The following is a 144,179-nucleotide window of genomic DNA, read 5'->3' on the forward strand; positions in this document are numbered from 1 at the left end:
ATAGTGGTGAATTAATAAGAAATAAGCTGTGTCAAGGAATGCAAAGATATCACATCATAAAACATGAATCAGATTCACTATACTAACAGGAGAGAGAAAGCATATGATCATGTGCAGGAGGAAAGAAAAAGCTTTGGATAAAAATTCAACACAAATTCATGGTAATACCTTTTAGCAAACTTATAAGAACAGAATTTCCATATCATAAAATCACCAGCAAATATACATAAACGTGATATATTAGAAGCATTCCCAAAAACTCAGGAAAAACACACAGAGGCATGATATTACAGACTTGCATGTGAATGTACAGTAAGACACAGCCATGCATAAGAATAATAAAATAAGAGGTATGAATAATGAAAAGAAACACATGATAATAGTACCAATATGATCCTATAATTTAAATACATACAGTAATAGGGAAACACAATATTCAAATATACAAGGAAAATCAAAAAGATAGTATACAGAAAATCACTAGCAAATTCAGAAGTCTGGTCACAAACAATAAATAACTAAACGGCTCTTAATGGATAATACATTAGTCACAACAGCAATAACAACTAAAATGTACTTAAAATGAAACCTTACAAAACTGTACAATACCTTTATACATGCAACTATAAAAGCTTACTGAGAGGTATTAATATAAAAGTCCCAAATAGAGCAGTTAATTTATTCAGGGGGAAAAGAATATTGTAAAAATGAACATTCTGAAATTAATTACAGATTTAGTGCCTTACCCATAGTTTCCAAGATGACTACCAAACTTGGGCTGCTGTTTCCAGGGTCCCAAATCAACCGTTCAAAAACGAAAGAAGTGATAAAAAACACACACCAACAATAGCAGTAAAAAAGTAATGAGAAACCGCTGAGAGGCACTAAGTTTGTACTGAATTAGTAATTGTGTGGGGGCAGCTGGCAGCTTGCCATGAAGTAGAGACAGGCCTGTAGAAGGCAGGGATGGTTGGAGGAAAGTTTGTAAAGTTTGGGCCTTGTTTCTTCCAGTGTGCCCCGGGACAGTGAATTTCTAATGTTTCCCTGAGAGAACCCGAGGCAGTGCCTCATAGCCAGGTGCCAGGGCCATGGGGTAATATCAGGAGGAAAGTCTGAATTGTTTGGGGCAGCGTGAGTCCAGAGGTTGTACAATGACCATGTGAAATGTTGTTAGTAGATGAGGGCTGTGCTTTTGAAACGATCACCTTAATACAATCTCAGGCGTGGGTTAACGCAGAAGAGCAACTATCACAGTGTTTGCACATAAGGACAGAAATTCGTTCCAGAGACTTGCAGCAAGAACACCGACGTCAGCCAACAGAGGCCCCAGGCAGAGCTATCAGGCGAGTGGGCACCCCACTTTCTCCCTGTGAGTCTAGAGGGACCTAGTAAAGGAAGGATTTAACCGAGACAGGGATGACGTACAGGCCTGCTATGATACGCTACAGAGCAAGTTCATTACCTCGGAACACTGGTGCCCCCGGGATTGTCACCCCCTGCAGCCACGTGTGGGAGCCCTCAGGCAGGAATGGCCGGCAGGGGGGTACCAGCAGCACACGCATCAGGCGTCTCGGGCAGTTGCAGTCCTTGACGTGAGGGGTTGGCCCCAGGTAGACACAGGGGACGGGGCCCAGCACCTACAAGGAGTCAAGGGAGGACAGAGAGGGCTGCGGGGGGAGGGGGGGTCACCATTGCTGTCAGCCTTGGGCGGCCCCACGCATGGCTGCTTGGCTCGGGTCCCTAAACATTTCCTACCGGGGGTTCTGAGGGACGTGAGAGCCTCGGTCCGAGGCAGCTGACTCGGGTGGGCAGGAGGAGCAGCCCAGGACCCGCCGAGTCCAGAAAAGGCTCCCGAGTGGGGTGCCAGTCCTGCGGGCCTCGCCCCCAGACCCCAACCCCCTCCCGTGCACGTGCCCCGCCCAGACCCACGTGGGCACCGGAAGCGGCCCCGCCCAACTGCCAGGGAGCCCGGCTGCCCAGCGGGAGGCCTGTCCCAGAGCTGCGGTGTGAGGTGCGCAGAGAGAGGAGTCCCACGTCTCATCCTGTCGGCGTCAGGTGCGAGGTGACCTAAGGTACGAGTGCGGGACCTGCCCGACAAGGGCCCCCCTTCCCCCTGAAAACAGGCGGCCACACATGCCGGGCCCCACCCCCACCCCCATTCCCGGGCGGCCTCAAAATGGCTGCAGGGCCCAGAGTCCTCCGCGTACCCCGCGGTCTCAGGGAATGAAGGCCTCGTCCGTCCGGGACTGGCGGGCTCGGGCTCGGCTCGGCTTTGCTGAGGGGGAAATCGCAGGCCCCAAAGTCTGAGGTCAGGCCCGTGGTGAGGAGTGCGGGGACCCCAGAGCCAGGAACTGGGGTGACGCATGGCGCCGCCGCCATGGGTCTGGGCGGGTGGAAGGCCCCAGGAGCCTTCTCACTTTGCTGTGGGAGAGTCACGGGGGTGCGGGCCCGGGGCTGGGGGGCCGGCAGCAGGTCAGCAGTGGGGACGTTGGCCATGGAGGGTCTGGGCGGGTGGAAGGCCCCACGAGCCTTCTCACTTTGCTGTGGGAGAGTCACGGGGGTGCGGGCCCGGGGCTGGGGGGCCGGCAGCAGGTCAGCAGCGGGGACGTTGGTGATGGAGGGTCTGGGTGGGTGGAAGGCCCCACGAGCCTCCTCACTTTGCTGTGGGAGAGTCATGGGGGTGCGGGCCCGGGGCTGGGGGGCTGGGGGGCTGGCAGCAGGTCAGCAGTGGGGACGTTGGCCATGGAGGGTCTGGGCGGGTGGAAGGCCCCACGAGCCTTCTCACTTTGCTGTGGGAGAGTCACGGGGGTGCGGGGCTGGGGGGCTGGGGGGCCGGGAGCAGGTCAGCAGCGGGGACGTTGGCCATGGAGGGTCTGGGCGGGTGGAAGGGCTCACGAGCCTTCTCACTTTGCTGTGGGAGAGTCACGGGGGTGCGGGCCCGGGGCTGGGGGGCCGGCAGCAGGTCAGCAGCGGGGACGTTGGCCATGGAGGGTCTGGGCGGGTGGAAGGCCCCAGGAGCCTTCTCACTTTGCTGTGGGAGAGTCACGGGGGTGCGGAGCGGGGCTGGGGGGCTGGCAGCAGGTCAGCAGCGGGGACGTTGGCCATGCAGGGTCTGGGCGGGTGGAAGGCCCCACGAGCCTCCTCACTTTGCTGTGGGAGAGTCACGGGGGTGCGGGCCCGGGGCTGGGGGGCTGGGGGGCCGGCAGCAGGTCAGCAGCGGGGACGTTGGCCATGGAGGGTCTGGGCGGGTGGAAGGCCCCACGAGCCTTCTCACTTTGCTGTGGGAGAGTCACGGGGGTGCGGGCCCGGGGCTGGGGGGCCGGCAGCAGGTCAGCAGCGGGGACGTTGGCCATGGAGGGTCTGGGCGGGTGTGAGGCCCCACGAGCCTTCTCACTTTGCTGTGGGAGAGTCACGGGGGTGCGGGACGGGGCTGGGGGGCCGGGGGGCTGGCAGCAGGTCAGCAGCGGGGACGTTGGCCATGGAGGGTCTGGGCGGGTGTGAGGCCCCACGAGCCTTCTCACTTTGCTGTGGGAGCGTCACGGGGGTGCGGGACGGGGCTGGGGGGCTGGGGGGCCGGCAGCAGGTCAGCAGCGGGGACGTTGGCCATGGAGGGTCTGGGCGGGTGGAAGGCCCCACGAGCCTCCTCACTTTGCTGTGGGAGAGTCACGGGGGTGCGGGCCCGGGGCTGGGGGGCCGGCAGCAGGTCAGCAGTGGGGACGTTGGCCATGGAGGGTCTGGGCGGGTGGAAGGCCCCACGAGCCTTCTCACTTTGCTGTGTGAGAGTCACGGGGGTGAGGGCCCAGGGCTGGGGGGCCGGCAGCAGGTCAGCAGAGGGCCCGTTGGCGATGGAGGTCCCTGGCCCATGTAAAGCCTATGGGGCTTTTCTCACTTTCCTTTGGGAGATCGTAGGGGTGGGGGCCTGGGCCTAAGGGCTGGCAGCAGGTCAGCAGACGGAGGATTTCCAGGTCAGGGAGAGTCAGGGTACGGAGCATGATCACTGTGGGGACCATGCACCCCAAACACAGAGGACACCTCAGAATCCCTAAGTACTGTGATCAAAGAGGGCCCCAGAGACATGTCGATACTGGGTTTGAAGTGTCTACTGGAAAGAAGCGGAGCGCAGTGGGGGGCTGGGGTGCCCGGCCAAAATATACATAATGATCCTGAATGTGAACTGAGAACACATCTCAAACCCAGAACACGAGGTTCCCCTTGCCAGGCCCTGCCGTCACCCCTGTAACTCCAGGTAGGGTGCATGGCTCTGTCCTAGGTACTCTCCATGCAGCTTTGCACGGTTCTGAGGATCCAGGCCAATCAGAGAGGAGCCCCGTGGGTCCCCAGACAGAGCACTGACGGCCCTCAGACCTGCAGAGGCGGCCTTGGTTAAGGCCACGGTGGAATCTCCCTGCAGAGGTGCACACACCATCTCATTCTCCCTCCTCCAGGTGCTGGCATCACCTGCTCTGCCCACACCCGAGCCCGCTGTGCCTGACCTGTGCCATCATGCCTCGGGGTCCGAAGAGTAGACGCCTCCAGGGTGCAGATGAGACTGAGAGTCTCCGAGGTGATCAGGCCGCTGCAGCAGCAGAAGAAGAAGAGTGCCCCACTTGTCCTGTTTCTGGGGGTTCTCCCCCAAGCTGCCCTGCTCCTGGCCCTTTCCAGGAACCTCAGGGAGCCTCAGCCGCTGGGCCTCCCGAGGCAGGTGTCTCATACCCCAGATCTGATGAAGGGGCCCAGAGCCAAGCTGAGGAGGGCCCAAGCACCTCCTTTGCAGCATCGGCCACTCGGTCGGCTCGCGAAGATCCTCTGACCAGGGAGGCACACGTGCTGGTGCGGTTCCTGCTGGGGAAGTATAAACTGGGTGAGTGCATTACATGGGCCGAAATGCTAAAGGCAGTCAAAAAGAAGTACAGGGAGCACTTCTCTGAGGTCCTCAGGAGAGCCTCTGAGCGCATGGAGCTGCTCTTTGGCCTAGAGGTGAAGGAAGTCGACTCCGGCAATCACTTCTATTCCCTTATCACCCTCCTGGATCTCCCCAGTGAGGGAAGTCTGAACAGGGACAAGAGTATGCCCAAGACTGGTCTCCTGGTGAACATCCTGGCCGTGATCTTCCTGAAGGGTAACCGCGCCACCGAGGAGGAGGTCTGGAAATCACTCAACGTGTTGGGGGTCTACGCTGGGAAGAGGCACGCCGTCTTCGGGGAACCCAAGAAGCTCATCATGAAAGATTTAGTGCAGCCCGAGTACCTGGAGTACCGCCAGGTGCCCGGCAGTGATCCTCCATGCTACGAGTTCCTGTGGGGCCCAAGAGCCCACGCTGAGACCACCAAGATGCGCGTGCTGGAAATTATGGCCAGGCTCAACGAGACCGTCCCCAGTTCCTTCCCAAAACTGTATGAGGAGGCTTTGAGAGATGAGGAAGAGAGAGCAGAGGTGAGAGCCGCAGCCAGGGCTGCCAGTGTTGCCAAGGCCAGTGCGCCTTCCAAGGCCCCGGCGCACAGCTCCTCCCACATGTAGTGAGGTCTGGGGCAGGCGTTTCACCTCGGGGTTGAAGAGAGCAGCCTGCCTGCCCAGTAGTGGGCGGTTGAGGTCAGTTTAGGTTTAACAAAATGTTTACCTGGTTTTCCTGTTTTCTCATGAGTGACTTCTGGGTAAAGATAGAAGGATAGATAGATGATAGATACCAGATAGATACGTAGATAGATAAACACATAGAAACATAGAACAATTTCAGATGTTATTTGTTTTAATAAAGGTTTAGAAGATTCAAAGTAGAAATATGAGAATGACGTGGCTGTGACATATGTTGCTATCTAAAACGTTTGAAAGTTATAAGACAAATTGCGGTGAACGACGGTTTACTTTTAACATAGTGTTTATCTGCATTTCCTTTTTCTTCACGACTAACTTCTAGGTAAATAGATTAGATGTAGGTATAGACAGATATGTAGTATTTTATCAAATGTGATGTCTTTTAAAGAAGGTTTACAACCATCAAAATGTGAATATGTGAATGACATGGCTATCATATTTTTTCTATGTAAAGGGTTTGAAAGTTACAGTTTTGGAATTTCTAAGACAAATTGTGGTGAACGTCGGTTTAGGTGTAAGCAGGATTTCCATGTGCATTTCCTTTTTCACCCCATGAGTAACTTGTAGGTAAAGACAGAATGATGGTAGAGAGACAGTTGGATGCATGGATGGATGGATGGATGGATGGATGGATGGATGGATGGATAGATAGGAGATATAGATAGATGACAGATAGTTATACAGATATGTAGCACTTTGTCAAATGTATCTTTTAATGAAGCGTTACATCCTTCACGATATCAATATGTGAATGACATGCTCTCACATTTTTTACTATCTAGAGGTTTGAATTTTACACTTTTGGAAATTATAAGACAAATTGTGGTCAAGGACAGTTTACTTTTAAAACGGTGTTTATCTGCATTTTGTTTGTCCTCATGAGTAACTTCTAGGTAAAGATAGATTAGATTAGATATACTAACAGACGTAGTATTTTTTTCAAATGTTATGTCTTTTAATGAAGCTTTACAACCTTCAAATTATAAACATGTGAATGACGTGCCTGTCATATTTTTCCTATTTAACGGGTTTGAAAGTTACAGTTTTGGAATTTCTAAGACAAATTGTGGTCGCGGTCTGTTTAATTTTAACACAACGTTAATCTGCTTTTCCATTTTCCTCATGAGTAACCTTTAGGTAAAAAACAGCGAGACCGATAAATAGACTGATATAGATATATAATATTGTTTTCAAATGTTGTTTCGTTTAATAGAAGGTTTAGAACGTTCAGAATATAAATATGTGAATGCTATGGCTCTCACGTTTTTGCTGTTGAAAAGGTTTGAATGTTACTGTTTTGAAATTTGTAAAACAAATGGAAAATATTCAGTACTTTGCTCATGATCGAGATAAGATAACATGACAGTGAAACAGGATTTTCATGGAGATGTAAAAGAATCCAACGATAAAATACTTGGGATCCCAAATGAAGGAAGGAAATTAAAAAACAAAAATTTCACTGTGTTCAATTATTGGTTTGCCGTATTCCTTCTAGTCTTTATTTTTGTTATATTAAAACTACCTGGATTTGCTTAGTTTATTAAAGAAAGTTTGTTGCAGATCATTGCGTATTGTTTGATATGTACTAGATTTAAGAAAAAAAAACTGATGGGTTCTTACTATTTCGGAGATTCAAAATAAACATATAATAGCAGCTAATCATTAAAGACCCACTGCGTCCCAATCCATATCCCAAGTCGTCTATAATACAGTATGTATATGCTTCCATTTCTACACGATAAGGCTTACCGGAGTGCCTTTACAGATGAACAACTTGCAAATGTTTCACCTTCACAAAGCTGTTAAGTGACACAGCTAGGACTAGATCCCCATTTTGAATTTGTGGGAAGTTCACATTTTTCCAATCCTCCCAGCCCGAGTCTGACTTTGTGTCTTTTAATTCACTATTTCCATCACAGAGCTCCAGGAATGCACGTCAGGGGACAAAAAGAAGGTCTCTGCACAGAGAGCAGGGGATTAGAATATTATAGGTAGAGCAGTAGGAATAGCGATACAAATGAGAAGGATGAATAAAGAAGAAAAGAAATAACAGTCAGTGACAGTAGGATTTTGTACACATGCACAGACAGTTAATCTCAAAACATTGGGGTCTCAAAAATCATCCTGGGCAGCCTCCCCCTGTAAAAGTAAATCTTGCACTACAGAAGTCGCATGAGAGGCCAAGTCTGGAAAGAAGGAATCGATCAGTTTGTTTTCTCTCTGACAACCCAGCACCTCGTCTGGGGTCCCTGCATTTTGCCCCAGCCTGCCCCTGTCACATCACTCTTTGGATGAGGACCCAGTCTCTGCCAGGTTTGTGGTAGGAAACTTCTCAATTTGGTAGGGATGTGACATTTCCCAGAAGGGAACCACCACCTCCAGAGCAGTGGGTTCCATAGGGCCCCACCCCAGCTATCAGCCCTTGAAAGACAAAAACAGTTGTGGCTATTCCCGGCTCATCCTGACCTCTGTCTTGGATGTCCCAGGAAGGCTATCCCCTAGGCCTGAGGGCTATCGCTCCAGGTAAGCAGAGGATACAGTCCCTAGATTGGCTCGCAGTCAAGGTGAAGACCTTGATTAACACAACAGAGGGGTCTGCACCTAGGCCCTCCCTCGAGGTTTGCCCTGGCATCTACTTGGAGGCTTTCAAGGAGATGGGGCTTTGCTTTTCAGGTTGGCTGTCCAATTCAGCAGAGAGTGACATCCCAGCGCGAGGCAGCCATCCAGGTAGAAATCCTGTATTAGGGATGAGGCAGCAAGCCACCCCAGAAGAGAGGGAAGGCACAAAGTTCCGCTTCCACAGTCGGCCCTGGACGTCCAGGTAGAGCTTTCAGACTGAGGCTACCCCTCGGTTTCTGAGGGAGGAGACGATCTGGGGGAAGTGCAACTCTTGGACCCATGGGGGAGCCCCATTCAGCCAAGGGGCTAACAGTGTCAATGTAGTGACACTAAGTGACAAAGAGCGTACCCTTCCCAGAAATGAGGGGGCGACCTAGAGCCCTGTCTCACTGTTGGAGACCTGGGCTCTGTAAGGTGACCAGTCACACCTCCCTCCAGGGCGTCTCCTGGACGGGAGGGACCTCATCCAGGAGTACCTCAGGTCAGCAGAGGGAGGAATTCTGGGCTGTGCCAAGAGTCAAGGTGAGGGCCTTGAAGACTGAGGGGACCAGATACCCGTTAACTGGGGGCAGCACAGATTCCTTCCACCGCTGTCAGCCTTGGGAGACCAGATGAGGCCAACTTCCCCTCTTCACAGGGGGTCAGGTTATTGTCAGCCTTTGTATGAGGGGAGAGCTACAGGTCAAGACACGGAGCATACTGAGGGAGGCCTCAGGAGGGCACTGGCCCAGAGCAGAGGGGAGCCCCCAAGTCTCACCATCTTCCAGCCCTGCGAACCCTGGGCAGGGCTAGTCGGATACGTCACCACCTCACTTCCAGCCCCAGAGACTCATTGAAGTGAAGGTGTTGGCCTGAATCTGGAGGTCTCTAGTGGGCCGAGGGAGAAATTCAGGTTCCGACCCGGGAACAACTAAGGGGGCCGCCAACCTCAGAACAGTGAGGTCCCATAGAGAGAGTCTCCCTGTTGCCACTGAACTGATAGCCAGATGTGGGACCCTCCAGACTGCGGACCGACCACCTCACAGCACTGGGGGCCCCACAGAATCCTCCGACTGTCAGCCCTGGGAGGTCCCAGGGAGAGACACCAGGAAGAGGCACCATCAGATCCCACTGAGAGGCAACTGAGGAGTAAGGGTCTCAGTCTGAGTGGGGTGGTCCCAGTTCAGCAGAGGGAGAAATATTAACGCCCACACGTATGAGTCAAACGTCGGACACTGAGTGAGAACCTTGAGTGCTAACACCCCACGTAAGGCCTGAACCTGCTTCCCACAGCTTTCTGTTTGGGCCGTGGCCGTGTGAGGAGACGCTCACTTTCTGCTGCTTTCTCCCTAGCAAGGTGGACGCCCCGTGTCAGTCTCCTTCCTCCACGTGCTGGCATCACTTACTCCCTGCCCACACTGGTGCCTGCTGTCCTGACCAGTGCCACCACGCCTAGGGGTCAGGAGAGTAAGCTCCACGCTCAGGACAAATGCCGTCAGGCCCAGAGTGAGACCCAGGGGCCCGGGGGTGTTCAGGTCACTTCAGCAGCAGGAGAAGAGTCCCCTCGCCCTTGTCTCCTATATCTCGGGGTGCTCCCAGCTTCTGGCACTGCCCAGGACCCTCAGGTAGCCCCACTGACCACCACTGCGGCTGCAGGTGTTTCATACACGAATTTGGACAATGGTGCCAGGAGTCAAGACGAGGAAAGTAGAGGTAGCTCCCAGGTCCCGGCCCCACTGAGGGCACCTGCAAAGATCCTGTAAGCAGGAATTCAGGACGGTTGGCACACCCCCAGCATACGAAATGAAAGAGACTGCTGTGAAGGCAGCACTGCTGAGACTGTCAAGAGAAAGCACAGGGCACACTTCCTTCAGATCCTCACGAGCGCCGCTGACAGAATAAACAGGTCTGCGGCCTTGACATGCAGGAAGTCAACCCCACTGACCCCTCCGAAGACCTAGTTAGCAAATCGGACATCAGCAAAGAGAAAAGTCTCAGGGGTGACGGAGACTCACCCCTGCCCCGTCTCCTGATGAATCTCCAGGGCCTCATCTCCATGAAGGGTAACCGTGCCACCGACAGGAGATGTGGGAATAGTTGACTACGATGGGCGTCTCTGCGGATGAGAAGCACCGCAGGTGGGGAGCCCTGGAAGCTCATTGCAGAAGATGTGCTACAGCCCAAGTACCTGGAGTCCCCCAGGTGGCCGGCAGTGATCCTCCACGCTACGGGTTCCCGTGGGGCCCAAGAGCCCTCGCTGAGACCACCAGGATGAGCGTGCTGGAGATTTGGGACGACTCAACGAGACCGTCCCCAGTGCCTTCCCAAAGCTGTATGAGGAGGGTGGGGAGATACGGCAGAGAGAGCAGAGGTGAGAGCCGCGGCCAGGGCTGCCCACGTCGCCAGTGCGCGTTCCTTCCAAGGCCACCTCGCACAGCTCCCCCCACGTGTAGTGAGGTCTGGGGCAGGCCGCTCACCTCGGGGTTGAAGAGAGCCGTGAGCCTTCTAAGTAATAGAGCAAAGTATGCGCCAGCGGGACTAAAACACGTATGCTGTTTGGTTTTATCCTTTTTGAGATGAGCAGTTTTTAGGTCAGTATTTTTTTGTTGCTGTTTCCCTTTTTAACAGATGGCTTATTTTGTTTCAGAATCTAGGTTTATTATTGTCATGGATGTCACATTTATTATCATTGAGGTTTAAGATGAACACTTTATTCTAAACAAATTGAAAACCTCCATATTTTCTTGACACCGATTTACTGTACCTCACGTGACCAAGGCAGTGTTGGGCCTTGGGAAACTGCCAGTCCTGGGGCGACAGTTTGGGGGTGGAGAGGTCATTTTAAGCCAGGCTGCATGGGGGCTGGATGATGCTGTGGGAGTGGTGGGCAGGGGCCAGACCCTCAGATAATGGGTCTCACAGGTGAGGGACAAAGCCTGGAATGGAAAGGACATCTTAACGGTTACCTTGGAGTGTGGGAGAGCAAGAGAGGAACCTCCACCCGGGGCCAGACTAGAAGGGGCCCTGTGCGCTTGCCCTGGGGCAGAGGAGCACAGTGCACAAGCCCGGTGTTTTAGGCATCGGATGTCCACAGAGTCTAGAAAGGAAACATCAATAAACCTCAAAAGATCAGGGGCTCACAAAACCACTGGGCTCAGCCCCTTCCCTTTGGAAAGTAGATCTATTAGAAGTGAAGTCAGATCAGAGCCTAAGTGTGGCTAGTGAGAGAAAGAAGAGATCGCTGTGTTTTCTCTGATAACACAACACCTGTCGTGGGCCCTACTCTGCCTTTGCGGCACCTTCCCCACCTCATGTCACTCCTGGGGCACAAAAAGTTCTCTGCTGGGTTTGCAGTAGGGAGACTAACCAAGAGCTTTCAAAGATGTACCATTTCCCAGGAAGCCTTTCATAGAAGACAGGAGTCGCGAGGAAGACTGATGAACGAGGACTGATGAGACACACCACTTGGTAACTGGAGCGAGACCGGCTTCTGTCTGCTCTCAGACCCAGAAGGCCCGGACAGGGCTGTCGGGCTGAGCATCCCCTCCCTTACTTTCAGGGCTCTCAGGGACATGAGAGCTTTGTTCTATATGGGTGACCTTAAGTTGGAAGAAGGAGCAGTCCCGGGGCCCGTCGTTAGTCAGGTAAGGGTCCCGAGTGAGCATTGGGGTCACACCCCTACCCTGAACGGAGAGGCCCCAAGGAGCCTGCATCCTGCTGTCACCCAGGAAGGGCACAGGGAGGACAGCCTCATGTGGCACTCCCTGACCTTCCCTCTCTGGCACCCCAAGAACTCAGCACTGTGGTTTGTGGCTCTGCGACCCAGGACACTACAGGGACAAATTCCAGGCCCTTCTAGGATTCAAGGGCAGAGCCCGTAGGTACAACAGGGCACCACAGACCCCAGGGCAGTGAGGTGGCACAGAGACTGCCCCCGCCGTCAACCCTGGGATGCCTTGGGCAGGGCTGTCAGAATGACTCAGAGAAAAGGGTGGCAGAATGGAGGGCCTTGGTCTGAGGAGAGGGTCCTCAGGTAAGCCAAGGAAGACGTCCCCGGCCCTGCCAGGAGTCCAGGTGAGGACCCTGAGTCAGGATGTAGGGAACCCTCCACGCTCAGAACTGAGAGACCACAGAGAACCCTGCCCCTGCTGGCTGCCCTGGGATACCTGGGCACTGTTGACAGGATGTGACATACTCACTTCCTCCCGTGGTGTCACAAAGGGGTGAGAGACTTACTCTAAGGGGTGTGGCCTAAGGCCCGCAGTGGCAGGATCTCTAGGCTTTCCAGAGGCCAACGTGAATACTGTGAGGACGAAGGGAACCACACAGCTCACAGCAGTGGAAACAGGACAGAATTCTCTTCCTTACCTGGCCTCAGGAGTCCGAGACAGGTATGGTCAGAGGCGGAGATCTGCACTTCCTCCTGGGGGTCTCAGGGTGGTGCTGGCCTTAGGAGGAGGGGTAGGCCCAAGGGCTGGGGAGCAATTCTAGGCCAGAATGGGGGTGGAAGCAACCACTGAGGAACCACCACCACTAAATCGCAGGGATGACAAAGAATCTGGTCACATCCCTGGGTTCAGCCCTTGAAGACCCAGGACAGGGCTCTCCCGCTGAAGCTCCCCCAACACTTAGGTCTAGGGCAGGTGAAATCCTTAGTTTGAAGGTGGAGCCACCATTCGACTAAAGGGGTGGCATACCAGGCCCTATGTGGAGCCAAAGTAAGGGCCCTTATTGAGGACTGAGGACCCCAAAGTGACCGGGACAGAAACTCCCCACTGGGTCTTGGACAGGGGTGACACCCTGAGGATCCCCCTCACTTTCTTCTCATGGGTTCCATGAACTCCACCAATTGAATGTTGCCCTTGAACATGAGACTTCTCAAATGAAAAGACTGACAGCCACTGTCCCGTCAGTATGCTAGAGTCAGAGCACACAGGATGCAGCCTAAAGGGGACGGGCCGATTAGAGCAGGAGCCCTGTGGGAATTTCGAGCAGTGTCCTTGGGGAAAACTGCAAATGTAGCCTTGCTTATCACCACGGTGGTATTTCCATGCCGAGTCAGCGTCTCAGAGAGAAGCGGTCTTTGATGTGAGGGGTTGTCCTCAGGTCAGCACGTGAGTGGTGGACCAGCACCCACAAGGAGTCAAGGGAAGACACTGACAGAGGACTGCGGGGGGGGGGGGGGGGAAGGGTCACCATTACTGTCAGCCTTAGGCGGCCCCACGCATGGCTGCTTGGCTCTGGTCCCTAAACATTTCCTACCGGGGGTTCTGAGGGACATGAGAGCCTCGGTCCAAGGCAGCTGACGGGTGGGCAGGAGGAGTAGCCCAGGACCCGCTGAGTCCAGAAAAGGCTCCCGAGTGGAGGGCCAGTCCTGCGGGCCTCGCCCCCACTCTGCAGTCCTTCCCCTTCCACTCCCCTGCCCCATGACCCACCCAGACCCACGCACATGAAGGGACCCCGCCCATCTGCCACTGACACAGGCTGCCCAGAGGGAGGCCCTGTCTAAGAGTGAGGCCTTATCCCAGAGCTGCGAGCATAGGGTGAGCTGGAGGAGGCCCTCATGTTGTCTTAGTGTCAGGGTGCGAGGTGACCTAAGGTACAAGTGCGGGGACCTGCCCCGAGAACCCAACCACCTTCCCCCGTGAAAACAGGCAGCCACACAGTACCCGGCCCCACCTGCACCCCCATTCCTGGGAGGCCTCAAAGTGGTAGTTAGTTCCAACGTCCTTCGCATACCCCGCGGTCTCAGGGAATAAAGGCCTCCATCCGGGATTGGTGGGCTCTGGCTCAGCTCGGCTGAGGGAGAAATCGCAGGCCCCAAAGAGTGAAGGCCAGGCCCGAAGTGAGGAGTGGAGGGACCCCAGACCCAGGAACTGGGGCGGTGCAGATCACAGCCCGACATTGCATGCAAGGGTCCCAGCGGGTGCAAAACCCCAGGTGTTTTCTCACTTTGTGTCAGTACATCATGGGGGTGGGGGCCCGGGCCTAAGGGCTGGCAGCAGGTCAGCACAGGGAGGAATTCCTGGTCAGTGGAGAGTCAGGGGATGGAGCATGATCACTGCGCGGACCACTCACCCCCAAAACACAGAGGACACCTCAGAATCCCTAAGTACTGTCACTCAGGGATCCCCAGGCATTTGTCAGGGAGAAGCACCCCTTAATTCTTCCTCAGGGCATCACAGTGAGTGAAGGCTTTTGTCTGAGTGGTGCAGTCACAGTTCAGCAGAGGGAAGAATCTTAGATACACCCAGACGTTCAAACAGGATTTGAGTGAGACTCGGTGGGAGCATTCATGAGGGGACCTCAACTTGCTCGTGCATCTTTCATTTGAGAGAAGCCAGGCGAATGCAGCCAGAGGAGGCGAAACTCTATTCTTCTGTCAGTTCTTGGGTAGGTGCTGACGTTAGTATGAGATAGGCCCGAAGCAGAGAGAGGAGACCCTGGCTCTAGCTGTGCCAAGGAAGGACACTGAGTGAAGCCTGAGGGACCACCCACCACCCTGAACGTGAGGTGAAGGTAAAGCCAACAGTCAGCAAGAAGGACGTCTCTCAATCCCTACCTGGGACCAGGTGAGCATTCTCAATGAGAACTGACGACTCCAAAAAGTGCAGGACAGAGAGGGCCCCCGAGAGATGTCAGTTTCAGGTGCACTCTCTACGAGAAGCACCGTCTCTCTTCATTCTTGTGGCATGGAGGATTTAAGTGGCAACTCGAGAACCACAGCGGGGAGTGGGGGAGGGGCTTCTTGCCAGTCATTAACATAATCATCCTGAATGTGACCTGAGAGCACTTCCCAAACCCAGGACAAAGGGGTTCCCCTTGACAGGCCCTGCTGTCGCCCCAGTAACATCTAGAAAGGGCTGTGTGGCTCTGTCCTAGGTATGGTCTAAGCTGCTCTACAGGGTTTTCAGCAGACAGGTGATCAGAGAGGAGCCCTCAGATCCTTAAAGAGGGTTCCCAGAGCGCTGACGGCCCTCAGAGCCTTAACGAGGTGCCCTTGGTTAAGGCCAAGGTGGAATCTCCCCGCAAAGGTGCCACACCATCTCGTTCTCCCTCCTCCAGGTGCTGGCATCACCTGCTCTGACCACACCCGTGCCTGCTGTGCCTGACATGTGTCATAATGCCTCGGCGACGAAAGGGTAAGGCCCGTGCCCGTAAGAAACGGAACCAAACCAGTGCTGACTCCAAGAGGCACAAGAGCGTTCAGGAAGCTGCAGTTGTGGGAGACGAGTCCCCCTCCTGCTCTTCTGTATTGGAAGGTGATCCTCAAAAGTCATCAGCTACTGAGACAAGTAGCACTTCCCAGGGGTCTTGGAGACCCTCGTCTACCACCATTACCTCTTCAGGTGCTTTAGACACAAGATCTGACAAAGGCGATGAAAGCCAAGATAAGGAACATTCATGTTCTTCTGAGGTCCCATCTCCAGAGACCTCATGCACTGATCTTCTAGCCACGCAGCTGGATTTGTTGGAGCAATTTCTCCTGTGCAAGTATGAAATGCAAGAGCCCATTCTGAAGGAGGACATGCTGAAGATTGTGGGCGAAATTACCCAAGACCAATTTGCTGACATCATGAAGACAGCCTCTGATCGTATTGAGGCTGTCTTTGCAGTTGATTTGAAGGAAGTCGATTCAAGCAACCACGTATATGACCTCGTCAGCAAACTGAACCTCCCCAATAATGGGAGGGTGTATGCTGGCAACGGGTTACCAAAGACCGGTCTCCTCATGAGTATCCTAGGTGTGATCTTTATGAAGGGCAACTGTGCCAGCGAGGAGGAGATCTGGAAATTCCTGAATATGCTGGAAGTATACGCTGGGAGGGAGCACCGCATCTACGGGGAGCCCAGGAAGCTTATTAACGCAGAGTTGGTGCAGCTACAGTATCTGGAGTACCGCCAGGTACCTGACAGCGATCCTGCACGTTATGACTTCCTGTGGGGCCCAAGAGCTCACGCTGAAACAAGCAAGATGCAAGTCCTGGAATTCTTGGCCAAGGGTTGTGATACAGGCCCTAGTGCTTTCTCACCCTGGTATGAAGAGGCTTTGGTAGATGAAGAGAGAGCACGAGCTATAGAGGCAGAGAGGGCTGCCACTGGTGCCACAGCCGGACGTGATATCACGGCCCTGGTTGCTCTCACCCCTAGTGAAGTCTGAGGATTTTTTCATCATGAAGATAAAAATAAATAAAAAATTACATCACAAGAGGGACTTCAGTGGAAATGTGAAAGAATCCCACAGTAAAATTTTTCGGAAAATGGAATAGAAAAAATAATAAAACGTCATAAAACTTTCATTTTGGTGACTCCTTTCAGTCTTTTGTTTTGTAAAATTGATTTATATCTTGATATGCTTAGCGTATTAAAGAATGTAGGAGACAGTAAATCTTAACAAGTTAGACCTCTCACTCACCGTCTCTTCTATTCCCAAAATGTAATTCAGCATCTGCGCTTTGGAAGGCTCTGTGCTAGTAGTGGGGGTGCAGAGATAAAGACCCAGCCTCTGCCCATAGAACTTTGGAAGCTTGGAGCTTCAGTCATGTAAGGAAGATGTTGAGATCCCCTCTATGACTTACAGGAAAGCAAAAAGGATGAGTGAGACGGGAGGGGTTCCAGGTGAAAGCAGTCAAGTATAAACCCCCTGAGGCAAGGCAGTTTAAGTTTTGGAAGCTACAAGTCAGTCCCCGCAATACACTTTTACATTAAACTACACGGTGGACTGTATGAGGCTATGGGACTGGTGAGCAGAGGCCAGATCCTCAGATGAGGTGTCTGAGTTGAGAGAAAATGACTGGAAAACTGCACTGTGGGGTAAGGTCCAAAATTAAGGCCCAATAATATGGGCTGCCTGGACATTTGGAGAAACCAGCAGGGCCTCACGTCCCCTAAATGCATGTTCCCCTCCATAGTGTTGATTTGCATATAAGGTCCCCTAGCAAACAAGCAGCTTTCTAAGGGGACAAGGCACAGATCTTGCTCATTCCTAAGCAGCAGTCGTCTGTTCCCTACCAGCCTGCAGAATTTTGCAGACAATCTGATTACACGCTGCCATGGGAACTAGGGGTTAGTTTACCCTCTTGATACCAAAAACGCCCCCTCCCAAAGACACTGTCTCTACACTGTGTTCCCGAGTGCAACCCACGTGTGGCACAGTGGGGCACGCGGTGTCCTCCCCATCCTGTGAGTACACATGGTTAATAAATGGCTGTCTATCTCATCTCTACAGTGTCCAGTGTTGTGTGTGTGGACACCCCATGACCACCTTCCTCACCTCATGGGGTAAACAGAAGGCCGTAAAACATGCTCTTGTGAATTACGTTGGGATGGTAGATAACCCAGAAAAAATGTCCACCTGGGTCAGTGTAGTAGTTATCGCAGGCTGCCATAACAAAATACCCGTGACTGGGTGGCTTAAACAACCAAAATTCATTTTCTCAGTGTTCTGGAAGCTGGAAGTCCAAGGTCGAGAACTGGCAGGGTTAATTCCCTCTGAGGCCTCTCTCTCTCCTTGGCTGGTAGACAACTACCCTCTTCACGTGGCTGTCTCATTATGTGAGTGTGTCCCTGGTGTCTCCTTGTGTGTCGTAATCTCTTCTTATAAGGACACCACGCAGACTGCATTATGGCCCACCCTAATGGCCTCATTTTAACTTCACCATCCTTTGAAGACCTGATTTGCAACTACAGTGCCTTTCTGAGATACTGAGGGTTATGACTTCAACAAGAATTTTGGGGGACACAATGGTCTCTCCTGTTTCATAGATCCACACATAAAGATGTAATGTGTCCAATTGGAATGCTTAACAACTACACCCCTGGAGACTCATCATCATTTCCAGGTTGACCTGATATATTCCACGAGGTTGGAATTTTGAGGGGATGTTGTAATTGAATCAGGCATGTAAGGATCTTGGGAGGGGACATGTTTTGCATAAGGTAGGGACATGAAACAACGGGGCCTAAAGGGCAGGCTGCGGTAGACAGAGTTGTACTGGGCACACATGATCCTTACCTACTGGTGATTATACCTTTGTGTATTCCTGTCCTCAAGTGCAGGTAGGGCCTGTGGCTTGATTCTAAGGAATTGATTGCGACAAAGATGCTGGGATGTCCAGCAATTGCATTACATTGCACATCAAAAGCGAGCGCTCACTATCCTGCTCGTCTTGAAGAAGAAATGTTCCATGTTTTGAATAGCTTACGGAGAGGGCAATGTGGCATGAAATTGCAGGTTGTTTATTTTTTTTTCTTTTCTTTTTTATCAAAGTTTATTGGGGTGACAATTGTTAGTAAAGTTACATACGTTTCAGGTATGCAATTCTGTAATACGTCATCTCTGTATCATGTTGTGAGTTCACTACCCAAGTCAGTTCTCCTTCCATTACCATATAGTTGATCGTTTAGATAAGGAATTTTTCCTCTAAGCAACAGTCAGGAAACAAACAAACCCTAACTCCTATAGACAAAAGGAAAGGAATTCTGCCCCCAAAACTGAGTGTGCTGGAAAGTGGATTTTTCTTGGTCACTTCCAGGTTTCAGTCCAGCATGGAAGGAGCGGCAACTGTCACGCCCATGCTCCCAACAAGAAACAAACTGAACATACTGGAAACGGAGCCACCTTCTTAGCTCCATCAGAGAACTGAGGTCACAAGGCAATGCTGCCCCCGAAACGAAGAGATTGAGTGGGAGATACAGAGAATCAGAGCTCTTTGGAGCAGAACTCCTAGAGCAGAAACCACTGCTAGAGCCAATAACAGGGTAAGAAAACCAGTATATTTGCCAAATTGCTGGAGGCTCAGCTAGAGATGTAAAAACTCCAGGCAGGTCCAGTTCAACAGGGACTCCTAAACTTTTGTGAGTTTTACCTCCAGGAGCCCTACGAGGTCCTCACCCTTGTATTTTCAGTCGGGGGAAGGACAGAGCAGCCATTTTGAAAAATGCCTAAGGCAACCTATTCTTTATAAAAAGGCCAGTTTAAAGAGAAACTATTGATCAGAACCTAACTGACTAGGGTTTCACCTGAGCCTAAACAATCTGGGGAGAGGAAATGCCCAACTATAGGCCTCTCAACTTCCTTTACCTAAGGGGTGAAAAAACTGAAAAGCACTTGTGAAATCATAGCCCAGAGGAACAGGTCCACTAAAAATCTGAGATCTAATCATCCGATTATACAATATTCCCCCTCACCCCACACCTTACCACCACATCAGCAAAGCTCCTGTATAATAAACAAGGGATTACAACGCAAAGACCTGCACATCTCAGACATTCGTTAAGAAGAACAAGGGAGACAAAAACGAGGACACCACAGGACATTTGGCGTCTGATACCTACAGCTCCATCAGATAGTAACAGCCTGAGTCTGGGCCAGAAAAACAAAACACAAAACCTCACACAAAAGACCTACTTACCCCAGTTCCTCTGACCCAGTACGTTCTGTCTGACTTTGAACCAAAAATTAAAAGCATAATAAAAGACAAGAAACACAGTTTGCAGAGACAGATCACGCATCAGATTCAGAATCAGATATGGCCCACATCCTGGAATTATCATGCAAGTAATTTAAAATAACACTGATTAATATGCTAAGGTCTACAATGGAAAAAGTGAACAACAGGCAAGAATAATAAGTAGGTAATGTAAGTAGAGAGATGTAAACTCTAAGAAAGAATCAAAAACCAATACTGGAAATAAAAAAGAGAAATGAAGAAAGTCTTTGATGGGCGCACCAGGGGACTGAACATGGCTGAGGTAAAAACACCAGGGAACTTGAAAAATTGTTGATAAAACTTTCAACTGAAATGCAAAGAAAAAGAACAAAAAAGACAGGAGAATAGCCAAGAACTATTGTCTTCTCTCTTTGAGAGGGAATGGCCCCCTTTTGAATGACAAAAGGTATGTATAACATTTGAGTGGTAGCAACACTAGAAGGAGGAGAAAGAAACAAAGAAACAGAAGAAATGCATAAAGTAATAATGACTGAGGTTTTCCCAAAATTAATGACAAACACTAAACCCCACATCCGGGAAGTTCAGAGAATTCCAAACAGTATAAATACCAAGAAATCTATACCTAGAAATATCACATCCAACTGGAGAAAACTAAATAAAAAGATAATTCCTTGAAAAAAGCCAGAGAAGGAGGCACCTTCCCTACACAGAAACAAGGATATGAATTACATTGGCCATCTCCTCAAAAACTATGCACATAAGAAGAGAGTTGAATTAAAGCTTTCAAGTGTTGGAAGTAAAAAAGCACCAACCTGAAATTCTGCATCCAGGTGAAATTATCCTTCAAAGTGAAGGACAGTGAAAGATTTTCTCAGACAAATAAAAACTGGGCTAATTCGTTACTAGAACCGCTTTGAAAGAAATGTTAAACTAAGTTTTTCAGAGAGAAGGAAAATGATAAAGGCCAGCAACTCAGGTCTACATAAAGACAGGAAGAGTGTTAGAGAGGGAATAAATGAAGATGAAATAAAATATGTCACTTTTGCTTATTTGATCTAACAGATAACAAACAGTTTATAATAATCACAGCAGCAATGTACTCAGTAATTATACCTGATGAATAAGTAAAATGAATGACAGCAATACGAGTATTACAGGGAACAGGACTTGGTAGTGCACTGTTTGAACGTGGACTTGGATTAGTTATAAATGTGCAAACTTCAAACTCTAGGGCATCCACTGCAGTAAGTAAAGAAATTAGTATAATTGATATGCTAAGCAGGAGAGAAAATGGAATAATGTAAAATGCTCAATTAAAACCAGGGCAGGTAGCAAAAGACTGGGAGACAGAAAAGAAACGAAGAACAAGGGTGACAAATAGAAAACAGTAACTAATATGGTAGATATTAATCCAACTATACCAATCATTAATTGAAAAGTCAGTAGTCCTAATACCCTAATTAAAGGACAGAAATTGTCAGAGATTAGAAAAAGAAGAACAAGACCATATTACATATTGCCTGCAACGAACCCACCTTAAAATAAAGATACAGATAAAGCAAAGGGATGCAAAATGATATACCATTCTGACACAAATGAAAGAAAACTGGAGTAGCCATATTTATTTCAGACAAAGCAGAATCCAGATCCAGAGAACACTATAAATAAGTATTACCGATATTTCAAGATGACAATCAGTGGACAAGGATCAAGTTCTACCTAAAGAAGAATTTCAAGTTATAAACTCAAAGGAATTTTAGAATTAGAGAATTAACATCCTGCAGCCTCTAACGTATGTACGGATAAAAGTGATGACTGCCAACATCACCAAAAAGAGACAGGAGACACGCATTTCCTAACTAAGTGCACATTGTTACCTCTAGAGTGTGCCTGCCAATAACCAAACAAAAACCTAAAGCTTAATGTGAACAAGATCCTACTTATAAAAATTGAGGATTGTTAATGATGCATGTCAGGTAATTGGGTTCACTATTCTGTTCTCCGTACTGTTGTGTATGTTTGAGAATTTCTATAATAAGAGTATTTTATTTAAATATCATATCTTTAATATGAAAATTGAAGTGAAATGGACCATTTTTAGCACATTGTAAATAATTAAATAGATCCACAGAGAAACAGAAATCTTCAATCCACATAATACAAACAGAAACTACAGTCCAACCCAAGGCAACGTTTTAATCCTCCAAGACCACCCTGGTTTGGGTACTTGTTAACACCAAATAGCAAAAGAAAAACTAATATCGATTCATGCAAACTCTTCTAAACCATACCAAACGACAGGGAATTAGTCAACCGTTTTAACAGGCTACCTCTACTTCATACAAACACCAGGCAAGGATCCCTCAATAAAACAATACTTAGGCCAAACCTAGTCACATAGGGACAGATATTCTAAATAAATACGGAGTATTTCCAATATAGCCGTTAATTAACACTAGGAAACACTGTCAACTGGAAATCACTACATTAGCACAAAAAGGGGGAACCATATGACCATGTGCAAGGATAAAGCAAAAGTCTCTGAGGTTAAAGGAAAAGAGAGAATCTTAAAAGCAGCAAGAGAAAAGCAGATAGTCACATACAAGGGAGCTCGCATCCAAAAGACTGTCAGGTGATTTCTCAACAGAAGCTTGCAGGCCACAAGGAATTAGCAGGAAATATTCAAAGTGATGAAAAACAGGGACACAACCAAGACTACTCTACCCAGCAAGGCTGTCATTTAGATCGAAGAATAGATAAAGAGCTTCCCCTACGAGCAAAGAAAAAGCAGTTTATCACCACCAGATCAGTGTTACAAGAAATGTTAGAGGTGTCTTTAGGAAGAAGAAAAACAGGTAAAAAAATATGAATAATAAAATGGCAGTAGCTATATGTCTATCAAAAATTAGTTTCAATATTAATGGATTAAATGCTCCAAACAAAACACATAGTGGGGCTGAACGGATATGAAAACAAGAACCTTACGTATGCTGCCTGCAAGAGACACAGTTCAGATCACAAGACACATACTGACAAAAGGTAAAGGAATGGAAAAAGATACTTCATGATAATGGAAACAAACAAACAAACAAACAAACAAAAAGCTGGGGTACCAACACTTATACCAGACAAAACAGACTTTAAAACAAAGGCTGTTACAAGAGACAAAAAAGGACCTATTAATTTCACTTCTGGGTAGTTTTCCAAAGAAACCTAAAACACTATTTCCAAAAGACATCCACCCGTATGTTCACTGCAGTATTATTTACAAGAGGCAAGATACGGAAGCAAACTAAGTGTCCGTCAATACATAAATGGATAAAGAAGAAGTCGTACATCTTAAATACTATGGAACATTATGCAACCACTGAAAAAAAGAATGAAATCTTGCCATCTGCAACAACATAGATGGACCTACATACAGGGTATTGTGCCAACTGAAATAAGTCAGAGAAAGACAAATACAATGTGATTTCACTTACATGTGGAATTTAAAAAACAAAATAAACAAACAAAACAGAAACAAACTCATACATACAGAGAACATTTTGATGGGAGACGGGGGATGAGGTTAAGAGGTACAAATTCGTAGTTACAAAATAGTCATGGCATACGGAATATAGACAATAGCATACGGAATATAGACAATAAGTAAGATCGTGATAACTATGTATGGTGTTGGATGGGTACGAGATTTATCAGGGTGATCACCTCGTAAGCTACATAAGTGTCTGATCACTATGTCGTACACATGAAACTAATATAATAATATTGCATGTGAACTATAATTGAAAAATTTTAAAAATGCTAAAAAAGAAAGAGCATTTGACAAAAATTCATACCAGTTCAGGATAATAACTTTTAGCAGTAGCAGAGAATTTCCATTTTGTGAAATCTACTATGAACATACTCAATGTGAAACAATACAAGCATACCCAATAGAGTCATGAAGATGACAAAGATACATGGTATGAAAAACACTGTTTACAACTGGATGAAAATACATACCCAGTACAAAACTATTGTACAAGAATACAAACACCAAAATAGACAAGAAGTAAGAATAGTGAAAAGAAAGAGATAATGATAGTAACAATATGATCTCCTTATTAAAAACCTAAAACTTTTTGCAGAAAGTATTCAGATATATAGGAAACTTGGAAAAGCTGACGTACCAAAGATTCAGGAAACCAAATTCAGGAATCTGGCCAAACGAGATCACTAACAAATTACAACATGGAACGGAAAATATGCCATTTACAACCACAAAAATCTACAAAACATACCTAATAGAAAACCAAACAGAAATGTACAAGTTCTTCACGAGCTCCTCTAAAAACGTACTGATAGGCTTATAGGCTTATTACAAAAGAAGGCTGAGAGCAGTATACTATATTTATTGACAGGAGGGAGAATATTGTCAATAGGTCAATTCTGCTTAAAGTATTCACAGACTTGCTGCCTTACCTATAACTGCAAAGGTGATAAACAAACTCAGGCTGCTGTTTCCCATACTCCAAATCGACCCTGGAAAAATTAAGGAATAACAAAAACAATATTAACAACAATAGTAAAACAAAAAGCATGACAACCCCTGGGGTACACAAAGTCGGTGCTTAACTAGAACCTCTGTGTGGGCAGGTAGGAGAGTGCTCTGAAGCCGAGACTATTCTATAGCAGGAAATAAAGTCAGATTGAGAGGATTGGTTGAAGGAAAGATTTTAAAGATCAAACCTGAATCGTCCATTCAGGGGAACAGAATATTGTAAAACTGAACATTCTGAAATTAATTACAGATTTAGTGCCTTACCCATAGTTTCCAAGATGACTACCAAACTTGGGCTGCTGTTTCCAGGGTCCCAAATCAACCGTTCAAAAACGAAAGAAGTGATAAAAAACAAAAACAAAACAAAAAAAATAAAACAATAGCAGTAAAAAACTAATGAGAAACCGCTTAGAGGCACTAAGTTTGTACTGAATTAGTAATTGTGTGGGGGCAGCTGGCAGCTTGCCATGAAGTAGAGACAGGCCTGTAGAAGGCAGGGATGGTTGGAGGAAAGTTTGTAAAGTTTGGGCCTTGTTTCTTCCAGTGTGCCCCGGGACAGTGAATTTCTAATGTTTCCCTGAAAGAACCCGAGGCAGTGCCTCATAGCCAGGTGCCAGGGCCATGGGGTAAAATCAGGAGGAAAGTCTGAATTGTTTGGGGCAGCGTGAGTCCAGAGGTTGTACAATGACCATGTGAAATGTTGTTAGTAGATGAGGGCTGTGCTTTTGAAACGATCACCTTAATACAATCTCAGGCGTGGGTTAACGCAGAAGAGCAACTATCACAGTGTTTGCACATAAGGACAGAAATTCGTTCCAGAGACTTGCAGCAAGAACACCGACGTCAGCCAACAGAGGCCCCAGGCAGAGCTATCAGGCGAGTGGGCACCCCACTTTCTCCCTGTGAGTCTAGAGGGACCTAGTAAAGGAAGGATTTAACTGAGACAGGGATGACGTAGAGGCCTGCTATGATACGCTACAGAGCAAGTTCATTACCTCGGAACACTGGTGCCCCCGGGGTCTCACCCCCTGCAGCCACGTGTGGGAGCCCTCAGGCAGGAATGGCCGGCAGGGGGGTACCAGCAGCACACGCATCAGGCGTCTCGGGCAGTTGCAGTCCTTGACGTGAGGGGTTGGCCCCAGGTAGACACAGGGGACGGGGCCCAGCACCTACAAGGAGTCAAGGGAGGACAGAGAGGGCTGCGGGGGGAGGGGTCACCATTGCTGTCAGCCTTGGGCGGCCCCACGCATGGCTGCTTGGCTCGGGTCCCTAAACATTTCCTACCGGGGGTTCTGAGGGACATGAGAGCCTCGGTCCGAGGCAGCTGACTCGGGTGGGCAGGAGGAGCAGCCCAGGACCCGCCGAGTCCAGAAAAGGCTCCTGGGTGCCAGTCCTGCGGGCCTCGACCCCAGACCCCAACCCCCTCCCGAGCACGTGCCCCGCCCACACCCACGTGGGCACCGGAAGCGGCCCCGCCCAACTGCCAGGGAGCCCGGCTGCCCAGCGGGAGGCCTGTCCCAGAGCTGCGGTGTGAGGTGCGCAGAGAGAGGAGTCCCACGTCTCATCCTGTCGGCGTCAGGTGCGAGGTGACCTAAGGTACGAGTGCGGGACCTGCCCGACAAGGGCCCCCCTTCCCCCTGAAAACAGGCGGCCACACATGCCGGGCCCCACCCCCACCCCCATTCCCGGGCGGCCTCAAAATGGCTGCTGGGCCCAGAGTCCTCCGCGTACCCCGCGGTCTCAGGGAATGAAGGCCTCGTCCGTCCGGGACTGGTGGGCTCGGGCTCGGCTCGGCTTGGCTGAGGGGGAATCGCAGGCCCCAAAGTCTGAGGTCAGGCCCGTGGTGAGGAGTGCGGGGACCCCAGAGCCAGGAACTGGGGTGACGCATGGCGCCGCCGCCATTGGTCTCGGCGGGTGGAAGGGCTCACGAGCCTCCTCACTTTGCTGTGGGAGAGTCACGGGGGTGGCGGAGCGGGGCTGGGGGGCCGGCAGCAGGTCAGCAGCGGGGACGTTGGCCATGCAGGGTCTGGGCGGGTGGAAGGCCCCACGAGCCTTCTCACTTTGCTGTGTGAGAGTCACGGGGGTGCGGGCCCGGGGCTGGGGGGCTGGCAGCAGGTCAGCAGTGGGGACGTTGGCCATGGAGGGTCTGGGCGGGTGGAAGGCCCCACGAGCCTCCTCACTTTGCTGTGGGAGAGTCACGGGGGTGGCGGAGCGGGGCTGGGGGGGCTGGCAGCAGGTCAGCAGCGGGGACGTTGGCCATGGAGGGTCTCGGCGGGTGTGAGGCCCCACGAGCCTTCTCACTTTGCTGTGGGAGAGTCACGGGGGTGCGGGCCCGGGGCTGGGGGGCCGGCAGCAGGTCAGCAGTGGGGACGTTGGCCATGCAGGGTCTGGGCGGGTGGAAGGCCCCACGAGCCTTCTCACTTTGCTGTGGGAGAGTCACGGGGGTGCGGGCCCGGGGCTGGGGGGCTGGGAGCAGGTCAGCAGTGGGGACGTTAGCCATGGAGGGTCTGGGCGGGTGGAAGGCCCCACGAGCCTTCTCACTTTGCTGTGTGAGAGTCACGGGGGTGAGGGCCCGGGGCTGGGTGGCCGGCAGCAGGTCAGCAGCGGGGACGTTGGCCATGGAGGGTCTCGGCGGGTGTGAGGCCCCACGAGCCTTCTCACTTTGCTGTGGGAGAGTCACGGGGGTGCGGGCCCGGGGCTGGGGGGCCGGCAGCAGGTCAGCAGCGGGGACGTTGGCCATGGAGGGTCTCGGCGGGTGGAAGGCCCCACGAGCCTCCTCACTTTGCTGTGGGAGAGTCACGGGGGTGCGGGCCCGGGGCTGGGGGGCTGGGAGCAGGTCAGCAGTGGGGACGTTGGCCATGGAGGGTCTCGGCGGGTGTGAGGCCCCAGGAGCCTTCTCACTTTGCTGTGGGAGAGTCACGGGGGTGAGGGCCCGGGGCTGGGGGGCCGGCAGCAGGTCAGCAGCGGGGACGTTGGCCATGGAGGGTCTGGGCGGGTGGAAGGCCCCAGGAGCCTTCTCACTTTGCTGTGGGAGAGTCACGGGGGTGCGGGCCCGGGGCTGGGGGGCTGGGAGCAGGTCAGCAGCGGGGACGTTGGCCATGGAGGGTCTGGGCGGGTGGAAGGCCCCACGAGCCTTCTCACTTTGCTGTGGGAGAGTCACGGGGGTGCGGGCCCGGGGCCGGGGGGCTGGCAGCAGGTCAGCAGCGGGGACGTTGGCCATGGAGGGTCTGGGCGGGTGTGAGGCCCCACGAGCCTTCTCACTCTGCTGTGGGAGAGTCATGGGGGTGCGGGCACGGGGCTGGGGGGCCGGCAGCAGGTCAGCAGCGGGGAGGTTGGCCATGGAGGGTCTGGGCGGGTGGAAGGCCCCACGAGCCTTCTCACTTTGCTGTGGGAGAGTCATGGGGGTGCGGGCCCGGGGCTGGGGGGCCGGCAGCAGGTCAGCAGTGGGGACGTTGGCCATGGAGGGTCTGGGCGGGTGGAAGGCCCCACGAGCCTTCTCACTTTGCTGTGGGAGAGTCACGGGGGTGCGGGCCCGGGGCTGGGGGGCTGGGAGCAGGTCAGCAGTGGGGACGTTGGCCATGGAGGGTCTGGGCGGGTGTGAGGCCCCACGAGCCTCCTCACTTTGCTGTGGGAGAGTCATGGGGGTGGCGGAGCGGGGCTGGGGGGCCGGCAGCAGGTCAGCAGTGGGGACGTTGGCCATGGAGGGTCTGGGCGGGTGGAAGGCCCCACGAGCCTTCTCACTTTGCTGTGTGAGAGTCACGGGGGTGAGGGCCCAGGGCTGGGGGGCCGGCAGCAGGTCAGCAGAGGGCCCGTTGGCGATGGAGGTCCCGGGCCCATGTAAAGCCTATGGGGCTTTTCTCACTTTCCTTTGGGAGATCGTAGGGGTGGGGGCCTGGGCCTAAGGGCTGGCAGCAGGTCAGCAGACGGAGGATTTCCAGGTCAGGGAGAGTCAGGGTACGGAGCATGATCACTGTGGGGACCACGCACCCCAAACACAGAGGACACCTCAGAATCCCTAAGTACTGTGATCAAAGAGGGCCCCAGAGACATGTCGATACTGGGTTTGAAGTGTCTACTGGAAAGAAGCGGAGCGCAGTGGGGGGCTGGGGTGCCCGGCCAAAATATACATAATGATCCTGAATGTGAACTGAGAACACATCTCAAACCCAGAACACGAGGTTCCCCTTGCCAGGCCCTGCCGTCACCCCTGTAACTCCAGGTAGGGTGCATGGCTCTGTCCTAGGTACTCTCCATGCAGCTTTGCACGGTTCTGAGGATCCAGGCCAATCAGAGAGGAGCCCCGTGGGTCCCCAGACAGAGCACTGACGGCCCTCAGACCTGCAGAGGCGGCCTTGGTTAAGGCCACGGTGGAATCTCCCTGCAGAGGTGCACACACCATCTCATTCTCCCTCCTCCAGGTGCTGGCATCACCTGCTCTGCCCACACCCGAGCCCGCTGTGCCTGACCTGTGCCATCATGCCTCGGGGTCCGAAGAGTAGACGCCTCCAGGGTGCAGATGAGACTGAGAGTCTCCGAGGTGATCAGGCCGCTGCAGCAGCAGAAGAAGAAGAGTGCCCCACTTGTCCTGTTTCTGGGGGTTCTCCCCCAAGCTGCCCTGCTCCTGGCCCTTTCCAGGAACCTCAGGGAGCCTCAGCCGCTGGGCCTCCCGAGGCAGGTGTCTCATACCCCAGATCTGATGAAGGGGCCCAGAGCCAAGCTGAGGAGGGCCCAAGCACCTCCTTTGCAGCATCGGCCACTCGGTCGGCTCGCGAAGATCCTCTGACCAGGGAGGCACACGTGCTGGTGCGGTTCCTGCTGGGGAAGTATAAACTGGGTGAGTGCATTACATGGGCCGAAATGCTAAAGGCAGTCAAAAAGAAGTACAGGGAGCACTTCTCTGAGGTCCTCAGGAGAGCCTCTGAGCGCATGGAGCTGCTCTTTGGCCTAGAGGTGAAGGAAGTCGACCCCGGCAATCACTTCTATTCCCTTATCACCCTCCTGGATCTCCCCAGTGAGGGAAGTCTGAACAGGGACAAGAGTATACCCAAGACTGGTCTCCTGGTGAACATCCTGGCCGTGATCTTCCTGAAGGGTAACCGCGCCACCGAGGAGGAGGTCTGGAAATCACTCAACGTGTTGGGGGTCTACGCTGGGAAGAGGCACGCCGTCTTCGGGGAACCCAAGAAGCTCATCATGAAAGATTTAGTGCAGCCCGAGTACCTGGAGTACCGCCAGGTGCCCGGCAGTGATCCTCCATGCTACGAGTTCCTGTGGGGCCCAAGAGCCCACGCTGAGACCACCAAGATGCGCGTGCTGGAAATTATGGCCAGGCTCAACGAGACCGTCCCCAGTTCCTTCCCAAAACTGTATGAGGAGGCTTTGAGAGATGAGGAAGAGAGAGCAGAGGTGAGAGCCGCAGCCAGGGCTGCCAGTGTTGCCAAGGCCAGTGCGCCTTCCAAGGCCCCGGCGCACAGCTCCTCCCACATGTAGTGAGGTCTGGGGCAGGCGTTTCTCCTCGGGGTTGAAGAGAGCAGCCTGCCTGCCCAGTAGTGGGCGGTTGAGGTCAGTTTAGTTTTAACAAAATGTTTACCTGGTTTTCTTGTCTTCTCATGAGTGACTTCTGGGTAAAGATAGAAGGATAGAGAGATGATAGATACCAGATAGATACGTAGATAGATAAACACATAGAAACATAGAACAATTTCAGATGTTATTTGTTTTAATAAAGGTTTAGAAGATTCAAAGTAGAAATATGAGAATGACGTGGCTGTGACATATGTTGCTATCTAAAACGTTTGAAAGTTATAAGACAAATTGCGGTGAACGACGGTTTACTTTTAACATAGTGTTTATCTGCATTTCCTTTTTCTTCACGACTAACTTCTAGGTAAATAGATTAGATGTAGGTATAGACAGATATGTAGTATTTTATCAAATGTGATGTCTTTTAAAGAAGGTTTACAACCATCAAAATGTGAATATGTGAATGACATGGCTATCATATTTTTTCTATGTAAAGGGTTTGAAAGTTACAGTTTTGGAATTTCTAAGACAAATTGTGGTGAACGTCGGTTTAGGTGTAAGCAGGATTTCCATGTGCATTTCCTTTTTCACCCCATGAGTAACTTGTAGGTAAAGACAGAATGATGGTAGAGAGACAGTTGGATGCATGGATGGATGGATGGATGGATGGATGGATGGATGGATAGATAGGAGATATAGATAGATGACAGATAGTTATACAGATATGTAGCACTTTGTCAAATGTATCTTTTAATGAAGCGTTACATCCTTCACGATATCAATATGTGAATGACATGCTCTCACATTTTTTACTATCTAGAGGTTTGAATTTTACACTTTTGGAAATTATAAGACAAATTGTGGTCAAGGACAGTTTACTTTTAAAACGGTGTTTATCTGCATTTTGTTTGTCCTCATGAGTAACTTCTAGGTAAAGATAGATTAGATTAGATATACTAACAGACGTAGTATTTTTTTCAAATGTTATGTCTTTTAATGAAGCTTTACAACCTTCAAATTATAAACATGTGAATGACGTGCCTGTCATATTTTTCCTATTTAACGGGTTTGAAAGTTACAGTTTTGGAATTTCTAAGACAAATTGTGGTCGCGGTCTGTTTAATTTTAACACAACGTTAATCTGCTTTTCCATTTTCCTCATGAGTAACCTTTAGGTAAAAAACAGCGAGACCGATAAATAGACTGATATAGATATATAATATTGTTTTCAAATGTTGTTTCGTTTAATAGAAGGTTTAGAACGTTCAGAATATAAATATGTGAATGCTATGGCTCTCACGTTTTTGCTGTTGAAAAGGTTTGAATGTTACTGTTTTGAAATTTGTAAAACAAATGGAAAATATTCAGTACTTTGCTCATGATCGAGATAAGATAACATGACAGTGAAACAGGATTTTCATGGAGATGTAAAAGAATCCAACGATAAAATACTTGGGATCCCAAATGAAGGAAGGAAATTAAAAAACAAAAATTTCACTGTGTTCAATTATTGGTTTGCCGTATTCCTTCTAGTCTTTATTTTTGTTATATTAAAACTACCTGGATTTGCTTAGTTTATTAAAGAAAGTTTGTTGCAGATCATTGCGTATTGTTTGATATGTACTAGATTTAAGAAAAAAAAACTGATGGGTTCTTACTATTTCGGAGATTCAAAATAAACATATAATAGCAGCTAATCATTAAAGACCCACTGTGTCCCAATCCATATCCCAAGTCGTCTATAATACAGTATGTATATGCTTCCATTTCTACACGATAAGGCTTACCGGAGTGCCTTTACAGATGAACAACTTGCAAATGTTTCACCTTCACAAAGCTGTTAAGTGACACAGCTAGGACTAGATCCCCATTTTGAATTTGTGGGAAGTTCACATTTTTCCAATCCTCCCAGCCCGAGTCTGACTTTGTGTCTTTTAATTCACTATTTCCATCACAGAGCTCCAGGAATGCACGTCAGGGGACAAAAAGAAGGTCTCTGCACAGAGAGCAGGGGATTAGAATATTATAGGTAGAGCAGTAGGAATAGCGATACAAATGAGAAGGATGAATAAAGAAGAAAAGAAATAACAGTCAGTGACAGTAGGATTTTGTACACATGCACAGACAGTTAATCTCAAAACATTGGGGTCTCAAAAATCATCCTGGGCAGCCTCCCCCTGTAAAAGTAAATCTTGCACTACAGAAGTCGCATGAGAGGCCAAGTCTGGAAAGAAGGAATCGATCAGTTTGTTTTCTCTCTGACAACCCAGCACCTCGTCTGGGGTCCCTGCATTTTGCCCCAGCCTGCCCCTGTCACATCACTCTTTGGATGAGGACCCAGTCTCTGCCAGGTTTGTGGTAGGAAACTTCTCAATTTGGTAGGGATGTGACATTTCCCAGAAGGGAACCACCACCTCCAGAGCAGTGGGTTCCATAGGGCCCCACCCCAGCTATCAGCCCTTGAAAGACAAAAACAGTTGTGGCTATTCCCGGCTCATCCTGACCTCTGTCTTGGATGTCCCAGGAAGGCTATCCCCTAGGCCTGAGGGCTATCGCTCCAGGTAAGCAGAGGATACAGTCCCTAGATTGGCTCGCAGTCAAGGTGAAGACCTTGATTAACACAACAGAGGGGTCTGCACCTAGGCCCTCCCTCGAGGTTTGCCCTGGCATCTACTTGGAGGCTTTCAAGGAGATGGGGCTTTGCTTTTCAGGTTGGCTGTCCAATTCAGCAGAGAGTGACATCCCAGCGCGAGGCAGCCATCCAGGTAGAAATCCTGTATTAGGGATGAGGCAGCAAGCCACCCCAGAAGAGAGGGAAGGCACAAAGTTCCGCTTCCACAGTCGGCCCTGGACGTCCAGGTAGAGCTTTCAGACTGAGGCTACCCCTCGGTTTCTGAGGGAGGAGACGATCTGGGGGAAGTGCAACTCTTGGACCCATGGGGGAGCCCCATTCAGCCAAGGGGCTAACAGTGTCAATGTAGTGACACTAAGTGACAAAGAGCGTACCCTTCCCAGAAATGAGGGGGCGACCTAGAGCCCTGTCTCACTGTTGGAGACCTGGGCTCTGTAAGGTGACCAGTCACACCTCCCTCCAGGGCGTCTCCTGGACGGGAGGGACCTCATCCAGGAGTACCTCAGGTCAGCAGAGGGAGGAATTCTGGGCTGTGCCAAGAGTCAAGGTGAGGGCCTTGAAGACTGAGGGGACCAGATACCCGTTAACTGGGGGCAGCACAGATTCCTTCCACCGCTGTCAGCCTTGGGAGACCAGATGAGGCCAACTTCCCCTCTTCACAGGGGGTCAGGTTATTGTCAGCCTTTGTATGAGGGGAGAGCTACAGGTCAAGACACGGAGCATACTGAGGGAGGCCTCAGGAGGGCACTGGCCCAGAGCAGAGGGGAGCCCCCAAGTCTCACCATCTTCCAGCCCTGCGAACCCTGGGCAGGGCTAGTCGGATACGTCACCACCTCACTTCCAGCCCCAGAGACTCATTGAAGTGAAGGTGTTGGCCTGAATCTGGAGGTCTCTAGTGGGCCGAGGGAGAAATTCAGGTTCCGACCCGGGAACAACTAAGGGGGCCGCCAACCTCAGAACAGTGAGGTCCCATAGAGAGAGTCTCCCTGTTGCCACTGAACTGATAGCCAGATGTGGGACCCTCCAGACTGCGGACCGACCACCTCACAGCACTGGGGGCCCCACAGAATCCTCCGACTGTCAGCCCTGGGAGGTCCCAGGGAGAGACACCAGGAAGAGGCGCCATCAGATCCCACTGAGAGGCAACTGAGGAGTAAGGGTCTCAGTCTGAGTGGGGTGGTCCCAGTTCAGCAGAGGGAGAAATATTAACGCCCACACGTATGAGTCAAACGTCGGACACTGAGTGAGAACCTTGAGTGCTAACACCCCACGTAAGGCCTGAACCTGCTTCCCACAGCTTTCTGTTTGGGCCGTGGCCGTGTGAGGAGACGCTCACTTTCTGCTGCTTTCTCCCTAGCAAGGTGGACGCCCCGTGTCAGTCTCCTTCCTCCACGTGCTGGCATCACTTACTCCCTGCCCACACTGGTGCCTGCTGTCCTGACCAGTGCCACCACGCCTAGGGGTCAGGAGAGTAAGCTCCACGCTCAGGACAAATGCCGTCAGGCCCAGAGTGAGACCCAGGGGCCCGGGGGTGTTCAGGTCACTTCAGCAGCAGGAGAAGAGTCCCCTCGCCCTTGTCTCCTATATCTCGGGGTGCTCCCAGCTTCTGGCACTGCCCAGGACCCTCAGGTAGCCCCACTGACCACCACTGCGGCTGCAGGTGTTTCATACACGAATTTGGACAATGGTGCCAGGAGTCAAGACGAGGAAAGTAGAGGTAGCTCCCAGGTCCCGGCCCCACTGAGGGCACCTGCAAAGATCCTGTAAGCAGGAATTCAGGACGGTTGGCACACCCCCAGCATACGAAATGAAAGAGACTGCTGTGAAGGCAGCACTGCTGAGACTGTCAAGAGAAAGCACAGGGCACACTTCCTTCAGATCCTCACGAGCGCCGCTGACAGAATAAACAGGTCTGCGGCCTTGACATGCAGGAAGTCAACCCCACTGACCCCTCCGAAGACCTAGTTAGCAAATCGGACATCAGCAAAGAGAAAAGTCTCAGGGGTGACGGAGACTCACCCCTGCCCCGTCTCCTGATGAATCTCCAGGGCCTCATCTCCATGAAGGGTAACCGTGCCACCGACAGGAGATGTGGGAATAGTTGACTACGATGGGCGTCTCTGCGGATGAGAAGCACCGCAGGTGGGGAGCCCTGGAAGCTCATTGCAGAAGATGTGCTACAGCCCAAGTACCTGGAGTCCCCCAGGTGGCCGGCAGTGATCCTCCACGCTACGGGTTCCCGTGGGGCCCAAGAGCCCTCGCTGAGACCACCAGGATGAGCGTGCTGGAGATTTGGGACGACTCAACGAGACCGTCCCCAGTGCCTTCCCAAAGCTGTATGAGGAGGGTGGGGAGATACGGCAGAGAGAGCAGAGGTGAGAGCCGCGGCCAGGGCTGCCCACGTCGCCAGTGCGCGTTCCTTCCAAGGCCACCTCGCACAGCTCCCCCCACGTGTAGTGAGGTCTGGGGCAGGCCGCTCACCTCGGGGTTGAAGAGAGCCGTGAGCCTTCTAAGTAATAGAGCAAAGTATGCGCCAGCGGGACTAAAACACGTATGCTGTTTGGTTTTATCCTTTTTGAGATGAGCAGTTTTTAGGTCAGTATTTTTTTGTTGCTGTTTCCCTTTTTAACAGATGGCTTATTTTGTTTCAGAATCTAGGTTTATTATTGTCATGGATGTCACATTTATTATCATTGAGGTTTAAGATGAACACTTTAGTTATTCTAAACAAATTGAAAACCTCCATATTTTCTTGACACCGATTTACTGTACCTCACGTGACCAAGGCAGTGTTGGGCCTTGGGAAACTGCCAGTCCTGGGGCGACAGTGTGGGGGAGGAGAGGTCATTTTAAGCCAGGCTGCATGGGGGCTGGATGATGCTGTGGGAGTGGTGGGCAGGGGCCAGACCCTCAGATAATGGGTCTCACAGGTGAGGGACAAAGCCTGGAATGGAAAGGACATCTTAACGGTTACCTTGGAGTGTGGGAGAGCAAGAGAGGAACCTCCACCCGGGGCCAGACTAGAAGGGGCCCTGTGCGCTTGCCCTGGGGCAGAGGAGCACAGTGCACAAGCCCGGTGTTTTAGGCATCGGATGTCCACAGAGTCTAGAAAGGAAACATCAATAAACCTCAAAAGATCAGGGGCTCACAAAACCACTGGGCTCAGCCCCTTCCCTTTGGAAAGTAGATCTATTAGAAGTGAAGTCAGATCAGAGCCTAAGTGTGGCTAGTGAGAGAAAGAAGAGATCGCTGTGTTTTCTCTGATAACACAACACCTGTCGTGGGCCCTACTCTGCCTTTGCGGCACCTTCCCCACCTCATGTCACTCCTGGGGCACAAAAAGTTCTCTGCTGGGTTTGCAGTAGGGAGACTAACCAAGAGCTTTCAAAGATGTACCATTTCCCAGGAAGCCTTTCATAGAAGACAGGAGTCGCGAGGAAGACTGATGAACGAGGACTGATGAGACACACCACTTGGTAACTGGAGCGAGACCGGCTTCTGTCTGCTCTCAGACCCAGAAGGCCCGGACAGGGCTGTCGGGCTGAGCATCCCCTCCCTTACTTTCAGGGCTCTCAGGGACATGAGAGCTTTGTTCTATATGGGTGACCTTAAGTTGGAAGAAGGAGCAGTCCCGGGGCCCGTCGTTAGTCAGGTAAGGGTCCCGAGTGAGCATTGGGGTCACACCCCTACCCTGAACGGAGAGGCCCCAAGGAGCCTGCATCCTGCTGTCACCCAGGAAGGGCACAGGGAGGACAGCCTCATGTGGCACTCCCTGACCTTCCCTCTCTGGCACCCCAAGAACTCAGCACTGTGGTTTGTGGCTCTGCGACCCAGGACACTACAGGGACAAATTCCAGGCCCTTCTAGGATTCAAGGGCAGAGCCCGTAGGTACAACAGGGCACCACAGACCCCAGGGCAGTGAGGTGGCACAGAGACTGCCCCCGCCGTCAACCCTGGGATGCCTTGGGCAGGGCTGTCAGAATGACTCAGAGAAAAGGGTGGCAGAATGGAGGGCCTTGGTCTGAGGAGAGGGTCCTCAGGTAAGCCAAGGAAGACGTCCCCGGCCCTGCCAGGAGTCCAGGTGAGGACCCTGAGTCAGGATGTAGGGAACCCTCCACGCTCAGAACTGAGAGACCACAGAGAACCCTGCCCCTGCTGGCTGCCCTGGGATACCTGGGCACTGTTGACAGGATGTGACATACTCACTTCCTCCCGTGGTGTCACAAAGGGGTGAGAGACTTACTCTAAGGGGTGTGGCCTAAGGCCCGCAGTGGCAGGATCTCTAGGCTTTCCAGAGGCCAACGTGAATACTGTGAGGACGAAGGGAACCACACAGCTCACAGCAGTGGAAACAGGACAGAATTCTCTTCCTTACTTGGCCTCAGGAGTCCGAGACAGGTATGGTCAGAGGCGGAGATCCGCACTTCCTCCTGGGGGTCTCAGGGTGGTGCTGGCCTTAGGAGGAGGGGTAGGCCCAAGGGCTGGGGAGCAATTCTAGGCCAGAATGGGGGTGGAAGCAACCACTGAGGGACCACCACCACTAAATCGCAGGGATGACAAAGAATCTGGTCACATCCCTGGGTTCAGCCCTTGAAGACCCAGGACAGGGCTCTCCCGCTGAAGCTCCCCCAACACTTAGGTCTAGGGCAGGTGAAATCCTTAGTTTGAAGGTGGAGCCACCATTCGACTAAAGGGGTGGCATACCAGGCCCTATGTGGAGCCAAAGTAAGGGCCCTTATTGAGGACTGAGGACCCCAAAGTGACCGGGACAGAAACTCCCCACTGGGTCTTGGACAGGGGTGACACCCTGAGGATCCCCCTCACTTTCTTCTCATGGGTTCCATGAACTCCACCAATTGAATGTTGCCCTTGAACATGAAAAAGGGTCTTCTGAAATGAAAAGACTGACAGCCACTGTCCCGTCAGTATGCTAGAGTCAGAAAACACAGGATGCAGCCTAAAGGGGACGGGCCGATTAGAGCAGGAGCCCTGTGGGAATTTCGAGCGGTGTCCTTGGGGAAAACTGCAAATGTAGCCTTGCTTATCACCACGGTGGTATTTCCATGCCGAGTCAGCGTCTCAGAGAGAAGCGGTCTTTGATGTGAGGGGTTGTCCTCAGGTCAGCACGTGAGTGGTGGACCAGCACCTACAAGGAGTCAAGGGAAGACAGAGAGGACTGCGGGGGGGGGGGGGGGGAAGGGTCACCATTACTGTCAGCCTTGGGCGGCCCCACGCATGGCTGCTTGGCTCTGGTCCCTAAACATTTCCTACCGGGGGTTCTGAGGGACATGAGAGCCTCGGTCCAAGGCAGCTGTCGGGTGGGCAGGAGGAGTAGCCCAGGACCCGCTGAGTCCAGAAAAGGCTCCCGAGTGGAGGGCCAGTCCTGCGGGTCTCTCCCCCACCCTGCAGTCCTCCCCCTTCCACTCCCCTGCCCCACGACCCGCCCAGACCCACGCACATGAAGGGGCCCCGCCCAACTGCCACTGACACAGGCTGCCCAGAGGGAAGCCCTGTCTAAGAGTGAGGCCTTATCCCAGAGCTGCGAGCATAGGGTGAGCCGGAGGAGGCCCTCATGTTGTCTTAGTGTCAGGGTGCGAGGTGACCTAAGGTACAAGTGCGGGGACCTGCCCCGAGAACCCAACCACCTTCCCCCGTGAAAACAGGCAGCCACACAGTACCCGGCCCCACCTGCACCCCCATTCCTGGGAGGCCTCAAAGTGGTAGTTAGTTCCAACGTCCTTCACGTACCCCGCGGTCTCAGGGAATAAAGGCCTCCATCCGGGATTGGTGGGCTCTGGCTCAGCTCGGCTGAGGGAGAAATCGCAGGCCCCAAAGACTTAAGGTCAGGCCCGAAGTGAGGAGTGAAGGGACCCCAGACCCAGGAACTGGGGCGGTGCAGATCACAGCCCGACATTGCATGCAAGGGTCCCAGCGGGTGCAAAACCCCAGGTGTTTTCTCACTTTGTGTCAGTACATCATGGGGGTGGGGGCCCGGGCCTAAGGGCTGGCAGCAGGTCAGCACAGGGAGGAATTCCTGGTCAGTGGAGAGTCAGGGGATGGAGCATGATCACTGCGCGGACCACTCACCCCCAAAACACAGAGGACACCTCAGAATCCCTAAGTACTGTCACTCAGGGATCCCCAGGCATTTGTCAGGGAGAAGCACCCCTTAATTCTTCCTCAGGGCATCACAGTGAGTGAAGGCTTTTGTCTGAGTGGTGCAGTCACAGTTCAGCAGAGGGAAGAATCTTAGATACACCCAGACGTTCAAACAGGATTTGAGTGAGACTCGGTGGGAGCATTCATGAGGGGACCTCAACTTGCTCGTGCATCTTTCATTTGAGAGAAGCCAGGCGAATGCAGCCAGAGGAGGCGAAACTCTATTCTTCTGTCAGTTCTTGGGTAGGTGCTGACGTTAGTATGAGATAGGCCCGAAGCAGAGAGAGGAGACCCTGGCTCTAGCTGTGCCAAGGAAGGACACTGAGTGAAGCCTGAGGGACCACCCACCACCCTGAACGTGAGGTGAAGGTAAAGCCAACAGTCAGCAAGAAGGACGTCTCTCAATCCCTACCTGGGACCAGGTGAGCATTCTCAATGAGAACTGACGACTCCAAAAAGTGCAGGACAGAGAGGGCCCCCGAGAGATGTCAGTTTCAGGTGCACTCTCTACGAGAAGCACCGTCTCTCTTCATTCTTGTGGCATGGAGGATTTAAGTGGCAACTCGAGAACCACAGCGGGGAGTGGGGGAGGGGCTTCTTGCCAGTCATTAACATAATCATCCTGAATGTGACCTGAGAGCACTTCCCAAACCCAGGACAAAGGGGTTCCCCTTGACAGGCCCTGCTGTCGCCCCAGTAACATCTAGAAAGGGCTGTGTGGCTCTGTCCTAGGTATGGTCTAAGCTGCTCTACAGGGTTTTCAGCAGACAGGCGATCAGAGAGGAGCCCTCAGATCCTTAAAGAGGGTTCCCAGAGCGCTGATGGCCCTCAGAGCCTTAACGAGGTGCCCTTGGTTAAGGCCGAGGTGGAATCTCCCCGCAAAGGTGCCACACCATCTCGTTCTCCCTCCTCCAGGTGCTGGCATCACCTGCTCTGACCACACCCGTGCCTGCTGTGCCTGACCTGTGTCATAATGCCTCGGCGACGAAAGGGTAAGGCCCGTGCCCGTAAAAAACGCAACCAAACCAGTGCTGACTCCAAGAGGCACAAGAGCGTTCAGGAAGCTGCAGTTGTGGGAGACGAGTCCCCCTCCTGCTCTTCTGTTTTGGAAGGTGATCCTCAAAGGTCATCAGCTACTGAGACAAGTAGCACTTCCCAGGGGTCTTGGAGACCCTCGTCTACCACCATTACCTCTTCAAGTGCTTTAGACACAAGATCTGACAAAGGCGATGAAAGTCAAGATAAGGAACATTCGTGTTCTTCTGAGGTCCCATCTCCAGAGACCTCATGCACTGATCTTCTAGCCACGCAGCTGGATTTGTTGGAGCAATTTCTCCTGTGCAAGTATGAAATGCAAGAGCCCATTCTGAAGGACGACATGCTGAAGATTGTGGGCGAAATTACCCAAGACCAATTTGCTGACATCATGAAGACAGCCTCTGATCGTATTGAGGCTGTCTTTGCAGTTGATTTGAAGGAAGTCGATTCAAGCAACCACGTATATGACCTCGTCAGCAAACTGAACCTCCCCAATAATGGGAGGGTGTATGCTGGCAACGGGTTACCAAAGACCGGTCTCCTCATGAGTATCCTAGGTGTGATCTTTATGAAGGGCAACTGTGCCAGCGAGGAGGAGATCTGGAAATTCCTGAATATGCTGGAAGTATACGCTGGGAGGGAGCACCGCATCTACGGGGAGCCCAGGAAGCTTATTAACGCAGAGTTGGTGCAGCTACAGTATCTGGAGTACCGCCAGGTACCTGACAGCGAACCTGCACGTTATGACTTCCTGTGGGGCCCAAGAGCTCACGCTGAAACAAGCAAGATGCAAGTCCTGGAATTCTTGGCCAAGGGTTGTGATACAGGCCCTAGTGCTTTCTCACCCTGGTATGAAGAGGCTTTGGTAGATGAAGAGAGAGCACGAGCTATAGAGGCAGAGAGGGCTGCCACTGGTGCCACAGCCGGACGTGATATCACGGCCCTGGTTGCTCTCACCCCTAGTGAAGTCTGAGGATTTTTTCATCATGAAGATAAAAATAAATAAAAAATTACATCACAAGAGGGACTTCAGTGGAAATGTGAAAGAATCCCACAGTAAAATTTTTCGGAAAATGGAATAGAAAAAATAATAAAACGTCATAAAACTTTCATTTTGGTGACTCCTTTCAGTCTTTTGTTTTGTAAAATTGATTTATATCTTGATATGCTTAGCGTATTAAAGAATGTAGGAGACAGTAAATCTTAACAAGTTTGACCTCTCACTTACCGTCTCTTCTATTCCCAAAATGTAATTCAGCATCTGCGCTTTGGAAGGCTCTGTGCTAGTAGTGGGGGTGCAGAGATAAAGACCCAGCCTCTGCCCATAGAACTTTGGAAGCTTGGAGCTTCAGTCATGTAAGGAAGATGTTGAGATCCCCTCTATGACTTACAGGAAAGCAAAAAGGATGAGTGAGACGGGAGGTGTTCCAGGTGAAAGCAGTCAAGTATAAACCCCCTGAGGCAAGGCAGTTTAAGTTTTGGAAGCTACAAGTCAGTCCCCGCAATACACTTTTACATTAAACTACACGGTGGACTGTATGAAGCTATGGGACTGGTGAGCAGAGGCCACATCCTCAGATGAGGTGTCTGAGTTGAGAAAATGACTGGAAAACTGCACTGTGGGGTAAGGTCCAAAATTAAGGCCCAATAATATGGGCTGCCTGGACATTTGGAGAAACCAGCAGGGCCTCACATCCCCTAAATGCAAGTTCCCATCCATAGTCTTCAGTTGCATATAAGGTCCCCTAGCAAACAACCAGCTTTATAAGGGGACAAAGCATAGATCTTGCTCATTCCTAAGCAGCAGTCGTCTGTTCCCTACCAGCCTGCAGAATTTTGCAGACAATCTGATTACACGCTGCCATGGGAACTAGGGGTTAGTTTACCCTCTTGATACCAAAAACGCGCCCTCCCAAAGACACTGTCTCTACACTGTGTTCCCGAGTGCAACCCACGTGTGGCACAGTGGGGCACGCGGTGTCCTCCCCATCCTGTGAGTACACATGGTTAATAAATGGCTGTCTATCTCATCTCTACAGTGTCCAGTGTTGTGTGTGTGGACACCCCATGACCACCTGCCTCACCTTATGGGGTAAACGGAAGGCCATAAAACATGCTCTTGTGAATTACGTTGGGATGTTAGATAACCCAGAAAAAATGTCCACCTGGGTCAGTGTAGTAGTTATCGCAGGCTGCCATAACAAAATACCCCTGACTGGGTGGCTTAAACAGCCAAAATTCATTTTCTCAGTGTTCTGGAAGCTGGAAGTCCAAGGTCGAGAACTGGCAGGGTTAATTCCCTCTGAGGCCTCTCTCCTTGGCTGGTAGACAACTACCCTCTTCACGTGGCTGTCTCATTGTGTGAGTGTGTCCCTGGTGTCTCCTTGTGTGTCGTAATCTCTTCTTATAAGGACACCACGCAGACTGCATTATGGCCCACCCTAATGGCCTCATTTTAACTTCACCATCCTTTGAAGACCTGATTTGCAACTACAGTGCCTTTCTGAGATACTGAGGGTTATGACTTCAACAAGAATTTTGGGGGACACAATGGTCTCTCCTGTTTCATAGATCCACACATAAAGATGTAATGTGTCCAATTGGAATGCTTAACAACTACACCCCTGGAGACTCATCATCATTTCCAGGTTGACCTGATATATTCCACGAGGTTGGAATTTTGAGGGATGTTGTAATTGAATCAGGCATGTAAGGATCTTGGGAGGGGACATGTTTTGCATAAGGTAGGGACATGAAACAACGGGGCCTAAAGGGCAGGCTGCGGTAGACAGAGTTGTACTGGGCACACATGATCCTTACCTACTGGTGATTATACCTTTGTGTATTCCTGTCCTCAAGTGCAGGTAGGGCCTGTGGCTTGATTCTAAGGAATTGATTGCGACAAAGATGCTGGGATGTCCAGCAATTGCATTACATTGCACATCAAAAGCGAGCGCTCACTATCCTGCTCGTCTTGAAGAAGAAATGTTCCATGTTTTGAATAGCTTACGGAGAGGGCAATGTGGCATGAAATTGCAGGTTGTTTATTTTTTTTTCTTTTCTTTTTTATCAAAGTTTATTGGGGTGACAATTGTTAGTAAAGTTACATACGTTTCAGGTATGCAATTCTGTAATACGTCATCTCTGTATCATGTTGTGAGTTCACTACCCAAGTCAGTTCTCCTTCCATTACCATATAGTTGATCGTTTAGATAAGGAATTTTTCCTCTAAGCAACAGTCAGGAAACAAACAAACCCTAACTCCTATAGACAAAAGGAAAGGAATTCTGCCCCCAAAACTGAGTGTGCTGGAAAGTGGATTTTTCTTGGTCACTTCCAGGTTTCAGTCCAGCATGGAAGGAGCGGCAACTGTCACGCCCATGCTCCCAACAAGAAACAAACTGAACATACTGGAAACGGAGCCACCTTCTTAGCTCCATCAGAGAACTGAGGTCACAAGGCAATGCTGCCCCCGAAACGAAGAGATTGAGTGGGAGATACAGAGAATCAGAGCTCTTTGGAGCAGAACTCCTAGAGCAGAAACCACTGCTAGAGCCAATAACAGGGTAAGAAAACCAGTATATTTGCCAAATTGCTGGAGGCTCAGCTAGAGATGTAAAAACTCCAGGCAGGTCCAGTTCAACAGGGACTCCTAAACTTTTGTGAGTTTTACCTCCAGGAGCCCTACGAGGTCCTCACCCTTGTATTTTCAGTCGGGGGAAGGACAGAGCAGCCATTTTGAAAAATGCCTAAGGCAACCTATTCTTTATAAAAAGGCCAGTTTAAAGAGAAACTATTGATCAGAACCTAACTGACTAGGGTTTCACCTGAGCCTAAACAATCTGGGGAGAGGAAATGCCCAACTATAGGCCTCTCAACTTCCTTTACCTAAGGGGTGAAAAAACTGAAAAGCACTTGTGAAATCATAGCCCAGAGGAACAGGTCCACTAAAAATCTGAGATCTAATCATCCGATTATACAATATTCCCCCTCACCCCACACCTTACCACCACATCAGCAAAGCTCCTGTATAATAAACAAGGGATTACAACGCAAAGACCTGCACATCTCAGACATTCGTTAAGAAGAACAAGGGAGACAAAAACGAGGACACCACAGGACATTTGGCGTCTGATACCTACAGCTCCATCAGATAGTAACAGCCTGAGTCTGGGCCAGAAAAACAAAACACAAAACCTCACACAAAAGACCTACTTACCCCAGTTCCTCTGACCCAGTACGTTCTGTCTGACTTTGAACCAAAAATTAAAAGGCATAATAAAAGACAAGAAACACAGTTTGCAGAGACAGATCACGCATCAGATTCAGAATCAGATATGGCCCACATCCTGGAATTATCATGCAAGTAATTTAAAATAACACTGATTAATATGCTAAGGTCTACAATGGAAAAAGTGAACAACAGGCAAGAATAATAAGTAGGTAATGTAAGTAGAGAGATGTAAACTCTAAGAAAGAATCAAAAACCAATACTGGAAATAAAAAAGAGAAATGAAGAAAGTCTTTGATGGGCGCACCAGGGGACTGAACATGGCTGAGGTAAAAACACCAGGGAACTTGAAAAATTGTTGATAAAACTTTCAACTGAAATGCAAAGAAAAAGAACAAAAAAGACAGGAGAATAGCCAAGAACTATTGTCTTCTCTCTTTGAGAGGGAATGGCCCCCTTTTGAATGACAAAAGGTATGTATAACATTTGAGTGGTAGCAACACTAGAAGGAGGAGAAAGAAACAAAGAAACAGAAGAAATGCATAAAGTAATAATGACTGAGGTTTTCCCAAAATTAATGACAAACACTAAACCCCACATCCGGGAAGTTCAGAGAATTCCAAACAGTATAAATACCAAGAAATCTATACCTAGAAATATCACATCCAACTGGAGAAAACTAAATAAAAAGATAATTCCTTGAAAAAAGCCAGAGAAGGAGGCACCTTCCCTACACAGAAACAAGGATATGAATTACATTGGCCATCTCCTCAAAAACTATGCACATAAGAAGAGAGTTGAATTAAAGCTTTCAAGTGTTGGAAGTAAAAAAGCACCAACCTGAAATTCTGCATCCAGGTGAAATTATCCTTCAAAGTGAAGGACAGTGAAAGATTTTCTCAGACAAATAAAAACTGGGCTAATTCGTTACTAGAACCGCTTTGAAAGAAATGTTAAACTAAGTTTTTCAGAGAGAAGGAAAATGATAAAGGCCAGCAACTCAGGTCTACATAAAGACAGGAAGAGTGTTAGAGAGGGAATAAATGAAGATGAAATAAAATATGTCACTTTTGCTTATTTGATCTAACAGATAACAAACAGTTTATAATAATCACAGCAGCAATGTACTCAGTAATTATACCTTATGAATAAGTAAAATGAATGACAGCAATACGAGTATTACAGGGAACAGGACTTGGTAGTGCACTGTTTGAACGTGGACTTGGATTAGTTATAAATGTGCAAACTTCAAACTCTAGGGCATCCACTGCAGTAAGTAAAGAAATTAGTATAATTGATATGCTAAGCAGGAGAGAAAATGGAATAATGTAAAATGCTCAATTAAAACCAGGGCAGGTAGCAAAAGACTGGGAGACAGAAAAGAAACGAAGAACAAGGGTGACAAATAGAAAACAGTAACTAATATGGTAGATATTAATCCAACTATACCAATCATTAATTGAAAAGTCAGTAGTCCTAATACCCTAATTAAAGGACAGAAATTGTCAGAGATTAGAAAAAGAAGAACAAGACCATATTACATATTGCCTGCAACGAACCCACCTTAAAATAAAGATACAGATAAAGCAAAGGGATGCAAAACGATATACCATTCTGACACAAATGAAAGAAAACTGGAGTAGCCATATTTATTTCAGACAAAGCAGAATCCAGATCCAGAGAACACTATAAATAAGTATTACCGATATTTCAAGATGACAATCAGTGGACAAGGATCAAGTTCTACCTAAAGAAGAATTTCAAGTTATAAACTCAAAGGAATTTTAGAATTAGAGAATTAACATCCTGCAGCCTCTAACGTATGTACGGATAAAAGTGATGACTGCCAACATCACCAAAAAGAGACAGGAGACACGCATTTCCTAACTAAGTGCACATTGTTACCTCTAGAGTGTGCCTGCCAATAACCAAACAGAAACCTAAAGCTTAATGTGAACAAGATCCTACTTATAAAAATTGAGGATTGTTAATGATGCATGTCAGGTAATTGGGTTCACTATTCTGTTCTCCGTACTGTTGTGTATGTTTGAGAATTTCTATAATAAGAGTATTTTATTTAAATATCATATCTTTAATATGAAAATTGAAGTGAAATGGACCATTTTTAGCACATTGTAAATAATTAAATAGATCCACAGAGAAACAGAAATCTTCAATCCACATAATACAAACAGAAACTACAGTCCAACCCAAGGCAACGTTTTAATCCTCCAAGACCACCCTGGTTTGGGTACTTGTTAACACCAAATAGCAAAAGAAAAACTAATATCGATTCATGCAAACTCTTCTAAACCATACCAAACGACAGGGAATTAGTCAACCGTTTTAACAGGCTACCTCTACTTCATACAAACACCAGGCAAGGATCCCTCAATAAAACAATACTTAGGCCAAACCTAGTCACATAGGGACAGATATTCTAAATAAATACGGAGTATTTCCAATATAGCCGTTAATTAACACTAGGAAACACTGTCAACTGGAAATCACTACATTAGCACAAAAAGGGGGAACCATATGACCATGTGCAAGGATAAAGCAAAAGTCTCTGAGGTTAAAGGAAAAGAGAGAATCTTAAAAGCAGCAAGAGAAAAGCAGATAGTCACATACAAGGGAGCTCGCATCCAAAAGACTGTCAGGTGATTTCTCAACAGAAGCTTGCAGGCCACAAGGAATTAGCAGGAAATATTCAAAGTGATGAAAAACAGGGACACAACCAAGACTACTCTACCCAGCAAGGCTGTCATTTAGATCGAAGAATAGATAAAGAGCTTCCCCTACGAGCAAAGAAAAAGCAGTTTATCACCACCAGATCAGTGTTACAAGAAATGTTAGAGGTGTCTTTAGGAAGAAGAAAAACAGGTAAAAAAATATGAATAATAAAATGGCAGTAGCTATATGTCTATCAAAAATTAGTTTCAATATTAATGGATTAAATGCTCCAAACAAAACACATAGTGGGGCTGAACGGATATGAAAACAAGAACCTTACGTATGCTGCCTGCAAGAGACACAGTTCAGATCACAAGACACATACTGACAAAAGGTAAAGGAATGGAAAAAGATACTTCATGATAATGGAAACAAACAAACAAACAAACAAAAAGCTGGGGTACCAACACTTATACCAGACAAAACAGACTTTAAAACAAAGGCTGTTACAAGAGACAAAAAAGGACCTATTAATTTCACTTCTGGGTAGTTTTCCAAAGAAACCTAAAACACTATTTCCAAAAGACATCCACCCGTATGTTCACTGCAGTATTATTTACAAGAGGCAAGATACAGAAGCAAACTAAGTGTCCGTCAATACATAAATGGATAAAGAAGAAGTCGTACATCTTAAATACTATGGAACATTATGCAACCACTGAAAAAAAGAATGAAATCTTGCCATCTGCAACAACATAGATGGACCTACATACAGGGTATTGTGCCAACTGAAATAAGTCAGAGAAAGACAAATACAATGTGATTTCACTTACATGTGGAATTTAAAAAACAAAATAAACAAACAAAACAGAAACAAACTCATACATACAGAGAACATTTTGATGGGAGACGGGGGATGAGGTTAAGAGGTACAAATTCGTAGTTACAAAATAGTCATGGCATACGGAATATAGACAATAGCATACGGAATATAGACAATAAGTAAGATCGTGATAACTATGTATGGTGTTGGATGGGTACGAGATTTATCAGGGTGATCACCTCGTAAGCTACATAAGTGTCTGATCACTATGTCGTACACATGAAACTAATATAATAATATTGCATGTGAACTATAATTGAAAAATTTTAAAAATGCTAAAAAAGAAAGAGCATTTGACAAAAATTCATACCAGTTCAGGATAATAACTTTTAGCAGTAGCAGAGAATTTCCATTTTGTGAAATCTACTATGAACATACTCAATGTGAAACAATACAAGCATACCCAATAGAGTCATGAAGATGACAAAGATACATGGTATGAAAAACACTGTTTACAACTGGATGAAAATACATACCCAGTACAAAACTATTGTACAAGAATACAAACACCAAAATAGACAAGAAGTAAGAATAGTGAAAAGAAAGAGATAATGATAGTAACAATATGATCTCCTTATTAAAAACCTAAAACTTTTTGCAGAAAGTATTCAGATATATAGGAAACTTGGAAAAGCTGACGTACCAAAGATTCAGGAAACCAAATTCAGGAATCTGGCCAAACGAGATCACTAACAAATTACAACATGGAACGGAAAATATGCCATTTACAACCACAAAAATCTACAAAACATACCTAATAGAAAACCAAACAGAAATGTACAAGTTCTTCACGAGCTCCTCTAAAAACGTACTGATAGGCTTATAGGCTTATTACAAAAGAAGGCTGAGAGCAGTATACTATATTTATTGACAGGAGGGAGAATATTGTCAATAGGTCAATTCTGCTTAAAGTATTCACAGACTTGCTGCCTTACCTATAACTGCAAAGGTGATAAACAAACTCAGGCTGCTGTTTCCCATACTCCAAATCGACCCTGGAAAAATTAAGGAATAACAAAAACAATATTAACAACAATAGTAAAACAAAAAGCATGACAACCCCTGGGGTACACAAAGTCGGTGCTTAACTAGAACCTCTGTGTGGGCAGGTAGGAGAGTGCTCTGAAGCCGAGACTATTCTATAGCAGGAAATAAAGTCAGATTGAGAGGATTGGTTGAAGGAAAGATTTTAAAGATCAAACCTGAATCGTCCATTCAGGGGAACAGAATATTGTAAAACTGAACATTCTGAAATTAATTACAGATTTAGTGCCTTACCCATAGTTTCCAAGATGACTACCAAACTTGGGCTGCTGTTTCCAGGGTCCCAAATCAACCGTTCAAAAACGAAAGAAGTGATAAAAAACAAAAACAAAACAAAAAAAATAAAACAATAGCAGTAAAAAACTAATGAGAAACCGCTTAGAGGCACTAAGTTTGTACTGAATTAGTAATTGTGTGGGGGCAGCTGGCAGCTTGCCATGAAGTAGAGACAGGCCTGTAGAAGGCAGGGATGGTTGGAGGAAAGTTTGTAAAGTTTGGGCCTTGTTTCTTCCAGTGTGCCCCGGGACAGTGAATTTCTAATGTTTCCCTGAGAGAACCCGAGGCAGTGCCTCATAGCCAGGTGCCAGGGCCATGGGGTAAAATCAGGAGGAAAGTCTGAATTGTTTGGGGCAGCGTGAGTCCAGAGGTTGTACAATGACCATGTGAAATGTTGTTAGTAGATGAGGGCTGTGCTTTTGAAACGATCACCTTAATACAATCTCAGGCGTGGGTTAACGCAGAAGAGCAACTATCACAGTGTTTGCACATAAGGACAGAAATTCGTTCCAGAGACTTGCAGCAAGAACACCGACGTCAGCCAACAGAGGCCCCAGGCAGAGCTATCAGGCGAGTGGGCACCCCACTTTCTCCCTGTGAGTCTAGAGGGACCTAGTAAAGGAAGGATTTAACTGAGACAGGGATGACGTAGAGGCCTGCTATGATACACTACAGAGCAAGTTCATTACCTCGGAACACTGGTGCCCCCGGGATTGTCACCCCCTGCAGCCACGTGTGGGAGCCCTCAGGCAGGAATGGCCGGCAGGGGGGTACCAGCAGCACACGCATCAGGCGTCTCGGGCAGTTGCAGTCCTTGACGTGAGGGGTTGGCCCCAGGTAGACACAGGGGACGGGGCCCAGCACCTACAAGGAGTCAAGGGAGGACAGAGAGGGCTGCGGGGGGAGGGGGGGTCACCATTGCTGTCAGCCTTGGGCGGCCCCACGCATGGCTGCTTGGCTCGGGTCCCTAAACATTTCCTACCGGGGGTTCTGAGGGACATGAGAGCCTCGGTCCGAGGCAGCTGACTCGGGTGGGCAGGAGGAGCAGCCCAGGACCCGCCGAGTCCAGAAAAGGCTCCTGGGTGCCAGTCCTGCGGGCCTCGCCCCCAGACCCCAACCCCCTCCCGTGCACGTGCCCCGCCCAGACCCACGTGGGCACCGGAAGCGGCCCCGCCCAACTGCCAGGGAGCCCGGCTGCCCAGCGGGAGGCCTGTCCCAGAGCTGCGGTGTGAGGTGCGCAGAGAGAGGAGTCCCACGTCTCATCCTGTCGGCGTCAGGTGCGAGGTGACCTAAGGTACGAGTGCGGGACCTGCCCGACAAGGGCCCCCCTTACCCCTGAAAACAGGCGGCCACACATGCCGGGCCCCACCCCCACCCCCATTCCCGGGCGGCCTCAAAATGGCTGCTGGGCCCAGAGTCCTCCGCGTACCCCGCGGTCTCAGGGAATGAAGGCCTCGTCCGTCCGGGACTGGTGGGCTCGGGCTCGGCTCGGCTTGGCTGAGGGGGAATCGCAGGCCCCAAAGTCTGAGGTCAGGCCCGTGGTGAGGAGTGCGGGGACCCCAGAGCCAGGAACTGGGGTGACGCATGGCGCCGCCGCCATTGGTCTCGGCGGGTGGAAGGGCTCACGAGCCTCCTCACTTTGCTGTGGGAGAGTCACGGGGGTGGCGGAGCGGGGCTGGGGGGCCGGCAGCAGGTCAGCAGCGGGGACGTTGGCCATGCAGGGTCTGGGCGGGTGGAAGGCCCCACGAGCCTTCTCACTTTGCTGTGGGAGAGTCATGGGGGTGCGGGCCCGGGGCTGGGGGGCCGGCAGCAGGTCAGCAGTGGGGACGTTGGCCATGGAGGGTCTGGGCGGGTGGAAGGCCCCACGAGCCTTCTCACTTTGCTGTGTGAGAGTCACGGGGGTGAGGGCCCGGGGCTGGGGGGCCGGCAGCAGGTCAGCAGCGGGGACATTGGCCATGGAGGGTCTCGGCGGGTGTGAGGCCCCACGAGCCTTCTCACTTTGCTGTGGGAGAGTCACGGGGGTGCGGGCCCGGGGCTGGGGGGCCGGCAGCAGGTCAGCAGCGGGGACGTTGGCCATGGAGGGTCTCGGCGGGTGGAAGGCCCCACGAGCCTCCTCACTTTGCTGTGGGAGAGTCACGGGGGTGCGGGCCCGGGGCTGGGGGGCTGGCAGCAGGTCAGCAGCGGGGACGTTGGCCATGGAGGGTCTCGGCGGGTGTGAGGCCCCACGAGCCTTCTCACTTTGCTGTGGGAGAGTCATGGGGGTGCGGGCCCGGGGCTGGGGGGCCGGCAGCAGGTCAGCAGGGGGACGTTGGCCATGGAGGGTCTCGGCGGGTGTGAGGCCCCACGAGCCTTCTCACTTTGCTGTGGGAGAGTCACGGGGGTGCGGGCCCGGGGCTGGGGGGCCGGCAGCAGGTCAGCAGCGGGGACGTTGGCCATGGAGGGTCTGGGCGGGTGGAAGGCCCCACGTGCCTTCTCACTTTGCTGTGGGAGAGTCACGGGGGTGCGGGCCCGGGGCTGGGGGGCTGGGGGGCCGGCAGCAGGTCAGCAGCGGGGACGTTGGCCATGGAGGGTCTGGGCGGGTGGAAGGCCCCAGGAGCCTTCTCACTTTGCTGTGGGAGAGTCATGGGGGTGCGGGCCCAGGGCTGGGGGGCCGGCAGCAGGTCAGCAGCGGGGACATTGGCCATGGAGGGTCTGGGCGGGTGGAAGGCCCCACGTGCCTTCTCACTTTGCTGTGGGAGAGTCATGGGGGTGCGGGCCCAGGGCTGGGGGGCCGGCAGCAGGTCAGCAGAGGGCCCGTTGGCGATGGAGGTCCCGGGCCCATGTAAAGCCTATGGGGCTTTTCTCACTTTCCTTTGGGAGATCCTAGGGGTGGGGGCCTGGGCCTAAGGGCTGGCACCAGGTCAGCAGAGGGAGGATTTCCAGGTCAGTGGAGAGTCAGGGTACGGAGCATGATCACTGTGGGGACCACGCACCCCAAACACAGAGGACACCTCAGAATCCCTAAGTACTGTGATCAAAGAGGGCCCCAGAGACATGTCGATACTGGGTTTGAAGTGTCTACTGGAAAGAAGCGGAGCGCAGTGGGGGGCTGGGGTGCCCGGCCAAAATATACATAATGATCCTGAATGTGAACTGAGAACACATCTCAAACCCAGAACACGAGGTTCCCCTTGCCAGGCCCTGCCGTCACCCCTGTAACTCCAGGTAGGGTGCATGGCTCTGTCCTAGGTACTCTCCATGCAGCTTTGCACGGTTCTGAGGAGCCAGGCCAATCAGAGAGGAGCCCCGTGGGTCCCCAGACAGAGCACTGATGGCCCTCAGACCTGCAGAGGCGGCCTTGGTTAAGGCCACGGTGGAATCTCCCTGCAGAGGTGCACACACCATCTCATTCTCCCTCCTCCAGGTGCTGGCATCACCTGCTCTGCCCACACCCGAGCCCGCTGTGCCTGACCTGTGCCATCATGCCTCGGGGTCCGAAGAGTAGACGCCTCCAGGGTGCAGAAGAGACTGAGAGTCTCCGAGGTGATCAGGCCGCTGCAGCAGCAGCAGAAGAAGAGTGCCCCACTTGTCCTGTTTCTGGGGGTTCTCCCCCAAGCTGCCCTGCTCCTGGCCCTTTCCAGGAACCTCAGGGAGCCTCAGCTGCTGGGCCTCCCGAGGCAGGTGTCTCATACCCCAGATCTGATGAAGGGGCCCAGAGCCAAGCTGAGGAGGGCCCAAGCACCTCCTTTGCAGCATCGGCCACTCGGTCGGCTCGCGAAGATCCTCTGACCAGGGAGGCACACGTGCTGGTGCGGTTCCTGCTGGGGAAGTATAAACTGGGTGAGTGCATTACATGGGCCGAAATGCTAAAGGCAGTCAAAAAGAAGTACAGGGAGCACTTCTCTGAGGTCCTCAGGAGAGCCTCTGAGCGCATGGAGCTGCTCTTTGGCCTAGAGGTGAAGGAAGTCGACCCCGGCAATCACTTCTATTCCCTTATCACCCTCCTGGATCTCCCCAGTGAGGGAAGTCTGAACAGGGACAAGAGTATACCCAAGACTGGTCTCCTGGTGAACATCCTGGCCGTGATCTTCCTGAAGGGTAACCGCGCCACCGAGGAGGAGGTCTGGAAATCACTCAACGTGTTGGGGGTCTACGCTGGGAAGAGGCACGCCGTCTTCGGGGAACCCAAGAAGCTCATCATGAAAGATTTAGTGCAGCCCGAGTACCTGGAGTACCGCCAGGTGCCCGGCAGTGATCCTCCATGCTACGAGTTCCTGTGGGGCCCAAGAGCCCACGCTGAGACCACCAAGATGCGCGTGCTGGAAATTATGGCCAGGCTCAACGAGACCGTCCCCAGTTCCTTCCCAAAACTGTATGAGGAGGCTTTGAGAGATGAGGAAGAGAGAGCAGAGGTGAGAGCCGCAGCCAGGGCTGCCAGTGTTGCCAAGGCCAGTGCGCCTTCCAAGGCCCCGGCGCACAGCTCCTCCCACATGTAGTGAGGTCTGGGGCAGGCGTTTCACCTCGGGGTTGAAGAGAGCAGCCTGCCTGCCCAGTAGTGGGCGGTTGAGGTCAGTTTAGTTTTAACAAAATGTTTACCTGGTTTTCTTGTCTTCTCATGAGTGACTTCTGGGTAAAGATAGAAGGATAGAGAGATGATAGATACCAGATAGATACGTAGATAGATAAACACATAGAAACATAGAACAATTTCAGATGTTATTTGTTTTAATAAAGGTTTAGAAGATTCAAAGTAGAAATATGAGAATGACGTGGCTGTGACATATGTTGCTATCTAAAACGTTTGAAAGTTATAAGACAAATTGCGGTGAACGACGGTTTACTTTTAACATAGTGTTTATCTGCATTTCCTTTTTCTTCACGACTAACTTCTAGGTAAATAGATTAGATGTAGGTATAGACAGATATGTAGTATTTTATCAAATGTGATGTCTTTTAAAGAAGGTTTACAACCATCAAAATGTGAATATGTGAATGACATGGCTATCATATTTTTTCTATGTAAAGGGTTTGAAAGTTACAGTTTTGGAATTTCTAAGACAAATTGTGGTGAACGTCGGTTTAGGTGTAAGCAGGATTTCCATGTGCATTTCCTTTTTCACCCCATGAGTAACTTGTAGGTAAAGACAGAATGATGGTAGAGAGACAGTTGGATGCATGGATGGATGGATGGATGGATGGATGGATGGATGGATGGATAGATAGGAGATATAGATAGATGACAGATAGTTATACAGATATGTAGCACTTTGTCAAATGTATCTTTTAATGAAGCTTTACATCCTTCACGATATCAATATGTGAATGACATGCTCTCACATTTTTTACTATCTAGAGGTTTGAATTTTACACTTTTGGAAATTATAAGACAAATTGTGGTCAAGGACAGTTTACTTTTAAAACGGTGTTTATCTGCATTTTGTTTGTCCTCATGAGTAACTTCTAGGTAAAGATAGATTAGATTAGATATACTAACAGACGTAGTATTTTTTTCAAATGTTATGTCTTTTAATGAAGCTTTACAACCTTCAAATTATAAACATGTGAATGACGTGCCTGTCATATTTTTCCTATTTAACGGGTTTGAAAGTTACAGTTTTGGAATTTCTAAGACAAATTGTGGTCGCGGTCTGTTTAATTTTAACACAACGTTAATCTGCTTTTCCATTTTCCTCATGAGTAACCTTTAGGTAAAAAACAGCGAGACAGATAAATAGACTGATAATAGATATATAATATTGTTTTCAAATGTTGTTTCGTTTAATAGAAGGTTTAGAACGTTCAGAATATAAATATGTGAATGCTATGGCTCTCACGTTTTTGCTGTTGAAAAGGTTTGAATGTTACTGTTTTGAAATTTGTAAAACAAATTGAAAATATTCAATACTTTGCTCATGATCGAGATAAGATAACATGACAGTGAAACAGGATTTTCATGGAGATGTAAAAGAATCCAACGATAAAATACTTGGGATCCCGAAATGAAGGAAGGAAATTAAAAAACAAAAATTTCACTGTGTTCAATTATTGGTTTGCCGTATTCCTTCTAGTCTTTATTTTTGTTACATTAAAACTACCTGGATTTGCTTAGTTTATTAAAGAAAGTTTGTTGCAGATCATTGCGTATTGTTTGATATGTGCTAGATTTAAGAAAAAAAAACTGATGGGTTCTTACTATTTCGGAGATTCAAAATAAACATATAATGCAGGTAATCATTAAAGACCCACTGCGTCCCAATCCATATCCCAAGTAGTCTATAATACAGTATGTATATTCTTCCATTTCTACATGATAAGGCTTACCGGAGTGCCTTTACAGATGAACAACTTGCAAATGTTTCACCTTCACAAAGCTGTTAAGTGACACAGCTAGGACTAGATCCCCATTTTGAATTTGTGGGAAGTTCACATTTTTCCAATCCTCCCAGCCCGAGTCTGACTATGTGTCTTTTAATTCACTATTTCCATCACAGAGCTCCAGGAATGCACGTCAGGGGACAAAAAGAAGGTCTCTGCACAGAGAGCAGGGGATTAGAATATTATAGGTAGAGCAGTAGGAATAGCGATACAAATGAGAAGGATGAATAAAGAAGAAAAGAAATAACAGTCAGTGACAGTAGGATTTTGTACACATGCACAGACAGTTAATCTCAAAACATTGGGGTCTCAAAAATCATCCTGGGCAGCCTCCCCCTGTAAAAGTAAATCTTGCACTACAGAAGTCACATGAGAGGCCAAGTCTGGAAAGAAGGAATCGATCAGTTTGTTTTCTCTCTGACAACCCAGCACCTCGTCTGGGGTCCCTGCATTTTGCCCCAGCCTGCCCCTGTCACATCACTCTTTGGATGAGAACCCAGTCTCTGCCAGGTTTGTGGTAGGAAACTTCTCAATTTGGTAGGGATGTGACATTTCCCAGAAGGGAACCACCACCTCCAGAGCAGTGGGTTCCATAGGGCCCCACCCCAGCTGTCAGCCCTTGAAAGACAAAAACAGTTGTGGCTATTCCCGGCTCATACTGACCTCTTGTCTTGGATGTCCCAGGAAGGCTATCCCCTAGGCCTGAGGGCTATCGCTTCAGGTAAGCAGAGGATACAGTCCCCAGATTGGCTCGCAGTCAAGGTGAAGACCTTGATTAACACAACAGAGGGGTCTGCACCTAGGCCCTCCCTTGAGGTTTGCCCTGGGAGGCCCAGGGAATGCCTGGCATGATGAGAGAACCCCTGACATCTATTTGGAGGGTTTCAAGGAGATGGGGCTTTGCTTTTCAGGTTGGCTGTCCAATTCAGCAGAGAGTGACATCCCAGCGTGAGGCAGCCATCCAGGTAAAAATCCTGTATTAGGGATGAGGCAGCAAGCCACCCCAGAAGAGAGGGAAGGCACAAAGTTCCGCTTCCACAGTCGGCCCTGGACGTCCAGGTAGAGCTTTCAGACTGAGGCTACCCCTCTGTTTCTGAGGGAGGAGACGATCTGGGGGAAGTGCAACTCTTGGACCCATGGGGGAGCCCCATTCAGCCAAGGGGCTAACAGTGTCAAGGTAGTGACACTAAGTGACAAAGAGCGTACCCTTCCCAGAAATGAGGGGGCCACCTAGAGCCCTGTCTCACTGTTGGAGACCTGGGCTCTGTAAGGTGACCAGTCACACTTCCCTCCAGGGCGTCTCCTGGACGGGAGGGACCTGATCCAGGAGTACCTCAGGTCAGCAGAGGGAGGCATTCCGGGCTGTGCCAAGAGTCAAGGTGAGGTCCTTGAAGACTGAGGGGACCAGATACCCGTTAACTGGGGGCAGCACAGATTCCTTCCACCGCTGTCAGCCTTGGGAGACCAGATGAGGCCAACTTCCCCTCTTCACAGGGGGTCAGGTTATTGTCAGCCTTTGTATGAGGGGAGAGCTACAGGTCAAGACACGGAGCATACTGAGGGAGGCCTCAGGAGGGCACTGGCCCAGAGTAGAGGGGAGCCCCCAAGTCTCACCATCTTCCAGCCCTGCGAACCCTGGGCAGGGCTAGTCGGATACGTCACCACCTCACTTCCAGCTCCAGAGACTCAATGAAGTGAAGGTGTTGGCCTGAATCTGGAGGTCTCTAGTGGGCCGAGGGAGAAATTCAGGTTCCGACCCGGGGACAACTAAGGGGGCCGCCAACCTCAGAACAGTGAGGTCCCATAGAGAGAGTCTCCCTGTTGCCACTGAACTGATAGCCAGATGTGGGACCCTCCAGACTGCGGACCGACCACCTCACAGCAGTGGGGGCCCCACAGAATCCTCCGACTGTCAGCCCTGGGAGGTCCCAGGGAGAGACACCAGGAAGAGGCGCCATCAGATCCCACTGAGAGGCAACTGAGGAGTAAGGGTCTCAGTCTGAGTGGGGTGGTCCCAGTTCAGCAGAGGGAGAAATATTAACGCCCACACGTATGAGTCAAACGTCGGACACTGAGTGAGAACCTTGAGTGCTAACACCCCACGTAAGGCCTGAACCTGCTTCCCACAGCTTTCTGTTTGGGCCGTGGCCGTGTGAGGAGACGCTCACTTTCTGCTGCTTTCTCCCTAGCAAGGTGGACGCCCCGTGTTAGTCTCCTTCCTCCACGTGCTGGCATCACTTACTCTCCTGCCCACACTGGTGCCTGCTGTCCTGACCAGTGCCACCACGCCTAGGGGTCAGGAGAGTAAGCTCCACGCTCAGGACAAATGCCGTCAGGCCCAGAGTGAGACCCAGGGGCCCGGGGGTGTTCAGGTCACTTCAGCAGCAGGAGAAGAGTCCCCTCGCCCTTGCTCCTATATCTCGGGGTGCTCCCAACTTCTGGCACTGCCCAGGACCCTCAGGGAGCCCCACTGACCACCACTGCGGCTGCAGGTGTTTCATACACGAATTTGGACAATGGTGCCAGGAGTCAAGACGAGGAAAGTAGAGGCAGCTCCCAGGTCCCGGCCCCACTGAGGGCACCTGCAAAGATCCTGTAAGCAGGAATTCAGGACGGTTGGCGCACCCCCAGCATACGAAATGAAAGAGACTGCTGTGAAGGCAGCACTGCTGAGACTGTCAAGAGAAAGCACAGGGCACACTTCCTTCAGATCCTCACGAGCGCCGCTGACAGAATGAACAGGTCTGTGGCCTTGACATGCAGGAAGTCAACCCCACTGACCCCTCCGAAGACCTAGTTAGCAAATCGGACATCAGCAAAGAGAAAAGTCTCAGGGGTGACGGAGACTCACCCCTGCCCCGTCTCCTGATGAATCTCCAGGGCCTCATCTCCATGAAGGGCAACCGTGCCACCGACAGGAGATGTGGGAAGAGTTGACTACGATGGGCGTCTCTGCGGATGAGAAGCACCGCAGGTGGGGAGCCCTGGAAGCTCATTGCAGAAGATGTGCTACAGCCCAAGTACCTGGAGTCCCCCAGGTGGCCGGCAGTGATCCTCCACGCTACGGGTTCCCGTGGGGCCCAAGAGCCCTCGCTGAGACCACCAGGATGAGCGTGCTGGAGATTCGGGACGACTCAACGAGACCGTCCCCAGTGCCTTCCCAAAGCTGTATGAGGAGGGTGGGGAGATACGGCGGAGAGAGCAGAGGTGAGAGCCGCGGCCAGGGCTGCCCACGTCGCCAGTGCGCGTTCCTTCCAAGGCCACCTCGCACAGCTCCCCCCATGTGTAGTGAGGTCTGGGGCAGGCTGTTCACCTCGGGGTTGAAGAGAGCTGTGAGCCTTCTAAATAATACAGCAAAGTATGTGCCGGCGGGACTAAGACATGTATGCTGTTTGGTTTTATCCTTTTTGAGATGAGCAGTTTTTAGGTCAGTATTTTTTTGTTGCTGTTTCCCTTTTTAACAGATGGCTTGTTTTGTTTCAGAATCTAGGTTTATTATTGTCATGGATGTCACATTTATTATCATTGAGGTTTAAGATGAACACTTTAGTTATTCTAAACAAATTGAAAACCTCCATATTTTCTTGACACCGATTTACTGTACCTCACGTGACCAAGGCAGTGTTGGGCCTTGGGAAACTGCCAGTCCTGAGGCGACAGTGTGGGGGAGGAGAGGTCATTTTAAGCCAGGCGGCATGGGGGCTGGATGATGCTGTGGGAGTGGTGGGCAGGGGCCAGACCCTCAGATAATGGGTCTCACAGGTGAGAGACAAAGACTGGAATGGAAAGGACATCTTAACGGTTACCTTGGAGTGTGGGAGAGCAAGAGAGGAACCTCCACCCGGGGCCAGACTAGAAGGGGCCCTGAGCGCTTGCCCTGGGGCAGAGGATCACAGTGCACAAGCCCAGTGTTTTAGGCATCGGATGTCCACAGAGTCTAGAAAGAAAACATCAATAAACCACAAAAGATCAGGGGCTCACAAAATCACAGGGCTCAGCTCCTTCCCTTTGAAAAGTAGATCTATTAGAAGTGAAGTCAGATCAGAGCCTAAGTGTGGCTAGTGAGAGAAAGAAGAGATCGCTGTGTTTTCTCTGATAACACAACACCTGTCGTGGGCCCTACTCTGCCTTTGCGGCACCTTCCCCACCTCATGTCACTCCTGGGGCACAAAAAGTTCTCTGCTGGGTTTGCAGTAGGGAGACTAACCAAGAGCTTTCAAAGATGTACCATTTCCCAGGAAGCCTTTCATAGAAGACAGGAGTCGCGAGGAAGACTCTGATGAACGAGGACTGATGAGACACACCACTTGGTAACTGGAGCGAGACCGGCTTCTGTCTGCTCTCAGACCCAGAAGGCCCGGACAGGGCTGTCGGGCTGAGCATCCCCTCCCTTACTTTCAGGGCTCTCAGGGACATGCGAGCTTTGTTCTATATGGGTGACCTTAAGTTGAAAGAAGGAGCAGTCCCGGGGCCCGTCGTTAGTCAGGTAGGGGTCCCGAGTGAGCATTCGGGTCACACCCCTACCCTGAACAGAGAGGCCCAAGGAGCCTGCATCCTGCTGTCACCCAGGAAGGGCACAGGGAGGACAGCCTCATGTGGCACTCCCTGACCTTCCCTCTCTGGCACCCCAAGAAGTCAGCACCGTGGTCTGTGGCTCTGTGACACAGGACACTACAGGGACGCATTCCAGGCCCTGCTAGGATTCAAGGGCAGAGCCCAGAGAGACCACAGACCCCAGGGCAGTGAGGTAGCACAGAGACTGCCCCAGCCATCAACCCTGGGATGCCTTGGGCAGGGCTGTCAGACTGACTCGGAGAGAAGGGTGGCAGAATGGAGGGCCTTGGTCTGAGGAGAGGGTCCTCAGGTAAGCCAAGGAAGACGTCCCCGGCCCTGCCAGGAGTCCAGGTGAGGACCCTGAGTCAGGATGTAGGGAACCCTCCACCCTCAGAACTGAGAGACCACAGAGAACCCTGCCCCTGCTGGCTGCCCTGGGATACCTGGGCACTGTTGACAGGATGTGACATACTCACTTCCTCCCGTGGTGTCACAAAGGGGTGAGAGACTTACTCTAAGGGGTGTGGCCTAAGGCCCGCAGTGGCAGGATCTCTAGGCTTTCCAGAGGCCAACGTGAATACTGTGAGGACGAAGGGAACCACACAGCTCACAGCAGTGGAAACAGGACAGAATTCTCTTCCTTACCTGGCCTCAGGAGTCCGAGACAGGTATGGTCAGAGGCGGAGATCCGCACTTCCTCCTGGGGGTCTCAGGGTGGTGCTGGCCTTAGGAGGAGGGGCAGGCCCAAGGGCTGGGGAGCAATTCTAGGCCAGAATGGGGGTGGAAGCAACCACTGAGGGACCACCACCACTAAATCGCAGGGATGACAAAGAATCTGGTCACATCTGTGGTTTACCCCTTGAAGACCCAGGCGTAATGAAGAGCCGGGAAAAGAAGGAGGAGGAACACATGCTAGAATGGGGTTAATTAATTTATTTAGCAATATCTAACCCATTTTTTTTTTTTTTAGCAATATGCAATAGCAAAAGACAAGGGCAATTGATAGAATGTGCTAATGACAGAAAGTAAAGGTGGTTAAGACTAAACTATATACATTGATAACAACATCATGTCAAAGGAGTATACATACATATAACTTTAAAAAATCTCAACATATCTTTAGTATTGATCAAAAATCACTTGGCTAAATACACAGATAACATCAGTAAGGAGCATTGAAAAACAGTAATGAGCTCTATAGCATAGTAAATGCTACGGTAGATGTCAAAAGCTCACCAAACTGGGGGAGAACAGCACTGGAAAAGTCATAAATCAAATCCTTGTCAGGTCTGTAGCTTAGAGCAATTTAGGCGTATCCCCCACAGCTGTTTGCTAGTTCCCAAGAATGCTGCTGGTGTCTTTGTTGTTGTTAGAAGTCAAGTCGTTTTCTGATGCTATAAGCCGCAAGCTGTATATAAGTTTTCAAGGTGTTAACCATCTGAAGAATATTGCTATTGTTGTCTTTGCTGTTGTTGTTATTAGAAGTCAGAACATCTTCTGATACTGCAAGGTGTAAGTTACATACAAGTTCCCAAAGATTCTAGAATGATGAAAATTCACCAACAAAAAAGTCTCTACTGTCCATTGAGGAATGTTCCAATCTCTTACTCTGAAACAATCCAATCCTAAAAAGCAGTCCTGAAACAGCAAATCTTGTGAATAACAATTTCTTGAAAGAGCAATCAATCATAAATCCACCTGAGGTCTGTCTTATATATCTCTTTAGATGCACCGCAGAGCCAAGTTTTTGTGTTCCTGCCTCCCCCTCTGGGAATGGCCAGTTCCGGGAGGGTCCGGCAGTTACTGATATGAATGCTGCCCATCCGGCCGAAGGGCCAATTCATCTGGATAAACAATATCTACTGTTCTTGCTTGGGACCATCAGCCCAAGGTTTTCCAAAGCCTGGCAACGTGCCTGTCACGTCGTCCTGATATAACTTAGCTACTTCTTCTCTTCATCTGTTGATGTGGGTGAAACAGACAGAACAGAGGGAATTCTCTCAACTCCTGATGAAGAATTTCTTTAACCCAAAGCTGACCATCACATCACAGCACAAACAGAAAAGGCAGAAAAGTGAACTCATCTCATATCTACCCTGCACGGCAGAATGAGGCCAAAAGGGGAATTTACTCAACCCCTGATCATAGTATAGAAATCACCTCACCTACAGGAACAGATAAAAGATAATAGACAAATGCTCACATCGACCAACGAAGGCAAATTTTCCTCAACATCTACCCTACACCAGAACAGGGGTATCCTGCAGAAGCTCCCCCAATACTTAAATCAGGTCTATGGGAGGTGAAATCCTTAGTTTGAAGGTGGAGCCACCATTCGACTAAAGGGGTGGGCATACCAGGCCCTATGTGGAGCCAAAGTAAGGGGCCTTATTGAGGACTGAGGACCCCAAAGTGACCGGGACAGAAACTCCCCACTGGGTCTTGGACAGCGGTGACACCCTGAGGATCCCCCTCACTTTCTTCTCATGGGTTCCATGAACTCCACCAATTGAATGTTGCCCTTGAACATGAAATGAGACTTCTCAAATGAAAAGACTGACAGCCACTGTCCCGTCAGTATGCTAGAGTCAGAGCACACAGGATGCAGCCTAAAGGGGACGGGCCGATTAGAGCAGGAGCCCTGTGGGAATTTCGAGCAGTGCCCTTGGGGAAAACTGCAAATGTAGCCTTGCTTATCACCACGGTGGTATTTCCATGCCAAGTCAGCGTCTCAGAGAGAAGCGGTCTTTGATGTGAGGGGTTGTCCTCAGGTCAGCACATGATTGGTGGACCAACACCCACAAGGAGTCAAGGGAAGACAGAGAGGACTGCCGGGGGTGGGGGGTGGGGGGAAGGGTCACCATTACTGTCAGCCTTGGGCGGCCCCACGCATGGCTGCTTGGCTCTGGTTCCTAAACATTTCCTACCGGGGGTTCTGATGGACATGAGAGCCTCGGTCCGAGGCAGCTGACTCGGGTGGGCAGGAGGAGCAGCCCAGGACCCGCTGAGTCCAGAAAAGGCTCCTGGGTGCCAGTCCTGTGGGCCTCTCCCCCACCCTGCAGTCCTCCCCCTTCCACTCCCCTGCCCCACGACCCGCCCAGACCCACGCACATGAAGGGGCCCAGCCCAAATGCCACTGACACAGGCTGCCCAGAGGGAGGCCCTAAGAGTGAGGCCTTATCCCAGAGCTGCGGGCATAGGGTGAGCCGGAGGAGGCCCTCATGTTGTCTTAGTGTCAGGGTGCGAGGTGACCTAAGGTACAAGTGCGGGGACCTGACCCGACAACCCAACCCCCTTCCCCCCTGAAAACAGGCAGCCGCACAGTGCTGTGCCCCACCCCCAGTCGCACGTATGGCCCTTTGGCCTCAAAATGGCTGCTAGGCCTAAAGTCGTTCGCGTATGCTGCGCGGTCTCAGGGAATAAAGGCCTCGGTCTGGGACTGGTGGGCTCTGGCTCAGCTCAGGTGAGGGAGAAATCGCAGGCCCCAAAGACTTAAGGTCAGGCCGAAGTGAGGAGTGAAGGGACCCCAGACCCAGGAACTTGGGCCGTGCAGATCACCGCCTGACATGGGTCCCGGTGGGTGTAAAGCCCCAGGTGCTTTCTCACTTTGTGTAGGGGGATCATGAGGGTGGGGGCCCGGACCCAAGGGGCTGGGAATGCCATCAGAGGTCTCATTTGGATGGGAGGGTATGGGCGGGTGTAAAGTCCGAGGTGCCTTCTCAATGTGTGTAGGGGGTCATGGGGGGTGGCAGGCTCAACAGGCTGGCAGGAGGTTAGCAGAGGGGACATGGGCATGGGAGGGTCCAGACAGTTGTAAAGCCTGAGGTGCTTTCTCACTTTACATCGGGAGTATAATGGCACTGGGGGCCTCAGCCTAAGGGGCTGGCAGCAGGTCAGCAAAGGGAGGATTTCTGGTCAGTGGAGAGTCAGGAGACGGAGCATGATCACTGTGGAGACCACTCACCCCAAACACACAGAGAGGACAGCTCAGAATCCCTAAGTACTGTCACTCAAGGAGCCCCAGGCATTTGTCAGGGAGAAGCACCCCTTAATTCTTCCTCAGGGCATCACAGTGAGTGAAGGCTTTTGTCTGAGTGGTGCAGTCACAGTTCAGCAGAGGGAAGAATCTTAGATACACCCAGATGTTCAAACAGGATTTCAGTGAGACTCGGAGGGAGCATTCATGAGGGGATCTCAACTTGCTCGTGTATCTTTCATTTGAGAGAAGCCAGGCGAATGCAGCCAGAGGAGGCGAAACTCTATTCTTCTGTCAGTTCTTGGGTAGGTGCTGACGTTAGTATGAGATAGGCCCGAAGCAGAGAGAGGAGACCCTGGCTCTAGCTGTGCCAAGGAAGGACACTGAGTGAAGCTTGAGGGACCACCCACCACCCTGAACGTGAGGTGAAGGTAAAGCCAACAGTCAGCAGGAAAGACGTCTCTCAATCCCTACCTGGGACCAGGTGAGCATTCTCAATGAGAACTGACGACTCCAAAAAGTGCAGGACAGAGAGGGCCCCCGAGAGATGTCAGTTTCAGGTGCACTCTCTACGAGAAGCACCGTCTCTCTTCATTCTTGTGGCATGGAGGATTTAAGTGGCAACTCGAGAACCACAGCGGGGAGTGGGGGAGGGGCTTCTTGCCAATCATTAACATAATCATCCTGAATGTGACCTGAGAGCACTTCCCAAACCCAGGACAAAGGGGTTCCCCTTGACAGGCCCTGCTGTCGCCCCAGTAACATCTAGAAAGGGCTGTGTGGCTCTGTCCTAGGTATGGTCTAAGCTGCTCTACAGGGTTTTCAGCAGACAGGTGATCAGAGAGGAGCCCTCAGATCCTTAAAGAGGGTTCCCAGAGCGCTGATGGCCCTCAGAGCCTTAACGAGGTGCCCTTGGTTAAGGTCAAGGTGGAATTTCCCCGCAAAGTTGCCACACCATCTCGTTCTCCCTCCTCCAGGTGCTGGCAGCACCTGCTCTGCCCACACCAGTGTGTGCTGTGCCTGACCTGTGTCATAATGCCTCGGCGACGAAAGGGTAAGGCCGGTGCCCGTAAGAAACGCAACCAAACCAGTGCTGACTCCAAGAGGCACAAGAGCGTTCAGGAAGCTGCAGTTGTGGGAGACGAGTCCCCCTCCTGCTCTTCTGTTTTGGAAGGTGATCCTCAAAGACCATCAGCTACTGAGGCAAGTAGCACTTCCCAGGGGTCTTGGAGACCCTTGTCTACCACCATTACCTCTTCAGGTGCTTTAGACACAAGATCTGACAAAGGCGATGAAAGTCAAGATAAGGAACATTCGTGTTCTTCTGAGGTCCCATCTCCTGAGACCTCATGCAGTGATCTTCTAGCCACGCAGCTGGATTTGTTGGAGCAATTTCTCCTGTGCAAGTATGAAATGCAAGAGCCCATTCTGAAGGACGACATGCTGAAGATTGTGGGCGAAATTACCCAAGACCAATTTGCTGACATCGTGAAGACAGCCTCTGATCGTATTGAGGCTGTCTTTGCAGTTGATTTGAAGGAAGTCGACTCAAGCAACCACGTATATGACCTCGTCAGCAAACTGAACCTCCCCAATAATGGGAGGGTGTATGCTGGCAACGGGTTACCAAAGACCGGTCTCCTCATGAATATCCTGGGCCTGATCTTCATGAAGGGCAACTGTGCCACTGAGGAAGACATCTGGAAATTCCTGAACATGCTGGAAGTATACGCTGGGAGGGAGCACTTCATCTATGGGGAGCCCAAGAAGCTCATCACCAAAGATCTGGTGCAGCTACAGTACCTGGAGTACCGCCAGGTACCTGACAGCGATCCTCCACGCTACGACTTCCTGTGGGGCCCAAGAGCTCGCGCTGAAACAAGCAAGATGCAAGTCCTGGAATTCTTGGCCAAGGGTGGTGATACAGTTCCTAGTGCTTTACCATTCTGGTATGAAGAGGCTTTGAGAGATGAAGAGAGAGCACGAGCTATAGAGGCAGTGAGGGCTGCCACTGGTGCCACAGCCGGACATGATATCACGGCCCCAGCTTCTTCTACCCCTAGTGGTGTCTGAGGACTTTTTTATCATGTAGATAAAATATAACAAAATTACATCACAGTAGGGATTTCAGTGGAAATGTGAAAGAATCTCACAGTAAAATTTTTTAGAGAATGGAATAGAAAAAAAATAAAACGTCATAAATCTTTTTCCTGATTCCTTTCAGTCTTTTGATTTGTAAAATTGATTTATATCTTGATATGCTTAGCGTATTAAAGATTGTAGGAGACAGTAAATCTTAACAAGTTAGACCACTCACTCACTGTCTCTTCTATTCCCAAAACATAATTCAGCATCTGCTCTTTGGAAGGCTCTGTGCTAGTACTGGGGGTGCAGAGATAAAGACCCAGCCTCTGCCCATAGAACTTTGGAAGCTCGGAGCTTCAGTCATGTAAGGAAGATGTTGAGATCCCCTCTATGACTTACAGGAAAGCAAAAAGGATGAGTGAGACGGGAGGGGTTCCAGGTGAAAGCAGTCAAGCATAAACCCCCTGAGGCAAGGCAGTTTAAGTTTTGGAAGCTACAAGTCAGTCCCCGCAATACACTTTTACATTAAACTACACGGTGGACTGTATGAGGCTATGGGACTGGTGAGCAGAGGCCAGACCCTCAGATGAGGTGTCTGAGTTGAGAGAAAATGACTGGAAAACTGCACTGTGGGGTAAGGTCCAAAATTAAGGCCCAATAATATGGGCTGCCTGGACATTTGGAGAAACCAGCAGGGCCTCACATCCCCTAAATGCAAGTTCCCATCCATAGTCTTCAGTTGCATATAAGGTCCCCTACCAAACAACCAGCTTTATAAGGGGACAAAGCATAGATCTTGCTCATTCCTAAGCAGCAGTCATCTGTTCCCTACCAGCCTGCAGAAATTTGCAGACAATCTGATTACACGCTGCCATGGGAACTAGGGGTTAGTTTACCCTCTTGATACCAAAAACGCCCCCTCCCAAAGACACTGTCTCTACACTGTGTTCCCGAGTGCAACCCACGTGTGGCACAGTGGGGCACGCGGTGTCCTCCCCATCCTGTGAGTACACATGGTTAATAAATGGCTGTCTATCTCATCTCTACAGTGTCCAGTGTTGTGTGTGTGGACACCCCATGACCACCTGCCTCACCTCATGGGGTAAACGGATGGCCATAAAACATGCTCTTGTGAATTACGTTGGGATGGTAGATAACCCAGAAAAAATGTCCACCTGGGTCAGTGTAGTAGTTATCACAGGCTGCCATAACAAAATACCCGTGACTGGGTGGCTTAAACAGCCAAAATTCATTTTCTCAGTGTTCTGGAAGCTGGAAGTCCAAGGTCGAGAACTGGCAGGGTTAATTCCCTCTGAGGCCTCTCTCCTTGGCTGGTAGACAACTACCCTCTTCATGTGGCTGTCTCATTGTGTGAGTGTGTCCCTGGTGTCTCCTTGTGTGTCATAATCTCTTCTTATAAGGACACCACGCAGACTGCATTATGGCCCACCCTAATGGCCTCATTTTAACTTAACCATCTTTTAAAGACCTCATCTCCAACCACGGTGCCTTTCTGAGATACTGAGGGTTATGACTTCAACAAGAATTTTGGGGGACACAATGGTCTCTCCTGTTTCATAGATCCACACATAAAGATGTAATGTGTCCAGTTGGAATACTTAACAACTACACCCGTGGAGACTCATCATCATTTCCAGGTTGACCTGATATATTCCACGAGGTTGGAATTTTGAGGGGATGTTGTAATTGAATCAGGTATATAAGGATCTTGGGAGGGGACATGTTTTGCATAAGGTAGGGACATGAAACAACGGGGCCTAAAGGGCAGGCTGCGGTAGACAGAATTGTACTGGGCACACATGATCCTTACCTACTGGTGATTATACCTTTGTGTATTCCTATCCTCAAGTGCAGGTAGGGCCTGTGGCTTGATTCTAAGGAATAGATTGCGACAAAGATGCTGGGATGTCCAGCAATTGCATTACATTGCACATCAAAAGCGAGCGCTCACTATCCTGCTCGTCTTGAAGAAGAAATCTTCCATGTTTTGAATAGCTTATGGAGAGGGCAATGTGACATGAAATTGCAGGTTGTTTATTTCTTTTCTTTTCTTTTTTATCAAAGTTTATTGGGGTGACAATTGTTAGTAAAGTTACATACGTTTCAGGTATGCAATTCTGTAATACGTCATCTCTGTATCATGTTGTGAGTTCACTACCCAAGTCAGTTCTCCTTCCATTACCATATAGTTGATCGTTTAGATAAGGAATTTTTCCTCTAAGCAACAGTCAGGAAACAAACAAACCCTAACTCCTATAGACAAAAGGAAAGGAATTCTGCCCCCAAAACTGAGTGTGCTGGAAAGTGGATTTTTCTTGGTCACTTCCAGGTTTCAGTCCAGCATGGAAGGAGCGGCAACTGTCACGCCCATGCTCCCAACAAGAAACAAACTGAACATACTGGAAACGGAGCCACCTTCTTAGCTCCATCAGAGAACTGAGGTCACAAGGCAATGCTGCCCCCGAAACGAAGAGATTGAGTGGGAGATACAGAGAATCAGAGCTCTTTGGAGCAGAATTCCAAGAGCAGAAACCACTGCTAGAGCCAATAACAGGGTAAGAAAACCAGTATATTTGCCAAATTGCTGGAGGCTCAGCTAGAGATGTAAAAACTCCAGGCAGGTCCAGTTCAACAGGGACTCCTAAACTTTTGTGAGTTTTACCTCCAGGAGCCCTACGAGGTCCTCACCCTTGTATTTTCAGTCGGGGGAAGGACAGAGCAGCCATTTTGAAAAATGCCTAAGGCAACCTATTCTTTATAAAAAGGCCAGTTTAAAGAGAAACTATTGATCAGAACCTAACTGACTAGGGTTTCACCAGAGCCTAAACAATCTGGGGAGAGGAAATGCCCAACTATAGGCCTCTCAACTTCCTTTACCTAAGGGGTGAAACAAACTGAAAAGCACTTGTGAAATCATAGCCCAGAGGAACAGGCCCACTAAAAATCTGAGATCTAATCATCCGATTATACAATATTCCCCCTCACCCCACACCTTACCACCACATCAGCAAAGCTCCTGTATAATAACAAGGGATTACAACGCAAAGACCTGCACATCTCAGACATTCGTTAAGAAGAACAACGGCGATAAAAACAAGGAAACCACAGGACATTTGGCGTCTGATACCTACAGCTCCATCAGATAGTAACAGCCTGAGTCTGGGCAGAAAAACAAAACACAAAACCTCACACAAAAGACCTACTTACCCCAGTTCCTCTGACCCAGTACGTTCTGTCTGACTTTGAACAAAAAATTAAAAGGCGTAATAAAAGACAAGAAACACAGTTTGCAGAGATAGATCACGCATCAGATTCAGAATCAGATATGGCCCACATCCTGGAATTATCATGCAAGTAATTTAAAATAACACTGATTAATATGCTAAGGTCTACAATGGAAAAAGTGAACAACAGGCAAGAATAATAAGTAGGTAATGTAAGTAGAGAGATGTAAACTCTAAGAAAGAATCAAAAACCAATACTGGAAATAAAAAAGAGAAATGAAGAAAGTCTTTGATGGGCGCACCAGGGGACTGAACATGGCTGAGGAAAAAACACCAGGGAACTTGAAAAATTGTTGATAAAACTTTCAACTGAAATGCAAAGAAAAAAAAGAAAAAGAACAAAAAAGACAGGAGAATAGCCAAGAACTATTGTCTTCTCTCTTTGAGAGGGAATGGCCCCCTTTTGAATGACAAAAGGTATGTATAACATTTGAGTGGTAGCAACACTAGAAGGAGGAAAAGTAAACAAAGAAACAGAAGAAATGCATAAAGTAATAATGACTGAGGTTTTCCCAAAATTAATGACAAACACTAAACCCCATATCTGGGAAGTTCAGAGAATTCCAAACAGTATAAATACCAAGAAATCTATACCTAGAAATATCACATCCAACTGGAGAAAACTAAATAAAAAGATAATTCCTTGAAAAAAGCCAGAGAAGGAGGCACCTTCCCTACACAGAAACAAGGATATGAATTACATTGGCCATCTCCTCAAAAACTATGCACATAAGAAGAGAGTTGAACTAAAGCTTTAAAGTGTTGGAAGTAAAAAAGCACCAACCTGAAATTCTGCATCCAGGTGAAATTATCCTTCAAAGTGAAGGACAGTGAAAGATTTTCTCAGACAAATAAAAACTGGGCTAATTTGTTACTAGAACCGCTTTGAAAGAAATGTTAAACTAAGTTTTTCAGAGAGAAGGAAAATGATAAAGGCCAGCAACTCAGGTCTAGATAAAGACAGGAAGAGTGTTAGAGAGGGAATAAATGAAGATGAAATAAAATATGTCACTTTTGCTTATTTGATCTAACAGATAACAAACAGTTTATAATAATCACAGCAGCAATGTACTCAGTAATTATACCTTATGAATAAGTGAAATGAATGACAGCAATATGAGTATTATAGCGAACAGGACTTGGTAGTGCACTGTTTGAACGTGGACTTGGATTAGTTATAAATGTGTAAACTTCAAACTCTAGGGCATCCACTGCAGTAAGTAAAGAAATTAGTATAATTGATATGCTAAACAGGAGAGAAAATGGAATAATTTCCCAAACTTGGAAGCGACCAAGCTGTCCTTCAGTAGGTGAATGGATAAATAAAGTGTGGTACATCCAGACAATGGAATATTGTTCAACAATAAAAAGCAATCAGCTATCAAGCCACAAAAAGACATGGAGAACTCCTAAATCCATATTATTAAGTGAAAGTAGCCAATCTGAAAAGGTACTATACCATATAATTTCAACTATATGACATTCCGTAAATGGTAAACTATGGAGCCGGTATAAAGATCAGGGGCTCGGGAGGACGGAGGAGGGATGACTAAGTAAAGCACAGCGTAATTGTAGTGCAGTGCAACTCTGTATAACACTATCATAATCGATACACATCATTATAGATTTGTCAAAACTCACACAATGTACAACACAAAGAATGAACCCTAATGTAAGCTGTGTACTGATAATAACGTATCAATATTGGGTTACTAAGCATAAAACATAAAAATCATTAATGTCACATGAGATGTTAATAATAGGAGAAATTGTGGGTAAGGGATTGAGAGGGCATCTGGGAACTTTCTGCGCTTTCTACCCAATTTTTCTGGAAACTTGAAGCTGCTTGAAAAAATGAAGTCTACGAAAAATAATAATAATAATAAAAAAAACCTCAGTTATATACTGAGGACAGTGTCTGTTTTCCAGGATCATCTGAAATTTTGTAGTTGGCCAATGATTTTAATAAAATTTTTCATGTGAAACCTTTTCTTTTATTTATGCATAAAATAACTCTGTTTACTAGCAGTTACATGTGTTTAATTTTTCTTCAATCATTACTACATACACTATAACAAAGTAACCCCCCCCCCACCCCCGGGTTCCCGAAAACGAAAACCTCCTCTAAATAACTGTTTCTAACCTAGTGTCTGTATGCATTAAACACACACAAACTCAAAAAATTACAAGACCATTAAGAGACATCTACTCACTTCATAAAAAAATGCGAGCCCTATATATAGAAAGCTCTACAGCACTATTATTGGAAACAGTCCAAGTGGTACTTATAGGGATATTTATTACATTAAATAGGTTTATTAGAAAAATGTTCAAAACATCCAAACAATTCAAGAAGCTAGAGAAAGATTAGCATATTACACACGAAGAAGTAGAAGGTGGCAAATAATGAAGATAAATGGAAAAGTGATGCATTAGAACACGGTAGGGACGACTAATGAAAGTGAATTCTTTGAAAGAATTTATGTCACAATTTTGTGAGCATTACAATCATCAATGAAAAAAGCAGAAATGAGTGATATGAGAAACACAAAAGAGGTGCAGAAGAGATTTAGCAATTATAAGAGAACACTATAAATAGGTATTACCGATATTTCAAGATGACAAACAGTGGACAAGGATAAAGTTCTACCTAAAGAAGAATTTCAAGTAATAAATTCAAAGGAATTTTAGAATTAGAGAATTAACATCCTGCAGCCTCTAACGTATTTACAGATAAAAGTGATGACTGCCAACATCACCAAAAAAAGACAGTAGACACGCATTTCCTAACTAAGTGCACATTGTTACCTCTAGAGTGTGCCTGCCAATAACCAAACAAAAACCTAAAGCTTAATGTGAACAAGATCCTACTTATAAAAATTGAGGATTGTTAATGATGCATGTCAGGTAATTGGGTTCACTATTCTGTTCTCCGTACTGTTGTGTATGTTTGAGAATTTCTATAGTGATGAAAAACAGGGACATACAACCAAGACTGCTCTACCCAGCAAGGCTATCATTTAGAATTGAAGGATAGATAAAGAGCTTCCCCTACGAGCAAAGAAAAAGCAGTTTATCACCACCAGATCAGTGTTACAAGAAATGTTAGAGGTGTCTTTAGGAAGAAGAAAAACAGGTAAAAAAATATGAATAATAAAATGGCAGTAGCTATATGTCTATCAAAAATTAGTTTCAATATTAATGGATTAAATGCTCCAAACAAAACACATAGTGGGGCTGAACGGATATGAAAACAAGAACCTTACGTATGCTGCCTGCAAGAGACACAGTTCAGATCACAAGACACATACTGACAAAAGGTAAAGGAATGGAAAAAGATACTTCATGATAATGGAAACAAACAAACAAACAAACAAAAAGCTGGGGTACCAACACTTATACCAGACAAAACAGACTTTAAAACAAAGGCTGTTACAAGAGACAAAAAAGGACCTATTAATTTCACTTCTGGGTAGTTTTCCAAAGAAACCTAAAACACTATTTCCAAAAGACATCCACCCGTATGTTCACTGCAGTATTATTTACAAGAGGCAAGATACGGAAGCAAACTAAGTGTCCGTCAATACATAAATGGATAAAGAAGAAGTCGTACATCTTAAATACTATGGAACATTATGCAACCACTGAAAAAAAGAATGAAATCTTGCCATCTGCAACAACATAGATGGACCTACATACAGGGTATTGTGCCAACTGAAATAAGTCAGAGAAAGACAAATACAATGTGATTTCACTTACATGTGGAATTTAAAAAACAAAATAAACAAACAAAACAGAAACAAACTCATACATACAGAGAACATTTTGATGGGAGACGGGGGATGAGGTTAAGAGGTACAAATTCGTAGTTACAAAATAGTCATGGCATACGGAATATAGACAATAGCATACGGAATATAGACAATAAGTAAGATCGTGATAACTATGTATGGTGTTGGATGGGTACGAGATTTATCAGGGTGATCACCTCGTAAGCTACATAAGTGTCTGATCACTATGTTGTACACACGAAACTAATATAATAATATTGCATGTCAACTGTAATAAAAAAAATTGTTAAAAGAAAAAGCATTTAACAAAAATTCACACCAGTTCAGGATAATAACTTTTAGCAGTAGCAGAGAATTTCCATTTTGTGAAATCTACTATGAACATACTCAATGTGAAACAATACAAGCATACCCAATAGAGTCATGAAGATGACAAAGATATATGGTATGAAAAACACTGTTTACAACTGGATGAAAATACATACCCAGTACAAAACTATTGTACAAGAATACAAACACCAAAATAGACAAGAAGTAAGAATAGTAAAAAGAAAGAGATAATGATAGTAACAATGTGATCTCCTTATTAAAAACCTAAAACTTGTTGCAGAAAGTATTCAGATATATAGGAAACTTGGAAAAGCTGACGTACCAAAGATTCAGGAAACCAAATTCAGGAATCTGGCCAAACGAGATCACTAACAAATTACAACATGTAATAGAACATATGCCATTCACAACAACAATAATCTACAAAACATACCTAATAGCAAAACAAAGAGAAATGTACAAGTTCTTTACGAGCAGCTATAAAAACGTATTGATAGGCTTACAAAAGAAGGCTGAGAGCAGTATACTATATTTATTGACAGGAGGGAGAATATTGTCAATAGCTCAATTCTGCTTAAAGTATTCACAGACTTGCTGCCTTACCTATAACTGCAAAGGTGATAAACAAACTCAGGCTGCTGTTTCCCATACTCCAAATCGACCCTGGAAAAATTAAGGAATAACAAAAACAATATTAACAACAATAGTAAAACAAAAAGCATGACAACTCCTGGGGTACACAAAGTCGGTGCTTAACTAGAACCTCTGTGTGGGCAGGTAGGAGAGTGCTCTGAAGCCGAGACTATTCTATAGCAGGAAATAAAGTCAGATTGAGAGGATTGGTTGAAGGAAAGATTTTAAAGATCAAACCCTGAATCTTCCAGTGTGCCCCGGGACAGTGAATTTCTAATGTTTCCCTGAGAGAACCCGAGGCAGTGCCTCATAGCCAGGTGCCAGGGCCATGGGGTAATATCAGGAGGAAAGTCTGAATTGTCTGGGGCAGCGTGAGTCCAGAGGTTGTACAATGACCATGTGAAATGTTGTTAGTAGATGAGGGCTGTGCTTTTGAAACGATCACCTTAATACAATCTCAGGCGTGGGTTAACGCAGAAGAGCAACTATCACAGTATTTGCACATAAGGACAGAAATTCGTTCCAGAGACTTGCAGCAAGAACGCTGACGTCAGCCAACAGAGGCCCCAGGCAGAGCTATCAGGCGAGTGGGCACCCCACTTTCTCCCTGTGAGTCTAGAGGGACCTAGTAAAGGAAGGATTTAACTGAGACAGGGATGACGTACAGGCCTGCTATGATACACTACAGAGCAAGTTCATTACCTGGGAACACTGGTGCCCCCGGGGTCTCACCCCCTGCAGCCACGTGTGGGAGCCCTCAGGCAGGAATGGCCGGCAGGGGGGTACCAGCAGCACACGCATCAGGCGTCTCGGGCAGTTGCAGTCCTTGACGTGAGGGGTTGGCCCCAGGTAGACACAGGGGACGGGGCCCAGCACCTACAAGGAGTCAAGGGAGGACAGAGAGGGCTGCGGGGGGGAGGGGGGGGGTCACCATTGCTGTCAGCCTTGGGCGGCCCCACGCATGGCTGCTTGGCTCGGGTCCCTAAACATTTCCTACCGGGGGTTCTGAGGGACATGAGAGCCTCGGTCCGAGGCAGCTGACTCGGGTGGGCAGGAGGAGCAGCCCAGGACCCGCCGAGTCCAGACAAGGCTCCTGGGTGCCAGTCCTGCGGGCCTCGCCCCCAGACCCCAACCCCCTCCCGTGCACGTGCCCCGCCCAGACCCACGTGGGCACCGGAAGCGGCCCCGCCCAACTGCCAGGGAGCCCGGCTGCCCAGCGGGAGGCCTGTCCCAGAGCTGCGGTGTGAGGTGCGCAGAGAGAGGAGTCCCACGTCTCATCCTGTCGGCGTCAGGTGCGAGGTGACCTAAGGTACGAGTGCGGGACCTGCCCGACAAGGGCCCCCCTTCCCCCTGAAAACAGGCGGCCACACATGCCGGGCCCCACCCCCACCCCCATTCCCGGGCGGCCTCAAAATGGCTGCTGGGCCCAGAGTCCTCCGCGTACCCCGCGGTCTCAGGGAATGAAGGCCTCGTCCGTCCGGGACTGGTGGGCTCGGGCTCGGCTCGGCTTTGCTGAGGGGAAATCGCAGGCCCCAGAGACTGAGGTCAGGCCCGTGGTGAGGAGTGCGGGGACCCCAGAGCCAGGAACTGGGGTGACGCATGGCGCCGCCGCCATGGGTCTGGGCGGGTGGAAGGCCCGACGAGCCTCCTCACTTTGCTGTGGGAGAGTCACGGGGGTGCGGGCCCGGGGCTGGGGGGCTGGCAGCAGGTCAGCAGCGGGGACGTTGGCCATGGAGGGTCTGGGCGGGTGGAAGGCCCCACGAGCCTCCTCACTTTGCTGTGGGAGAGTCACGGGGGTGCGGGCCCTGGGCTGGGGGGCTGGCAGCAGGTCAGCAGCGGGGACGTTGGCCATGGAGGGTCTGGGCGGGTGGAAGGCCCCACGAGCCTTCTCACTTTGCTGTGGGAGAGTCACGGGGGTGCGGAGCGGGGCTGGGGGGGCCGGCAGCAGGTCAGCAGCGGGGACGTTGGCCATGGAGGGTCTGGGCGGGTGGAAGGCCCCACGAGCCTTCTCACTTTGCTGTGGGAGAGTCACGGGGGTGTGGGCCCAGGGCTGGGGGGCCGGCAGCAGGTCAGCAGCGGGGACGTTGGCGATGGAGGGCCCGGGCACATGTAAAGCCTATGGGCTTTTCTCACTTTCCTTTGGGAGATCGTAGGGGTGGGAGCCCGGGCCTAAGGGCTGGCAGCAGGTCAGCGCAGGGAAGATTTCCAGGTCAGTGGAGAGTCTGGGTAAGGAGCATGATCATTGCGCTGACCAGTCACCCCAAACACAGAGGACACCTCAGAATCCCTAATTACTGTCATTCAAGGAGTCCCACGCAATTGTCAGGGAGAAGCACCCCTTAATTCTTTCTTAGGGAATCACAGTGAGTGAAGGCTTTTGTCTAAGTGGTGCAGTCACAGTTCAGCAGAGGGAAGAATCTTAGATACACCCAGGTGTTCAAACAGGATTTGACTGAGACCCGGTGGGACCTCAACTTGTTGGTGCATCCTTCATTTGGGAGAAGCCAGGCTAATGCAGCCAGAGGAGACAAAACTCTATTTTTCCTGTTTGCTCTTGGGTAGGTGCTGAAGTTAGTGCGACATAGGCCCGAAGCAGACAAGAGACCCTGGCTCTAGCTGTGCCAAGGAAGGACACTGAGTGAAGCCTGAGGGACCACCCACCACCCTGAACGTGAGGTGAAGGTAAAGCCAACAGTCAGCAGGAAGGACGTTTCCCAATCCCTACCTGGGACCAGGTGAGCATTCTCTTTTTTTTTTTTAATTTTATTTTATTAAATTTATTGGGGTGACAATTGTTAGTAAAATTACATAGATTTCAGGTGTAAAATTCTATATTACATCATCTATAAATCCCATTGTGTGTTCATCACCCAGAGTCAGTTCTCCTTCCATCACCATATATTCGATCCCCCTTACCCTCATCTCCCACCCCCCCACCCCCTACCCCCCTTACCCTCTGGCAACCACCAAACCATTGTCTGTGTCTATGAATTTCTGTTTCTCATTTGTTTGTCTTGTTCTTTTGTTGCTTTTGGTTTATATACCACATATCAGTGAAATCACATGGTTCTCTGCTTTTTCTGTCTGACTTATTTCGCTCAGCATTACACTCTCAAGATCCATCCATGTTGTCACAAATGTTCCTATATCATCTTTTCTTACCGCCGAATAGTATTCCATTGTGTATATATACCACAACTTCTTCATCCATTCATCTATCGAAGGACATTTTGGTTGTTTCCATGTCTTGGCCACCGTAAACAAAGCTGCAATGAACATTGGAGCACACGTGTCTTTATCTCTAAATGTTTTCAGATTTTTTGGGTAGATACCCAGGAGAGGGATTGCTGGGTCATATGGCAATTCTATTCGTAATTTTTTGAGTCACCTCCACACCGCCTTCCATAACGGCTGCACCAGTCTGCATTCCCACCAACAGTGTATGAGGGTTCCTTTTTCTCCACAGCCTCTCCAACATTTGTTACTATTTGTCTTGTTGATGATCGCCATTCTGACTGGGGTGAGGTGATAGCTCATTGTGGTTTTGATTTGCATTTCTCTGATGATTAGTGATGTTGAGCATTTTGTCATATGTCTATTTGCCATTTGTATGTCCTCTTTGGAGAAATGTCTCTTCAAGTCCTCTGCCCATTTTTCAATTGGGTTGTTTTTTTGTTGTTGAGTTGCATGAGTTCCTTGTATATTCTAGATACTAGCCCCTTATCGGAGGCACTGTTTGCAAAAATCTTTCCCATTCAGTTGGTGGCCTCTTTATGTTGTCAATGGTTTCTTTTGCTGTGCAGAAGCTTTTAAGTTTCATATAGTCCCATTCATTTATTTTAGCTTTTACTTCCATTGCCTTTGGAGTCAAATTCATAAAATGCTCTTTGAACCCAAGATCCATAAGTGTAGTACCTATGTTTTTTTCTATGCAGTTTATTGTGTCAGGTTTTATGCTTAAGTCTTTGATCCATTTTGAATTAACTTTGGTACATGGCAAATAGCAGTCCAGTTTCATTCTTTTGCACGTGGCTATCCAATTCTCCCAGCACCATTTATTGAAGAGGCTGTCTTTGCTCCATTGTATGTTTTTAGCTTCTTTGTCAAAAATTATCTGTCCATATTTATGTGGTTTTATTTCTGGGTTCTCAATTCTATTCCATTGGTCTATGTGTCTGTTTTTCTGCCAATACCATGCTGTTTTGATTATTGTGGCCCTGTAGTACAAGCCAAAGTCAGGAAGTGTGATACCTCCATTATTGTTCTTTTTTCTTAAGATTGCTTTGGCTATTCGGGGTCTTTTGTGGTTCCAAACAAATCTGATGATTTTTTGTTCTATTTTTTTAAAATATGCCATTGGGATTTTGATGGTGATTGCATTGAATCTGTATATTGCTTTGGGTAATATGGCCATTTTAACTATGTTGATTCTTCCAATCCATGAGCACGGAATGTCTTTCCATTTCTTTGTGTCTTCTTCAATTTCTTTCAAAAAAGTCTTATAGTTTTCAGCATATAGGTCTTTCACATCCGTGGTTAAGTTTATTCCCAGGTATTTTATTCTTTTTGTTGCAATTGCCAAAGGAATTGTTTTTTGTATTTCTTTTTTGAGATTTCATTGTTAGTATATAGGAAGGCAATGGACTTTTGTGCGTTGATTTTGTAGCCAGCAACTTTACTGTATTCGTTGATTGTTTCTAATAGCTTTTTGGTGGAGTCTTTAGGGTTTTCTATATATAGCATCATGTCATCTGCAAAGAGTGATAATTTAACTTCTTCATTCCCAATTTGGATGCCTTTTATTTCTTTCTCTTGCCTGATTGCTCTGGCAAGAACTTCCAACAGGATGTTGAAAAGCAGAGGTGATAGGGGACATCCCTGTCGTGTTCCTGAACGTAGAGCAAAGGGCTTCAGTTTTTCTCCATTAATTATGAGATTAGCAAAGGGCTTGTCATATATGGCCTTTATTATGTTAAGGTATTTTCCTTCTATACCTATTTTATTAAGTGTTTTAATCATAAATGGATGTTGTATCTTGTCAAATGCTTTTTCTGCATCAATTGATATAATCATATGATTTTTGTCCTTTATTTTGTTTATGTGATGTATCACATTGATGGATTTGCGTATGTTGAACCATCCTTGTGCCCCGGGGATGAACCCCACTTGGTTGTGATGAATAATGTTTTTAATGCATTGTTGTATTTGATTTGCTAGAATTTTATTTAGGATTTTTGCATCAGTATTCATCAGAGATATTGGTCTGTAGTTTTCTTTTTTTGTGCTGTCCTTACCAGGTTTTGGTATCAGGGTAATGTTGGCCTCATAAAATGAGCTGGGGAGTACTGTCTCTTCTTCAATTTTTTGGAAGAGTTTGAGCAGGATTGCTATTAGATCCTCTTTGAAGGTTTGGTAGAATTCACTAGTGAAGCCATCTGGTCCAGGACTTTTACTTTTTGGAAGGTTTTGGATGACTGATTCAATTTTGTTACTGGTGATCGGTCTGTTTAGATTTTCCAGTTCTTCAAGGTTCAGCCTTGGAAGGCTATATGTTTCTAAGAACTTATCCATTTCTTCTAGGTTGTTGAATTTGGTGGCATATAGTCCTTCATAGTATTCTTGGATGATCCTTTGTATTTCTGTGGTGTCCGTGATAACTTCCCCTTTTACGTTTCTGATTTTGTTAATCAGTGTCTTCTCTCTTTTTATCTTAGTAAGTCTAGCCAAGGGTTTGTCAATTTTGTTAATCTTCTCAAAGAACCAGCTCTTTGTCACATTAATTTTTTCTATTGTCTTTTTGTTCTCTATTTCATTTATTTCTGCTCTAATTTTTGTTATTTCCTTTCTTCTGCTGACCTTGGGTTTTACTTGTTCTTCTTTTTCTAGTTCTTTAAGGTGTACCATGAGGTTATTTATTTGGGAGTTTTCTTGTTTCTTGAGATAGGCCTGTAATGAGATAAATTTCCCTCTTAAAACTGCTTTCGCTGCATCCCAAAAATTTTGGTTGGATGTATTTTCATTGTCATTTGTTTCTATGTATCTTTTGATCTCTCCTCTAATTTCTTCTTTGACCCAGTCCTTCTTTAAAAGTATGTTGTTTAGTCTCCATGTATTTGTGTTTTTTCCCCGCTTTCTTTTTACAGTTGATATCCAATTTCAAAGCCTTGTGATCAGAGAATATGCGTGGTATGAGTTCAATCTTTTTAAATTTGTTGAGACTGATTTTATGTCCCAATATATGGTCTATCCTTGAGAATGTTCCATGTACACTAGAAAAGAATGTATAGTCTGATGTTTTAGGATGAAGTGCTCTATAAATGTCAATTATGTCCATTTCATCTAATGTGTCATTTAGGGCTACTATTTCGTTATTTATTTTCTGTTTGGATGATCTATCCATAGCTGTTAATGATGTATTTAAGTCCCCTAGTATAATTGTCTTTTGGTCAATTTCTCCCTTTAGTTCTGTTAGTAGTTGCTTGGTGTATTTCGGTGCTCCCTGATTGGGGGCATAAATATTGATGACTGTTATGTCTTCTTGTTGTACAGTCCCCTTCACCATTATGAAATGTCCGTCTTTGTCTCTTATCTTTTTCACCTTGAAGTCTGTTTCATCTGATATCATTATGGCTACACCTGATTTTCTCTGGGCACCATTTGCTTGGAGTGTCAATTTCCACCCTTTCACTTTGAGTCTATGCTTGTCCTTGTAGCTGAGATGTGTCTCTTGTAGACAGCATATGGTTGGGTTTAGTTTTTTGATCCAATCTGCTACTCTGTGCCTTTTTATTGGTGAGTTTAGTCCATTTACATTTAGGGTGATTATTGATATGTGAGGATTTCCTGTCATTCTATCTTTAGTTTTCTGGTAAGGCTGTGTCTCCATTGTTTCTTTGCCTTTTTGTTGTTGTCTGTTATTTCTGTGTGGTGGTCTTCTATGATGTTTCCCTCTGTTTCTTCTTTTATTTCAGTATACATTTCAGTTCTGGATTTTTTTTGAGTGGTTACCCTTAAGTTTATGTAAAAGAAAGTTTGATATTTAGAGTATTCCATTTTCTTCAGCACGCTTACTTTCTCCATTCCCATATTCCGGTTCAGGCCTTTACTCTCCCCTTTTTTGAGTTTTGGTTGCCACAAATTGTCCCTGTTGATGGTGGTTGAATAGCCTCCTTTAGTATTTCTTGTAGTGCAGGTCATGTATTAGAAAATTCCCTCAGCTTCTGTATATCTGGAAAGGTCTTTATTCCTCCTTCATATCTAAAGGATATCTTTGCTGGATATATTATTCTTGGCTCATGATTTCTCTCTTTCAAAAGTTTGAATATTTGGTTCCACTCCCTCCTGGCTTATAGAGTTTCTGCTGAAAAATCTGATGATAATCTAATGGGCTTTCCTTTGTAAGTTACCGTCTTCTTTTCCCTGGCTGCCTTGAGGATTCTTTCTTTGTCGTTGATTTTAGACAGCTTCAATACAATGTGCCTTGGAGAAAGCCTGTTGGGATTGAGGTAACTAGGTGTTCTATTTGCTTCTTGGATTCGAGGGTCCAGTTCTGTCCACAAATTTGGGAAGTTCTCATCGACAATTTGTTTGAATATATTCTCTGTTCCCTTCTCTCTTTCTTCTCCTTCTGGTATGCCCATTATTCCTATATTGCTCTTTTTGATGGAGTCAGAAAGTTCTTGTAGAGTTCTTTCATTTCTGTTAAGTCTAAAGTCTCTTTCTTCTATCTGTGTCATTTCCAGGTTTCTATCTTCGATGTCACTGATTCTTTCCTCCATCTGGTCAACTCTACTACCTAAGCTGGTTATTTCATTCTTAATTTCTTCTATTGAGTTCTTAATCTCCAGAAATTCTATTTGGTTCTTTTGTAAAATTTCAATCTCTTTCGTAAAATGCTCATGCTGTTCTTTAATTGAGTTTCTGAGTTCATTTAACTGCGTATCTGTGTTTTCTTGTATCTCGTTGAGTTTTTTTCAGAACTGCAATCTTGAATTCTCTGTCATTTAAGTCACATATTTCTGTATCTTTAAGTGCCTTTTCTGGAGATTTTTCACTTTCTTTCTGAGCTATCTTGTTGCCTTGGTTATTCATGGCGATTACTGGTTTATTATTTCTCTTCCTAGACATCTACAGGAGTGACTTCTGCAACAAGTTGATAGGAAGAGGTCTTTCTTTTGTTTTCCAGTACTTGTTGGTAGAATGTTTTACTTTTTCTCTTACTGCAGGCTTTTTTTTCCCTCTCTCACAAGGTAGTGCTATGTTTTCTCTGCACTATTCCAGCTTCTCACACACTGGGGGGATTCCGTGGGAGACGGGCTTCTCCTCTGTTAATAGTTTGTGTAGGTCACAGGGCGCAGTGTCCTGGTGGGTATGCGGAGAGCTTTTGATGTTCCAAAGCTCTTCCAGCTCCTGATTCAGAGCCGGTATGTTTCAGCAGTTCTGTTTACTCCTGCAGGGATCCGCCCAGATAGGTGGGGCCAGGGGCGGGGTGAGCTGTGAGAGGTGGCCCAGAGCAATGGCGGCGACCATCACCACAGCCGGTCCTGCTTCCACAGCTCTCTCCCCTTTGCCAGAACTAGTTGGGCTGTGAATTTGTGTCTGTGGGCCACAGTTCTCAAATATAGCAAACTTTCTGTTGTTTTGATCTGACACTGCTACTGTTTCGCTTCTAGCACCGGGCAGGTGGGGGCGGGGGAAGCTCTGGGAGGGTAGGGAGGGGGCGGCTAGTCTCAGTGCCTAAGGCTCCGTTCTCTGCTCGGCAGTGCGGGCTTAAACCACCGTTTTCAGCCTTTTTCCCTCAGTCTTTTCTCCGAGGTCTCTGCCGTGAGCGTTGGGTTCAGCCGTGTTATATGCTGTCCCCTCAGACCTGTGGATCCTTGGCGGAGCCCTAGCAGTCCAATCTCCCGCAGCTGCCGTAGTTCCGGGAAGCAGCGAGCTCGGCGCACTGAGCTGGGTCTGCGTCCTGCGCCCGCGCGGCTCTGTCTCCGCGCACTTCTCCCTTTCCTCCTCCCCCCACTCACACGAATCTCCCACCTGTAGGTGATTTCAGTTGGTAGCGGGCCTCTTCGTCTTGCCTGTCTGCTGTGCAGGGAGTCCTTTGTGGAGTTTTTGTTGTTCGATTCTTTGTAAATTCCAGGGGAGCTTTACAGAGGCTCACCTCACTCCGCCATTTTTCCGGAACCCCTCCAGGTGAGCATTCTCAATGAGAACTGACAACTCCAAAAAGTGTAGGACAGAGATGGCCCCAGAGAGAAGCCAGTTGTGGGAACACTCTCTACCAGAAGCACCGTCTCTCTTCATTCTTGTGGCATAGAGGATTTAAGTGGCAACTCGATAACCACAGCGGGGAGTAGGGGAGGGGCTTCTTGCCAGTCATTAACATAATCATCCTGAATGTGACCTGAGAGCACTTCCCAAACCCAGGACAAAGGGGTTCGCCTTGACCGGCCCTGCTTTCTCCCCAGTAATATCCAGACAGGGCTGTGTGGCTCTGTCCTAGGTATGGTCTAAGCTGCTCTACAGGGTTTTCAGCAGACAGGTGATCAGAGAGGAACCCTGTGGGTTCCCAGAGCGTTGACAGCCCTCAGAGCCTTAAAGACCATTGGTTAAAGACAAGGTGGAATCTCCCTGCAGAGGTGCCACACTATCTCGTTCTCCCTCCCCCAGGTGGTGGCATCACCTGCTCTGCCCACACCGGTGCCTGCTGTGCCTGACCTGTGTCATAATGCCTCGGCGACGAAAGGGTAAGGTCAATGCCCATAAGAAACACAACCAAACCGGTGATCACTCTGAAGGTCACAAGAGAGTTCAGGAAGCTGCAGTTGTGGGAGACGAGTCCCCCTCCTGCTCTTCTGTTTTGGAAGATGATCCTCAAAAGCCATCAGCTACTGAGACAAGTAGCACTTCCCAGGGGTCTTGGAGACCCTCGTCTACCACCATTACCTCTTCAGGTGCTTTAGACACAAGATCTGACAAAGGCGATGGAAGTCAAGATAAGGAACATTCGTGTTCTTCTGAGGTCCCATCTCCCGAGACCTCATGCACTGATCTTCTAGCCACGAAGCTGGATTTGTTGGAGCAATTTCTCCTGTGCAAGTATGAAATGCAAGAGCCCATTCTGAAGGACGACATGCTGAAGATTGTGGGCGAAATTACCCAAGACCAATTTGCTGACATCCTCAAAAAAGCCTCTGATCGTATTGAGGCCGTCTTTGCAGTTGATTTGAAGGAAGTCGACTCAAGCAGCCACACATATGACCTCGTCAGCAAACTGAACCTCCCCAATAATGGGAGGGTGTATGCTGGCAACGGGTTACCAAAGACCGGTCTCCTCATGAATATCCTGGGCCTGATCTTCATGAAGGGCAACTGTGCCACTGAGGAAGACATTTGGAAATTCCTGAATATGCTGAAAGTATACGCTGGGAGGGAGCACTTCATCTATGGGGAGCCCAAGAAGCTCATCACCAAAGATCTGGTGCAGCTACAGTACCTGGAGTACCGCCAGGTACCTGACAGCGATCCTCCACGCTATGACTTCCTGTGGGGCCCAAGAGCTCGCGCTGAAACAAGCAAGATGCAAGTCCTGGAATTCTTGGCCAAGGGTGGTGATACAGTTCCTAGTGCTTTACCATTCTGGTATGAAGAGGCTTTGAGAGATGAAGAGAGAGCACAAGCTATAGAGGCAGAGAGGGCTGCCACTGGTGCCACAGCCGGACATAATATTATGGCCCCGGCTTCTCTCACCCCTGGTGATGTCTGAGGACTTTTTTATCATGAAGATAAAAATTTAAAAAATGACATCACAATAGGGATTTTAGTGGAAATGTGAAAGAATCCCACAGTAAAAATTTTTGGAGAATGGAATAGAAAAAAAAATAAAGCGTCATAAATCTTTTTCCTGACTCCTTTCAGTCTTTTATTTTGTAAAATTGATTTATTTCTTGATATGCTTAGCGTATTAAAGATTGTAGGAGACAGTAAAGCTTAACAAGTTAGACCTCTCACTCACTCTCTCTTCTATTCCCAAAACGTAATTCAGCATCTGCTCTTTGGAAGGCTCTGTGCTAGTACTGGGGGTGCAGAGATAAAGACCCAGCCTCTGCCCATAGAACTTTGGAAGCTTGGAGCTTCAGTCATGTAAGGAAGATGTTGAGCTCCCCTCTATGACTTATAGGAAAGCAAAAAGGATGAGTGAGACGGGAGGGGTTCCAGGTGAAAGCAGTCAAGTATAAACCCCCTGACAAGGCAGTTTAAGTTTTCGAAGCTACAAGTCAGTCCCCACAATACACTTTTATATAAAACTACATGGTGGACTGGATGAGGCTATGGGACTGGTGAGCAGAGGCCAGATCTTCAGATGAGGTGTCTGAGTTGAGAGAGAAAATATTTGCCTGGAAAACTGAACTGTGGGGTAAGGTCTAAAATTAAGCCCCAATAATATGGGCTGCCTGGACATTTGGAGAAACCAGCAGGGACTCATATCTGCTAAATGCAAGTTCCCCTCCATAGTCTTCAGTTGCAGATAAGGTCCCCTACCAAACAACCAGCTTTATAAGGGGACAATGCATAGATCTTGCTCATTCCTAAGCAGCAGTCGTCCGTCCCCTTCCAGCCTGCAGAATTTTGCAATCTGATTACACGCTACCATGAGAACTAGGGGTTAGCTCACCCTCTTGATATCACAAATGCCCCCTACCAAAGACACTGTTTCTTCACTCTGTTCCCGAGTGCGACCCCAGTGTGGCACAGTGTGGCACCCCATCCTGTGAGTACACATGGTTAATAAATGGCTGTCTATCTCATCTCTGCAGTGTCCAGTGTTGTGTTTGTGGACACCCAATGACCATAGTGTGGAAATCCCTTCTTCACCTCATGGGGTAAACAGAAGGCCATAAAACATGCTTTTACAAATTACTTTGGGAAGGTAGATAACCCAGAAAGAAATGTCCACTTTGGGCAATGTATTAGTTATCTCAGACTTCCGTAACAAAATTACCCTGACTGGGTGGTTTAAACAACCAAAATTCTTTTTCTCGCTGTTTTGGAAGCTGGAAGTCCAAGGTCGAGAACTGGGAGGGTTAATTTCCTCTGAGACCTCTCTCCTTGGCTTGCGGACATCTACCCTCTTCACTTGGCTGTCTCATGTGTAAAAGCATCCCTGGTTTCTCCTTGTGTGTCGTCATCTCCTCTTATAAGTATACCACTCAGATTGCATCATGGCCCATCTTAACGGCCTCATTTTAAACTTAATCATCCTTTAAAGACCTTATTTCCAACTACAGTGACTTTCTGAGTTACTGAGGGTTATGACTTCAACAATAAGTTTGGAGAACACAATACAGTTCCTAAAACGTAAGAATCAAGGATTTCCAGTCAAGATGGTGCAGTAGGTCAACTTGTGCTTGCCTCGTTTCATGACCACAGCAAAATTACCAGTACACTACACAACAAACCATCATTGAGAGTCTCATGAAGTCTAGGTGAACCAAAGTCCTACAACTAAGTACAAAGAGAAGAAGCCACCTGAAGACTGGTAGGAGAGTCAGAGACACAGAATAGGATGATCCTATACCCACGTGTGATCGTTAGTAATCGAGACAATACCTCAGCTGCAGAGGTTACCTCTAGAAGAGCGAGGGGTCCCAGCCACATACCAGACTCCCCAGCTCAGGTTTCCACTGCTGGGGAGAGAAGTCCCCATAACTTTTGGCTATAAAACACAGTGGAGATTGTGGCTGAGTGAGACTGAGGGAGGTTGCATTACTAGGTGCTCCTCTTAAAGGGTCCGTGTATGGAATTATTTGCTTATATACTCGCTCGCTCTGAGCTTCAGCATGGGGGCAGCAGCTTGAGAGATGCCAGGGACACACAGGGAGAAACTGAATAGTCTTGCTTCAGGGTGAGTGCTGGTGGAGTAGTTTTCTCCAAGACAGAAGTGCTGGCAGAATGCATTGTTTCTTTGTTGAGCCCTCTGCCGTCCCCACCTGGAGACAAAGGTAGCTGACATATCTGAGTTACCATCAATCTGGCTAACTCTCTTTGTCCAATCTCGCCCGGTGATTCCCTGAGACCCTGCTCCACCCAACTTAAGGGCCAAACCAAGGTGCTTTAGCGGCTTTTCCACACAAATTGCCTATCTTGGCTCGTGCTGGGGACTTTCCTAAAATGTCTCAAAGGTTCATAAAACCCAAAGAAGCAACGTCTGGCTTTAGCATGTCCAGTACCTGTTGCTGAGCAGCCTGAAGCCTGGCACTAGCAGCACCTGACCTCAGTTCATAGCTTGGCCACTCCCAGGCACCTCCAAACCCAGTGCGTGTGGCTTCCATCTGCAGATTGCTTTGTGGCTCATGCCAGGTGGCCCTGGGGAGGGCGCAGGCTGTGGGTGAACTTGGCCTGCTGCGGGACCCCTAACAGGAGGCCCTGGTCGTGGCACGCTGGGTGGTCAGCATCAGACCAAGCTGCAGCACCACCCACCTGCCTCCATGGGAAACACACCCAAAGGGCAGACTGCATAGGTACCAGAGTCCTGCTAAAGCAAATACTGCTCCATAAGATCAGCCTCTGCACAATAGCTCCTCCATATAGTTATGGCCAGTCTCCACAACCAATCAGCCAGAGAGTCAGTTCCTTCCACTGACATGCAAACATTAACCAATGCTGAGCTACAGCAGGAGGGCACATACAATGCACACAAGGGACACACCTCAGGTGCACAAATCAGGTGACCAGGGAGACTACACCACTGGGCCCCACAGGACACCTACTACATAAGGCCACTGGACCAGGAGACAGCACCCCAATTTGATATATAGAAACAAACAGAGGGAGCCAGCCAAAATGGAGAGACAAAGAAACATGCCCCAAATAAAACAACAGAACAAAGCTCCAGAAAAAGAATAAAACAAAATAGACTCAAGTAATCTACCAGATGTAGAGTTCAAAACACTGGTAATAATGATGCTCAAGGAAAACTTCAACAAAGAGATGGGAGATGTAAAAATGGAAATAGAAAACCTAAAAAAGAAAAAGTCGGAAATGAAAAATACAATAACTGAAATGAAGAATACATTAAAAGGAATCGACAGTAGATTAGATGAAGCAGAGGACTGAATCAGCAGTTTAGAAGATAAGGTAGCAGAAAAAACCCAATCATAACAACAAAAAGAAAAAAAAATCCAACAAATGAGGATAGTTTAAGGGGCCTCTGGGACAACATCAACCATACCAACAATTGCATCAGACAGGTATCAGAAAGAAAAGACAGACAGAAAGGAATAGAAAACCTATTTGAAGAAATAAAGACAGAAAACATCGCTAACCTGGCAAAGCAAACAGAAACACAAGTCCAGGAAGCACAGAGTCCAATACATTGTGAACCCAAAGAGACCCACACCAAGACACATCATAATTAATTAAGTCCCAAAGAGTAAAGTCAAAGAGAGAATCTTAAAAGCAGAAAAGAGATCAGCAGTTAGTGACCTACAAGGGAGCTCCCATAAGACTATCAGCTGATTTATCAACAGAAACTTTGTAGGCCAGAAGGGATTAGCATGATAGATTCAAAGTGATGAAAAACAACGACCTACAACCAAGATTACTCTACCCAGCAAAGTTATCATTTAGTATCGAAGGACAGATAAAGAGCTCCCTAGACAAGAAGAAGCTAAAGGAGTTCATCACCACCAAACCAGTATTACAAGGAATGTTAGAGGGCCTTCTTTAAGACAAATAATAATAATAATAATAAAGGAATAATAAAATGGTAATAACTACATATCTATCAACAATTACTTTCAATGTAAATGGATAAAATGCTCCAATCAAAAGACAAAGGGTGGCTGAATGGATAAGAAAACAAGACCCTTACATATGCTGTCTACAAGAGATTCACTTCGGATTGAAAGACACACAGACTAACAGTAAAGGGATGGGAAAGACATTTCATGAAAATGGAAATGAAAAACAAAACTATCCAGGATAGCCATACTTATAACAGGCAAAATAAACTTTAAAACAAAGGCTATAACAGGGGACAGAAGGATCCAGTAATGCCACTTCTGTGTATTTATCTGAAGAAACTCAAAACGCTACTTTGAGGGAACGTGTACATCCATATGTTAATTGCAGCACTGTTTATGATAGCCAAGATATGGAGGCAGCCTGGGTGTCTGTCAATAGAAGAATGGATAAAGAGGAGGTGGTACATACATTCAATGGAATATTACTCAGCCATAGATGGCAATAGGATCTTGCCATCTGCAGCAGCATAAGTGGATCTGGAAGGTATTGTGTAAAGGAGTATGTCAGACAGAGAAAGACAGATGTAATGTGATTTTGCTTATATGTAGAATCTAAGAACAAAATAAACAAACAGAAAACAGAAATAAACTCATAGACACAGAGAACATTTTGATGGTTGTCAGACAGGAGGGACTTTGGGGTAGGTAAAAATGGGGAAGGGATTAAGAAGTACAAATTGGTCATTACAAAGTAGTCATGGGGATGTAGGGTATAACATAAGGAATACAGTCAACAAAATTGTAATAACTATGTATGGTGTCAGATGAGTACTAGATTTATCAGGGTGATAGATGGAAGTGGGGATAAGGACAGGGATAAGAAGGTGAAGGGATTAAGAAGTACAAATGGATAGTTACAAAATAGTCACGGGGATGGAAAGTAAAGCATAGGGAATATAGTCAATGATATGGTAATAATTATGTATAGTGCCAGGTGGATACTAGACTAGCCAGGGGGATCACTTAAATTATATAAATGTCTAACCACTATGCTGCACACCTGAAATTAATATAAAGTAATACTGAATGTCTACTGTAATTGAAAAATTAATAAGCAAGGGGGAAAAGTTGAAGGGCAATAAAATGTTCAAATTTCCAGATATAAAACAAATAAGTCATGGGGATATAATGTACAGCATAGGGAATATAGTCAATAATATTGTGGTAGTGTTGTATGGTGTCAGACGGTTGCTGGACTTACCATGGTGATCACTTCTTTAGGTATATAAATCTGGAATAACTATGGTGTATAGCTGAAACTAATAGAATATTGTATGTTAGCTATATCTTAATAACAATCTTTTTTAAAAGGAATAAAGCCACTGTGAGATTTTTTTTTTCATGTGCCTTAATTAACTGGGAACAAGTTGTCTTTTGTATAAGAAAGTAATAATGAAATCCTTGACATTGAAAGAAAAACCAGAAATCAAAGTTGTGTTTACTATTATCTCAATGCAGGAGAATATAGAGCACAAATTGGTATTTTATGCACCTTGTCTCCATGGAGTTTCTGAGAAATAAGTGTGAACTCCCCTGAGATAAAATGCACAGAAGGCACTGTATTGATACTTTTTGCTTTGAATTGGTAGAGCCAGATTCCACTGTATTAAAGAAGCATTTTATACAGTAAAGTTACAGGATAGAAAATCAATGTACAAAAATCCATTGCATTCCTATATAATAACAATGAAATTTAAGAACAAGAAATGAAGAAACAATTCCTTTTGTAACACACACACACACACACACACACACACACACAGAATAAAATACCTAGGCATAAATTAAACAAAGGATGTAAAGGACCTATAAACTGAAAACTAAAAGGCCCATTAAAAGAAATTGAAGAAGACACAAAGAAATGGAAAGATATTCTGTGTTCATGGATTGGAAGAATAAACATAGTTTAAATGGACATATTATGCAAAGCAACACACAAATTCAGTGCAATCCCTATCAAAATCCCAATGGCATTTTTAAAAGAAATAGAACACAAGATCATCAGATTTGTATGGATCCACAAAAGACCCTAAATAAACAAACCAATCCTCAGAAAAAAGAACAAGGCTGGAACTATCACATTCTATGACTTCAAATTATACTACAAAGCCAGAATAATCAAGACATTATCGTATTGGCAGAAAAACAGACACACCAATCAATGGAACAGAATTAAGAACCCAGAAATAAATCCATGAATTTATGGTTATTTAATTTATGACAAAGGAGGTAAGAATATACAATGGGGTAAGGACTGTCTAGTCAACAAATTATGTTGGGAAAACTGGACAGGTGCATGCAAAAAATGAAAGTAGACCACCTTCTTACACTGTATATAAGAATAAATTCAAAATGGATTGAAGACTTAAATGTAATACCCAAAACCATAAAACTCCTAGAAGAAAACAGGGAGTAAACTCTCTGACATTACTCTTAGTAATATTTTTTTCTGATATATCTCCTTGGGCAAGGAAAACAAAATGGGACTACATGAAGCTGAAAAGTTTTTGCACAGCAAAGGAAACCATCAACAAAATGGAAAGATAACTTACTCAATGGGAGAAGATACTTCCCAATGATACATCCGATAACAGGTGAATATCCAAACTTCATAAAGAACTCATGCAACCTAACACCAAAATAACTAACAATCCAATTAAAAAATGGGCAGAGGACCTGAACAGACATTTCTCCAAAGAGGACATACTGATAGCCAATAGACATATGAAAAGATGCTCAACGTCATTAATCATCAGAGAAATGAAAATTAAAACCACGATGAGATTATCACCTCACACCTGACAGAACAGCTATCATCAATAAATCAACAAACAACAAGTGTTGTCAAGGAAGTGGAGAAAAAGGAACCCTCACATGCTCTTGGTTGGATTGCAAATTGGTGCAGCCACTATGGAAAACAGTATGGAGGCTCCCCAAAACATTAAACAGAACTACCGTATGGCCCAGCAATTCTACTTCTGAATATTTATCCAAAGAAATCCAAAACACTAATTCAAAAAGATATATACACCCTTATTTTCATTTCAGCATTATTTACAATAGCCAAGATAAGGAAGCAGCCTAACTGCCCATCAGTAGAGATTGAATGAAGAGGTGATACATATATGCAATGAAATATTACTCGGCCATAAAAATGAATGAAATCTTAACCATTGTGACAACATGGATTCACCTGGAAGGTATTATGGTAAGTGATATAAGTCAGACTGAGAAAGACAAATACCATATGATCTCACTTATATGTATGTGGAATCTAAAGAACAAAATAAATGAACAAACAAAAGAGAAACAGACTTATAGATAAAGATAACAAATTGATGGTTGCCAGAGGGGAGGAGAGTTGAGGGAACGGATGAAAAAGGAAGAGATTAAGAAGTACAAATTGGTACTTATGAAATAGTCATGGGGATGTAAAGTACGGCATAGGGAATATAGTCAATAATATTGTAATAACTATGTATATTTCCAGGTGGGTACTACACTAATCGGGAGATCACTTCATAAATTATATAAATGTCTAACCACAATGCTGTACACCTGCAACTAATATAAAATAATATTAAATGTCAACTTTAATTGAAAAATAAAAAAAGAAGTACAAATTGGTAGTTACAAAATAGTCATGGGGATGTAAAGTATAGCATAAGGAATATAGTCAATAATATTGTAATAACTATGTATGGTGTCAGATGGGTACTAGATTTATTGGGGTCATCACTTCCTAAGTTATGTGAATGTCTAATCACTATGTTGTATACCTAAAACATATAATAGTGTATGCCAATTATGATTAAAAAATTAAAAAATATTTTAAAAGATTAAAAAATAAATCTTCCAGCTTTTAAGTCATAATACTGGATTCTATTAGGTATATACCTTCTAACTTTATATCTTTGTCTCCCATAGTTTTATTTCTCACTTTAATAAGAAAATAAATAAATTGTAGTCTAAATAAATTGTCCAAATCATAAGAGTCTACTAGCTTCAGGTTCTATGATTTACTCACCTTCATTTCTCATCCTTTCATTTTGTCAATTACATTTTAATTTCAAGTACTTTCTTTGTTCTCTCAATGCTCTGTTTTCCTAATAGTCCTATTATTATCAAGATAAATATCTTCTCAATTCTCTTTAAAAGTAAAAATTGTAATTTAAAAAAAGTTATAAAAAAGAGTACAAATTTGTTGTTATGAAATAGTCCAGGGGATGTAAAGTACAGCATAGGGAGTATGGTCAATAATATTGTAATAACAATGTATAGTGCCAGGTGGGTACAACAGTAATTAGGGGATCACTTTATAAATTACATAAATGTCTAACCACTATGCTGTACATCTGAAAATAATATAAAATAATATTGAATGTCAACTGTAATTGAAAATAAATTTTAAAAAATGAATGAAATTACACTGCATTTTGTCACCATATACGAAATTTAACTCAAAATGCGTCAAAGACCTAAATCTAAGACTTGAAACAATAAAATGAATAGAGAAATACATAGGTACTAAACTTATGGACCTTGGTCTCAGAGAAGATTTTATGAATTTGACTGCAAAGGCAAGGGAAGTAAAAGCAAAATAAAAGAATATGACTACGAGCATATATCAAATTTAAAAACTTCTGCACACACACACAAAACTCAACAAAACAAAGAGGCACCCAACCGAATGGGAGAAGATATTTGTAAACATCTTTAATAACGGGTTAATATCCAAACTACTGGGGAGGGGAGCTGCCCCCCCCAAAAGTATACACATTTTAAGATATATTATCCATGTATTACTTTTCAAAGTTGAATTGAATTACAGTAGCAATGTGTAGTATGACATTCGCTCAAAAGATGGTGTCAATCAAATGAATGCTAGCATCACCATGCAACAGGCTGGACAGTTAAAGAAAGCACGGCTGTCGTTGGAGGAGCCCAACACCATTTTGAAGTGGTATTTGAAATTAGAGAATGTTGTGGAAGTACAATGACAATGGAGGTGAGAGTATGCAACAGAGCCTCCAACACGCCTAACAATTGCACACATTCGTGATTAGTTTGAGACGCATGGTACTATGTGAAGAAACTGAAACGGCATGTGCAGCGATACAAGTGGACACTTTGGTCAACGTTGCTCAAGCAGTAGTTTGCCATAATCAGAAGTATCTGGACGCTGATGGTAACCACTTTGAGCAGATCTTGATTTTGTACTTGTAAACTCATAGACAAAAGACTTGTATTCATCTTTTGTTATCGGTATATATTATTACAATTTTAATACAGTTTTTTCCTTTCTTAAAATGTGTATACATTTTTGTGGATTTTTTGTTTTTGGTATCCTCTGTATATAAGGAACTCATACAACTCAACAACCAAAAATTAAATCATCCAATTGAAAAATGGGCAAAGGATCTGAAAAGACACTTCTCCCAGGAAGACATACAAATGGACACTAGATATATGAAAAGATGCTCAACTTCTCTAGCTATTAGGGAACTGCAAATCAAAACCACAATGAGATATCACCTCACACCTGTGAGAATGGCTATTATCAACAAGACAAGTAATAACAAGTGTTGGAGAAGTTGTGGCGAAAAGGAACCCTCGTACACTGCTGGTGGGAATGCAAATTGGTATAGTCACTATGGAAAACAGTATGAAGGTTCCTCAAAAAATTAAGAATAGAATTACCATATGAACCAGCAATCCCTCTTCTGGGTATCTACCCCCCAAAATCTGAGAACATTTATTCATAAAGATATATGTACCCCTATGTTTAAGGCAGCACTATTCACTGTGGCCATGACATGGAAACAAATGAAGTGTCCTTTGATAGATGATTGGGTAAAGATGTGGAACATACACAATGGAATATTACTCATCCATAAGAAAAGATAAAATACTGCCACTTGTGACAACATGGATGGATCTTAAGATTATCATGCTAAGAGAAACAAGCAGACAGAAAAAGTCGATAACCATATGATTTCAATCACATGTGGGATATAAAACTGAAAGTGACAAACAAACAAAAACTCATAGACACAGACAGTAGTATAGCAGTTACCAGAGGGAAAGGGGGGAGGGTGGTAGCAAAGAGTAAAGGGGGTCAAATATATAGTGACAGAAGGAGATTTGACTTTGGGTGGTGAACACACAATGCAACATACAGACGATGTATTATAGAATCATACATTTGAAACCTATATAATTTTATTAACTAATGTCACCCCAATAATTTAATAAAAAATAAATAACACACATGAAAAAATAGCATTTGCATTAGGTTATCTTGTGTGTATTTTGGCAAATTCTAAGAGAGGGCTACATTTAGGTGGGGAAGAAACAAAAGAAAACAGAGGTGGTTTGGAAGGACAGCTGAAAAGGACTGAAGAGTTGGTCCTTGACAAAATTCTAGGAGCCCTGAGTTGCATCCAGGTTGGGGAAGAAAACATACCAATATTAAATAATAATCGCTCTGATGGGGGAAAACTATTTAATTTTATATACTAAAACAAAGTTTTAGTTGATTCAGTGTTCTTTCTGAGAGCATTGCATTTTCTCTGACATGTCCTAGATTAAAAAAAAAGAAAGAAAGAAAATTCCTATTTAGGATGATGTTATCTAGGTAAAAATCATAACTGCCATTCATTAAATACCCAATATTTGCCAGTCATCTTGACAGATGCTTTATACATGGTACACACATTCCTAGTCTTACAGGATATGGTTTCTGAAACTCAGTTGGCAGATGTAGAACTTGCAATATTCTCATATTCACAAGGGGTTAAGTAACAGAACTAGACTAGACCCCTGGTATGAATTTGTCTAGGGCACACACTGTTCCACTTGCACCCTGAAGCAGACCTTGTGTATCTTTATTCACTTTTCTTCTCACTACTCCAAAATATATCTCAGGCTATTTTAAAAAAGGACTTTGTGCTCAAAGTACTGGACTGGAATACACAGCTAGAGCAATAAGGATACCAAAATAAATGAGAGGTATGAATAATGAAAGGAAGGATATAATATCTGGTAATATGATTATCTACATATGCAGTGTCAGTTAACCTCAAAAGGTGGGGTCTTACAAAATTATCTGGCTCAGTCCGTTTCCTACAGTAAATCTTTTACAACGGAAGTTAGGTAAGAGGCCATCTGAGTCGTAAAGAGAAGGAACAGAACTGTGTTTTTTTTTGTTTGTTTGTTTGTTTGTTTTTGGGCTTTTTTCTGACAGCCCACCGCCTACTCCGCATTATCTGCCTTGCTCTTTAGCTTCCCCATCTCACATCACTCCTGGGATGGAGACTTATTCTCTAAAACTTGCAGTAGGGAGATTACTCATGAGTTTGCCTGGAGGTGGTAATTCCCAGAAAGCCATTCATAAAGGGACAGGAGCCAAGATGAGGACCCAGATAATGACCAGATTGTATTGAGGGTCCTGAAGAGACTTCCCGTCACCCACTCTTAGACCTACGCAATCAGGCTGACTTCAGCAAGGATTGTCTCAAGGAGGTGAGGGCGTTGTTTTAAGAGTTGTGATAGAGGGAAGTGTCCAAGGTCCAAAGAGGAGTTTAATTGAAACTTCTGTGGGAAACTGAGGATACCTTCCACCCCAGAACAGAGGAGGCGACAGAGATCCTGTTAGTCTTGAGAGGCGCTGTGATTGGTGTCGTGAAGAGTGGTGCTCACTTCCTCCTAGCTCGGGACTCAGGCAGGGAGTGAGAGATCGTGTCTCGGGCGCGACAGATTGTGTCTTGGGCGCAAGGTTTACAGACAGGTGAGTGAGGAGTCCCAGGGCATGGCAAGAGTCCAAGTGAAGAGGTTGAATGAGGAATGAGGGAACCAACCACCCCAGAGGCGAGCCTCTGCCGCTACCAGCAAAGCCTGTCCCCTTCTCACGCCTAGGGAATATGGCGCAAAGCAGTCAGGCTATGAGAAATTTCCAGCCTGAGGGTCTGAGGGAGATGAGGGCCTTGGTATAAGTGGACATCCCCAATTTAGCGGAGGGAGGAGGAGAAGACGCTAACAAGAGTCAAAATGAGGAAACGTAGGCAGAAATTTCCACCAAGGCCCTGCTTGTAGCTCCGGGAGGACCAAAGCATGGCGATCGGGTGGATGTGAGCCTTCCTTTCCTACTTGGATCAGAAAGCTGAGGGCCGTGACTTGAGGGGAAGAGTACCATGCCCTGAAGGAAATCAAGGGTGGAACTCTGACTGAGGTCTGAGGGAACCGTCAACCCCAGAACAGTGAGGTGACATGGAACTTGCCACTGCCATCCAGGCAACTCTGGGAAGCCACAGGCAAGGCCGTCAGGCTATTGCTGCCAGGAGAGTCAGGGCGATGGGGCATTGGTTTGAGGTGTCAAATTCACAGCAGGAGAATAGAAGGGGCCCAGGACCTGCCCAAAGTTGATATGATGAACCTGACTGTGAACTGAGAAGACCCCCACACCCTAGAACGGAGGCTTCACGCTGGCAGCCTGCCCCACCCCACCCCCTCATCCCCAACCTCCATTGTCAACCCAATGCACCCCAAGCAGGACTACCAGGCTACAGTCTAAAGGTCCCTCTAACGTCCTCCACAGAGTTCTAAGGGGACAGGTTGATTAGAACAGGAGCCCTATGGAAACCTTCAGAGGTGGCCTTGGTTAAAGCTAAGGTGGAATGTCCCTGCTGAAGGTAAACACACCATCTCACTATCTCTCCTCCAGGTGCTGGCATCACCTACTCTTCTGCCCACACTGGTGCTTGCTGTCCCTGACCAGTGTCACCATGCCTCGGGGTCACAAGAATAAGCAACGCCGCCAGGCCCAACGTGAGACTCAGTGTCTCCAGGATGCTCAGGCCACTGCAGCAGCAGAAGAGGAGTCCACTCCCTCTTCCTCTCCTCAATGTGAAGGTAATACCCAGAGTCTGTCTGCTGTTGGGACATGTAGCACTTCCCAGGGGCCTCAAAGCACACTAACCACCTTTACTTCTGCAGGCATTTCTTGCCCTGGATCTGCTGAAGCTTCCCATTTCCAAGATAATAGGGCAGGTGCCTCTGAGGCCCAACCCTCCACTGAGAGCTTAGAGGAAGATAATTTAGACAATGTGGCTCTGCTTTTGGAGCGGTTCCTTCTGTACAAGTATAAAATGAAACAGCCCATTATGAAGAAAGACATGCTGAAGATTGTTGGTGAATATTACGAAGGTAAATTTCCTGAGATCCTCAAGAGAGCCTCTGCACGCGTTGAGGCCATCTTTGCATTAGATGTGAAGGAAGTCGACTCAAGCAACCACGTATATGACCTCATCAGCCAGTTGAAACTCCCCAATAATGGGAGGGTGCGTGCTGGCAGGGGTTTCCCCAAGACGGGTCTCCTGATGAATATCCTGGGCCTGATCTTAATGAAGGGCAACTGTGCTGCTGAAGAAGACATCTGGAAATTCCTGAATATGATGCGCATATACGCTGGGAGGAAGCACTGCATCTATGGTGAGCCCAGGAAGCTCATCACCAAGGATTTGGTGAGGCTGCAGTACCTGGAGTACCGCCAGGTGCCCGGCAGCAATCCTCCGCGCTATGAGTTCCTGTGGGGCCCAAAAGCTCATGCTGAAACAAGCAAGATGAAAATCCTAGAGTTTTTGGCGAAGGTCGGTGATACCGTCCCCAGTGCTTTCTCATCCCATTATGAAGAGGCTTTGCAAGAACAAGAGAGAGCACGAGCTGTAGCTGCAAGGAGGGCTGCCACTACTGGTTAAGTCAGTATACCTTCCAGGGCCATGGTTAGCAGTATCTTTCCACCCCTAGAGAAGTTGGAGGCTTTTTATGCTGCAGACAAGAATATATAACATCACAATAGGGATTATATTCTTAGAAATGTAAAAGAATCTCACAGTAAAATAGTTGTGATAATAAAATAGAAAAACATGATCAATGTTAGCTTTTCTTGTTCCTTTTAGTCTTCAGTTTTGTAAAATTGTTATACTTTAATGTTCTTAGCTTATTCAAGAAGTTTGAAATATTAAATCTTAGTAAATTATACTTTGTGTTTGCTGGCACTTTTTATCCATCACACACTGAGTATCTCTTCTTGGGAGAAGGCTCAGTGTTAGTACTGAGGATGCTAAAAAAAATCCAGCCTCTACTTATATAATTGTAGAGCCTGTGAGTTACAACTATTTGAGTAAGATGTTGAACCTTTTCACAGCATTAACTGATTTCAAGTTCTACAAAATGTGTCAGAAGCCCACAGAAAACAATTGTAGTATTTGTATTTTAAATAAATACTGTTAAGTTGCTACACTTTATTAAAAATAAATGATTAAAGTATAAAAATTGCTTATTGTTATTCATTCTTGAAAAACACAAAAACATAGAAAAATGTACATCTGCCTTCCTAAACTTCCTTTCTGGAACACTGAGCTTGGGGGGTAAAGTCGAACGCCGCAGTGAGCGGCATGGAAATATCATTTGACTGTAGAGGAACGTCACAGCGAAAAGGTGAAATACCCATTATGATCTATAGGGAAAGTAAAAAGAATGGGTGAGGAAGAAGGTGTCCCTTATGAGAGCACGATGTTTCCTGAGCAAGGCAGTTTGAGACTTGGGGAATCTGCAAGTCCTCAATGGAATGTCATTTTCATTTATGCTATAAGGTGGGCTAGTTGAGGTTTTGGAAATGGTGAGACCCTCCAATGGTATGCTTCAGAGTTGAGAGACAAAGTGTGTGTTGGTCTGCTCAGGGTGCTATAACAAAATACCACACACTGGGTGGTTTAAACAACAGATATTTTCACAGTTATGGAGGCTGGGAAGTCCATGATCAAGGTGCCAGCAGATTCGGTTCCTGGTGAGAACTCTCTTCCTGGCTTGCAGACGGCCACTTTCTTCATGTCATCACATGCCAAAGAGAGAGTTCTCGTCTCTCTTGCCTTTCTTGTAAGAACACTAATTGTATCATGGCCACCTCATCCTTATGACCTCATCTAAACCTAATTACCTTCCAAAGACCACCACCTCTAAACACCATCACACTGGAGGTTAGAGCTTTGACATATAAATGGGGTGGGGACATCTTTAGTCTATAATGGAAAACTGCTCCTATAAGTTACTTGGGACTGTGGGTAAACCAGAGAGAAATCTTCACTTGGGGCAGGAAAGGAAGGCACCCTTTGTTCTTGTCCTAGTTCAGGTGAACACAACGTGCAAACTAGGTGTTCTGTGCTCGTCATCTCCAGGGAGTTTCTGAGAAATGAGGGTGATATTCTCTAGAGTTGAGATGCCAAGAATCCACTGTACTGACACTTTTTGCCCCAAGTTGGAAGATCCAGAAGTTAGAAGAGCCTGTTCCATTAAGAAGACATTTAAATTAGGTTATCTTGAGTGCAATTTGGCAATCTCTAAGAGAGGTCTAGCTTTTGGTGAGGGTATAATGAATGTAAATAGAGGTGGTTTGGATGAAAGTGTACGTGAAGAGGGGTGAAAAGACTTGTACCTTGACATCAATTCTAGGAGCTTTAATTGCATAGAGCTGGGGAAGGCAACACCACACCTGAATTAAATGACAGGTGCTCTGAGGGGAAATTTTACTCAGTTTTACTAGCTAGGGAAAATTTTTGGTGGACAGTTTTCTTTGTCTGAGAATATAGCATATTCTCTGACATCTCCTGAGTTAAAAAAAAAAAAAAATTCCAAGTGAGGTGGGTAGTGTCATCTGGGATCAAAATAATAATATTAATTGCCATTCTCTAAATATTGGGCAATATTTGCTAGCCATCTTACCATGTGGTTTATACATAGTACATGCATTCCAACAGTCGTATAAGACAGGGCTTACCAAACTCACTTGGAATATGATGAAGTTGCAATTTACTCAAATTCATCAGACTGGTTAGTAGCAGAGCTGCGACTAGTCCCCTGGTCCGAAATTGTGTAGAGGCCACCTTGTTCCACTCTTCCTAACCCTGAGGAAGACCTTCTGTCTCTTAATTCATTTTTGTCCTCACTATTTCCAAATGAATCTCAGGCAATACAAAGGCACTTGTAGTCAAAGTCCTAAGGGCAGGCCTAGTGAAGGAAAAGGTAAATAATGAGAATGAATCAAAATTGGGGATTGTCTTTGGGTTTCATTTTCCTAGGATCCTACTGAGATCTAACTCTGCCCAGGAGCTGGTATTTTGTCAAGCTCCAGCTCTTTCCATCATTACAGCTCCCTTTCCACAGGACTTCCCCAGCTTGCCTTCTTTCCAACTCTGGAAACTGATCTGCTGACCAGCTCTTCACTGTGGCCTCCTCTGGGAGTCCACTCTGCGCTCAGTGGAGCAGACAGCTGGTGTCTCCTGCTCTCCCCTGATTTAGAGCATCCCTATACCCTGGCAGTCACTTCCTTCACTGTGGATGGATATCACCTTTATATTCTCGTTTATGTGGTAATTTGGAGATCTTCATTTCTCTCTTTCTTTCTTTCTCACTTCGTTGTTTTGCAAATGCTGTTACTTTTAATAGATGGTTTAAATAGCTTTCGAGTATACGTTTATGAATCACTTTGTTTACACATTTACTGCTGTGCATCAAGTTTATAAGTAAGAGTTTTTATATTTTGTGAATCAAATTGAGAAACCTTCCTCTTATTTTGGATACAAACCAGGATAAGTGGCATTCAAATAGGCATTACTTTGCAAATGTAAAAAATCTCAGTAGTAAATTGTTGAGATCAAGAAAGAGCAAAATAAAGTAAAAGATTGTTAATTCCTATCGTTTATCATTTTTTAGTCTGTTGTTTGGTAAAACTCAATGACATATACTTGGCTTGCTTAGCTTACTTAAGAATTTAGGAGAAATTAAATGTCAGTAAATTAGATAATATGCTCACTTACACATAATTATTAGAAAATAAAAATGCTTCAAAATGTTGACTTCAGAAAATAGAAATATATAAACTACTTTGGCATGTTAGGCTTATGAATGCATGCCAGATAATAAAATAGTAATACACATTTTACAAAGAATGCATATAGTGAATACTGACAGGAGGGAGGGGAAATTCCCTTCACAGTTCTTATGACTGGTTGAATAATTAAAATCCCATAAGGCAAATTAACAGGAGAAAATCAAGTTTCCAAAGATAGTAAGACACAATGAGGTCTATGTCCTTTAGGACTAAGAAGGTAAGGATCTGGGCCTTCAAAAGGAAGTAAGGTAGTTTACAGGGAGATGAAAAGAGATACTGGTTAGTAAATAAACATTTGTTGGGCCATCACATAGAGGACTTTGATCAAGTGGTTATCAATGGTGAAAGTTCTTCGCAGAATAAGCCTTCTATCTTAAATTCTTTTAGGCAGTTTGGGGGGAGGTCAAAACTTCTTGAGTCTTTTGTTTCTTAAAAATAAAATAATTTTCATGCCAGAGAGACACATTTTGGGGGTTACAAATTTTGCTTCCTTATAGTCCCACGAGAAGGAATATGTACAATTGCTTTCACTGCATGAAAAGTAGTTTGTGAAAATTGAAATCTAAGCCACATGCTAAAATATTGCATGGGCCCAAGCCACCTGCTATCCATGAATACAATATTGCTCTTAAAGCATTATTTGAAAATTTAAAAGTTTGGAATATAAGTATTGTAGAGATAGTTCAAACTATAGTAAGATTTAAAAAAAAATTAAATGGGACTAGTTCATGATATAGTCTAGTGGTATGTAAATTTCTTCTAGAGAAACAAAGAACGTTTTTGGACCAATGCATAAAACAGAAGCTAAAATTTCCTCCTTTGCTTGGCACTCATGTGATCATATTTATTAGTCTTTCAAATTCTCAAAACACTTTTATAGCTTTTGCAAATGGGGACTTATTATTATTATTTTTTGCAAATAAGGGATATTTTTTGGTTTGCAGTTTCTCTAGCATAAGTTCTTATATGTAGAGCGGTGGAAGTTCTCTAATTAATTTGCCACAAACCAAGAAAAAGTAAATTTCCTAACTCAATAAAATATTTAAAATAATATGCCAGACTATTTTTTACAATATAAAGTATTGTATTATAAAGGTTGTGTACTGTATAATTTATTATTTTTGTCGGACCATCCAAAACATAGAGTATAAATTTTATTTACGTAGACTGAAATTATTATACTGACCTGTAATCGAGTTAAACTTTGATTATTTAACATGAAAGTAATAAGCATTAAATGGTTAAAGTATAAAAAAAAAAGGACTTCTGATCCTTTATTTCATATTGATTTTGCTAGGATATTGTGAAAATAACAGAAATAACAGAAACACAAATTAGAACTCCATTAAATTATTTTTGAATAATAATTGACAATGGCCCTAACACACCTTAACATGCTGATACTTAATGTGAACAAAGAATATTAAATGTTATGAATTTCCTTTTGGAGGATATCTATATTCTGAGTATTTAGTACAGCATCAAACATAGTATGAATATTCAATAAATTATTGAAATAAGCAAATCAATTAACTATTATATATTCAATTATAGTTGGCATTATTGTATAGAATCATGTTCTCTTGCAAATTAGTTATTCCTGTATAAGATTTATGTTGTTTTAACGAGAACATCAACTTAATCATATCACATTATCCTTCCCAGTGAGATAATAGAAAAAAATGCTATGTAAAGCAAATGAATATTTTTAAAATTTTACAGTAGAGATTCATAAAATGTGAGCAATGAAAAGGACCACCACGTACTAAAAAGTGATTGCATTTCAAATCCCCTCTTTAACTAGTGCTCTATAAAATAAAGCTGTATGGGCAATGCCAAAAACCCATTCAAAAAGCTAAGAAAAAAATCATTTAGAAATTATAGCTCTAGGCTGTGAGGTCAGTGTTCTGGTTACAAATCTGAGTTAAACATTCTTTCAATGTGAGAGAAAAGTAATGGCTATTTATATTAATTCTACTTGGTTTGGAATAACTAGTTCTGAAGTGCCAAAGAAGTTTCTGCTGATGTATGTCACTTTCTTTAACTCTTTTAAAGTGAAAGGGAGTAGACTTTGCCTATTCAAAACATGTCCCTTTGGTATAAGGATTATTTTGAGCTGATTATTTTGAAGAACTGCAGACACAGGACAAGCTCTGAAAACTCACCTTTTCTGAGACACTTACATGCATAAGGAAAATCTCCATTTGTAAGGGTGTCTCCCTCTGTACCAGGAAGAGAAGATGACTCTAAATTTTTTAGAAACTCTTATCAGTGGAGAAGGCTAGGATTTAAATCTGCATAGTAACCTTACATACACACTCTTCTGTCTCTAGCTGGAGACGGTATTTAAGGTGGTGGCTTGGGCCATTTCAGGGAATTGCTCAGTTTTCTTGGGTCTTTCCCATGTATGCAGGAGGTATACATGTTATTAAACTTCTGTTTGATTTTTCTCCTATTAGTTTGTCTTTTTTATGGGGGGAAAGGGGTATGTCAGCCAAGAGCTTAGAAGGGTACAAAGAATATGATTTTTCCTCCCCTACAAAAGTGTATTTGTTAAAACACATTTCATCTGATACCTCATTTTGCTCATTTTGTTTTACTGCTTTGCAAGCTTTATTACTGTTATTGGAAATAGTATTTAATTCCTAATTATTCTCTAAATTGCCCAGACAGTTAAATAGACATCTGTGATACCTTAAATATTAAATACTAAATTAAGACATTAAAATACAAAAAGTGCAAAAAATAGGCATGTAAACTGCTGTGTCCAAACTTTGGCAATTAAAAGACTATAAGATAAATGCTATCAAAATTCCAAGTTTTTTTTTTTTTTTTTTTTTTTTTTTTACTACCAAAACAAAAAGATCAAGGAAGACTAACTAAAAGTATGAATATTTATATTATTGATTTCTGGGATAACAAAGTTAATCAGAGATTATTTAAAAAGCAAATGAACACAGCATCTATATAAAGACATTATTAAAATATTAAGCGTATCACCATTACTTAACATATGAAGAACACCCACTGGAAAGATGTTGCCATAAAGTAGAAACAGTGCATATGAATATTTTATAATGAATATTTAAGAAACTATAACCAAACACTCAGCTCTTTGACCAAAGACTCAAGACAGAAATACAACAAAGCAGGGAAGTAAAATGATCACAGAAATGAAGAGGCATTTTAGAATGAACCCAACAGACAGTTTACAACTCCTAGAGTCCCACAAGGGATGGTGGGCAGCGCCCCCTGCAACTAAAAATTGAACAAGGCACCTTGAGCTGAGCTGCTGCTGAGCTCCCAGCTGGCTCAGTTGGTTGGAGCGCATTCTCAACCACAAGGTTGCCGGTTCGACTCCCGCAAGGGATGGTGGGCTGCGCCCCCTGCAACTAGCAACGGCAACTGGACCTGGAGCTGAGCTGTGCCCTCCACAACCAAGACTGAAAGAACAGCAACTTGAAGCTGAACAGAACCCTCCACAACTGAGATTGAAAGGACAACAAATTGACTTGGAAAATAAAAAAAAAAAGGCCTGGAAGTGCACAGTGTTCCCCAATAAAGTCCTGTTTCCCCCCCCCCCCAAAAAAAAAGAAGCACAATAAAGAATATTGAGAAAATTAATGATAAAAGAACATTGTAAAATGAAAACCTAAACCAGGTTCAAAAGCAACTCTTAGATAGCTGAGTGACTGGTCCATTTTTGGAAATGAGTGGTTATAAAAAAATGTAACACAATATTGAAATATATAAGTTGATATTTTGAAGGTTATTATATAGCTTAGAACAAATTAGAATAACTTTGTAAGAATTGATTTCTTTGTATTAATGATACTCAAATATCTTTTTACTTTTGTATTTTTAATTTTATGAAATATATAGATACACGTAATTTTAAATATATGCTACAAATGGATAGAGATGCTTCATTTTCAGGGCAGTCTTTTTACATGTCTTCTTTTGCTTGGCTTGCCTCTTCTCCCTCCCCTGAAATCACTATGTGCTCCCTTGTCTGCCCTCAGGATGACAGATACAACATAGTCTGCATCCTTACATGTTCTGTGTAAACAGATATGCATATCTATGTAATAAGGATAATATTTATTTTTTTCACTGTTGATTTTATAACAATGTCATCACATTGTACACATGTCTGCAACTTGCTATTCTCACTCAACAATAGCTCATGAAAAACATCCAACTCAATTAGTAAAGTTCTAATTCAATATTTTAAATAGTATAATAACTAATGGTATGAATGTACCACAATTTGTCATCACATCATCCTAATGACAAATTCACCGTTCCCAGTTTTTTTGTTTTTGAAACAAATATTGCAGCAAGAAACTTTTTTATTCATATGTCCTTATGTGTTTTTATTTCTATGGGATGGATTCCTACGAGTGGGTATCTTGTATTTTCAATTTAATACATGTTGCCAAGTTGCTTTCAAAAAGTCTTTAATGCATCAGAATTTTACAGCAACTATGAGAGTACCTCTTTCCTCAGTCACCATCAACAACAGAGATTATAGCTCTTTTTAATGTTAGCCATTCTAATAGGTAGAATGGTATTATTTCATTGTCATTATAACTGGCATTTCCCCCACTGCTGGAGAATTTGAAAAACTATTTTCATATGTCTGTTTGTTGTCTCTTTGGATTTGTAACTTTGTGAAATGTCTATTTACATTTTTTTCTATTGGATCCCATAAAATTTTCTTGTCAGTTTGTAAGAGTATTTACTATTTTATAGAAATTAATCATTTGTTTATTGCATTGCTTTCTGTGTTAAGGTCTACTACTCATGGATTGACTTGGTTTATATTTTGCTGTACTTAAGTTAAAAAAAAATTCTATCGTTTATGTCTATGTGGCTTTCAGTTATGATTAAAGTCTTCTCTGCCCATGCTTCTTATATGAAGTTTTCAAGACTTCCTTGAAGATTATTTTATTGTTTTATTTTTACATTTATATAACCCATATGTAACACATCTGGGGTTAATGTTAATTCATGATGTAAGAATGAGGCCCACCTTTATTTTTTTTCCAAATGTATTGTAGATTTTTTCTTCCACTAAATTGAACTGCCCGTTTTGCTATATATCATGTTCTTAAATAATATCAGTGTACATTTTGATATTCTCTATCTTGTTCCCCTGCTTCACTTGCTTTATCTACACTGTGAAAAAGATGATCTAATGAATGCCTAATATCTATTTCAATTCATGTTAAGAGAAATCTAATTTGTTAAAGAAGCAGAAAAGGTATTCAAGCTCAAGGAGAAAAAAGGATTGCTACAAATCCAGTGGAAGATTACCTATACCAAATAGATTCCTTTCTAATTTGTCTAAAGGGAGTTTTGGTCCCAGTGGGTAAAAATTTAAATTGATAATCTATCAATAAAAATCTCAAATTAATTACCACAATATTTACTTTTCTAGGTAATGCTTGATAAATCACAGAGTTTCAAAAACATACTCCGTTCTTAGGCATCAATGATGAGTACAAAGTAATTTTCATTCCTTCTAACACTAGCCTGGGATTTTGAAAATGTATTTAAGATGTTCTGGAAATGGGCTGTCTTGTTTCTTACACTTATCTGTTATACAGGTGCCCATTTTTAAAGATAGATGGCTTTCAAATAGCATTTTAGGATTTAATTTTAACAGGTTTGCCTCTGAATAAAAAGAGAATTGTCAGTATGATGTCACTCTAATGTGCAGTCATTTATTGTTAAGTCAGTTTTGTTTGAGTATATATTATATATTTAACCCTTTGCCTGAGATCAAATGTAACTGACTTTTTCAAGTGATTTCATTGGATTCAGCAAAGGTAGGATTGGATCTATTGGTTAGCTTAATCTTCAGTGATTTCACTTTAACAGGTGAAATTTTTAAGAGAATATAAACACATCTTCAGAAGTCAGTGCTATTAATTTCTGTGCAAATATTTGTGCAACTCAGTTTAAATTTGATTTTGATTATCTGAATAAAATATTCATGTGTAAGAGCTGAAAACTACATAAGGGGAGACTGGTTTTTGTTGAATTCTTTATCAATATCGGTGAATCTAATTTTGTGACACACAAAACTAAAACAATTGTTCAAAGAAGAAAAAAATGCATTCTTCAATTTATTTCATATGAGTATGTTCCAAATGTTAGCTCTTTGTGTAAGTGTAACATTTTTACACTTGTCACATCTATATATGATCTGTACCATCATTAACTGATTTTGAAAATTTCTTTTTGTATTTTAAAAAATACTGAAAATGGAAATTTGATATCATTTCTATCAATTAAAACAGTACTGCTCGATTTATAGTATATCCATTAAAATAAATGAATAAATTAATTAATTTTGGGGGGTGGGGGAATCCAAGTGTTTTCCTATTAAAATTATAGCTTGTACTGAAGGGGAGCAGAGTTTTCCATCCCAAAATACGCCTCTTTGGGATATTGATTATTTTAAGCTAATTATTTTTAAGAAACAAAAGAGTGGGGAAAATCCTTTGATGTTCCCCTGATGACCTAAAAGAATTTAGATAGAAGACCTGCGTTCCAAGAAGGGAGCTATCATCCTATACAGAGATAGTTTAATATGAACTAGTATGTGACAGGGAGGAACCTATGGAGGCCCATTTGATCAGAGTGCTATCTGTGTCCCATTGTCAAAGAAGGCCCAGCAAACATTCATTTACCAAACATTTGCTTTTCCATCTCCATGTGAATTGCCTTTCTGCCTTTTGAAGTCCCAAATCACAACATCCCCTTTCCCAACCCGTCTCCTTAGCTCCAGATGGCCTACAAGCCTTAACTGCCTGATCTGTCCTGGGGTCTCAAAGTCTTACGGAGCCCCTGTACATATATACATAATTAAATTTGGTTATTTTCTTCTGTTCATTTGCTTTATGTCATCATTATTTAACCAGCCAGAAGAACTAACAGGAGAAAGGGGAAATTTCCCCTTCCTCACAATACCATCGGTGTATTTTCAAATATATCTGTTTATATGAACCCAAAAAGTTGATAAAACTTTAATAAAGTAGCAAGTAGTAGATTTTGTTACATTTATTTTTTTTATTTTTTTATTTTTTTGTTCATTTTGTTCTTTTGATTCCACTTATGAGTGAGATCATATGGTATTTGTCTTTCTCTGTCTGTCTTATTTCACTTAGCAAAGTACCCTCTAGGTCCATCCATTTTGTCCCAAATGGTAAGATTTCATTTTTTTTTTTTTAAAGCCAAATAATATTCCATTGCTGACTGACTTCTAAAAATATGTACTCAATAAACAAACTGACATGCAGTGCTTACTCTTTGCCAGACACAGGTCTAGGCATTCTTCTAATTTAATCATTGTAGCAACTCTATGAGGCTAGATATTATGTTCAAAAATGTTTTCATAGACTTTCATGACATCACTTTACTAGCCATGTGTCCTCGAGTTGATTGTATTAAACAAGAAACAGAAAAAATTAATTCCCACTAAAATTATTTTTCTTCCTTGATTATACTGAATAATTGGGAGTGACAGGTATTTGTTTTCTCCAAAGCATTATTATTACATGCTCTCACTTTCTTTTCAGTCACTTATGCTGAGGGAATAAATAATAGTTTTTCCACATTTCCAGTGGGAATGCTAAAGTTGCCACTCTGATTGGATAATTCTTTGGTGTCTCTTATACCCTTCTCTCTGGTACTATGGAAATCAGGATGGCAATGGAACTTTCTTTTTCAGACTAGAATTCTTCTAGTAAAAACAAAAGTAATTAAAGGCTAAAGAAAATGTAATTTTGGGTGAAGAGTTGAGGGATGAATGAAAAGGTGACAAGGATTAAGAAGTACAAATTGTAAAGTACAGCATAGGGAATATAGTCAATGATATCGTAATCACTATTCATGGTGCAAGATGGGTACTAGACTTATAGAAGTAATTACTTTGTAAGGTACATAAATGTCGAATCACTATGTTGTACACCTGAAACTAATATAATATTGTATGGCAGCTATAATTGAAAAATAAATTTAAAATTTTTTAAATTCTAAAAATTATAAAACAAAAATAATTTTATTCTTTCGTTCTTCTTTGCCTAAAGCCTTCAGGAAAGACCAAGGATTTTGTTTGTTTATATTTCAACTTCTATATGGCTTTTATATAACTATAGATTTAGATATATAAATTACAGAATTATAAACCTGGAAGGAAATTACCAAGATCTTCTTACCTCCAGGTAGAGAAATGGAGTGCCCATAGTAACAAAAATTATCTGTCCCTGTCTTTCTGTTATTTTCTTTACTATCTTCAAAGATAATGTAGATTAATCTAAATTATTGCTATGTTAAAAGTCTTGTTTCACTTGAATATTTATTAAAGGAAAATATCAGTACATTTTTGTTGCCGTTGTTGCTTGGCCCTGTGCTTCATTTCTTCTGTGTGATTACTTAGTATTTTTTTATTATTGTTTTTCGTGATCCCTATTGTTAAAAGTAAAATAACCTTCATTATGATGTTTGGTATTTTTGTTGTATATCACTGGAGACTGTATTCAAAATATAACTACTAGTTTGACAGATCAAAGTATACATTATCTTGAACACTTTCATGTATTCAACAAGAAAAAGCATGATCTCTTTTCTTAAACATTTTCTAAAAGGGATTCCTTAGTTCTGATTCACATGATTTCATTAATGTTCATATAGAAGGGAACAAGTCACAAATTGTGATTAGTGTTTATATTTTCATTCTGAGTTTTTCTTTTTCTTTTGTTTTTTTTTTTTGGTTTTGCAACCCGAAGATTATTTATCAAATATATTTGTGCACAACATGCTCCATGTATTTTGGCTTTATTCCCGATTACTTTCTTCCCATCCAAGTGTCTGCTTCCTTGTCACTGTCAGCCAGTTGTGGTCTCTGTAGACTAGGTTTTATTTGTTCTCCTTTTATTTTAAGTTACTTTCTAAATCCAAAGTGGGAATAGTATCTTCAGTTCTCCCTAATATAAATGTTAAAATTATTGCATTTAAAATAAAAGGATAAAAATCTGTCCTTTAACCAATAAACACATAACATTGCCAGATGGCTTTATCAGCATCTTAAACCTGAGTTCATGAGTTTTGTTTGAAACATAAACATCAATTATATCTCCTGTCATGAAACTAGTAGTGGTGGCCAAGTGGCATCAGCATTGATCTGTGCATATTAGATTCTTAGAAGCCCCGGATTTCATGATCAGCACCTGTTTTGGGTTCTACAAGGAATCCCAAATACAGAACAGTTTCCAAATGAAAACAGGCATGTTATATATTTTTTCAACAGGAAGTGTTAAAAATTACTTTTTTGGAATTAAGTTAGTAATTTTAATGTTCTTATTGTATTTCACATGTCACATTAAGTTAGATCATATTTACTGATCAAGAAAATGCCCAATTTTCAAAGGTCACAAACATTAAAATAATTCCTTAAATTCACCATTGTTCATAGGCAATAACTTACATTTTTGATACTATATTGCACTGTAGTTGGACGTTTTCCATAATAAAAAAATTCCTATTTATTTTCTCTGATATATTATAACTCTAAAATGCACCTACAGTTATACTACCTTCAAATTAAAACCATTCAAATATTAATTGGTAGATAAAATGGAACAGAATTAAAAGACCATAGATTTGAAAAGGGAATCATAAGAGAAAATAAAAATATGCAGAAGAAAAAACCATAATAGTAAAAAGAAAACTGACTAGGAGATATGAATAGCAGCGACTGCATGACAGGGAGTAAATACTTTGATGTAGAAGACAGATGAAAAGTACCAAAATGAAAACAAGGAGGGATGTGTTGAAACAGTTATTTTTGGATAAAAGACAGTGAATATTCACTCCACAAAATCCCCAGTACCCTTGAAGGAAAACAAAAATTACAGAAGAACTAGAGCAGAAGCAAATAAATATATATCAGAAGAAAATCTCCCTGAGGAGACACAAAATTCTGATTTTGTAGATCAAACAGTTAAATTATCACTAAAGAGATACAATCAGAGCACATATAAATGGCCAATAGATATATGAAAAGGAGCTCAACATCACTAATCATCAGAGAAATGCAAATCAAAACCACAATGAGATATCACCTCAGACTTGTTAGAATGGCTATTATCAAAAAGACAAGAAATAACAAGTGTTGACAAGGATGTGGAAAAAAGGAAACCCTCATAAACTGTTGGTGGAAATGTAAACTGGTGCAGCCACTATGGAAAACAGTATGGAGGGTCCTCAAAAACTTAAAAATAGAACTGCCCTATGATTCAACAATCTCACTTCTGGGTATTTATCTGAAGCAAACAAACATACTAACTTAAAGAAGATACATGCACTCCCATGTTCATTGCAGCATTATTTACAAAAGCCAAGACATGGATATATATACATATATATATATATATATATATATATATATATATACACACACACACACACACACACACACACACACATATATATACATATATATGTGTGTATATATATATATATATATATATATATATATATATATATATATTATTCATCCACAAAAAAGAAAATCTCGCCGTATATGACAACATGGGCATTATGCTAAGTAAAATAAGTCAGATAGAGAAAGACAAATACCATAAGGTCTCACTTATTTGTGGACTATAAGAACAAAACCAAAAAAATCCAAAAATGAATTCACAAATACTAAGAACAGATTGGTAGTTACCAAACGTGGGGTGAGGAGTGGGTGAAATGGGTGAAGGGGGTCAAAAGGAACAAACAAAAACAAATAACAAAATCCGGTTATAAAGTAAGTCTTATAATGTACAGTATGGCGACTAGTTAATAATACTGTATTGTATATTTGAAGTTGCTAAAAGAGGAGATCGTAAAAGTTTGTATCACAAGAAAAAAACTTGTAACTATATGTAGTGATGGATGTGAAGTAGACTTACTATGGTGAACATTTCACAATATATACAAATATCAAATCATTATGTTGTACACCTGAAACTAATATAATGTCAATTATGTCTCTAGGAAAAAATGAGATACAGCCAGATACAGCCAATTAATTACTTGCAAATAAAGAGAAAGGGAAATTCCCCAGGCATCAATCTAAAAACTAACTTGGAAAGAAATGTAACTTCTTTTAAAAACAAATTAATGATACCAAGGCAGGATACCCACTTGGGAGAATGTACACATTGGATCAAGAAGAAAATGGAAAAAACTTCATACCTAACCCATTTAATAATGATCAGTACCCAGTTAACTAAGACTTTCTACCATTCTATAATGATAATAAAATGGCACGAAACCTAGCATCACGGAGATTAAGTTTGTTAAAGTCACAAAACCAATAAATAAGTGACAGAGCCAGAAGTCAAACCAAAGCTCTTACATACTTAGCTCTTAACAACTCTGCTTTACTATTCTCCATTTAATACTGTATAATGATGCAGGAAAATGTCTCTACAAATGTATGAATAGGTACGTATGTACATAAAAGTAATAAATGTGTATGTTTCTAGTAAATATGTAGGTACTGAAGCCTATGCATGTTATGCGTAAGTACATAAATGTATAAGCATACATATGTATACGTGCTTACATTTGTTTATCCATGAGTGTGTATGAAGGCAGAATGAAAAACCACATTGAGTATAAAATATAATCCTAGAGAATATGTGAACATGTATAGATATATTATGCATACAATCATACAAAAAAATAATGAATCAAAATGTTAGCGATTCTCTCTAAATGGTTATATTAGAGGATAACTTAAAAATATAATTTTGAATATTTCTTGTTATCAACATTGGATATATGCTACTTTACAGAACAAAAACATAATTAAATGTAAACAAAGAAACAAAAAATAAACATCATTAAATAATCAATTAAAATACCAATTTAATTGACAATTAAAAGTTGAACCTTTGTTGCTTAAATATTAAGCAAGAACACTTTGTTGGTCCCATGACTCCAGAATAAATAAGAATGAACCACTTGTTATGTCTTCATAACGTAGACAGGTGGGTCAGGTGGGTCTTCACCTGACCATGCTGGCAGCCTGATCTCAGACCCCCCAGCCACTTGAACTGTGAGAAATCAATTTCTATTGTTTATAAGCCACCCTGTCTGGGGTATTTTGTTACATGAGCCTAAATGGACTAAGAAATAGCCACTGATTTATACATAACACCACTCTCAATACATTTTAAATATAATATGATGGCCTACATTAAGAAAGGTGCAAAACTCTGTATTGAGGGTCATGCAACAATACACAAACAAAAGGAAGAAATAAACTGTTTTTGAAAGATAAATCTTGTTGCTTATATGATTTTAATTAATCTCAAATTAATTAAGATTAAATTCCTATTGTGATTTGGAGGAATGGAAATTTATATCTCAATAAGAGACAGGATTTCCATTAGAAGAAGAAAGAGATGAAATATTAAAGTATATTTGGCAAAAGAATGCATGGTGACTTAGTTTACCATATTTCAAAACATCAATAAGTATTTCATATAACAGAATAAAAAGTCTAGATGATAGGGTAGGTAGGTAGATAGAAATGAGCAGGAGAAGGAGAGACCTAGCCCGGGTTAGGAGGCCCCTTGCTGCAGCTCCTACTTGGGTCAAGACCCTTTGCAGTTGCCCTCACTTATGGCACCAATGCCTTACTAGCCCAGCAGGGTTCCAGGCTGACACATGCCCCTAAATCAAAGGGATGCATTTATACATGCCCCTAAGTCAATGTGTTGTTAAAAGCCAGAGAAGGAAGACATCCCGCTTACCAGAGCACACATCATGCTTCTCAGGACCATTTTAGTGAGCTTCTCAACAAATCCTAAAAAGAAAATTGACAGAAACTGCCTTGAGAACCAAAAGGGAGGACTGGGCACCTCAGCAGGAGAGGAAGAGAGAAAGAGAAGGGAGAGGGGGCGACAATTCTACCCACAGAGATAAAAACCCTCACACAATGTAAGGAGAGGCCTTTCCCTCCCTTGGGATTGGTCCGCTCCACATATTGGAGTGTATCTGCCTTTACTAATAAAATTCTTATTAACCTATACTTGCACAACACGCTGTCTCTCAACTTATTTCTTTCCCTTGAGGACAAAGAGCGACGAATATTATCACAACCCAGAAACATAGATATATGCCGAAATTAATAAAGATATAGACCATTTTAAAGGTGAACTTCCAAGTGAGTTGGAAGGAACAGATTACTTAAAAATCATATTCAGGAAAGTAAACATACATTTGATGGGGGATAAAAGTTTAGAAAAGTACCTCATACCTTAAAACAAACTACACTTCAACATACACCTTAAAAAATTTAAAGGTGAAAAATAAAAACCTGAAGAAAAAACGAAGAACTTAATGTAAGTGAATATGTATCTGCTCCTTGGATTAGGAGTATGTTTCTAAAAATTAGAATACATACAGAAACATAAAGGGAACAATTAATAAATTTGTCTAGATAATGAAAAAATGCACTATATATCATATACATGTGAGCTTCAAAAATATATCCAACATATATGGAAGTCAAAGAATTAAATCTTTACTGTATTTAAAGCTTTACAAAGAGGAAATGCCAAAAACAAGAAAATGCCATTATTTAAAAAAAAATGACTAAATGACAGTAGAGGAGCACTCTTAGACTGAAAATCTGGCAGCAGAATTATTATGCAGGGACACCTGGTCAAAGACCCACCTTGCTGCTTCCCCGTGCTGATGGAGCGCTCTTGTAAGCACTGAGTTTTTGTAGGTAACAGAATTTGTAACCACAAAATATGCCTCTTTGGCATAAGGATTATTTTACGCTGGATAATTTTAAGAAACAGCAAATATGGGAAAAGCTTTGAAAACCCAGAAGTTACCCTTTGTAAAGGACATTTACATTCATCAGGGAAATCTCCACCTGTAAGGGTGTCTCCCTGTCTATACCAGGCCTGCCTTCACTATCAATGGACAAGGCATGGACTTGAACTTCTTTTGTCTTTAGCTGGAGATAGTATTTAAGGTGGTGGTGCAGGCCATTTCTGGGAGTTACTCCATTTTCCTGGGTCTTTCCCATGTATACAAGAGGTGTACATGTTATTAAACTTTATTTTGTTTTTCTCCTTCTAATGTGTCTCATGTCAATTTGACCATTAGACCAACCAGAAGAACCTTGACAGGTAGAGGAAAAATTTCCCTCCCTGACAGTGCTAAGTTGATAGCTCCCTTCTTTTAAGGTGGTTTTTCTATCTGAATTCCTTTAGGCAGGTAAAGGGGAGGGTCAAAAATTTGGAGTCTTTTGTTTCTTAAAAATAATCTTAAACCTTAAAATAATCAATATCCCAAAAGGCATATTTTGGGGCAGCAAATTCTGTTTCCTCTCAGATTTTTTTACTAAGATTAATCAGTATTATGTTTAGATTTTAGAAAGGGGTGTCCGGAACTGAAGGAGGAAGCAGAGAGCTTTGTGTGACTAAGGCAGAAAGTAGAGCTCTGGACCCGAGATGTTCAGGTTGTTAGAGGAAGTTTATTTGGTAAAAAGGTTGTGTCAATAAGAGTTGTCTGCTCTTCCCCTATGCCTGGTTAGGCTTAGTGGACAATTATAGACAAATGAGCCAAAGTCAAGGGAGTCTGAAAAGCAGTTTCTGGATTCCTTCATTGCATTTATCCAAAGAGGTGTGGATGAGACAAGGTTGCCAACTTTAACAAGCATAGAATCACCTGAAGCATTTGTTAGAACACAGAGGCCCAAGAATTTGCATTTCTAACAAGTTCCCAAGTGTAGTAATGCTGCTGGTACTTGGACTACACTTGGAATAACATTGATCTAGGATCCCCCAAAGGGATTTGAAACCCCCAAGGTTCAGCCTACATCTCTGATCTATCAAATGGCTGCATTTTATCATTACACTAGGTTAGAAAATAACTGACAGTCAATATATAACTTTCTAGGTAGAAAAGTGTTGAGGTTTCAGGTATGGAGAGGAAAGCCTAGAGCTGAGAGATATTTTAACTCTTACTGATTCTATTTCCCCTGAGAAGACTAGTAAACGAGGAGAAAAACCTCAGGGAAGCAAAAATCAAGTTCTATTACTTTAATTGTGAACAATTTTATTTTAACATGGAGATTTCTGTTTGTTTTTTGCTTTTTCCACCTTCCCACCTACAATAGAAGTTTGATTCTACATCTAATGGTACTGATTAATCAGTTTTAAGAACAAATAAATGCCATTTAGAGGACTGGATTTCTGACATAAATTTCTTCTTAGGAGCTGGTGCCTCCAAAGTAGAAAATTAAAATATTATTTTAGCCACTTAGCATTGGGAAAAGTATATTACAAACTTTTTTTTCATCTCTTTTTTAAAGGTGGGGGAAAATCTGCATATACAATGGCCAAGTACAGCGTTCTAAGATCTTGGGGTGGGGCTACATTTATTTATTAGCCAGATAATACTGAGATACCAAGTTCACATGGAAGTGTCAAATAGCTAATTTCTTTATTTCAAAAATAATTTTCATGTAAATAAGAAGATGGCCTATTGAGTCAGAGCCAACCAACATAAGGAGGAGGGGTGTGGTTGGCAATGTGCTTGACTTCATCAAAATTGGGAAAGGGGGGCCTCTTTGGCATAAGGGTTATTTTGAGCTGATTATTTTTAAGAAGAAGCAGATACAGGAAAAGCTCTGAAAATGAATATTAGAAATTACCCTGTTGTAAGAAACATTGACATTTATAAGGGGAATCTCCATTTATAAGCATGTCTCCCTCTCTGTACCAGAAAGAGAAGGATTACTCCAAGTCTCCAGAAACCCTTGTCAATGGAGGAGGCAAGCACTTAAAACTGCGTAATACCCTTATTACTGATTACTGTGCTTTGCCTGGTCACCTCCCATAACTGGCCTTATACCCCTACCCCCCCAACACCTTCATTTGTCTTTAACTAGAAATGGTATTTAAAGTGGTGGCTTAGGACATTTGGGGAAGTTCCTTGGTTTTTCGGGGTCTCTCCCATGTATACAGGAGGTGTACATGTTATTAAACTTGTTTGTTTTTCTCCTGTTAATCTTTCTTTTATTACAGAGGGTCTCAACCAAGAACCTAAAAGGGTGGAGGGATATTTTTCCTACCCTACACTGGGAACCTTGAGATTCGTTGGTCTTTCCCTTGGGGTATTTCAAAGTCTCAGCTTGAGGAAAATGGCTTCTGAACTGAGGAAGAATCAAAACTTAGAGCTACTCTCCCTCCCTCCTTTATTATTGTAAAGATTGGGGAAATGTAGAGGATAAAAGAGACCTGGAGCCAGTATGAGGAGAATAAATGGGCAGCATTGAGTAGAGAGCAAATCTATTATATTGGAAAACAGGGAGGAACCACAAATAAAGAAAACTGTCCTTGTACTGGAAACTAGTGGAGCATAAAGAGACGCCAGATTTGCCACCTGGTTGTGCCCCCTACCCCTGTGAAAGGCCAGATCTAACTGGGGAGGTTGGGGCTTCTTTTTTTCTTTAGACATATAGTACTTTACTAATGATGATGAAGGAATTGACTGGACATGTGTACTTGGAGGCCATTTCCAGGATATTTGGGGCAAGAGTCAACAACAACAAAGAAAATGGAAACTACTAAAATTTCATGCAACAGAATAAATTGAATACATGCTTTGCTATGATAATTTATAATAGGGCACATCAAAGGTAGTGGATTTTGGTCAGGAATTGTATTAATCAACTCTCTTATTAGAAGAAGGTAAAAAGGTAGATATGATAGAGAAGTGGAATGCTCATATGAACTGATGACCTTTTGAGAAAATGTAATTTTTCTGCTCTGGCAAAGTGATTAAAATCTATATAAAAGGCAAAAGAAAAAAAATGAGCCAATGAATAACCATGGAGAATTAAAATTAACCAAATAATGATCTTTCTTGTCAAAAAAAATTACACTGGGTAAGTTAAACAGGCAAAAGAGATTTTATTCAATATAACTGAAATTGGGTCAAGACAATAGAAATAGGGGAGAGAGAATGAACTCAATTCACCTGAAACAAAAGGCAGGAGAGTTTTTAAGTGCTGGAGAGGCAGTGTTAAACTACTGAGGACATTAGGGGAAGGTTGGTCAGTCCACAAATACTTGTTAAATGACGGTCATTGAAGAGTGCCTCATACCCTCCCATAAAGATTAGGAGATAGTGGTGCTATCTTTCTTGATGATTATATTAAGAGGGATGCCTCCCAGGTCCGTGAGAAAGACACTCCTGATTTGGAAAACTGGCCAGAGGCTGGGAAGAAGAGTTATATCTAAATTTTGTACGAGGTCTGCCAATTAAGTTTGCGAACTTGTTGCAATGATGTTGCTAACCATTTTTTATATCGGGGATTATTCATGATGAGTTTGTACCAACTAGACAAACAGTTAACCAAGTTTAGTATTTGGAAGTGATGAAAACGCTGTGTGAAAAAGTTAGATGACCGGAACTTTTCACCAACAATTCATGGCTCTTGCATCACGACAATGCACCAGCTCACATGGCACTTTCTTTGAGGGAGTTTGCAGCCAGTAAACAAATCACTGTATTGGAACATCCTCCCTACTCACCTAATCTGGCCCTCAGTGACTTCTTTCTTTATCCAAAGATAAAGGAAATATTGAAAGGAAGACATTTAGGACATCAAGGGTGATATGAAGACAGCTCTGATGGCCATTCCAGAAAAAGAGTTCCAAAATTGCTTTGAAGAGTGGACTAGGTGCTGGCGTCAGTGCATAGATTCCCAAGGGGAGTACTTCGGGGGTGACCGTAATGATATTCAGCAATGAGGTATGCAGCACTTTTTCAGGGATGAGTTCGTGAACTTAATTGGCAGACCTCATAATTACAAAGTTTCTAAGGCAAATGCTCTAAGGACAAGGAGATCAGAGGCCTATAATTAGGAAGAAAACTGTCTTAAGTTTAGTCAAACTGAGGGGACTATTAAGGCAGTCTTGGTCACTCTGAAAAGAATTCAGGCACATATGCTCTACAGAGTTTGTACTCCTTTAAAGATAAGGATTGCTTCAATGTTCTGATAAAGACAGGCTATTCAGTATGTTATAAAAAGTTAACATAATATTTCAAATGCTAACTCCTAATTTTAATGCAAAAAGAATACAAAAATAGTAACTGAGAGCATAAAAAAACTTCAAACTACTGCCCAAAACAATCTATCACAATCACAGATAATTTATTTTACGATGGCAAAGTTAGTTTTTTTTATTAATTAGAGTTGTTTGGAGTGACAATTGTTACTTTTAAAAAGAGAAAATCGTGTAGTAATATAGCATTGTTTATAGCCCTAAACTGGAAACAACCTGAATGTCCACCAAGAATAGAATTGATAAATTGTGGTAAATTCAAACGACGGAATACTTTACAGCAATGGAAATGATTTAATTTGTACTAACTACTATAACTTGGATGAATGCCATAAATATAATATTGAATGATTGAATGGAAAAGCCATACATGAGTATAAAGTACACGGTTTCATTTATATTAAGTCAAAAACAGTCAAAAGTTATCTCTAGTTTCTTTTGAAGATGGGTGCTTTTGACTGGAAGGGGGCTTCACAGGGGCATCTGGGGTACTGGTAATGTCTATTTCTTGATCTAGGTGGTGTTGCCTTGATGAAAATTTACTTCACTGTTCACTTAAGGTTTGTACACTTTCCATGTATGTAATGACGAGCGGGGAAAAGGAGGAGGGACATACGCTAGAATGGGAATAATTAATTTATTTATCTTAATATCTAATCAACTTATTTAGCAATATGCAATAGCAAAAGACAAACGCAATTAATAGAATATGTTACTGTCAGAAAGTAAAGGTGGTTAAGACTAAACTATATACATTGATAACAATGTCATGTCACAGGAGTACACATACATATAAATTTAAGAGATCCCAACACATGTTTACTATTGATAAAAAATCACTTGGCTAAATACACAAATAACATCAATAAGGAGTATTCAAAAGCAGTAATAAACTCTACAGGATAGTAACTATTACAGTAGATGCCAAAAGCTCACCAAACTGGGGGAGAACAGCACTGGATAAGTCATAAATCAAAACCTTGCCAGGTCTGTAGCTGAGAGAAACTCAGGTGTCTCCCACACCGCTGTTTGTTAGTTCCCAAGAATGTTGCTGTTGTTTTTGTTGTTGTTAGGAGTTAAGGAGCCTTCTGATGTTATAAGCTACAAGCTATATATAAGTTTTCAAGGTGTTAACAATCTGAAGAATGTTGCTGCTGTTGTCGTTGTTGTTGTTAGAAGTTGAGGTGTCTTCTGATGCTGTAAGCTGTAAGCTGCATAGAAGTTTTCTAGATGCTAACAAGTTCTCAAGAAGGCTACCTGTGGGGAACAACACTGGAGAGGCCTGGAACCAGCCAGGCCTCACCAGGTTCAAGGCTGAAAGTCAGGACGTCCCCTGGTGTTGTAAGCTGCCTGTTGCCGGAAGTCTTCAAAATGTTAGAATTATTAAAAATCACCAATGACAAATGACCAAATGACGAAATAATTATTATTATTACACTGCCAACTGAGGTTGGTCTTATATATATGTTCAGATGTATCTTAGAGCCAAGTTTCTTTGTTCCTGCCTCCCCCTCCGGGAATGGCCAGTTCCGGGAGGGTCCAGCAGTTACTGATATAAATGCTGTCCATCTGGCCAAAGGGCCAATTCATCTGGGTAAGCAGTATCTACTGTTCTTGCTTGGGACCATCAGCCCAAGGTCTTCCAAAGCCTGGCAACGTGCCTGTCACGTCGTCCTGATATAACTTAGCTACTTCTTTACTTCATCTGTTGTGGGCCAAACAGACAGAACAAAGAGGGAATTCTCTCAACCTCTGATGAAGAATTTTTTTAACCCTAAGCTAACCATCATCTCAAAACACAGACAGAACAATAAACATCATCTCACATCTCCCCTACTCGAGAGAATAAGACCAAACAGAAAAACAACCTCCTCTCATGTCTCCCCAGCTCAGGAGAATGAGACCAAAGGGGGCATTTACTCAACAGCACAAGAATCACCTCACATGCAGGAGCAGATAAAAGCTAATAGACAAAAGCTCACATCAACCAATGAAGGCAAATTTTCTTTAACATCTTCCCTACAATGTATTATCCTGTAGATTTCAATCAAAAGTTTAAAATTTATTTGCTATTCATCAGTCGATTAAAGTTCTTTCCTTCTTGTGACAGTTTTGGCATCTTATATATATTTTTCCAGAAATATATAGTCTAACAAATATATAAATGTGTAGGTGTTTGTAATACTATCTTTTTGTTTTTATTTTCACATGTCTCCAGTTATTTCTCCTCTTTTATTTCATAATTTATTTAAGTGTATCTTCTTTTTTGTGTTATCAGTCTTGCTAGAGGCCTTTACTAAGCTTTTCAAAGAATCAGCACTCAGTTTTATTTTTCTTTCCTATTTTTGCTCTCTTTTCCATTGATTTCTTTTTATTTGATCTGTCAGTTTCTGAGTTGAGTTAAATATCAAAATGCAATTGTTGATTGAATTCTTTATCCTTGCAATTTCGTCAAAAGTTGCTACATAATATTTGATGTTATAGTATATGTTGCTTATATGTTTATGAAGGTTTTACCTTAGGGTTTTATTGTTCTTTTTATGATATACCCTTCTTGTCCCATAAGAAAAATGTCATAAATACTATCTTGCCATATATTGCTACTCCAGTTCCTTTGTTTGCAATGGTACAACATATATTTTTAAAATTATTTTATTTCCAACCACTTTATTTCTTTTTATTTTATGTGTGTATCTTATAAGACGATATATTAATTTTTTCCAATCACAGATATTCTGTTTTTTAAATGGTAAGCTAAATTTATTTATATTAATTTAAATTCATGGTGTTTCAGGGCCCACTGTCATCATGTTTCCCGTTTTGCATTTATTTATTTCCTTTTCACCTGTATTCTACTTTCCACTGAAGAGACTGAATTTTCTTGGACTTTCAAGGTTATACTTCCTACTTTTGTTCTTATGATGGTTATTCCTAGCCTAAGATGCATTATCATATATACTTAACACTACAGAGCTCTTAAACTTATTATTTTCTATATATTCCCTCTAAAAAGGCAAGTAATTTAACATATGGCATTTCCCTATGCCTTAACCGTATTCTCTCATATTGATATTGCCTTGAATTTAAGTCTGAGTTGCTATAAATGTACTTTCTTTTTCCTCTGGTCTGTCCTAGTTGTTTTTATTAAGACAACACTAAACTTTATTAAAGTATTTTATCACATTTATTTCCTGTCTAGATTTGTTTTGCTTTTTAGTTGATATTTCAACCAATAATGTTTTCAAGGTTGGTCTCTATTAACACAGATAATTTAATGAAGATAATTGGTTTAACAGGTATCACAGGAGACAAAAACAATAAAAAAAGGAACACAGAGAAGATAAAGAGATAGTAACTATAAGAAGAAATAGGACTGGGGGATGGGAAAGTACAAAGTTGGATTTATTAAAACTTAGAAGCTTGCTTTGGAAACAAGGTGTTATACACAAAACCAATTGTATATCTATACATCAGCAACAAACTCACAAAAACACAATTAAAAATACCATTTATAATAGCATAAAAATAAAACGTCTTGGAATTAATCTAACAAAATGTGTACAAGAATTTAAAGGTTCAGATAAATGGTGACAGAGGGAGGACTACCAATTCATTAATTGCTAATTTCAATATTATAAACATATTAATTCTCTTCAAACTGATTTATAAATTCAAGGCAATTCCAATTGAAATCTTACCAAGATATTGTTAGAATTGATAAGCTGGTTCTAAAGTTTAGACAGAAATTCAAAGGAATAAGAATAGCCACAGAAATTTTGAAGACAAAAACTGGAATAGCAAAGCTACCATATCCCAGGACACTAATTAAGACTGAGAGGAGTTGGTGCAAGAACAGACAAGTTAGATGAATAAAATAGAATTAAATCCTGGAAAGGGCAGCATATATACAGCCACCTGATTCAAGACAAAGGAGATATTACTCTAGAAATGTTCACCTTATGGATAAACTGAGCTAATCAATTTGATAGCATGCAGTCAAATAATGAATAACTACCTTCATCTCATTCTATAAACAAAAAAAGTCAACTCCATATGGATTTCAGATCTAAATAAAAAAAGGTAAAATTAAAAACTTTTAGAAGCGGGAAAGAACTTCTTTGTGTATTTGGAGCATATAAATGTTTCATAAATGTGACATAAAGAGCTCTAATCATAAAACAAAATTTGGTAAATTGGGCTTCGTTAATATTTTCTGTTCATGAAAAACAAAACAAACAAACTAAAAACACCATTGAGAAAGTTAAAAGCAATTGACTAACCAGGGGAAGATATGTACATACACAATCAAAGGATTCATATTCATAATTTATTTTCGAAATCCTATGAAGAAAGACAATCCTATAGAAAAATGGACAAAGCAGTTGACTAGCCTTTTCTAAGAAAATAATTTATGTATTTAAAAAGAAACCTATATCCACAATCAAGGATGTGTAATCATACAAAGAAATAATGAAAATAAATGAGATATGTAACAGTAAAATATGTATAATGAAGTTGCTATATATATTTTTTGTATTAATTTCTTCCCTAGAATACCACATATACTGGATACACCAGACTGTAATTTTTTTTATTTTATTGAATGGCCACAAATTTCCAAAACAAAAACCCCAAATAAAACAAAAGTGTTGTGGAAATATTTGCAATCTTTTCACAAAGTGTTAATATTGCCATTATATAAAGACAGTCTAAAACATTATGAAGAAAAGACCAACAGCCTAATAGAAATATGGGAAAATATAAAAATGTATTGCCCTCAATGCAAAATGCCTTTAATTATAATAAAATATGCTCTGACTATACTACGCAGCTTGAAAAGGAGATGAGAAGACCTCAGTACACTGATAAAGCGTGATAATAGCATAAATTGTTAAATGACAAAAATAAGATTCAGAATAGTGCAGAACAGCATAAAAAGTAAGAAGGAGTAGAAATTCTCTTTCCTGCTGTCTACTCTCATCTCCTTTCCTCTCCTCTCTCCTCCTCCCTCCCTCCCTCTGTCTGTCTTGCAACAGGGAAAGGAGATAAAAATACAAATGAAATTTCCGTGAATGTTATTGGAATATAATGTTGACTATGAAATCACATAATATTTTCCATAGTTACAAATATTAAATCAGAACAGAAAAAAGTTCTAAAACCTTAAAGCAAACTAAACAAATGTACCTAATTATATACTCGTAGGGTTGGTAGGATAGCCACAGGGAGAGATGAATTAATTAAGTGATTTAGAACAATATATTTTTGCATACATTCTTAGTGGGATACACTTAAATGACAAACAAAAGAAAACAAAGAACTTTTAATCTTCATTTGGTACTCTTGTTGTTAGCACAAGATTGATATAGTCATTTTGAAAGTATTACAGGTATATTGTTGACCAAAGCAGATGTGTGGTTATGGTAATGTCATTAGAAACCAAAATTTTCAGCATAAATGTAAAGAAGGGCAAATGTAAGATAAAAGAGTTTGAGTAAAGTGACTAGAACCTTACACTTAAATCAGAAAATCAGTATGAATTCAGGATTGGTTTCTTTGTAAAAAAAAAATAAAAATGCATATTTCTTAAATTTGCCCAGTGATAAAGCCCAGGAGAAATGACATACAAGTAGCAATAATTATTACTGGCACCCAGACTGTGAGCTCCAAAAACCATTTTCCATTAAAAAGAATCAGGGATCCTGAGAGGAATTCTTCATTACAGGTATAGGGCAAGAAGTATTCAAGATGATTCTGGGACATCTTGTGCCAGAAAGCAAAGAAGATTTTAAAGACTAAGGTAGTTATATAAAAAAGATGCAAGCCAACTTGACAGGGTTTCCACAGGTGTAAGGTGGAACACATTGATCATCAAACAGAATAACTGCAAATATTTTAAATCTATAAAAACCATGAATTCATAATTTTACTCAAACATCACATTACTCCCCATTGGGGTTGCTTGAGGACCAACTCAGACCTCTAAAAATTGTAACTAGTGAGATAGAATGAAGCATTTTTCTCTGACTTTCTTGTATAAACTGTGCTTCAAGATGACCAATGAGTTGATGAGGGAAAGTTTTTTTTACACTAAATCCAGCTAATAAAAGCAGGAGGAAATATGGAACAAAAAATATCAACATTTTCCAATCTCTAATGAGATCATGGACCCACACAGCTTTCACCATTGCATGCTAAGATTTTTAGGTTAAAAGCTTGATGGGAAAAATTATAATGGTGGCATCAGACAGATATCACATTAACTCACTGATCAACATTAGATTCATTAAATTGGACAATACACTTTGTGTCTAATAATGTGATACAATAGGAAATAAATAGCACCGAAACGAAGACTTGGTTTGCCTAAAAATGAAATGTGAAAAAAATTAGGCCGCTATATCTAACTCCCAGTTTACTGAAAATATAGGAGAAATAAGGTATCAGACAACTTGACGAAGCAAACTGCCACATCCAGAATGTAGAACATTCCACAAGGAAAATAACGTGTTTCCTTCTATCAATAAATAGCATAAGAAAGAGGAGAGACATTACCATGTACATCAGTCTTAAGGAACAAAACAACCAAATGCAACATATGGGCATTTTTGGATGTTGATTTGAACAACTTAATGGCAAAACAACAACTCTGAGACCTTTGGTGAAATCTTGACCTCATTGGTGAGATATGGACTAAGTGTCACATGATATTAATTTTTGTTAGTATTGATGTGTGCTAATAGCATTTTGGTTATGCTAGAAATACTCTTATCACTTAGTGACGCCTAATGAAGTTTTTACAGATTGAATGACATGATGTCTGAGATTTTCTTTATACTACTCCAGCAAAAGAAACAAAGAAATGCATAAGCTGGTGAAGAACACATGAAGCAATGACATCAGGTTGATAACTGTTGAAACTGAGAGATGGGTACATGGGATTTCATTCATTATAGTATTCTCTCTACTTTTGCATATGCATGAAAATTTTCATTAAAAAGTTTAAAAAGGAAAAGAGGCATAAAATACACAAGAGCATCAAAGCTTGAGTCAGACTGGCTGGGTTCATGTAAATCCTGCCACTTACTACCATTGCTATCTTTGCCAAAGGAAAATGATTTAACTGACTTAAGTAGAGGTTAAGACTCTCTTTATTTAACAGATGCACGTAAGGTAGCACTAGCAGACAGGGTAATTGCACAATGGAAGCCGGGCCAGGGTTTTATAGGATATGGAAAAGGCGAGGACATATCCTTGCTGTTTTGGCCTAAGTAGCAGTTGTTTTTTACTTAATCAAATGCCACCGTTCAAGACTGTTCCTATTTTCATCCTCCTTCTTCCAGGTTCTGATAACCATCAGAATAGTATTGTTCAAGAATGATTTCTGCAAGACTTGTGGTTTATTGGCTAGTTAAATTTCAAAGATAGATAGCAAAAATGAAAGAACGGGAACAAAGGTAGAAGACAAAGGGAAAAACCGAGAACCCTCTATCATGTTTGTTTTAGCCCTTTTACATCTTACACAACTATGTATCTTTATCATGCCACAATTTGCTCATTTGTAAAATGGGAATAATAATAGTACCTAATTCCCAGGGTGTTTGTGAATATGGAATGAGTTAATCCATGTCAGCATTTTAAATGGTCCATACGGCATGCATATCACACAGTGAGCACTTTAGAAATGTGAATCATTGTCCTGACCAGCTTCAAACAGGCATTGCTAGAATTTCTTTATAATATTACATAAATCATAGTAGCTCATTTATCTTCATAAACATAAGCATGCCATTTTCTCTCTTCTTCAACTTGTGAACATCCTTCCTGTGTTTGGTAGGTTTTAAGTGATTTTCAGTTGTTTGCTTACACATCAGAAACCTACGTTTGGAAGACAGAAAGCAATTATCTAAATCATGGAAATGAAAATACAATGGAATTTCTAAAAACAAATTTGAAAAACTTTGGTGTTTGGCAGTGAAGTAAAATTTGAATTAAATTCTTCACTTTATCAGTGGAGTTAAAAGTGCTGGGTGAGTATAATCAATGTGAGTAGAGCAAGCTAGACATCCAAAGTATAACAGGGTTTAGTGAGGACAATTTGCAGTGTTGGTAATTTGTGCTCAGTAATCAATAGCTAAGTTTTATTCAATATTGACTGTTTATCTGGCCCTGAGCTAAGTGATTTATACACATTTTCGTATATAATCCTCACACTAATCTGATAAAATAGCTACTGCTTTTAATCCCTATTTTCCAGATAAACCCAATGTAACTCAAAGAGATTTAATAACTAGACTATAGTTTCATAGTGTATCAGAAATTAAACAGAAGATGCTGGATTCTATGGCTCATGTGCCTAATGATTACAAACTAACTGTGATTCAAATATATATCTGCATTGTTTTCAGAGATAGAGAAACTTTCTCTGAAACTATTTTGTAAACCTGTTACAAGGTATTGTACAAAACATACTTTCTATTTTTATGAATTTCCTTGGAGAAAGTTATTTGCAGAAATGAAAATTCATTATCCAGAGTGGACAGGGCCTGATGGTTGTTGTTGTACTTTAATTCAAAATTGTAAAATTCTGCAAAATAAGAAAAAAATTAAATTATGGGGACACATTAACCCTTAACATGGAATACTTAGTGGAATGATAAAACGTACTTATGCCAGAGACTGGTTGGTTTTTTACCAATTCATTTCTTCTCCTTTTTTTTTTGCCAAGACCTAGACTATACATACTGCCTCCTTTTCAGTAAAGTGTGTCCATGTGAATGACTTCTGACTAAAGACCTGTAAGCAGAAATTAATTATGATGCTTTAAGGACGAGCCCATAGAAATGCCCGTGTATAATCTCCCATGCTTTTGCTCTCAGCCAGCTGGTAGCGGAAGAGCACAGTGATCTAGGAAGCAGTATCTTGAAAATAGGGGAGCCACAGGAGAGAGAGGGCCTGGGTCCCTGAATCACTGCTTGTACAAGAGCCACCTGCAAATCACAGACGTCAGTTTGGGACTTACGTGTGAGATGAACTTCTACAGTATTAGGACACAAAGATTTGGGGATACATCAATTATAGTACATAATGATACCTCAACAAACACAGATTGATCATATGATGTGGGGTGCTATTTTAACAAAATCTTATAATATATGGAGTAGCTTAGCGGGGCAGTGAACTCAATGTTGCAATGAGAGCCATCTATCTGGTGCAGTGAGAAAACATTTGGTAACAATGTCACCTGCAATAACTTGAATGGCAGTGATGATGGGTTGACATTTGCTTTCTGCTTTTTGTAAGGTATGTTTAGGAGATAAGACTGGAAAATAAGTGTCCGGTGTGCTATCAGAAATGTTTAGGACGTTGAGATATTTCAAAAATTTAGGACCTTATAGGTCTAGAAATACTGACTTCTTCTAAGCTCAAAGATAAGAAATACGAATTAAGTCATGGAATGAAAGGCCCAGTATGACTTCTTAGCTGAATAACAACTCCACTTTGCAGCTATGATTAGGTTATGCAGCATTCTAACTGATTACTTTAGAGGGAAGCAAGTTAATTAAATTGAGAAAAAGAGACATAGACACTTCTGTGCTATAAAAAATTGAACACTTGGGTTTCAAAAAATACATAAATAAAAAAAGTCATGATTTAAAGTATTTGCCAGTGTTCATGGTAGAACTGCTCCCACTATTGCCAATTTCAAGCTACCAACAAGATGTCAACTGGCTCACAAAATTCCTGAAAATTTAACAACCAGTTTTCAAAAGCCAGTACCAACTGGTTACAGCACACCACCAGTGTAGAACCAAAGACTACATCATTTTCTAGCTCAGTCTGGAAACTAAGTTCAACATGGTTAAAGACACAGGAACTGTCTGGAATCAAATAGAAACGAAGTGTGTTGTGTTTTTTATATTATTTTAATTATATTGCCAAAAATATCATGGCTTCTGATTTGTATGAGCAAGAAGCGGGTTGCAAAAACTATATAGTACCTAAGGAAAGCATAATCCCCAAAGCCCATTTCACGTAGAGAATAGCAATAGAGGAGAAACCGTGTAGAAGTTGGAGATGCAGGCCTTACCTACTGAAAAAGAAACAAAAAAAATGCCAGCAAAAGAACAAAATCAGCTGTAGTCAAGGACCTCTGCTAATTATCAGGACAAAGGGTGATCACAATGCGTTCCTCTCAAGGTTATATCATGGCTGTGAGCCAGTACTGCTGGGTCTCTTCCATTTCTTTCCTTTCCTAAATAGGAATATTTTGCAGTTATCCTGTTCCAGCACCCCCTCTTGTATTCTGGATATTTATGGAGGGAGACAGTTGTATTAGTTTCCAATTGCTATTATAACAAACTACCCTTACCCCAAATTTTGTGGCTTAAGACAGTATATGTTTATTATTTTATAGTCTTGGAGGGCAGAAGTCCAATACAGGACTTTTGGGACAAAATCAGATTGTCAGCAGGGCTATATTCCTCTCTGCAGCCTTTAGCTGAGAATCCATTTTCTTGCCTTTCCCAGCTTCTAGTGGCTGCCCACATTCCTTGGCTCGTGGCCCTTTTCTCCCTTTTCAAAGTGAGCAATGGCTGATTGGGTGCTTACGTCACATCACTCTGATGTCCTTTCCTTATTACATCTCCTTCTCTAACTCTGACTGCTCTTCTGGCTCCCTCTTCCATTTTTAATGACCCTTATGATTACATTTAACCCACCCAGATAACCCATGAAATTTTCCTTATTTTATAGATAGTCATTAGAAAACTTAATTTCTTCTGCAACCTTAATTCTCTTTTGCCACGTAACCCAAAATATTCACCAGTTCTGGGGCACAGGACTTAAACATCTTGGGAAGAGGGGGTTATTCTGCCTCCTATAACAATAAATTATATTCTTAGTTTACAACTCTCCAGATAAAGAAGAGCCTCATTCGACAGTAGTTACTATACATCTCTTGGAGATGCTGAACTTGGATTTAAACACTGACAAGATGACGCTTTGAGTTTTCTCTTTTGGGAGTGTTCTCTGCATAAAATATTTGATGACCATAAGAGTGGGTTGTGGCAGTCTAACTACCTGCCCAGGAAACCCAATTCTTCTTTTTGGACACACAGCTAGAATACATTTCACAAATTCCCTGGTAATCAGGTGTGTCCACATGACTAAGTTATTAAATGTGGAACGTGAGTGGAAGTGAAGTGTGCAGCTTGCAGTACTGGCTCTTTTGTCATCCTACACATGCTTCCCCCCATCCCTCCGACTTGAGGCAAAGAAATATAGTAACTTGGAAGCCATTTTTTTTTAAATGGCAAAGCCACAAATAAAAAAGAGCATGTGTCTCTAAATATTATTTAAAGAAGGACCACTCACAAGTTTGGAATATTCGTATTGATCTTATGTGAATGATGAATAATCTTTTGTAAGACTGAGTTTTGAGGCTTACCTTTTACAGGTACTAGTGATACTTTCTTCCCCCAAGTGTTGTGGTATATGGCTTAGTCAATACTTTCGTAACCATCGACCTCTTTTTATCTTTATTACCTCTTTTGTAAACTGAGTATCTACCCCATTTGGTTGACATAACTCCATAGAAAGAAATGTAAAGCACTTAGCCTAATACTACGTTCTTAAGGAAACTTCTCATAAAGATCTACTATTATTAAATGGAATTCAATTAAGTTACAAATATTGTCAAAGATTTAAATATTGGTTATTTATACATATATAAAGGCCAATCAATTTTGCTCACTAGAAATAATCACTTTATAAGAAAAATCAGGGGCAGTGGGTTAGCGCAGTTGGTTAGTGCACAATGCTCGTAACACCAGGGTTGGCAGTTTGATCCCGGCATGGGCCAGTATGAGCTGAGCCCTTCACAACTAGACTGAAGCAACTACTTGACTTAGAGCTGATGGGTCCTGGAAAAACACACTTAAAATAAATTTTAAAAAAGGTTAAAAAAAAAAGAGAGAAAAATCATAAGGTAAAAACTCGAGTAGAGCATGAAACAAGTGGTAATTTTCTTCCCTATGTACCACTGTTGTTCAATTTCCTCATCTCTGGAAAATCCCTTAGTGAAAAATTTAGGATTAAGTATTGTTTTAGGTACATCGAATTAACAGATTAAGTATACTACTTCCTATCATATATGCCTCAGCTCAGAGTCTTGCTATATGAAGCACCCAATTAATCTCTCCAATAGGTATTCACTGGCATCAACCAAGCTGTTATTTTCTCCAGAAATTTAAAAAAAGCAATTCCATTTTCAGTAGCCTCACTTTTAATAAAATGGATATTCTTTCCAAAGCTTTTTCCCCCGCGTGTTATTATGTATGATGAGTATGCAAGTGAAGTATATAAAATGCACTCATTTTGGAATATTTAGTACAACTTTGTAAGTTCCAGAAAGTTGCACTTAAATTTAAATATGGACATTATCATTTTATCACTTTAAATATTTCCAAATAGACTTAAAGTATGCTTAATTCAAACTGTACCGGGGTGCCAAAAAATGTGTAAGAGATGATATCTATGTATTACATTTTAAGAGATGTTATGTATGTATTACTTTTTGAAGTTGAATTGAATTACTGTAGCAATGTGTAGTATGAATGTTCGCTCGAAAGATGGTTTTAATCAAATGAATGCTAGCATCATTCATTGTATTACAATTTTCATACAATTTTTTAACTTTCTTAAAATGTGTGTACATTTTTTTGGCACCCTATGTATATTTTATACTCATACATCATGAATAAAAAGTTTAATGCAAAGGCATTTAAAAATTTTACTTAAGTTAATCTAGTCCACTTAGAACTATATGACTTGGTTTTTCTATTAAGGGAAAATAATCTGATGAAAAATAAAAATGAATCAACAAGTTTGTTTGAGCTACAAGATGCCAGAAAAATGATTGAGCTGATTTTATTCTTTGAATTGACGGTATGAATTTTTTACTATTGACTAAAACTAGCAGATGTTTTGGCATAATGTAGAGACAATTAAAGCATCCTGACCAGATGAAACTCCTATCTTATTTTCACAGACATGTGACAGGATTTGACAACTTCATCTGGAAATAAATTATAATATTGAATGACTAGCCCTCTTTGGAAAACTTGCTTAGATCTAAGTCCTTCACTCTTTACTTGAAAATATGATTTTTTTTCTTATTCTATTTCTAATAAAATTTGAGAGTATGCATTCTGGTCCTCATGTAAAACCCTTTTGCATGCCATTTCTCATAGACCATTACGGCCTTTAGGCACTCAATATGAATATTATGCTCATATATTGATTTCTTTGTTCATTTAACATATATTTATCATCCATTTACAAGACATTGTACCAGATGCTTTAGAAAATCCATAAATGTCTTCAACATGTTTACTATCATAGAAAAGGTAACCCAGGCTCATATATATCAATAATTAATGCATGAAAATCCCATTTGTGAATATTTATTATATTTGTTATTACTTGCTTGATATCCACTTTCTCAACTGGGTTACTGATTCCACAAATGCAAGGACTAAGTCTAGTAACATGTTTGTGGCACAAAATAATTACAGAATAAATATTCTTTGAATGAACAGATGGTTTAATAAATAACCTTGGTATTAACTGTATTGATATTATATTTAACATTCTTAATTATCTTGAATAGCATTTAATATTTTGGGTAAACGTCATTTAAAGAACTTTTTCTACCTTGATTTTACATACTTAAGTCTTGGTAAGAAATAAAATGCCAACTTCAGTTTGAGAACAGGCAGTGAATCTGTCGTGTGAGTTGATCCGTAGTTTATCACATTACTAAAAATGCAGGTTGAGGAATAGTTAATTCAAAATACTCAAATAGCAATAGCTTGTTTGGAGTACTGGTAGTTTCACAGTGATTTATCCTATTTAGATTACTTCAAATCGCATAGCTTCTTTCTGTTCATATATTAAAATAGAAAATTTTATGACAACATACCAAATAAATGAAGAAAATAGAAATTTGATTTGCCCTGGATGAATTTTCAACAACTTATATCCTAATTTTAGAAATAAACTAAGCAATTTTATACCACATTAACATGGAAGTATTTTTTTTTCCTGACGTTCTTACACATATTTATAGAACTTTAATTAGGAATTCTATTTCAAAAGCTATTTATTCTAGAGGAGAAACAATAGACTGATCTGAGCTAATTCTTTGGTCAGCCTATAATTTTTACTGGGTGAGTCAAAGAACTACACTAATCATAGATAATACTAAAGAAAAAGGTAGCATTCTTTGAGCTGAAACATTGGTTAAGCTACCCATAAAATGCATAAGTATTTTAATGAAGTTGAGAAGGAAAGTGAAAGTTTAACTTCAATTTAACGTTTATCTAACAGGGTAGATTTGGTTCAATGGTGATTGGGGCACACAGATGAATAAGAATGAATATCTATTCTCAAATAACTTTTAAATCCACAGGAAAAAAATGTGATGATTATAAAATGTAACTTCTTAATAATGTAGAGGGTGGCATATGCCCTAGAAAAAGAAATAGGACACTAAGGGAATTCCAAAGCGGATATGTAGTTTCCAATTAGTCCTTTAGGAGGGAAGAAGTATCTGAAATGACTGAAATAAGCAACAGAAGGCATTAAGCATTTTTGAAAATAGTGGCTCAGTTTCCATTCAACCCTTTTGGGGAAACTAAGTCCTATCTTGATGATGGGGACACATGGAATATGATTAAAATTCTCTTTTGAAGTGGCATTTTGGGGTTTCACTTTTCGTATGTTAATATGGTAAAATGAAAATAGAGGTTCATATATGATTCCAATAACACAGAGCAGAGGGCATATTAAGAGGCTGAGTTCAGACTTTGCATCATGTTTTGTGACCCCAGCCCAATTTTCTTGATTTTCAAATTTGATTGCTTAAAACACCTTTGAAATATCTTTAACATGTTCAAAACATCTGAATCTGAGGGGTTCTGTTAAGGTGAGATGTCACAGGAAAAGCAGTATGTACCAATTCCACATCTATATATGACCATATTTCATTTAAGAAGCTATCAAAAATACAAATGAATGCACACTTCCTCCAAAAACAAGATTGTTTTCCACACTTTTTTCCTGATTTTATTGAGGAATAATTGACAAATATAATCGTAAATATTAAAGTGTACAACATGATGATTTGATATCCATATGCATTGTGGAATGATTACCGAGATCAAGATACACATTCATCACCTCACATAGTTAACTCTCTCTCTCTTTCTCTTTCTCTCTCTCTCTCTCTCTCTCTCTCTCTCTCTCTCTCTCTCTCTCTCTCTCTCAACACATTTAAGATCTACTCTTATCAACTTTTAAGTATACAATACTATATTATTAACTATAATCATGAAGCTGTACATTAAATCTCAGAACTTACTCTTCTTATAACTGAAAGTTTGTACCTTTCGACCTACGTCTCCCCAATTCCGCCATTCCTCAGACCCTGGTAACCACCATTCTATTCCGTTTTTATAAAATCAGTTTTTGTTTGTTTGTTTTAAGATTCCACATATAAGTGATGCCATGCAGTACTTGTCTTTCCTTGTCTGATTTATTTCACTTAGCATAATGCCTTCCAGTTTCATCCATGTTGTCACAAAAGGCAGGATTTCCTTTTTTGTTATGGCTGATAATATTCCATTTTGCATAGATACAAGTGTATATATCATATTTACTTTATCCATCAGTTCAAAGACATTTACATTGTTTCTGTATCTTGACTATAGCAAATAATGTTGCAATGAACATCAGAGTGCAGAGAACACACAATGGGAAAATGATAGACTCTTCAATAAATGGTGTTGGGAAAACTTGATAACCACATGCAAAAGAATGAAACTGGAATCTTATATCACTCACAAAAATTAACTCAAAATGAATTAAGGACTTAAATATAAGACCTGAAGCCATAAACTCCTAGAAGAAAACATAGGAAACAACCTCCTTGACATTAGTCTTGGCCATGATTTCTTGGATAAGACACTAAAATAATAGGCAACCAAAGCTAAAATAAACAAGTGGGACTATGTCAAACTAAAGAGCTTCTGCAAAGCAAAAGAAACAATCAATAAATTGAAAAGGCAACCTACAGAATGGGAGAAAATATTTGCAAACCATCTGTCTGATAAGGGGTTATAGCCAAAAAATATAAAGAACTCATATCACTCAGTAGCAAAAAAAGCAAGTAACCCAATTAAAAAATGGGTAAAGGACCACAACAGATACTTTTCCAAAGAAGTCCTACATTGGCCAATAGGTAAATGGAAAGGTGATCAACATCATAAATCATTAGGGAAATGCAAATCAAAACCATAATAAGGTATCACCTCACATCTGTTAGAATGGCTATTACCAATGTGACAAGAAATAACAGATGTGGTGAGGATGTAGAGAAAAGGAAACCTCTATACACTTTTGGGGGGAATGTAAATTGGTACAGCCATTATGGAAAGCCACATGGCTGTTTCTCAAAAAATTAAAAACAGAACTAGAACTACCATATGACCCAGCAATCCCAGTCCTGGGAATTTATCCAAAGGAAATGAAATCTGATCTTGAAGAGATATCTGCACTCCATGTTCATGACAACCTCCTTTTAAAAAAAGATCTGACTAAATTTGATTATCGCTTTCTGTCAATTTTGCTGAACTTTGTCACAGTGCAGTAAAAAACCAACGCAGCAACTCTACAGCAAATCATTTATAAATACAGCTGCTTACAAATTTGTGTTGTGCCACAGTTGCCTACCAGATGGTTTGGGTTCTAGAGGAACAGGTAAGCTAGGTCCAAGAGAGAAACGTGTGAAAGGAAGAATTAAAATATACAAATCACTAGAAGAAAAAGCTTGATTGAGATGTACACTAGCAGAGGGAAAGGGGGTCAAATAATTCAAGTGTTGAGAAGAAAGACAGTGGATCCATTTGTTCAGTATGGCAGCTATATGGAGAAGCAATTTCACCTTAAAAATGGACATGTTAATTGAATCTGACTTGGAAGATCCTACTTAAAATCAAAACTAGAATATGAGGTAGGTATTCAAATTGAACTAGGTGTGAATAAAAGTGCTTTTAAAAGACCTGGAAGATTTTTTTTAAAAAGGTATGATGAGGGGGCGGCTGGTTAGCTCAGTTGGTTAGAGCGTGGTGCTATTAACAACAAGGTTGCTGGTTCAATCCCCATATGGGCCACTGTGAGTTGAGGCCTCCACAACTAGATTGAAACAACTATTTGACTTGGAGCTGATGGGTCCTGGAAAAACACACTTAAATAAAAGTTTCTTTTTCAAAAAAGGTATGATGAGGACTAGTAACCTCATAGTGCACAGGAAATCTAGCAGAATATTTGCACCTTTTTGACTGCGTGCTATGGATATTACAAATTTTAGGTTCTGTTTTGTGTGTGTGTGTGTGTGTGTGTGTGTGTGTGTGTGTGTGTGTGTGTGTTTAAACACTGTTGGACCAAGTTTCTCTTTATGATGGAGAATCTCAAGAGAAGAGTGAGGTCATTTATTACCTGAACCACCATGATACCACCAACAGAAAAAGAGTTGGAAAACAGAAAAAGAGTTGGAAGCATTATTTGTGGGGCCCCTGGTGAAAGACTTCATATTTCTTACTTCATGTGTTGGATATAAAAGGAAAAAGCTATCCAAGAAGCCAGTAGCCATGCTACTGGAATATAAGAACAAACCACCTACACGGAGGTAGTTTAGGACCTGGGAAGCAAAAAATCCAGGCCAAGATCTCCATGCAGTTAAGGAGGAAATTAAATTTCACTTTAGTTTGAATCAGAAAGGTCAGAAGAAGCTCTAACTGACATACTTTTTGCAGCAGTAGAACCAGGATCGGACTAAAGAGAATAAAATGCTCTCTGTTTAACGAAGAAGTCACACAGTAATGGCGTGGAGAAATTTAATTACTTGAGGCTAGTCACTCCATATTTTTGTTATTATTATCTAACTGGTTAAACCGTTCCTAGCCTTGCGGTTAAAAGATTATGAATAATTTCTATTAGAAGTCTTTGCTTTAATTTAATAAATTTAAACATGAGGAGAGGAATTGTAAGCACAATAGCAGTAAACGTAGTGTACCTAGGGTTTTATCTTGCTTGAGACCGCGCCAAGTGAATGCTATGAGCAGTGCTCTTTGTCTGTGCTTACAGGAATGTAAACATTATACAACTTTGTCTTCCTTATCATGTTAAAAAGGACAATTTCAGCACAGCATTTAACAGTTTTCAAGTACTTAGGGCCATAAGATTATTTATACTTTTACAAGGCTTTATATCAAATACAATATTACCTTACAATTTTAGAATGACATTGGGTTAAAGTTTATAGCCTCTAATTTCAGATGGCTCAGTGCACTAGTGCTTCTTGTCCAGGTTATTAAATGGCTATGAAACAAGATGAATATTGACAGTCCTAGGAAACATTTTGATATGGAAAGAAATAAAATTTTGAATTTGGTAAAGTGAAACGTTTTTAAATTTCTTGTATCTTTTTAATCCTACATTATTCTTCCTAGTGTTTAGTAAAGGCTTATCGATATTTTTAGAATGTAACTATCTTTCTAATCAATTTTTAAATGTATTGCATATCAATATTAAAAATTAAATAATGAGCTTATTCTGAAAATATTTAGAAAATCTCCATCACTTCTCCCTAGCCCACATTTCTCCCCCAATATAAGTTTTCTTGAAGTAATTTCCAAAATATAATATATAATATATATATATATATATATATATATATATATATATATATATATATATATATATATATAAAATGAAATTCCATGTCTTGATTGGATTTAGGAAAAAATCTATTAACTCCTCAATAGGAAATATACAGTTTTAACTCATTCCATTGCCTACTCTTACCTGTATCCAAATAGTTGATGGCTATAACTAGTTCTTGTGTTGGGAAACTTTATAATGTTAAATAATATTTTCATATATCAATTTCTTGTGCTATAAAATTTACTTTAAATATTTTGACTCCCTTCTGTGTAAGATGAGGATATCAGTGACTCCACGAATTCTCCACATTCTCTTCCTCTCTCATCTCCCACTGTCACCTACATATTTACTTTTATACTTGTCAAGGATGTTAAATCTTATATTTCCTTCTTTAACCATAATCATAATTTTCTTGCCTTGCTTATAAGAAACTTAAAAAATAAATTTACTGCAAATTAAATACAATGCAAATACTATAACTGTGCAAAGCAAGTTTATTGATCAATCAAGCAGTGTGTCAAGATTATAATACTTTCTCTTAAATACAATGTATAGACCCCAAGTTATTTGAGGTGAAACATTAATCAAGCATATAATTTTAAAAAATTCTACATATTTGGACCATGGCTGCCTTGTAACAATGTACTTTTCCCCCTGAATTTTCTAATTGTATTGAACTTTTTCTTATTGAGAAAAAAAGAGAACTGTATTTCTATCAGAAATACCTCTGATGATCCAGTCCTATATAGCCATCTACCAGTCCCCTGCCCCTCAAACCTGTTTTTCCTTCACTTTTCCTGGCCCAATAAATGGAAACTCTCTTGTTCCATTTCCTCGTGTCAAATATTTTGATGTCAATCTTGACTCCTCTTTTTCTCTCATATACATCCAATCTGCCCAAAACTCCTGTCAGCTCTACCTTTAAATGATATCTCAAATCTGACTATCCCTTGTCATTTTCATTGTTAAGACACTATTCCAAGTAACCATCATCTTTCATCTAAATTATTTTGACAGCCCCTTCACTGGATTTTGTTCTTCCAGCTTTTCTCCCTAACAATCTATTTTACATACAATTGTGTTCCCATCAAAGTCATCCAAGGGTCTCCTACCTCACTCAAAAATTAAATCAGTATTTTTTTAAGGCCTTAAAGTCCCATGCGGTTGTTCATGAGGTTTCTATTTTCTTCTATTCCAGTACTTCCTTTTATTCCCGCCAATACAGGTGCACTGTCCTCTTTCATGTTCCTGAAACTTTAGGTTTCAGCCTAAATTAGCTGTTGCGAGAAAAAATATCTCAAGCCAACCTATTGATGGTTTGATAGTAAACTAAAGCAACCAACTTAAGCTGATTTTTAGTTATCATTCCCATTCACAGAAACTGGAACTGCTCTTGTTTGGTCTACCTCATTTGATCTACACAGCAACATTCACCAAGCAAACTTCATGGTTTAAGGGAGGATAAGGGAAAAAGCAGTAGAAGTGTGAGAATCCGATACAGCATATGTGAACTGAATTAAGTCCATGGCACTCATAGGGGAGCATTTGAGGTGTGGGCTCTGAGGACACTTCTAAAGCACACGCAAACAGAAAACTGTGATGGCAAAGCATTATCTGTGGGTAAATACCCCAATTGGGGATGCTTAGCTGGTCTGGTGGTAAAAAGCCATGGAGAAACAGACAATCTGAAAGATTCACAAGTGGCAAATTCAGAAGCTCTGGACTCTCGCCAACGGGCAATAGGACCCTAAGACCTGGGTCCTGATGACAGCAGCAGTTTTGTACCAAAACCTTTCTGGAGATGGTTACAGTTACTATGTGGCAGCTGTGCCCAGCAAGCTAGGGAGGTCAGATAGACTCCACCTGCTAATGTCCTTAAAGTGGGGCTCCAGCAAATGGGGGAATGATAGTTTTGATGCCTGTTTCCCTACTGGGTCCATACTTGGGCTGCACACCATAATGAGAAAGGCTTTTCTCACTACAGTATGTGGTTAGATCTTATGGGGTGAAATGTAACACTTTTTTCTTTTATATATCCTGGAATTTGTCTTAAAAAGGTTTTTCCCAGGATGGGGAAAATACACTTCTTGTTTCTTTTAATATTTTGTTTCCTTTTTTACCATTATGTCTTTGATTCCTTTGGAGTTTATTCTAGTGTACAGCATGATGTAAATTTCCAACTTTTTACAAGACATTTTTCTTACTATTTTAAATACCAAAACTCATATTGTATGGAAATCCTATGTGTGTATAAATTTATTTTTCTATACATACATAGTGATCTAGGTTGTCTATTTATGAAACAGAGCTACACTGTTTTTAACTATTTAGCTTTAAAGTAATTCTACTATCATTTAGGTCTAGGGCCTCATTATTATTATTTTTATAATTTTTCTGGCCATTCTTATTTTGTTGCTGTGGCAGGTTTTTCGTTTTGTTTTGGGGTTTTTTGTACCTATAGGAGTCTTTGCAGGAAAGAGATGACACTTAAAATTTGTTAATTCAGGAAGAATTTTGTAAAGGAAGTATGTACAAAGAAGTGGAAAAAGTGTAGAGGGAAGGGATAATGAAGTTCCTTGTGACTATTAACATCTGGATACCATTATATTTGGGCTTAAAGAGGTGAGCAGAAGGGACAAGAGTAAGGAGCTGGTACCACAACCCAGAAGAATTCAAGTGGTGACGATTAACTGACAATATGACATGCCACTGAGGGTTAGAGTGCACACAATTGAAAGACAGAAGACAGCGGCCTATTGATGTAGTCTGTATAGTTCAGCCTTCCAAGCACAGAGCAGACTAGAGAAGGATGGATAGAACATCTGGATGGGTACATGGAAGTTATTCTGCATAGTAAACTTATTGTGCTTCTCAATATGTGCTCATATCTTTCATCTAGGTGACAAATGTGTGTCCACCAAAAAAGAGGCACACGATCAACTACTTGATCATAGTGAAGTAAAGTCCATTTAGGCATCCTAGTGTTTGAAAGGTAAAACGTTAAAGAGTTTATTGGATTTGAAGAGAGGGATTGTATTTCTAAAATCTCTACCAGTATAGAGTCTTCAGACATAGACGAAAAACATATTTTAAACAGATGAATAAGCATGTGACTATTGGGCAAGATAGATGTGTAGACATGGTTAGGTACTAATAACTGATGTCTGCAAAGGGCCATAGAGCAGCCACATGTCAAACTGTAGAAAAGGAGAAGGTAGATAGGTAGATAGTTGACATTTCATAAATTATAAAATCATTGTATAAAGCAAATCAACAGAAAGAGATATTTTGAACAACTCTATTCAAGAAAGTTAATAGCTCGAGGGGACGGCCCGGTGGCTCAGGCATTAGAGCTCCATGCTCCTAACTCCTAAGGCTGCCGGTTCGATTCCCACATGGGCCAGTGGGCTCTCAACCACAAGGTTGCCAGTTCAATTCCTCGAGTCCCACAAGGGATGGTGGGCTCTGCCCCCTGCAACTAAGATTGAACACGGCACCTTGAGCTGAGCTGCCGCTGAGCTCCTGGATGGCTCAGTTGGTTGGAGCATGTCCTCTCAACCACAAGGTTGCCGGTTTGACTCCCGCAAGGGATGGTGGGCTGTGCCCCCGGCAAATAGAAAAAATGGCAACTGGACCTGGAGCTGAGCTACGCCCTCAACAACTAAGACTGAAAGGACAACAACTTGAAGCTGAACGGCACCCTCCACAACTAAGATTGAAAGGACAACAACTTGTCTTGGGGAAAAAAAAAAAAAAAGAAAGTTAATAGCTCAAATAAAATGGATTAATTCTTTGAAAAACAAAGTTAACAAAACATATAAAAGAGGATTAGAACATCTGAATAGCACTATTATGTTTGTTATTTAAGTTGACTTCATCATCACACGCATGACCGTATAGAGAACTCCAGACCCAGATAGTTTTATAGGAAAAGTAAAGCAAATATTTAAGGGAAAAATGTATTTCAGAAATAGAAGATGAAGGATGGATTCTCATTTCATTTAATGGATCAAGATATCCTTTATACCAATACCTAAGATATAAACAGAAAATTAGAAACTACTCTCTCTCATAATATAATTCCTTAATGAAGTATTAGCAAAATAAATCCACAGTATATAAAACAGAAAATTCATTATGACCTCAGAGGTTTATCAAAGAAATGTAGGTTGGGTTAATATTTAGAAATCAATCAATATTAACCCAATGAAAGAGAAAAAGCTTATGATCACCTCAGCAGATGCAGAAAAAGTATTTAACAATTCAATACCCTTTCATGTTAAAAACTCTGGGAAAACTGTCGCAATCTAATGAAAACTATGTACAAAAAAATTTACAGCTAACATCTTACGTAGTGGTGATATATGTAATGTCCTTCCTTTAAGATTAGGAACAAGGCAAGGATGTCATTACTGCTATTCAACATTGTATGGAAGGTTATAGTCAGGGCATGTGGCAAGAAAAAATAATTTGGATTGAAAAGAAGTAAAACTGTCGTAATTTAAATACAGTACTAACACAGTAATGTAATAATTTACATTATCACAATGACATTATTACAAATAATTAGGTTATCACAATTACTTATTAATTACAATAATTAGCAATCTAAAATCAGCAAAACAACTACTAGGCCTACCTATCAAATTTAGGAAAGGCATAGGATACAGAGTGAGCATACACAAATTAACTGTAGAACAATCCTTACCATTTTGCTGGTTCCTTCATTAATGTGCTAATTAAATATTTGAAATACCTTCACTTTATATTTCTTTGAGAGACATACTTTCAACTTTTGAAAATTATACTTTGACAGTTTTGGAAATTCTACCAAGATGTCTAAATGGGCAATTAAGGACAGCGTGATAAGTGTCCCCCATGGGTTCTTTAAACCCAGGCACACTTTCTTAGCTCTTAGAGTGAATCTCGAGTGATAAAAGTATTTAACTCTCAGTGACACATGGTTCATTTTTTTCCTGATTCTGTACTTTTGTAAGTATTTTGGGGTTTCTGGCTAAGCTTGGCTCTTTATTTGGTTTGTAAAACTAAGTTAACTTCCCATTGATGACAATAAAAATTGTCAATTTGATTTTATTTTCTGACCACTTGATAATCTCTCAGATAATCAGGTAGAGATGGGGATCTATTTTCTTTTGAGTGAAAGGAAAAAAGAGAATTTGATTTGTCAGGTTATTTTTGTTGGTTTCGGTCTCTTCTATTTGTGCAAGATTATATCTCACTTCCATCAGAGAAAAAAGAACATTTATGTAAAACAAGGAATGTCATGTTTTTCTGTACTGTAGTCACTCTGGCCCATCACTGAATAGTCTGTGAATTGGTAACTGATAAAAGTCATATTTTGTGGGTATAAAATATCTTCCTACTTTTGGGCATTATTAATATATTAGATTATAAAGCCTCTGTAAAAAGAGCTCTGTTTTTTTTTTTTGTTGCTGTTTAAAAAGACTAACAAGCATGTGTATAAATTTAATATTCACAGAATCCTCAGAAAAATAACAGAATATTAAGCGTGCTGTTCTTTTAACAAAACAAAAACGTTTCTGAAGAAATGGTTAGCTCAAAAGAGTTTTTCTTTCCAAATCAAGTTCACGTAATCAAGGAAACGCCTGGATATGTCAGGATATGTTGATGCATTGGGTTTTAAAACAGTTATACTTCATTTCCCTAATTCACAAGTGAGACATATAATAAAACCATACATAAATTTTATTTTTAAAACATTTATGCTCGTTTTTTAATAAAGAGATCATTTTATCTAAACTTTCTAAATTTTTTATACTCATC

At 43.3% G+C, this 144,179-nt stretch overlaps 8 protein-coding genes across 8 annotated transcripts; all 8 read left to right on the plus strand.

Moving 5' to 3' along the window:
• The first annotated feature begins 4,503 nt into the window (after positions 1 to 4,503).
• LOC141569561 (melanoma-associated antigen B1-like) lies at positions 4,504 to 5,517 on the plus strand. Its single transcript, XM_074323289.2, has one exon. It carries the CDS (start codon positions 4,504 to 4,506, stop codon positions 5,515 to 5,517), a length of 1,014 nt encoding a protein of 337 aa, XP_074179390.2.
• Positions 5,518 to 15,313: 9,796 nt separating this feature from the next.
• On the plus strand, positions 15,314 to 16,351 carry LOC148754563 (melanoma-associated antigen B5-like). The gene has a single exon (XM_088795072.1). It carries the CDS (start codon positions 15,314 to 15,316, stop codon positions 16,349 to 16,351), a length of 1,038 nt encoding a protein of 345 aa, XP_088651198.1.
• Positions 16,352 to 28,665: 12,314 nt separating this feature from the next.
• On the plus strand, positions 28,666 to 29,679 carry LOC148754564 (melanoma-associated antigen B1-like). The gene has a single exon (XM_088795073.1). The coding sequence runs from the start codon at positions 28,666 to 28,668 to the stop codon at positions 29,677 to 29,679; it is 1,014 nt and encodes a 337-aa protein (XP_088651199.1).
• A 9,798-nt stretch (positions 29,680 to 39,477) lies between these two features.
• Positions 39,478 to 40,515, plus strand: LOC148754565 (melanoma-associated antigen B5-like). The gene has a single exon (XM_088795074.1). It carries the CDS (start codon positions 39,478 to 39,480, stop codon positions 40,513 to 40,515), a length of 1,038 nt encoding a protein of 345 aa, XP_088651200.1.
• Positions 40,516 to 52,110: 11,595 nt separating this feature from the next.
• Positions 52,111 to 53,124, plus strand: LOC148754566 (melanoma-associated antigen B1-like). Its single transcript, XM_088795075.1, has one exon. The coding sequence runs from the start codon at positions 52,111 to 52,113 to the stop codon at positions 53,122 to 53,124; it is 1,014 nt and encodes a 337-aa protein (XP_088651201.1).
• A 4,821-nt stretch (positions 53,125 to 57,945) lies between these two features.
• Positions 57,946 to 65,606, plus strand: LOC141569562 (melanoma-associated antigen B3-like). The gene is made up of 3 exons (XM_074323290.2): positions 57,946 to 58,210; positions 62,870 to 63,020; positions 64,511 to 65,606. Exons 1-3 carry the CDS (start codon positions 57,946 to 57,948, stop codon positions 65,604 to 65,606), a joined length of 1,512 nt encoding a protein of 503 aa, XP_074179391.2.
• Positions 65,607 to 83,401: 17,795 nt separating this feature from the next.
• LOC109438179 (melanoma-associated antigen B5-like) lies at positions 83,402 to 84,439 on the plus strand. The gene has a single exon (XM_019717838.3). The coding sequence runs from the start codon at positions 83,402 to 83,404 to the stop codon at positions 84,437 to 84,439; it is 1,038 nt and encodes a 345-aa protein (XP_019573397.3).
• Positions 84,440 to 97,261: 12,822 nt separating this feature from the next.
• Positions 97,262 to 98,233, plus strand: LOC109438180 (melanoma-associated antigen B5-like). Its single transcript, XM_019717839.2, has one exon. It carries the CDS (start codon positions 97,262 to 97,264, stop codon positions 98,231 to 98,233), a length of 972 nt encoding a protein of 323 aa, XP_019573398.2.
• The last annotated feature ends 45,946 nt before the right edge of the window (positions 98,234 to 144,179 follow it).

This window comes from Rhinolophus sinicus, chromosome 18 (genome assembly GCF_057876585.1).
Source record: "Rhinolophus sinicus isolate RSI-liver-muscle chromosome 18, RSI-T2T, whole genome shotgun sequence".
Taxonomy (NCBI): domain Eukaryota; kingdom Metazoa; phylum Chordata; class Mammalia; order Chiroptera; family Rhinolophidae; genus Rhinolophus; species Rhinolophus sinicus.

Coding starts and splice junctions, on each gene's coding strand:
- LOC141569561 (XM_074323289.2), top strand. CDS start 4,504: ATGCCTCGGGGTCCGAAGAGTAGACGCCTCCAGGGTGCAGATGAGACT.
- LOC148754563 (XM_088795072.1), top strand. CDS start 15,314: ATGCCTCGGCGACGAAAGGGTAAGGCCCGTGCCCGTAAGAAACGGAAC.
- LOC148754564 (XM_088795073.1), top strand. CDS start 28,666: ATGCCTCGGGGTCCGAAGAGTAGACGCCTCCAGGGTGCAGATGAGACT.
- LOC148754565 (XM_088795074.1), top strand. CDS start 39,478: ATGCCTCGGCGACGAAAGGGTAAGGCCCGTGCCCGTAAAAAACGCAAC.
- LOC148754566 (XM_088795075.1), top strand. CDS start 52,111: ATGCCTCGGGGTCCGAAGAGTAGACGCCTCCAGGGTGCAGAAGAGACT.
- LOC141569562 (XM_074323290.2), top strand. CDS start 57,946: ATGGGCGTCTCTGCGGATGAGAAGCACCGCAGGTGGGGAGCCCTGGAA. Junction 58,211..62,869: donor ATACGGCGGAGAGAGCAGAG/GTGAGAGCCGCG, acceptor CCCTGAAAACAG/GCAGCCGCACAGTGCTGTGC. Junction 63,021..64,510: donor TGGGCTCTGGCTCAGCTCAG/GTGAGGGAGAAA, acceptor TCCCTCCTCCAG/GTGCTGGCAGCACCTGCTCT.
- LOC109438179 (XM_019717838.3), top strand. CDS start 83,402: ATGCCTCGGCGACGAAAGGGTAAGGTCAATGCCCATAAGAAACACAAC.
- LOC109438180 (XM_019717839.2), top strand. CDS start 97,262: ATGCCTCGGGGTCACAAGAATAAGCAACGCCGCCAGGCCCAACGTGAG.